Source organism: Perca flavescens, chromosome 2 (genome assembly GCF_004354835.1).
Source record: "Perca flavescens isolate YP-PL-M2 chromosome 2, PFLA_1.0, whole genome shotgun sequence".
Taxonomy (NCBI): domain Eukaryota; kingdom Metazoa; phylum Chordata; class Actinopteri; order Perciformes; family Percidae; genus Perca; species Perca flavescens.
Genome location: NC_041332.1, coordinates 28906601 through 29050779, shown reverse-complemented (window position 1 = coordinate 29050779; position 144179 = coordinate 28906601). Strand labels below are relative to the sequence as shown.

At 41.1% G+C, this 144179-nt stretch overlaps 2 protein-coding genes across 5 annotated transcripts; one reads left to right on the top strand and one right to left on the bottom strand.

Annotated features, from left to right (window-relative positions):
- Nucleotides 1–49699: 49699 nt before the first annotated feature.
- Nucleotides 49700–52128, bottom strand: lsm6 (LSM6 homolog, U6 small nuclear RNA and mRNA degradation associated). Of its 2 annotated transcripts, none has more exons than XM_028604302.1 (4): nucleotides 52023–52128; nucleotides 51415–51520; nucleotides 51194–51307; nucleotides 49700–49904 (listed from the first exon to the last, which is right to left on the bottom strand). In XM_028604302.1, exons 2-4 carry the CDS (start codon nucleotides 51506–51508, stop codon nucleotides 49870–49872), a joined length of 243 nt encoding a protein of 80 aa, XP_028460103.1. In that variant the 5' UTR covers nucleotides 51509–51520; nucleotides 52023–52128; the 3' UTR covers nucleotides 49700–49869. The 2 variants fall into 2 exon arrangements, with proteins under 2 accessions (XP_028460103.1, XP_028460110.1); XM_028604309.1 differs by lacking the exon at nucleotides 52023–52128 and adding an exon at nucleotides 51883–52005.
- A 13490-nt stretch (nucleotides 52129–65618) lies between these two features.
- On the top strand, nucleotides 65619–138717 carry znf827 (zinc finger protein 827). 3 transcript variants are annotated; one of them, XM_028597408.1, is made up of 16 exons: nucleotides 65619–65958; nucleotides 88660–89934; nucleotides 93232–93404; nucleotides 93707–94202; nucleotides 102875–103153; nucleotides 112885–113133; nucleotides 115933–115987; nucleotides 116118–116218; nucleotides 123124–123261; nucleotides 124298–124327; nucleotides 124466–124637; nucleotides 125627–125793; nucleotides 129615–129824; nucleotides 130946–131123; nucleotides 133389–133439; nucleotides 133799–133916. In XM_028597408.1, the coding sequence occupies exons 1-15, from the start codon at nucleotides 65916–65918 to the stop codon at nucleotides 133435–133437; spliced, it is 3615 nt and encodes a 1204-aa protein (XP_028453209.1). In that variant the 5' UTR covers nucleotides 65619–65915; the 3' UTR covers nucleotides 133438–133439; nucleotides 133799–133916. The 3 variants fall into 3 exon arrangements, with proteins under 3 accessions (XP_028453209.1, XP_028453192.1, XP_028453201.1); XM_028597391.1 differs by lacking the exon at nucleotides 133389–133439 and having other exon boundaries at nucleotides 133826–138717; XM_028597400.1 differs by lacking the exons at nucleotides 124298–124327; nucleotides 133389–133439 and having other exon boundaries at nucleotides 133826–138717.
- Nucleotides 138718–144179: the final 5462 nt, after the last annotated feature.

Sequence of the window (144179 nt, the reverse complement as noted above, 5' to 3'; positions counted from 1 at the left end):
GCATGATAGAGTAAGAGAGATCTGAAGGGCTAAAGCGCCATCTGGTGGTGATGTAACATGGCACTTTGAGCTGAAATGAGCAGCCATCTGTACAGTGATGATCCTTCATCACCAGGTTAAGATATAACTGCAGAGAGCTGGGATAAAACTTCACCCTGAGACTCTGACAACTCATGAAACTTTTGGGTTTTACACTTTCATACAGCAGGTTTTTTCTAAACACTCGCAGAGTTGCTCCATGAGTAAAAGCTGTAGCCACGTTCGTCCCTTAGAAATCTCTATTTAAGGGTAATTTTAGGTCAGGCAAGAGTATATTGTTTGACGTATTGCATAAAAATCTAAATTATTTTGAGTTCGTTTTAGTGTAGTGGCTCTCTTCTCTACTTGAGATCGAGTAAAAGAAATTGGAAATTCTAAAAAATATAAATGAAGTTTGGCTGCATGAACAGAGAAAAGAATACTGTCCACTATTCTGCATGTTTATTTATTTTTTATTTTTTTTGTCTTTATAACACCACATATCTGTGTACTTGCATCAATAACTTCATGTAGCCTACTTTTGTTTAAATTTGAATTATCTTCAGAATAAATTCCTAAAGCAAAGTGCAAAGAAAATCTGTCATTTACAACAAGCGCCGCAGCTCATTTGTTTGCAAAATAGCCAGTGAAGCTTGTCCACGCTTTTTTAATCAAAATTCTTTGTAGTAATGCATGTAGAAAGGCTCGCTGTACTGTCCTCTCTAATTGGCGCTGTCAGGCGTCCCTTCGCTGACTTGTTTCACAGTCTGATCGGATAACCCAGTCCACATGAAGAGAGGAGTGAAAGACAGCCTGAGCAAAGTAAAAAAAAAAGAAAAAATAGAAGAAGGCAGAATGAAAAGAGATGCAGGTGCTTAGGAGGTGGTGAGCTGCTTAAGAATGATCAACTGCCAAGTAGACGACAGGCTGCGTTCTCTTTTATACATTAATAGTTGTCTTTCACCCTGTATCTCTGCAAACAATCGCTGATCAGAGGTGTGTAAGCAGGTAGAGGGGGAGGGACTCTTATGCAACATGACAAAAGTGCTACTTTGATATTGCTGATATCATTAGGAGGTAAATGCCACTGATAAGATAGAATAGGAAAATAGACATGGAAGGCCTTTTAAGTGCAGGGAGGAGCATGATGTTTAAGTGAAGAAGAGAATGCAAAAAGCCAGCTGATCTCTTTCTCTTTTATTTTGCCTGTCTCCCCAACTTGTCACTCTCTCTCAGCCCAATTTACTCTTTTAATATGGCCTGTTTTTATGTATCATTCACTTAATTGTGGGTGTATTTGTGCATGTGTGTTATGCTCTTCATCAACCAAGATTCTCTGTTTGTGTGTGCGTGCAAGAAAGTATGTGTGTGTTTGTGTGTTTGTGTGTGTGTGTGTGTGTGTGTGTGTGTGTGTGTGTGTGTGTGTGTGTGTGTGTGTGTGTGTGTGTGTGTGTGTGTGTGTGTGTGACACAGTAATACCTGTGTTACAGTCAAAAGTAAGTAACTTCAGAAGTCAAGTGTATCATGTTGCCAGGATCTTCTTTGTGGTGACAACAGTGATTAATAATGGAAAGCAGATGTCGGCATCTCGAGCTGAAATTTTCATGAAACTTCGCTATCGTGATTAAAGTGTATGTCTTCCTCAAGTCACTCTGAGTCTTTTAACTCCGCTCTCTGGGGAGTGGCAACAAATCATGGTTGAGACAACATGTCATATCACAGACAATCTTATGCGTGTCAGGAACCAACTGTTTTTTTTTTGCCTTTCTAAAATTTGAACTCCTCATCTGTTCACTGAAGCCTACACACATGCACGAAGTTTGATTCTTTTATAGCATTTTACACTTCTTATAATTTCTCTTTCATATTTTTTCCCGGTTGATTTTAGCAATTTGCAGCATTTGAGAAAAGATGTGGCTATGAAAGCTAAGATTTGTTTTACTTCTTAGGCCTATTTTTGCCAATTAAAATAGAGACGTGCGTAACATGTTAATAAAAAGTAAATCATTTGTAATATTTGAATGTTTGTTTGTGTTTTATTTAAATTTTGTTGTATTAGAAATGAGTCCAAATAGAAAGCATTTTATATTTATATTAAGGTCTTACATTTACTTAAATCTCAGTAGTAACAGGTTCAGCATCTAAATCTAAAATCATACAGAGAACTTTATGAAATGATTTCAGTCCCAAGTTGAGATGAATAAACTTGACTTGCAGCGTGCCAAGTGTCTCTTCCTGTGAAAAGTGATCTATATTTCAGAGGAATTTAATGACATTTCTATTTTCTCCTCTCAGAAAGAGAATTCATCTTTATACTTTTTTCTTTTTGGAGGGGTGGATAAATGCATTTGCAGCTTCCGCTCAGCAAAGTTTATTTATATCTTAGGATGCATTTAAAAGCCTGGGCTGCTGTCACAAGGAGATGGCTTTGCTCACTTTGGATTGCGGGGTGCAAATGTATGAAAAAAGGCTTGAGTTGGAGATTCAGCGCAAAGTAGCCAGGAGTGTTGTGGCAGCAGAAATATCAGATCACTTAAATGCTTTCTCAAACATTTCTTGAACAGCCACCAAGATCATCTTTTATCTCACTATTTTCCTCCCCATCTTTTCCTCCTTCTTTTATCTGTGTCTCAATTCTCTCTCTCTCTCTCTCTCTCTCTCTCTCTCTCCTCCATCCCTAAAATACCAACACCTCAGCTACAGTGTCACATGTGCATAGATTTCCCTCTGCACTCTTCTGAGAGACCAATAGATAAATAATACCAGATGGGTGAGATTCATAATTTTAGTAAATAATTTCTGTCTTTATCATTTGTTTCTCTTATTTCCTCTCTCACCGTATGCTCAGTCAAGATTGATATTCATCAGTAAATGTAAATCCTAGGCAAAACACAACTCTGGTGATATTCTTTATTTTTCTTATTGTCAACAAATGCCACGAAAAGAACCAAACCAATAATGAATTGATCCAGTGCCTGATATATCGTATTTTTCTGGACCGCCATTGTTGAGTACTGTAGTTTATTTTGACTCAATTCCACACTATCTTGCTGCTGTAAATACTCACTCGCACTTAATTGGTAATACTTATTTACTTGAATGGAAGACTCTTAATGGAATATTCTACATTGTTCTATTGTGAACAATTCAATTTAGTTCAACTGTTTCTTAATTATGAAGAGTTCTTGTGTCCAGAACAGCCTCTCCAAATCAAATGTGCACAATGACGTCTGACATAAAACAAATTTTAATTGTTGGTTTACTTTTTTTTCATTGGCTTTTTTGATAGGAAAATAGGAAAAATATAGATTTGAATCAGCATTATCAAGGCATACATCTGAGCCTGACATAAGTGAGAGTACTGTAAGAAAGGTTTCAGATTAAAACTTTGACTTCAGCCCTCTTTGTGACTTTTTAAGTAGTGAGCATTGCACAGTTTAATATAATGTGGATAATATGGTCAGATTCTCACCATTGTTCATATTTTTCTTGACATAAACTGACATCTGATTACCTTCCAGCTCCGTTAAAATCCCCTTTAATTTCCTCTGACAGTGTGGCGATTTTTCTAAAGAGGCAAAGACATCCGGCCGGTCTGCTGTTAACTGAAATACTGTATCTCCTGCCTTATACGGTAATGCAATACAACAATTGGTGCTATACAGTAATTTGAATAAAGGAGAAGGGCTTGTGCTGACTCAAATTTCCTTCTCATTTGACTCTCCCTACTTCCAATCCCCAGTATTTGGGATCCAAAGAGCAAGCACCATAAATTGCATAAAAGGATGTGTGTAAATGAATATGAAAAGCAATGTTCTTTTCAGCAAGGCAATGATAGCTGTTTTCACATTCCACCTCATTTTTGTGTTTTCTCTCCTACCTTTCACGCTCTTCCCTACGGCCATAAAACAGTACTTTTACATATATTACCTTTTGATTAATGGAGCTGTATTCATTATTCTGCCCTATTGCTAATTAGAAAACGCACCCTGCTAATGATATACAGTTGGAATAATACTTGCCCACGAGGCACGCTATCACATCAGGTTTCATGCTCGTGCACTCCCGGTACCAGCTTTTACACACAGATTCAGATCTGCCTCCTTCTACCCCGCTCGGCTCGTCCGTTAGCAAGAGTCACGGCTACCACTGAGTGTCATTGGGTTTTTTTCTGGCATAATGAGGCCTGTTTTCTCCTGGGGGTTGTCGCTGAGGTTTGATGAGGTGTGCAAGCACTGAGTCAGTCTTAATCAGGAGATCTGTGTGTGTGTGTGTGTGGGGGGGGGGGGGGTGTCCTCATTGGTTTTATATTGTGCATCCGGATATCTTCACAGTGTCTCTGCTTTACTGCTGTTAAAGAAAAGATTGTATTGAATCATAGCATCGATCAGATCCTATCCAAAGGGTTAATGTAGTATTATGGGATTCCACTGCTCTGAAAATGTTCCTGTGTGACCGTCCTGTCATGGTCCAAACAACCAAAGGCAGTGACAACCATCAATATCACACCAGCAGACTTGTCTGTACTAATGCAGGCGTATTCCCCTGGCCGGGCCCTAACTGCGTTAATGGCTGGAGAGGTGTGATGGAGAGGTAGAAGGGGAGGGAGTGGGTCACGACATATTGGTGACAAGGTAACACCAACTTTAGAGCTGACATCTGTCATTTGTCATCTTCTGCCAACCAACCTGATACTTTGTGTCTTTCCTGTCTTTATATACATTATACAAATGCGAAGCCTTTTTTTCTTGTTAGCATTTTTTTATATCTTATTTTACCTTTTGTTTTATTATTTTTTTTTACTATTCACATCTACATTTACTGTATTGTAATTTCTAGACCACACGTAAAGTTTGAGGCACTTTTACTCAAGTATTTCTGTTTTGTGACACTTTATACTTCCCTGCATGTCAGAAGTAATATTCTTTATTTGACAGCTGTAGCTGAATACTAGGTTTTTACAAGCAAAATTAATGAGAAGATCATGAAATCTGATGATTTTTTATTAATAACCCAACAGAATACACCTGGACCAGAAATCAACACCAAAATGTTGCTTATAAATTATCAATAATTCAACACTCCAAATGAGCCCATTCTTCAGAATAGTAATATTTCATAATTAAAATACAGTTTACTGCTAATACTTATTTATCTGATTGCAAGACTTCTAGTTTAAAGGGGAATATTTTTACCATGTTGCATTGCTGCTTTTGTTTCTGAAAAAGTGAATGAATGTGAATGAAGTTCTAAAACTGGTCTAGTAGATTCAAGTTTGCATCTCAAATTTGCAGTTAAGAAAAAAAGTAAAGTACAGATTTGATCATTTAGGCCAGAATTGAAATCTCCAGATATCAGAAATTTGAAATCAAACTTGTCTTTCTACTCAAATCTCAGTACTTTCTCCAGGCTGTGTGTCACAAGGAGACACATGAACGCACAAACAAAAAATTGACGGACCACAAATTCAGCCAGAGGAAAACAAAGAGCGTATCTGAAAAAGATTTATCTTTGATTTCATTTGGCCCTGAAATAAGGGCGGTGAAAAGGCTGTAGTAACTACAGGAGGTGGATAAGAGGAGGTCTGCTCTCTAGAGTTTACGGAGAGAGAAGGCTAAAGGTTATAAAGAAAACCTTGGAGTAGTGCCAAAGAGCCGTTAACACTTCCCACCTACTTTTTGTGGCACAGAGGTCAGCATTTTCTGAGATTACCTCCTCTTATTTTCTCCTTTCCACTCTCTCCAAGCACCATTACAGCCCAGCACACAGCCATTAGAGATCAACAGCCCATCCAGTTGTAATAGCACCCTCACATAGCTCTAGGGTCTACTAACCTATAGCCTCTCTGTTGTGTGATCCTGTAGTTCTCACTAAGATCAAGTAGGTTAGTCTGTGTTACAGTCATGTTCACAATCTGTCCAAGCTCTAGTTTATTAATAATAATAATGAGGCTTCATTGATCCCTGTGGGGAAATCGTTTATTCTTCCAAAGGGAGTTCAAAGTGTGCAGTCAGCTACACAGCAGTGTACCAAGTGTCAGTGTTGTAGTACTCGCGTAATCGGTCTTGGTCTCGAGACCGGTCTGAAGACCACTTTTTGAAGGTCTCGGATTCGACCGCATTTTTACTTGGTCTTGTCTCGGTCTCAGATCAAGAGGACTCTGGATTTTATTTCAAGACCGGTCTAGACCACAGCTGCCTTTTGATAATTTTATCAAGGCATTTCTCATGATACATTTTATGGCAATAAAAGAGGTGAATCAATTTCAAATCAATTTGAGGAGTGCCTATGGTTTGCATTTTCCACATGTTATCGTGTCATGCAGTTTTGGACTTGCACTGGTCTGGTCTTGGTCTTGACTCACCTCAACCCCTCAAAGTCTTGGTCTTGATGATAACTTGGTTTCAGTTTAGGTGGTCTTGACTACAACACTGCCCAGTGTTGCACTGATTTCCTTGTCTTGCTCAAGGGCACTTCAGCAGGGTGGATGATTGTTGACACGAGGCTTGAATCCATACACTTTACTTCCACTGCTGGATTTACAGTAAGTAAGCTGTAGCTCAGAATGTAGAGTTGGTGGTCCCCTAATTTGCAGGGTTTGCAGTTTGTCCACATGTTGAAGTGTCCTCGGGCAAGGCACTAAACCCCAAGTTGCAATTTATAAACTACCCATTTACCATTTAACTGTTGTCAGCTCATTGTTTTGGGTCAGAGGTTCATATGGCTGAGTCCTTCTGGTTGTCATCAACTTAATTAAAACTACAATATAAAACTACAAGCTCTAGCTCCCAGGTCAAAAGCTGGCTGGTTGTGAGGCAACAAACTCAGCAGTGCATTGGCATTTAATCACTGAACTGCACCTTCTTTATTATTCTCAAACCATGTGTTTTCTTTTTTACGTCATGGCATAAAGTCTTACTGAATTAGCAAACAAAACAACTTAGACAGTATGACAGAATAAACACTGATTAAAAAATTAAACATTAAAATAGGATAGACACCAGCGCCCTGCTGCCTTGCAACGGGTAAGCAGGTATAGATAATGGACAGAGGTGTCAAAAGTATTCACATTCATTACTCAAGTAGAAGTATAGATACTAGGGTTTGAAAATACTTTTGTAGAAGTTGAAGTATCAACTCAAGCTTTTTACTTAAGTAAAAGTGTAAAAGTACTGGTTTCAAAACTACTTAAAGTATAAAAGTAAAAGTAATGTAAGGCAGAGATCTTCAACAAGGGGTCCTCAAAGTCATTGCAGGGGCTCTCCAAATTATTGTACATTTTTGAGTCTTTTTATTATCTTTGAGTCTTTTAAAATTAAAATGCCTTAACATAATTCCAACATATTAGCAAATATAAATTCCCACTGATGATAAGCTTACTGGCCTATAGGTAAGGTAGTCCCTAAGATATCAGCCCACAGATACAGTTAATCCTAGATTTACTGTGCCACATACAGTATGTCACATACAGTATGTAACATTAAAATATGATTTATAAAATTACAATTAATATTTTAATAGCTTATGATATAAGGGTATGTAAGAAGGCTTTAGGTTGCCCTAACAGTTATTGTAGGCCCAGTTTAATATGCAACTTAATTTCATACAATATGTAGTAGGGGGTCCCTGCTACATCTCACTTTAAGTTAAGGGATCCTTGGCTTAAAAAACTTTGAAGACCCCTGATGTAAGGGGGAAACAATGCCATGGACAACAGCTTAACTCTAAAACGTTAGGACAAAATCATATGACTATAATAATGTTATATTAAAATCATACCTGCAAACTCAGAAGGGCTGAAAAAGGTGACACATCTCTTCTGTGTTTATGAGACAACGGCAGCTACAGGCTGGTGTTACAATCCTCTCCAGTGAAATACAGACACACTTTTACACCGTTTAGCTGTCAGAATTTTAACCGTGTTTACTCCAGCTGCTAGCTAACCGTAGGCTAACGTTAGCTGCTGCCAACTGTAGTGTTAACTAGCGTCCCGTGTGGCGATGTTTCAGTTCCCTCTAACGTCCGTTTTCGGAGCATCAGAGAGAAGCGCAAGCATTTAAGTGGCACCTAAATAAGGCACCAAAATCCACGTTGCTATTCGGTCCGGTAGATAACGGTCGTTAAGGCACCGGGTCTGTGCAGGTTTGATGGATCGCATACAAACCAATAGGGTGTCGGAATGACTATGTTTATACTTCTCATCCAACCACAATCACATTCACTCTCTCCGGATGGAGCGATTTGGATAGGGTTTTTTTGTGTGTGTTTTTTTTGAACGATGACGAGCAAAAACAAGCCAAACTGAAATATGAGTAACGAGGCTATTTTTAAAATGTAGGGAGTAGAAAGTACAGATAATTCCGTGAAAATGTAAGGAGTAGAAGTAAAAAGTATGCTGTAAAATAATTACTCCAGTAAAGTATAGATACCCAAAATTTCTACTTAAGTAAGGTAACGAAGTATTTGTACTTCGTTACTTGACACCTCTGATAATGGATGGATGGAAGTCCACAGAAGAAGTAAATGAAGGCCAGTTTTAAATTACTTACAAAAATTGTGGTGAGAGCTAGCTTTGAAGTCCCTAGGACATCCTTCTTCCTTTATCTTCGCTTAAGATCAGCCCTAAAATGTTATGGTGTACCATGGGGGAACAGTCTTGAGGCGCACCCAATCATTGAATGGCTTGTTGATTCCCCTGTGAGAGGATTAGTGTCCAAGATTTATGCTAAACTGATGCAAGTATCTGTAGGAGAACACCCAGTACTAAAGAAATGGGAGCAAGAGCTGAGTCCTAGAGGGTAACGTAATTAATTGGGAGACAGTTTGGGACATATCCCACTGTTCCAAGAACCCAAATCACCAGCAGATCCACTTCAACATATGTCATAGGACATATTGGACTCCTCAGAAGAGATACGCCTCTAAAGTCATTCCTACTCCTTATTGCAAGTTCTGTCAACCTGAACAAACTGGAACTTTCCTGCACATGGTCTCGGATTGTGAACCGGTGCATGAGTTTTGGAATAAAACAACATCAATACTATCTGATGTGATAGAATATCTAATCTCTACTGACCCGATTGTTTTGTTACTTAATGACGACTCTAAATTACATCTGCTTGGGAGACAGAGAAAGATTTGGCTAGCCGGCTCAACCGCCACCAAAAAAATAATGGCTCAGCATTGGCTCCCCCCTCGCTTTGTATAAAACAGTGGTTGGCGTACTTCCTAGACATAGTTATGCTTGAGCTCTCTACAGCAAAGATTAACAAAGCCAAGTCATCGACTATAGACCTATGGAGAAACGCAGCAGCACAAGTATCAGACCTAATGGCCTCAACACCACAAGAATTAGAAGAGAGCGACTAGGCAAGGTGTGATCTTTGTTTTGTTTTCTTGTATTTTGGTTTGTTTTGTTTTCCTCGAGACCGTGGGGGGTGGGTGAGGGTTTTGGTTCCTGTTCGATTGTATTTGTTTGTTCTATATGTTGTGTTCAAAAAATATAAAATAAATAAAAAATTGATCAGAAAAAAAAAATTGCGGTGCACATACACATGAGGAAACACTTGATTATTTGCTCAACATAGACTTAGAAAATCAGTTATATGTACAAAGGCCTGTGGTAAAGTGTTGAGCGATTCTAAAACTTCCCCAACTTTGTCATTTCAATATTTAAGTGTTCCCTACTGTTTTTATGCCGATTCTTTGGGTAGAAACTCTGCAATATTCCCCTTGGGAAAGAATCACTCTGGATTGATACAGAATTGCATTGTCAAATAAAGCATAGCTGCAGTTGGACAGGAAGACATACATTGGCACCACACAAGGCAAGAAGAAAATGTCACTCCTTTGTCCCTGTAGAGCTTCCAGTTTGAATCTCTCTTTTCCATTTTGATAGTGTCACAGACACAGTACTTACCGCGCCCTCCAGAGGCAGTGACGTGTCTGTCAGAATGACATGAAGGCAATGAAGTCGAAACATAAAATCACAGGACGTGGCAACACCGTGGGGACAGATACAGAAGGCAGCAAATGTTTCACCATCAATCATCACATTTGCTGAAAGTGTCGCTAAGAGTCCAGATGCTTCTCAGCTTCTTTTTTACCAAACTTGATTCTGATGCAAATCAGTAAATGGTGTGTGACCTCTGTCAACATCGATCTGTAGCCAGCTAAATCTGCAACATCAAAAGGTCTTTGGCACAGCCCTCTCCTGTCCCTCTGAAGAATGTTGGCCTATAACTGACTCAAAAACTAAAATCACATTTTGCTTAGCCGTTGCTTTGTTTACCAAAAATGTGCATTTGGAAATGAACATAGAAGGAAAATAGTTATAAAGAAAACCCTGATTCTTGCTTTGAGTAAGTTGTACTGATCAACAACTCTATCGTGATATACAGTAGATGACCCTTCAGTGTTCACTGAGGCAGTAAGAATCCCACTTACTTCATCAATCCTTTAACTTGCTGTGTGCACAGGTTACATTTACAGCCAAATATTGTTTTGTTTGCAATTTAGTTGTATGGACACAGATAAAAAAAAAGGTGTATACTGTTTCTTCTAATGTTATCTGGGCCAACATGCCACAACATTTTCAAGATGCTTTGGAAAAGTGAAAAAAGTAATGACCAACGCACAAATGGTGCTGAGCTAACTTCTAATGTCGAAGATAGTGGGTCGCGGTTTAATTAACTTATTATCTTCTGGCTTTAAAAGAAACACATTGCAGCTCTACTTTCGCAGAAGAAGAAACCAAATTTTGAAAGTCAATACAATTGAAGCTCATTTATGTCGCTGAAAAGTTTGTGTATTAAATAGATGCCTTGTACTAAAATAACTCCCTTTATGGTAACCCTCTTTCTAAGGATGAACTGTTGAGATAAAAAAAATTACTCATTTGTGTAATTCTAATGTCTTATCAAAATCAGAATTTGCTTTTTGAGATGTTGATAAAAGACAACACAAAATGAGCAATCCCAAACATCATGTACAATCATACGGTAAGCTTGAACATATCTTAAACCAACTTTTAGAACATCCCGTGATATGTCGCAATAGAGTAATGCAATAATGTTGCAGTTTTTCAGTAGTGTAATTGCACACATGACAGTTTGACTTCTAAATCATAAATATTCAGATGAATCACATGCAAAAGAACATTGTCATATTCTGCGATTCTGAGAAAAGCCAGATGGGGCTCAGTGAGTCTGAAACGTTGTGAAACAATATATAAACAATTTATAATATAAACAATATGTCAAGTGTTGAACCATGCTATATGGTGAGCCCATACTATCACTGCAAACATGGCAATATTGTATATCTGAAAGAACAAATTTCACAAGCCTATATTGTTAGAACATTTAAATAAAATGAATTACCTGTAATGTAATGCAGCTGTTTGTATACTATTGTAAGTATTTACAGGGTTCATACGTTTTGAAAAAACCTGGAAAAGTTATGGAATTTGAAAAATGCAAATTCCAGGCCTGGAAAGGTTTTGGAAGCATAAAAAGACCCAGAAAGTTTTGGAAAAGTCATGGAATTTTTTTTAACACAGGATAATAATATGTCATTAATAAATGTATTTTCACGTCGTCTTAACCTCAACGTTCTATTCGGGGAGCGATATTATGAATCCCACTATGAACAACATCAATTGTCATTCATTTTATAGTTAAACCTCTGAGGGTAAACTTTAACACAGATTTTTATTCTTATTGTATAATGTCGACTGACATTTTCAGGAACACATAGTCATGGAAATATGCCGAAAAAGTCATGGAAAAGTATTGGTTAAAATGCGTATGAAGTAATGTCTTTTATTTGGCTTAATATACAGTATGTGTTATATTTTTGAGTGTGTCTTAAAATCCTATGTTGGATGGACCAAATGTTTGGCATGACACAGGCTTAAAAATTAATTAAACAACATAGTGAAAAGCTAAAATACATTTCAAAAAATGTTTTCTCATTGCTCTTATACGTATACGCCTTTTCATCCCTTAATGTTCTTTTCACTAACATTACAAAACTGTGATAATTAAAGGTGGAGTCTGCGATTCTAATACAGTGCGCTTTTTGTCAAATTCAACGAATATCTCCTCACGGTCGGCTAGCTTTCCGTTCACTCTGTGTGCTGAAAAAGAATTCAGTGTTCATACACAGCCCTGGCTCTGTAAAAAGAAAGTGGCTCGGACCGAGCCGCACAACACTGTAAACACTACACTAAAGGAGCACTCACGGGAGGGGTATATCTGTTTGGCCGTTGAGTTAAATCCCAGACTCCACTTTTAAACAATGCCCTCAACTTTAAACAACTTTGTTCTCTTAGCTTAGCAGCTCTCTGCCTCTACCCTGCTCCAAAAGCATCATGAGAAATGTGGATCATCCCCATTACTGATCCTTGTTCTGCATCCCTACAACTAGTCTTTACACGAGGGCCAAACCTCAGGCTTTCAAAGAGTGAAGTTGAAGGTGTAGGCAAGAGTACTGGCATGGATCCTCGGGACAGCAGGCAAATTATAAAATTATGATTGAAGAGTTCCTGTAGATCCCTGATTGCCCCAGAGAACCCCATTACCCAGAAGCCTTGGCTTTGAACACCTCTCCTACACCAAGAGATGACACAACATCCAGTGCTGGCTCCTGTCAGGCAAAGGTTCTTCTTCTTCTTCTTAGAGCAGCACTGCAGAGCCACATTTCCTAACAGTGTGAGCTTAAAGGCAGCACTGGCAATGTGACAGCCAGAAGAAACAGTGAGTGCCACAATTGACATATTCCCCATCCTTTTGGCATGTCATCTCCCTTTTTCTGGACACCTGATTGATTCTGACAGCCTATATTGGGTATTTCATATGAAAGAGAATTTTGTGATTAAATGTTAATGAGTTGGAATTTCTCTCAGTGCTTTTATTACAGGCCGCCAGTTTTGAACATTTTTCAAAGTAACACACCCAAATTCCACTGTTTGCAATGAATTAATAATACAGTCTTGTCACTGAAGTATCATGCATTCTTTAATCAGGCTGCGAGTCTGAAAAAGAAGCTTCTTGAAAGGTATTTCTTTATGATCAGAACAATTACAAACTTCATAATAACAATCATAAAGGGCCGCTCAAAAAGTCATGCATACATGTATAGTGTGTGTGTGTGTGTGTGTGTGTGTGTGTGTGTGTGTGTGTGTGTGTGTGTGTCAGAGACAGAGAGAGACCCATGGGTTGGACTCTGCTGCTTTCTTGTAGTTGCTATATGAATCATACGTCTTGACTGGCTCACATCAGTCATGACTGGGGACTTGAGAAGACTGAGGCCAAAGGCTGTGTGAACTGCGAGCACAAAAGAACAGAACCACACGTCTTTGTTCCATGTTCTCAAAGTGCTTGCCAAGTTGTAGAATAAACACCCTGAAGTTTAGCTCACCCTCCCGTGCCCCATCCTTCCTAGAGCCAAGTCTGGAATCAACCCTCCATTTCTGTTCCTGTTGTTGAGGACACGACACACATTTGTGTTGGTAGTTTGTGGTGTTTGGTCTCCTTTGTGTTGAACTGTATCGGAGCTGACACATCTCTCATGTCTGCGTCTTGCCTCCTACCTGAAATTCTCTGCGGCTTTTCTACAACTGCCAGCAAGAGAAGAGACGGGAGCAGCCAGACGGTTTTATATCATCATCTCAGATCATGATACTGCCTACCTCACCCACACTCTCTTTACCACTTTACCACCCACTGCCAGTTGGGTCTGTGTGTGCACTCACATGGTAATAAAGATGAAGAAAAAAGGAACAGGTAAAGCAAAAAAAAAATCGAGAGTATTCAGCAAAATGTGTCTGAGGTGTACTCACCATCAAAGCAGTAATCACAGCAGGGACTGTTATTCTCGCAGAAATATGCTTCCCTATCTGTATTGTTATTCTTTGGCTTTCTCATATGCGTGTGAACGCTGACTTTCCCTGGCAGGGCAGAGCACGAGACTATGACACCAGGTTTTAGTATTTGTCAAAAGACTGAAAGGCCTTTGTGGAGTGATTGACTTTCTGTCTCTTTGGAGTTTGTTTATAAGAGTCTCTCCTGTTCTGTTGTGCAAAGTACAGGCTCTGTGAAACAGACCCCTGCGCTCTCAACTCTCCCTCTGTTCCTGAACAGAAGTTAGAACAGTTGGTGCCCCTCAATAAGTTATACCACCATCATCTCAACCCAGGAACACGCAACAGTCTGGAAGAATTTCAGGTAAAGGGCTGCCTAATTAGTTTCCATCAAAAATGTAATTCTTTTCTGGAATTACGCCGCAAGGGCAGAGTAGCCAAAAGCGAAGATACCTGGTGGATAAAAAAAAAAATAATAATGAATGAACAGATATATTCTAACCTCGAGCCACAAGTACATTTATATGCTTGACATGACTCTGCCATCAATGTTGGGTCGAATTCTAATTTAATTTCTGAGATGTATGTGTAATTTTGCCATTAATATGAATGTTACCACCCTAAATATTTTACGCTTCTCATGGATATTGTGAGCGTCTCATATATCCTTCAAGAGTGTATTAATTAATAAACTCTTTTCTGATACTTTTCACTGGAAACTTGTAATAGGAGCAAGCAGGTAGGATGATATAGTGAGAGGAGCCAGAACATAGATGTCTGGCGCCTCATTAACATCCCTAGTTCATTAGGAAGAGGCTTCTTTCCTGTCATCTTTTTACAATGTGCCAATGTTGTGTGGCCTTTAAGGTAATTAATAATGAATTAATTAACCAAATTAATTCCTAGGTTAGAAACAGTGTTCAGTAGTGAGGCCAGTCAGTTTGGATTTGGGCCCTGATGGGTGAGGCCCTTTACAAGCTGATGTTGTTCATGTTTCTGACAGTGCCAGCCCCCTGTCTAAAAGCCCTAGCAAGTGCCATTTGTCTCCGGGTTAGCAGAAAGACGAGATATAGGGCGGGCTGAATTATTTAAGCTCCCACAACACGTGCACTTTTGCTTTTCAAGCATGAGTTATAATTTAATTAGAAACTTCTGGTGCGTTGCTAGCTATTTAAATATTAAAATCTTCCGCTGATCACATTGGATTAGCCATCCCTGTGAAATTCCCTGAGATGTCAGTTGTTGTCTTTCTGACTCCCTCTCTCTCGCTCTCTCTCTCTCTCTCTCTCTCTCTCTCTCTCTCTTCTCACTCTCTTTCTCTCTCTCTTCTCACTCTCCCCGCTTTATGCATTTCCATCAGTGTTTTCTGAACTCCCGCGCTCATAGATTGTTTGTCGACTTCTCCATTATAGACAAAGGGTTCGGCAGGGACCTTTGGGAACCTTAATGGGGGCCAGTGTGCGTAAGTGTGTCAGCACAGCACTGGCCTGATATGAATGAAAAGAGAGAGGTTATGCTCATTATCAGGTCTGGATTGAAAGATGATTACATTAGGCTTCTCCCCTGACAGTAGTAAAACAAGGAGAGGGGTGTGACAATGACTTCCTGTCGCCATGCCTGTTGTCCAGCTCCTTTTGTCTCCTGAATGCAAAAGATGCAACCTGTTGACGTGTGGTGCTGTGTGTTCATATTTGTATACATGTATGTGTTCAGATAGATAACCAAAATGAAACCTGAGCTTGCAGTTTGCTTTCCAAAAGTAAGACAACCTCATTTAGAATCAGTTCACTCCATTTGTCTTGTAAAAAGATTGTAAATATGTATATATATATATATATATATATATATATATATATATATTATTGTGTTTACGTAAGATAACATTGAGTTGACCCTCAGGTGTGTGTGTGTGGTGTATAAAAAGGACAGATCAAAAAATAACACAATTTTGAATTAGAAAGGTATATACAAATAGATACAAATAAGTAGCACAGAACGTCAATAAGTACAGAAAATTAATCAAAGTTAGAAGCTATACACAATAAAACCTTAAGCCAGTGTACATAAATTGTGCTTTTATGTAGAATATATGCAAAACTGATTGGATCCAATGACTTGGATATACCTCCAATGACAGTCTCTTCACATCTCTGAGCAAAGTGGAACAGTAAGCTATGTATACTGTATATATATTTTACAAACACCATCTCCCTCAAGCCCAAGACTGTCACAGGTGAAATGTCACCATGTTGACAGACCCAGGCAACTGGCTGGCTTAATGGACAAGGCAATCTCCCGAGTCTAGACATGGCTGCAACAAAAGCTAGATGGCATAGACGTTTTAAGACAGCAGAGATTATGGTTAAAACGTTGTAAAGATGACATTACTGTAAAAGAGAGCGTGTGTCGATATGATGAATGAAGGAGAAACAAATACAAGGACGTATGATTAATGCTGGACTGGTATGGCTGTGGTTTTTGAAAGCTAACATATAATCGTAGGATAAGGCTGGTAATAGTCAACAAATCTCATGAAATCACCACTTATAATGAGTTTGTCTGCTTCTTAATAATTTCCAACATGTCGCATTTAGTTCCAAGCCCATTCATTCCTACTGAAGAAGTAAAGCTTTAAAACAGGTAACAAATGTATGTTACCTGTTTTTTCAAAGGCAAATTTATTGCCTAAAACAGATGGCCACTTATTACCAAATTTTATTCAAACAGGAGTAACTAATACATTTGTTGGGGACTAATTTTCACTGCGGATTGATACATCTTTTGTTGCTCTGGTGAATATTTACAGCACCAGCACAGTGTATGTGGGGGTTGACTCAAAATAAACTACAGTGCTCTTGTTAGTTGTAATGAAGGAACATGTCATCTAGTGCAAACAACAAGAAGACAATAAGAGGTATTAAGAAACATATAGACTATCACAAGCCTTATGCTTTTTTATTATCACAAAGCATTAGAAGTTTAATAGCAAGCTAATAGACATACATACAATTTAATGATGCTGAGCAAATGGGGACGAGGAACAACTGGATATACTTCATATATTATCATCTCATCTAAAATGCATGTTTGATGCTTTCATATGTCAACACTTTCACTAACATTAGGTTGGATGGGTTCGGAACTCCGTGTTTATCTATATATCTTTAAAGTTTACAGTTACGTCTGAAAATGACAACAGAAATAAATAAGTTTGCCGATTTCACGTATCTCCGCAATTCAAATCAACTGCCATTTGCCTACAATTTTTGTGTTAGCACGGTCGCTGTGATTCAGTCTTAAGCTGTAGCATAGTATACTTATTTATCTTAGAATGTGGATCGTAAACCCAAGGAACATGTTAACCTTTTACAGAAAGACTAATGAACATAACGCAAATGAGATGCATTGACTTACTAGTGGAACAGTTGCTTGCCCAAAAGTGATGTCAAGACTTCAGCTCTCAATACGAGTGAGTGTTTTTGCATGCTATGTATATGTGTATGTCAAAGAAATGACAAAATATCTGTATGTATATATCTGTGTGTGTGTGTGTGTGTGTGTGTGTGTGTGTGTGCAAAAGCGAGATAGTGTAATCATGTGTATTTTGTAATAAAGTGTTTTTGTGGGAGGAACTCAGAGATAGAGACTGTGAGAGTGTGTATAGCCCACGTACAGCCTCACTGTACAGTTTATGTATGAATTATGGGTGACAGGTTGCTCAATCCTTCCCCTGGTCAACGCTGTGACAGACACACTCTATCACCAGTGGCAAAGATGTACTATTGATTCTTAGCTGTGGGCCAGCTGGCTAATTATAAACCAGCATCTACTTTAATCTTCTCCTCCAGACGATTATTTATTACTTTATGTGTTTAAGCTATCTGTTAGCTTTAGCTCTTCTTTCCTGCTACAGATACATAGATCAATCCCTCACCTACCTTTGATTCAAAAATAACACACATGACAGCCGAATACCTTACATTTCGTGCTCACCGTACGCTTGTGTGTGTGTTTATGTCTTTCTGTGTATTTCTTCCTGTCATTTTTTGCATCTGAACAGGTGTATTTGTCTGCTCACAGTCGGAGTGCATTGTGCTCTGTTTCTCCAACTCTGGGAGGGGCCCTGGCAGTAGCGCTGCGATTGTGTGTCAATCAGGCAACGCTGCAGACGGCCTCTCAAGCCCCCCATCGCGTGGGGTCCTGTTCTTCTCCTGTCTCATCCTGTCATTCCGAATTCCTTTCATGTCTTCCTCTGTTCCAACCGCAATCCCTCAATCATCATCATCATTTATTGTCAGAGAAACATTTCATACTTAAAATCTACTTTATATCGGGGATCTGCTGCACAATTCTTTGAATGAAAATTGTGTAAAATTTAGTATATCGAGCATATTTTGGTGTCAGATCTTTATGATGCTGATGCACTGGTCTGGGCAAAAAGTGAAATCTTGAAATATTAATATAGTGAAGGTTTCTTTCATATGCCCATCATTAGCGTCTTTGTTTTTTGTTTGTTTTTAATGTAATTTGCAACATGTTACATGTTGAAGCACGCCTGGTCAGAAATTTAAAAAAATAATAGTTTGATTTAAATAGCTTTAGTTAATAGTTAAGACATATCTGTGCATCAGTTGTATGGATGAATTAATTACCAATATACACAATATTTATTTAGTTTACTATAACTATATATGGAGGTGTTTTCATAGAGTTTGTTCAAAAGTAGCAGTCAGATTCTGATACACTGCTACAAAAATACAACCAGTCCTTAATGGAAATGTTTTTAACAGTTTATTTGTCTTTACATTTGTTTTTTTTATTTTTTATTATTCATTTTTCTCCTGGTCATTAATGTTATACTGTATATTCTGTGTTTATGTGTTGAATTTTAGAAGTGATTTGACCAAATTTAAGCTCAATTTGTGGCAAAACTATTCCAAATTGAGATTAAGCTTTTTGAGGGATTTACAGTCGGACAAGCACACAAGCACAGATTCAACCAATTTGATCCCTGGTTTTAATGGAATATGTGACATGGTACATACTGTAGCCATCTCCTGACTGCTGATGAAGATTGGCTGCAACGAAGATGGTTACTCGTTTGCTTTTCTAAAGTTTCCCCTTGATGTACTCTATCACAAAGTTTAACTTAATGGTGCAGGAAATGTCTTGACACTCAGCAGTGCAGATATTTCATTGAATAAATTCAGATTCAAGAAAATATATGAGCAACAGATGCTTTTTAAGGCTCATTCACGATTTTCCTTCAAGAGCCCTTTCATTCATGTAGGTTATTTTCTGTTTTTGCACAATGTTTCAGTTTTATTTGCCACTAAACGTGACTTTAGTTTCATTACTTTAAACATAGTCTATATCCACGAAGTTCAACTTCCGGGATTATTCAGGTGCCGCTAGAAATTCCGCTGGATGTCTTTCATTTCGGCCGGATGTCTGTTACCTTCTGCTTTCTTTGCATCCTCAGATCTCTGCAGGGTAAATCCAGACAGCTAGCTAGACTATCTGTCCAATCTGAGTTTTCTGTTGCACGACTAAAACAACTTTTGAACATTGTTGCACCCAAACATGTTCCTTCCCGAGGCTATTTTGCAAAGGCCCTGTTGCTCTGTGTGGCGCCCGGCACCGCCCAAGACAATTGTGATTGGTTTAAAGAAATGGCAATAAACCAGAACACGTTTTTCTCCCATCCCGGAATGCTACAGTATGTGGACTAGCCAGACCCTCCTCTGCAGCGCTGTGGAGGAATGTCTGGCAATGCGAGACTACTTTAAACACAACTGGAAACCACTTTAATGTGTCTTTTATGCGTAAGAGGCGAGGATAAAATGTCATCTTTAAAGAAAATACTGTTGCATGTGTTTTTACGTCTTCTCATGTCACATGGAAGTCATTAGGAGTTGGTAGTTGTATTTTTACTGGTTCCATGTAATCATAATGACTAATGTTATGATAGTCTGAGGATGGAGATATCGGTTCCTTTAGTGTGCATAAGTGTGTGGGTAGTTTGTGTTATCTCATATATCATCTATGTAATTATTGCACATGCCACGTCACTGTGTGTCAATTCTGTACAAAGGGAAAATGTGTGTACTGACAGGTGCTTTGTTACGTGATCAGTTCAGTACAGTCAATAACTTTCTGTGTGTTTCTCTCCCTTTCTCTCTCTCTCTCTCTCTCTCTCTCTCTCTCTTTCTCCAGACCTCCCCAGATGTTGGTTGCCTCTAATTTGCTTTAATATTTCAGCAGTTTGCACAGTTAGAAGGGCTGGATTCGCTGCACGCCTTAATAATGTTACATCCCTGTAAACACTGTTGTATTCACTGACGTCTCATAATTGCACTGGGGTAATGCTGGCTAATCAAAGAGAGGAACAGAGATGAAGAGGGACAGTGAAAGGTGGTACTCTCTTCATACTGCCTGATACTGTAACATCAGGTATGCAGTATACTGTACTGGGAAGGTCAAAGAGGGGTAAAGGTGCACAAGTCAGAAGCATGTTTCTTTAAAATGCTGATGGCATGAGTGTCTAGGGAACCTTAATGAAGAAGCACTTTGCGACAGATTCAACTCAGTGAGGTCAACAGCATTCAGTAGCTCTTATCGTACATTAGTAAGTGAATAAACTCACCTTCAGCTACCCCAGATTAACTCTTTTGATCTTGTAACCCTGCTTTCTTTCAGATCTGTCGATTTTTTTAAGCCTCTAACATGTATGAAAACTCTCCTTGTCTATTCCATATTGTATTTCTATTCATAATGAGCCCATCTGCAGCCAAATGTTCAGTTCAAATATGTTAAAGCAACCTCTGAGTCAAAGGCTTTTTGGGGGGGGCAAGAAGACTATCAGATGGCTCTGGCGATTAATATCATGGCGAATGGGGCACTTTAATTATTAACTTTGCGTTACATTTGAAGAATGCTCACCAGGCGTGAGATTTAAAAGAAGCTAATGTTTCACTATCAAACCATTTCATCCAATCTTCATAACAGATGTATGTGCAGGGGAAGGCATTAGTTTCCACAGCAGGCGCTGAAAATATGCCTGCTTTCCCCTCATCAGGAAAGAAGTCATGGTTTGTCTTGAGGGGCCAAGTGTCTTCTTGTGACTGGCCATTGGTTTTAAGTGGCTTGTGCATTTTTCATGGGACAGTGGTCGGTGGGAATGTCTTGTCACTCTATTAAGGCCTATTCAAATGGTAGTGGCCATAAAACGAAGCAGGCACTGAAATATTAATTTGATATTGCAACACACCACAGTGTGTGTTAATTAAGGAAAGAGCTATATGCTTTGGATGGGACAGGGCTTTCAACGCGCCATCATGGTGGAAGATAAGTTAACTGGAAGTGACATTTGGGTTTCCCAGTTCTAGGCTGATGTCAATACGTAGATTTTATTTTATAAGGTGCTTGTAGTGTTAGTAAAGTAGAAATGAAATGCCAAACCAAAGGAGAGCAGTCAATGATAGCTACTGTCTTTATTACTTTGCTTAGTTATACGTTTGGATTTGTCTGTTAATGGAGTACTTTAAAAAGAAGCTTGCAGTTATACCGTTGTGTGTCTCGTCATTGTATGGCATAGTTGATTCATCAATTGACATAGAATTAATCATCCACTATTTTAATAAAGGATTAAGTTGTTTATAAAGCACAAAGGTTAAACATTTGCGGGTTTCAGTTTCTGAAATGTGAGGTTTTGCAGATTGTTTCAATTTTACGTCATTGTCAATTGAATATTGTTTTAGCTTGAAGGGTTGTTAAGACAAACAAAATTATTTAAAGATGAGAAACTCCAATGGGTTCATTTTCAGTATGTTTTGAACCTTTTACAGTCTAAATGATTCACTTATTAATAAGGAAAATAACTGACAAATAGATTGATAATGAAAATAATCATTAGTTGCAACCTTACCTTTTTCATTAGCGGCAAACATACCTTTATAACAGTCTGTAAGATTAAGGCTAACAATTATTCATATATGTATATTCTACTTCATAATGCAGTTTAAGTGGCATTCCTCCTCCTGCTTACTTCCTTCTTCTATGCCCTTTATTACTGCTTCGCCATTCCTCCTCTCTCTGTAGGACAGGCCAGCGATTATATACCCTGTCCTCCATCTTAGAGCTTATTAACCTTTTTGTTGGAATATCTGGAGCATAAAGACCTCATTAAATATTTACATATGCACTAACCACTATGAAAAATTAAGAAACTCAAAGTTTTATTAACCTGTAGTAATATAATGTCTACTCTTGGCCAAGAAAAAAGGTCTTTTTTTGCACATTAAAGCATTCTGTAGTGCATAATAATGTATGGTAAGAAGGTTCCCCTTGCATTTATTAACTCCACTTTAATATAACATTAGGTTTCCCTAAACTAGCTTTATCATAGAATTATGCTTTTAATACAAGGTGTGGAGTTGAGGAGGGGGGCGGCGGATGTTTTGCCTGCAGAAATAAAGCATTGCGACAATCCTTAATTATCCATGGCTCTGTGTGTGTTGTGACTTACGTGAGGGGAAACATTTTTTCATTATATTTCATGAATATATTTGAAGCCTTAGCATAAATGCCTATCCCTGCTAGCCATACTGACCTCGTCCCTCCATAGGTGTAGTTGATCCACAACACTCAACCATTCAAATGGGACTAAGTGGCTTTCAATTATTCACACATATATTCAAGAAAGGCTGTATAATGCTCGCAATCACCTGCTCCTGGCATTCCACTCCTCTGGAGATACTCTGTTTTGGATTGTAAGTGATGCCTCACTGCTCACAACTGAGTAAAAGCTCACTGAAATGTTTAGATTTTTTACTAACAGCTCTGCGGACGGAGAACGAGGCACTCATTTCTCTGTCACTTGTGTCTCCACTGTCCTCTTTAGTCCTCTAAAATCATTCCCTATTACTCTGATAGGTCGTCAAACACTCTGGTTCCCAGAGAGCCGTGGCTTTGATTCTTTGAGCAGACTGTGCTTCGTACCTGCATACCTCCAGGCACTTACACCTGCATGTCACCAGTACAGTTCAGCTGAGGGAATTATAATTATAATTTCAAAGCAGGAACAGCATCTTGAAGGATAGATAGATAGATAGATAGATAGATAGATATTGGTGGATAGAGTTGACAGATAGAAAGAGTTGAAACAGAAGAGTCAAAAGGACAGAAATGGAGTAAAAAGGAAGAAAAAAAAGAATTATGATTACAATGCATGATGAAAAGCTTGGAAAAAATAATCTGGGAGAGAAACATGGAAATCTAGAAAGTGAGAGATGAGATATGAGTGACAGCTGTAAGTTGTAGGTGTTAAACTTTGATGCCTTTAGTACGTGAAGCAGTAAAGTACAGTGTGGTCTGTGAGTAGCAGTATTAGACAGAGGGGGAAGATATAGGGGGAGGCAGAGGGGGGGTGTAGGGGACTAACAGAGAGAAGAGGCGAAGCATACATAGTCTGAGTGAGACAGAGAGCAAGTTAGGGGGTGCGGATAGTTAGATAGTGAGAGAAACGAGAAGGTTATCCATGATTTAACGCCTTTGGAGCCATGAGATGAGCCTTGCCAGTTCAGGCTGCTGTGATTGCTGGATGGTGCTGGCGGAGGCTGGGGCCTTTCAGCTCATTTCATCATGGAGCTCCTAATGAGGCCTGGGCCGACTCCCCGAGCATATAGGGGCTGCAGACACACCACTGATGGAGGGTACTGAGGGGCTCCAGCTTCTACCAGCAACACCATCAGATCCTGGGTTTCTGAAGGGGTGAGGAGGGGGGCATGTGGAGGGAAAGTGGTGGTGGTGGTGGTGGTGGTGGTGGAGGAGTTGGTGGGTGTTGCTCCAGGGTGAGCTGGGAGACCTACTTTGTCCCGAGGCTGTGTGAAAAGGTCACTGCCCGTGAGGAGTACCCACAGGCCCCCGCTGCAGGGCGTCTGGAGGGAGAGTTGTTTTTGTTCAAACAGGAAGTGGCAGGTTAAGAGTAGCGTGTCCATCAAAAATATGTCTGCTGTTTGCTCGTACAAAAGTAGAAGCTTTGCTTTTGGAGTTTGTTCCAGGATACTCTGAAAGCCTCCTTTTGTTTAGGATTTGTCTAATAACTTAGCACACTGAGCCAGTTGTTGCTCTTTAGGTCCATCATTTATTTCATGTTGCAGCTTAGATCTCTCAAATCTGTCTGGGGAAATAGTACAACACTAAGAGCCGTACCGTATGTGGCAGTATGGGTGCCTACCTAATGAGAGGCGGCTCTCGGGGATATGAAAGGCAGAGCAGTAGGGGCGGGTGGCAGGGGGTGGGGCAGCAGGCTTTGCTGGTAGAGCGACCTGTCTGTTCACCCCGGCTCTGGCCTTTGTGCAGAGTTAATGATGCCACTAATATGTTCTTTAAAGACCACACTGTGATTCATGGCTTTCATTAGCCCCGTGTGCCAGGGTGTCTTTCTCCCTCTCTCTCTTTCTCTTTTCTGTCGCCCCTTTAATGATGGCCTGGAGACGAGGTGGCACGCTTGACCCTTAATCATACGAGCAAGAGGAGGCTGGGGTGAGTGAGGGGCAGTGATGAGAAGGGAGGTTTTGGGGAAAGGCAGGGGGTCGGAGGAGGATGAAGAAATCAGATGGTTGTTCTTCATAATCCCGCTCCCCGGGTCTGGTTAACCATGACTCTCCTGCTTGGGCAGGACAATGTTGCATCCAAGGTATAATCTTTACAGAGCAAACACACTCATATGAACACTATCGTGTTTTCATCTTCATGTACAATAATGTTGATCAACTTCTTTTCAATGTCTTTTTTTGAAAGAAGACACCTGGCTTTATATTTGTTCCCTGTTCACATTTAAGAGCTACACTAAGCCTGTTGACAGGAGCAGCTGGAGGTCAAGTGGACTGGAAAATATCTCAATAGTTGTTGATAACAAAAACAAATTAAAAGATTATTTAGTTCCTTCACAACTTGGATGTTGTAGTCTTAGTCTTGGCCATCACTTGGCCATCACTCATATTGGTATTGAATTTCTAAAATCTGGGAGTGGGGCATCATCACTAAAACAAATTTAGTTTAGCCTCTTGTGTGTTTGTGCAGACTTTCCTGGTCTCCATAGCCATGTATCTATTATGTTGTGCTGATTTTGCATATTCAAAATGTTTCTGTTTTGGTCTATTCTGTAAAGCCTATTTCATGTCTGCCATTTTTTGCCCCTGTGAAAGGATGTTTTGGGGACGTTTTTCCACATTCGAATCGAGGGTCTAAAGGTAGAGGGTCGCCCTAAACTATACATTGTTTACGGACCGACTTCCTGGTTCAACTTTGACCTACTGTACTACCTACTGCTGTTGTGCACGCACACACACAGTTGTCTTGTGCAATGAGGAATTGAATGAGGCTACTATCACCTATATTTACTCTTCATTAGAAATGGGCTGTGTTAAAGAAAGATTTGACACAATCAAAGCAGTCAAAGCAGTTATAACTCTGACAATTGTTTTTGAGAGTGTGTGTGTGTGTGTGTGTGTGTGTGTGTGTGTGTGTGTGTGTGTGTGTGTGTGTGTGTGTGTGTGTGTGTGTGTGTGTGTGTGTGTGTGTGTGTGAGTGCACGTTTGTATGTTCACAGAGGGGTAAACATACAGCATCTCTCACCTCCAGTCGCCTGTTGGGAGGCGGTTAAATAAATGATAAATAAATTACACACAGACATACTGTACTTGTGCTTGCTTTGCAGAGAATTACAGTTGTTTACAAGTGTGTTAGGGGGCCTGGCAGGTAGAACCACATCATGTCTCTGTCTATCATGTTGTGCTTGTCTTAGACCTCTGACACTGGGGAGAATTTCAATAATTTACACTCTACGTGATTGTGGGAGACGCCTCATGTGTTGCTTTTTAAAAATGTAAAGCAGGCCATATTAGTCTCTGCCCACCGACCACAACCTCCAAGCACATACATACACACAGTTTGGACCAGATGAGTGCCCAGATGATAAAGAGCAGATGTTTTCCCAACTGGGGGTATTCTCCTAATGCTTCTATACCTACCATCCTATACACCCTCCCCCCTTTCTTGCCTCCTCCTCCTTTTACTCTGGTCTCTATCCAAGCCATCCATTTTTCTGCAGAGTAAAGACAGATTAGGGCCTAAATCCCCTGCAATTTGGGTGATGGCCTTTTGTGCGCTCCGTACGGTGAGAGGAGTGACACACGACTGGGGCCCCATTTGCCAGAGATCAGGGGGTTAGGCCGGCCAGTGATTGAGGGGGAGCCACACAGTATGACCATGTTTGCGAAAATAATGAGATTGAATTAACAGAGAGTCTATGGTGGAGACCCGGGTATCAGAGAGAGGAGTGGTTGAAAAATTAAAGAGAGGGGTAAGAGACAGAGGATAGCAAGAAGACTATCCAGCTGTGTGAGAGCCGGAAAGGTGAATTTGTGATCATGTGAACCTCCTATCATGCCAAGTTGCAGTATTTTACAGCGGTAAAATAAATCTTATTCAACTTGCAAATATAAGTTACCAGGCTGCTTTAGAATTGTGAGTTTACACTTAGATGACCTCAGGTAAATATGATTTGTGTGTGTGGAGGCTAGTTAGAAGGTCACTAAGAACTTAAAGCTTAAATCTATATGTTTATATCAACAATGGATTAAATAACTAGGTATACAGTAATGTGAAAGATGTCACTCATAAACCCACAGAGAATTATCACCCAACTCTGCAGTTGCAGCTTTACAGAGTGTTTCAGCATCTTTCAGCTCATTGTTTTGGTTTTACAGCCGGCAACTGTAGTGTTATGGTTCACTCTCATCACTCTCACTAACCTTGTTTCCAGCGGCAGCGGGCAGCTGTTTTCAGGGAAAAGCTCTGATAAACCTACTGTACACTATCTGCATAGCACCTAACAACAGTTAGTAACTAAATGTCATCATATTTTTCTCTACGCAGTTTGGTGGAGACCAAAACAGTGCTAAAAGAAGAGTGAATATTGGACTGAACATGTATTTATTGTGTCTGGCTGTATTACTGTAAAGAAAATCTTCATTACAGTTAGCACCAACTAACTACCAGAAGAAAACCAGGGTTTTGGCGCGTCTAAGACATTGCAATGCATGGTGGGAAATGTAAGTGAATATATTCAGAATGTTTCTATAGAAACTTAATGAGTTTGCTAATGCTAAATGCTAATGTAGGTTATTCATTCAACTCTTAACTTTTAGTCGCATAAATTGAGCTCATGATTATAAGTTCTGAAATGCTTCTCAGTATGGTTATTAAAAATGTGGAGTTGACTTGACATTACATAAAACGTATGTAGCAGCTTCAAACCTGTCCAAACCTCTCTCATCATCATTGAGCACAGTTATGTCCTCTCCAAAGCCTGCAGTTAGCAAAGTTAAACTTTGCAGTTGGATTTTGGGCAGGCCTCATCAATGTAATGTGTACAATCTTGATATTGAAATTGTTAGAAATGTTGGGCTTTCTTCGTGTGTTCTTGTTCTTGTGGGATTAACCAGACCTCCTGCACTTTTCCTGAAATAATGTGCAAAAACAGGAAACACCATCAGAGAAAACAGCACATCGCTGCAACAATCCAACACAGCGCCTCTCTCCTTAACTTCTGTTTCGTCTGTATTACCATCTCATCCCGAGTTCAAAGCAGCGTGATGTTAATGAAGGTTCCCATGTACAAAGAGAAGCTTATGTAAATGTTACCTCTCCAGATGTTCTATAGCTCTCAGAGCCAGAACTCCAACTAGCCCCCGAGCCACATACTACCAGTTAGCATTTAGACAAACCTTTGTACCTTCACTTGCCTATAGGGCCTATCAGATCGTTACAGCCTGAAAATCAATATCTGCTGCTAATGAAGTTTAGCCACACATTTTAATGAAGGACCCAATTTGCATTTAAAAGTAACGAATGGGGAAATGGGTTCATTTTCCCCCATATCTTATTTAGTATGTACATTTGAACAGAAAGCAATGCGCCGGTTGTTGTGTGTGGTAACATTTGTCTATTTGTGAGGAATTTTATTTTAATTAGGCATTGTGCACATGTTGCTTTTAAATGTCTGAAGAAGTTCAGATGATGCATGTGCTGTGTGTGTGTGTGTGTGTGTGTGTGTGTGTGTGTGTGTGTGTGTGTGTGTGTGTGTGTGTCCATGTATGTCTTGCTATTATCATGAACATGCTATGAATACATGCATGTATATGTAACAAAGCTTAAAGGCTAGCCTTTGAAGCGTTCCACTGCATCTTGTTATCACAGGAATGATGGTGATGTGATGACACCTGAGGCAGCTCATGTCACTGATGAAGACGAGATGCTGCTGAAAGCAATGAAAGTTAGTTAGTAGACAGTTGAGCTTACATTATTTTGTTACATATTATGTTCCCAAAAGTCAAGAATTAACTTCTATACAAAAATGTTATAGAGGATATATTTATTCATAATTCAAATTGAAAGTCCAAAAAGAAAACGAAGCAAGATCAAATTAAAAATATTATTATTTGACTACGCTACTAGGAAAAATCATGCCATAATTGAATGTAAAGTGCAATGTAAAAAGTCAAATTTTAAATGCAAAGTAAATATAAATGCTTAAACTGAAATCTTTGAAATCTTTTATTGATTGAAAATCGCAATGGAAATAAGAAAAGAGAAACATCAAATGAAATTCAAAATGTGAAATGGAAAAGCTTAAATGGAAATACTTATATTAAAATCTCAAATAGAAAATTTTTTTTTTTTTTTTTAGCCTTTGCACTTTATAATTTTCAATTTGAAATTTTATCTTTTTAATTTTACATTTGGCAATTGGCCTTTGACATTTTAAGATTCACCTTTTCCATTTAGATTTAATATCCAACATGTCCTTTTCTTTTTTCTGTTAAATCCATCTGTTTAATCTGTCATCCACTAAGCAGCTACTGTACATCGCTAAAATAAACTAGCTGTAATCCTTGTTTATCTTGCCTTGTTTATCTTGCCGTTCTACATAGATCACACATCCAACCAGTGTCTTTTGTTAGAAGTTAAATTCTAGTAAGGCTTAGGGGATTTCATCTTTTCTTTTTTTCTAAGTAAAGCTCCAATCCCACATTTGAGAGAGGGATACATGGTGGTTATGCCTCCAGACTTTAGATTTGATGATGTGATTCAGATAAACAACCTGCATGCTGCACAAACTCTCTCATGTTTTCTGTGTAATCTTGTTGTAACAGGAGCTTTGATTCGTGTTTTTGTGGGGGATTCTCTCCTGGACCAGGTAAAACTATTAAAGCCTCATTGTTTCACTAAACAACTTTAGCTCACCCAGGGCTTGTTATCTTTTTTTGCCCCCATTTTTATGCATTCTTTTTTTTTTTTTTTTTTTTTTTTACATTTGTGTGTTTTTTTACAAAGACATATACTGTAGCCCTATTGAGATCTTGGTTGTATTTATCATAAAAGCCTTTGAAAGATTTATTTTATTTTGGCCACTATATCAAAACTGAAATGTGTCTAAAATTCCTTATATCATCTCTAGTACTGAGAGCTGGCGTTGTATGTATGAACATACAGTATTTTGGCCTTTTTACAGTCGTCGTTCCCAACCTGTCGCGCAACAATGTGACGGCAAAAAAAGTGCTTCTCTTCGTCTACATCCTCATTTGTTTCACGAGGATATTGAACTCACCATATTTATGTCTGGCGTTATTCAAAGGATGAACATTCCACCTTCTTTTTCTTCGTTTCTTTGCAAGCAGGCTCAAAAGCAGCTGTTCTTTCTCACCCATTGACTCCAATATCATCTTAGCCACTGTTGACATTGATTGACGTCAATGCTGCTGCCAGTTCTGCCATTGTTTACCTTTTTCTTCTTCTAGTCCGTAGAAATAGCAAAGTCGTTAGCCTTTCCTCAGTTGCGACACCTCTGTTCAGGAAAAGACTGCAACTAGTGTCGCGACCACCACGCGCAAGTATAAATAATTAAAGTGCTTCCATGACGTCACGCTGTTGCGAGGTCAGGAATGGCGAGTATATTGCACATTTTTGTTGTTTACTTAATCTTTGATCAGATAGTTCCTGGTTTTAGTCACATTTAACCAACTATAATGACTTTTGTCACCAGCAAATTTAGGTTTAATACAATGTAGACCACATATACAGGCATGGGCTTAAATTCATTAAAAAGAAACGTATCCACGCTAACATTAAAAAAATGTCATGTCCATCTCCGGTGGTAACTGCCTTAAAGTTTTGGGGAAATTTGGGGAAAACTTTTGCCAAACGCCTCTGTTCACATCCTCATCTGTGACAGTAAAAGTTCCCTCTAAGAGCACAGAGTGTCTCCACTTTGTCACACTGCGTTCATGATCCTTTTCTACCCAAGCAGCTCCCCGTACATGAAAGCCAACCTGCTCGTTTTATGTAAATAACAACAAGGCAGAGTCTCCTGCGTGCCACACTTGGTGAGAATACTCTGAGATCTTTGCAACAATTTTCATGCTCTCCCCTGCCGGCAAAGTGTGCCACGATACCAGCTGCAGCAGGAAGGCAACTTAGCCTCCAGCAAGACTAAAGTGTGCATCAGAGTAAAACAGTTGTTTACTTTGTTTGAACTGCGGTATCTCACCCACGGGAGACTGTGTGCTTGAAGTTTTGCATCTTTCATACTCAACTTGTGACAAAGAGTTGGATGAATAACAATGTCATTTTCTCTGCATTCTCCCCCCTTCTCCTGTTGTCTTCTTTCCTACGTTCCATCTATTTCTTTTACCACCGCCACCCTACTTCCCCTTTGCACTCCTGTCGAATTATTCATCTGCTCTTTTAAAATTTTAGCATGCAGTAAATTGGTGGTGACACACAAACTACATTATGTTTTTTCACTCCTTTTTTTATAAACTAACAGCATTGCTCATCTCTCTTTAATTGCGCAGCAGTTGGGGACGCAGATGCACACAGATGCGAGTGCAGGAGGGTGAGATGAGAGGAGCGAAAGTGGGGATGAAAAGACAGTGTAGCAGAGGATTGTGTAACTTAGTTAAAGTGATGAGGCAGAGGTCCTAGGTGACCCGGCTCAGATGTGAGTGTTGTCTGTGCGCTGATGTGGATACAAGAGAACAGGAAGAGAGAAAAAGGGCTTATACTCATTCTTTGCTTTTCTTCAACTTTAAAGTCAAACTACTACTGCTTATGAATATGGTACATGCACTTTTTGAAAGTTCCCAAAAAATAAACTTGTGTGAAAGATGGATTGTATTGAAATAACAGATTAGTTCTGGATATAAATGATGAACTCAAGATGCCTTGCACTCGTTCCTTTACTAAGTTTAAACATATACATAGAGGAGTATAATATTAGCTGCAGTTCTGTCCCTTTTTTCTGAGTGCCATATTAATAAGCACATCTGATGCATTTCAAGGTAATACTTCAGGGTACCATCGTTTTCTCAGAATTTCCTTGGAAGCTTGATACTTATACCTAATTAGTTCTGGGACAGCTGTTTGTGATTTAGTTAGCTTTTGAGTTTGTACACAGTTGTTCCAAAGATTATTTCCTTAACGAACTGTTAAAAGCTTAAAAACTGACATCGATCCTTTAGACCCACATCATATTTGGGGCATTGCATGTCTGTAATTTACAAAAAAAATTTTTTGCATGTTCAGCTGACCTGCTGTGAACTCTCCATGTCATGTTGGAGGTGTACCAATTTACCGCAACACTGTCTCTACTTTCTCTCTGTCATTTGCATTGGCTTTGAATAGAGTGATATGTACTGCCGTGGACAGGGGTACCAGCAAAACTTATTTTAGCAACCTAAGAAAAGGCCCATCTAAAACATGCATTATCAGTTTAAGTTTACGCTATATATAGAATATTTTCCCCGCCCTACCTTGCCGTCAGACAGCCCTTTTCGACGAGGAACAGAAGCCGTTATATCGCTGTGGACGTCACATTAGGCAGTGGTAACGGTAGACCAGCAGCTCCTGTGTTCTGTGAGGTGAAATTACTGTTTTTGTCAAAGGAGTCTGGTGGATTTAAAGAGAGCAATAATGTCCTGTCCAGTGAAATACGTACATAGTAATGGTCATTTTAATTGTTGTCATCTGTAAACGTGTGTATTTTATCATTGAAACACTGATAGTGGTGTTGATCTTTAGAGCAACTTTTTTTTAAGTAGTTGTTGCCAGGTTTTCCCTTGTGCTGTGTGTGTGTATAAGTTTATATTCTGCGTTGTTATGATAAAAAAACAGTTTGTTTGCCTCTATTTCTTCGTGCTTACTGTAATAGACATATAGCATATAAAGAATGGTGTCAGTCTGGGGATGTGTAGAGCAGAACAGAGCCGAGATCAAAGCTACAAATAATAAAATATTATTGATCAGAGAAACAGAAAAATGGCTGAGGTGTCCTTGATCCAGTCTGGTCTCTAATCTTAATGAACATGTCTTGAATGAACATGGATTTTCAACCGGATGTAATGTGTGTGTGTGTGTGTGTGTGTGTGTGTGTGTGTGTGTGTGTGTGTGTGTGTCTTTGTGTGTATGTGGTGTCAAAACACACGTCAATACACCTCTCAGCAGTCGCTTTTTAACCATGTTCAAATCAAAAAGTAATCTGTCCTCAAGAGAAGCATGTAATAAAAGACATGAGGCATCCTTCTCTCTCTCTCTCTCTCTCTCTCTCTCTCTCTCTCTCCTTCTCTTTCTCACTCACTCTCTTTCTCTCTTCCTGATACACACATCTTCTCACACACACACACACACACACAAATTACCACAATGAAGTCAAAAGAAAATCAGATCTTAAAATGTCACATTTATACTAATGTAAAAGTCAAACAGTGGAAGAGATCAAAGCGATGTTTGTGTGTGTGTGTGTGTGTGTGTGTGTGTGTGTGTGTGTGTGTGTGTGTGTGTGTGTGTGTGTGTGTGTGTGTGTGTGTGTGTGTGTGTGTGTATGTGTGTGCGCGCGCACACGTTTGTGGCGGGACCGGGCTTCCTTTTCGGCTCCCTGCCGCTTCTTCCTTTTCTCAACCTCTGCACCTCTTCAACAGAAAATAAATAAGTAATACTTAATATCATCATATGTGATTGAAGCGGCTCTGAAATGGAGGAGTGAAGAGCATCGCCAGATGAAGTGAAGTGTTGAAAAGAGTGATTATTTTTGCTTCACTGAGGTCTTATTTTTCAAAGTGCCACTAAAAGCATGAGAGACTTATGTCACTTTGCGCTGGGAGGATGGAGGAGCTGAAGGTTGATTTGATAAGAAATGAAAGAAAGGTAGTGACACCCCGCTCCCCCATTTTTTTCAGACCTTTGCTCAAAATCTTTATACTTCAAGTGGCTCCAATCATATTCTCCACGAGGACGTGTGATATTTATGGCCAATTGCCCACAGCCAAAGCTAACATTATGAGCTTCCACAGTGCCATCCATATTGTTTTACCTCCCGTTGCCTGCAGTGAGGAATAAATAAAGTGCCTGCCGCTGTAGAGTGGCACTGGCAGTCTTTGCTTTCAAAGCACTCTTCTAGCAGGTTGGAGAGCGGCCGGACTGCAGAGAGGGGAGAGTTGGGAAGAAAGGGGGCTGTCACTTTAGGTTGGGTAATTCTTGACGTGCACGTCAAGGCCTTGACAAGGGGAATGTGGCCGGCTTGTACATTAGAGTCAGGCTCACAGGCAGTGCAGCACTGGGGACAGGTAGTAATGCAGTCCCAGAGAGTGCTGCTCATCTGCTCACACTATGTACTTGTCTGGTGCCACACAAGGATGCCTCCTGTCGCCCCAGCTCCACTCCCCCATCCCTCTGCAGAAATGACTTTAGTCCGTGAGGGAAGAATCCATTTACAATGTGTGCTTTATAACATCTCCTTGACAATGCAGTAGTGGATTAGAGACATTTGTGATGAATCTTTTATGTAGACTTTTTCCCCATCTTTCTTTTCCATGTGCACAGGCTTTCTGGGTCCTTGCGCACCACATGCACATGTGTCTGTTCGGATGTCATCGCAGCAAGATAGGGAGAGGAGATAGCAATGGGTACTCATACAAAAAAAGGAAGAGGGAGAGTGACACAGAATCGTCAGAATGAGGCATTAAAATTTATAAAAAAGTCACAATGGCTGCCATGATAGCGGCTTGAAACTTTCCTTTGAAAATGAGCGTCACTTGTCCTCTCAGTCATCCACTTCCCTCGCAACCAGGACAAGCGCTCTCTGTCCTCATCAATTCTTCACTGCCATTTTGACATTTATTTCATTCATTTGCATAACTGCTCCCCGTGTCTCTTGTTTCGTCTCGGTTTGAGCGCAGCAATCCCTTTTCCTCAACTTTAAAATGCTGCTTTAAAATTAATGCCGGCCCAAAGAAATATATAAATATATCCTAAAGTTAACATGATGTTGTTTTACATTATTCCCTTTGAAAAGCGATTTTGTTCATACTTAAAGCTACTCAGGGGCGGCGGGTGTGGAGGTGCGGGTACACACACTCGGGCTAACAAACACGCACTTGGTTGTCTAGCCTTGCCATGTCTGCTCTGTGCTGTTAACATGGAAAGATGGATACTGAATGTTACAATCCCGACCAACTGAACTCTGATTTTTTAATGCACAGGCCTCCAGCAAGTTCTCAGTAGAGAACTTTACTTTACCACAATTTGAGTTTGTGGCCCAGACTGTTGGTTTTTGAATATTTGTGGACACTTTGTGAAAGTGGCCTGTGGCTTTCCTCAAACATTTTTTAAACAAAAGTAATGAAACCATGACTCTGAATAATGAATTCTGTTTGTCATCACACTTAATTAATTTAGTTGCAAAAGGGTCAGCACGGGGCAAAAGTTGCTCTCTTCCTGGTAATATCTCTATTTATTTTCAAAAGCAAAGGCTGAATAAATCCTTTTTTTCTGCCTGAGTTGATGTTGTCCAGTTTTCAGGCGGTTGCAGCACAGATGGCTTTCCTCTTTCCTTTTTCCACTTCAAACTCACTTGTCTGCACTCATTGTCCATTTGAAAGTGGGAGAAGCTGCACAATCTGAGAATGAGGCAATGCAAATGCTGCATGAAAAAAAAATATTAAAAATTGATCACTTTTCCATTTGAATTCAAGGTAGGCATCATTCTCCATAAGCAGGCCTGTCTCTTTAAATCAGAGGAACTGTCGCTTCTGTGACTGCCTGTTTACAAAATATGAGGCTGAAAATGAGACCTGCTCCCTGCGGACAAGCTCCTTGTATAAATATAAATAATGAATATTAGATAAATAATTTCTGCCCTTTAATAATGCACAACTCAACGAAATTCACTTACACTGTGAAACTGGAGAATCTAACTAAAAGTAGATAATGCAGTAGTACAATGGGGGTTAGAGTGGTGTGTGTGGCAGAGAGAACCAATTCAGGTTAGAGGCCCTGCTAACCCTGCGGTCACCTTTATGAATTCCCACTGTGCAGGTGGCGATGTATGGTCAGATTTATACTGTATATTCTATAGCGAGACTGCTAGTGTGCATAAAATAATTATTTACTAATATTTAATTAACATTTCCTGTTAAAAGAGGACAAACTAAAATGTATTTACAACCTCAACGAGGTAATCAGGGGAATATGATGCAAGCTGAAGCCCAGTTACGGCTTCACTCCCCTGGGGAAAGGTGGACGTAGGAGTGTGGTGGATCAGGAAGCAGCCTCTTCTGCTCTGCTGCCTGGGCGTCTTCTGGAGAGAAAAAGGGTGGAGATTTGATAAATGGTTAATTATGAAAACCCTTGTGCCAAAGCTAAAACTGTAATTAGCCTTAATTGGCTAATTGGATAGAATTGGTGGATGGCATAAGCGTAATTGCCCTCTTTTTTCAAAGCATTTAGGGCAAAATTGAGTATGTAGCTGTGACAGTGAAGTGATTTTAATGGGGTTTTTTTAAAGGGCAAGACAACATAACCATAATCAACCAGCTGACTCTGAACTTGGTCCATTTTTCTTTAAAACTCAAATGACTCTGGGTGGTTCTTTTGGCCAGTTTTGTTTCTCACCTGATTTTTAGTGAACTGCACTGACTTGTTGTGCAGCAGCCAAATGACTAATAAAACCCTCAGTGAAGGAAGTCCAGCTTTTCCTCCGACCTGCTGATTCACACTGCCGAGATGGATTGTGCAAAGACCTTCACTCCGCTCTGAGACTGTCGACTGAAACAAGAATTTTCTCTCTTCCTCTAAACCTCCTTTCTCTCTCTGACATACAAACCCACACGGAGCCTTGGAGCAGCTCAGCTCTGAAGGTGCTCAGACTCTGATAATAACACCATCTACAATTCACGCCCTCCAAATAGGTTAATGTGTTTTTGCCCAGAGGGCCCTATCTACCTCAACAGCAGAACTCTCTCTGCACTTCCATTAAGCAAGACCACTGCCACCTATTAGCTGTGTTGTTTGTATGGTGCCATAAGTGAGAATGCGAGCGGGAGTCTGTCTCTGTGTGTGTGTGTGTGTGTGTGTGTGTGTGTGTGTGTGTGTGTGTGTGTGTGTGTGTGTGTGTGTGTCTGTGTGTGTTTGTGGACTGCAAAGCTGCACCGATGTGCTGTGTTAACTGTTGCAGGATGGCCCCTGACAGCTTGTTAAAGACTCCACCATGTTGGAGCTGCTCCCACTGTTGTTGTGTATTAGCACCCTGTGATACACAACACACATTTCAACACAGACAGGAAACACATATTCTTGTTTGCTAATATATAAGAGTGTAACGTGGTAGACAATAGAGATTCATGCAGTTTTTGGACTGGAAGTTTCTCGTCCTCATAAAAAGAACCTGTTGCTGTCACTCACCAAGTAGTCTTGCATTGCTAGACATGTCTCCACAGCTCTGTGTCAGCGCTGGAGTATGGTCTAGCTACACACCGCCTATATATTCTGGGATAGGGGGCAAAATATTCTGGCTTGTTTCTATTTTTCAAAACAATCACAGTCGTCTTGGGTAGCGCTAAGTCCCGATAGCGGAGATAGCGAGAGGGGGGGGGACATCCAGCGTTTGAGAGACGCACCATATGTCAGGTTTTATCCCAGCAACGTACATCCGTTGAGCCAGACTTCTACTTCTAATAAGCCTTTGTTTTATTTGCTCTTTCTTTATACACCTAATATTTTGTACATGTTCTGTATTTTGATTATGTTTGATTAGTTATATTGAAATTGTTTATTTAAGAGGATAACCCCTTGAGATGAAGCATCTCGTTTTCGAGGGGGTCCTCTGCAAGTTCACTTGTTAAACCTATAAAAATGTAAAGGATGCATCAATGATAGCATGATGGACCGAATTCTGGCAGAGTTTGCCTTCATTAAAAAATAGTATAAAAAAAGACAGATATAAGAAATAAGTATAAATATCCATCACTTTCCTATTAACATTCAAAACACAAAAATACCTAATTAAATAAAAATTATGTCCAGGATAGAATTATAAATACTAATCTCGTTACAGCAGCACTGATCCTCCTTGAGAAATCTGAACTGCGCTACTGCACTAAACTTTCTCCTGTACATTTAATAGGTTTTTGTCCAGTCCCATTGAAATCTTTTTTTTCGGTTGTTTGGATGAGAGCGTTTTAAATGCCTTCTCAAGTCACATTTAACTCAGACATGATAAGATAGTGAGTTTTTCACCTCTCTTTACCTAAAGATTAGAAAACTCCCTCCAGTAACAGGTCATTGTTGATTCTGTATTCATATTGTAGATTTGATTAACAGAAGAGGAACTTTTTTTTCATGACATATATTAAAAAATGTCTTCTTGAATGGCAGTGCTGTCAGGCCCAAATATAGTTAACATTGTGAGTTTAATGTAAGGAGTCAAGCAATGTTTAAGATAATTGAAATGTGTTCTATTGTTGTTATGATTAGTGTGTTTTAATTTCAGCTTATTTCACGTCCACCTGTAAATTTCACCTTTCAAACAAATGCTGGTTCTAAACTTTTATCAATAAGACTGTCATTTTGGAATATATTTGAACTAATATTTTTTTGCTACCTTGGTTTGTATATGTAATTATAGCCGTGAGAGAGAGAGCATATGGTATATAGCATTGGGCAACATAATATAAGATATAGCATAAGGTAATTCTTGATAGTATGGCTAAGGGCCACAGTACTTAAGGTGAATGCACAGATCAGGTCTGTTAATAAGTGACGATCAAAATTGTGTAAAAGTAATTTGTATAACATCCTGTTTTTAAGTGAGGCTCTGGCCACCAATCATAGATTCTACTCAAAATATATTTGTCATGAACATATACATCTATTTAAATCAAACATTTATGTTGCCTTTAGGTTTCTCTTTATGAAACATTGCTACTAAATATGTTAAAAGTTTTTAATGGTTTTTAAATAAAAGGAGTATTGATCGAAATGAACACTTTTTCTAATAATTACTGGGGATGTTTTTCTGTAAGGATCTTACAATATTTCACATTGTTTAAACATTTTAGCATGTGTGGAGTTATTTCAGCACACGCAGCAGGTACTGATGTTTTGTGTCAGCCTGACCCCTAGTGGACACCCCGTCCACCTACTGCTGCACCACATTTACAGAGGCATCACACAAAAACACTCAAAGGATAGCATCTATAAAACTTGTATACATTTTGTTTAAATGAATAAATCATCTATTGAGATGTTTTGACTGCATTCCACAAGCAACACATGTCCTTAATTGTTTTGCAGAAAGTATTCAAGCTAAAACCCCTTTAGCACTGGTCTGTGTCTGTGAACATTTATTTGTATTTAAGTAGACTAAGCCATTATTCATAATGTTTCATGCCAAAGTCAATAACGGGCTGTACAGAAATGTGAGTTAAATTGCTCTCAATTCTCTCTTCAACTGCAGTTCAGTGCGTCTGCCTTTGACAACAATAACTCAGACATTGAATATGTATTAAAGCCTGGATAGTCCTCAGAGAAGCAAGGCATATATTTGATGAATTCCGTAACTGACTGGACCAGCCAATATGGGTAAAATAGATCTGACCAACTTAGAGACAGTAGAACTAATTAAATGGATAATAGATATATATGGCCTCCTCGGAGTATGTAAAATTAATACCAGACCAAAGGACTAGCCTCTAAGCCGCCATCCACTATCCAGAGCTGAGCTGCTACACCGTGCTGAGTTTTGATGGAGGGCAGACAAGACACTTTTGTGTGTGTGTGTGTGTGTGTGTGTGTGTGTGTGTGTGTGTGTGTGTGTGTGTGTGTGTGTGTGTGTGTGTGTTCTCTTTTGTATAGCCTATTCTATTAGTATTCTATTGTCTGTGCATCCAATGGTACGCTGCCCATATAAACACCTATACAAAATAATACAATGCCAGACAACACATGTGCAATAAGAACCTTAAAGAACAAGAAAAACTTTAAACCTTAATGCTGAGCTATTTTGTTCAGACTGATGTTCCTGTAATTGTGTCAACCCTGTTTTATGTCCTCAATCATTTCACTGTTTTTTACTAATTTAAAAAAAACAATGCTAGTTAAGTGTGGAAATGCAACAGGGATTGTATGAAGGGGGGCTGCAACTAATGGTCATTTTCATTAAGCTGATGATTAGTTCCTCCATTTAACAAGGAATTGTTTGGTCTGTTAAATGTCAGAACATAGTGAAAATGCTAATCACAAGCTCCAGGTGACATCTTTAAATGTCTCGTTTTGTTCGATAAACAGACCCAAACCCAAAAGATATTCAATTCACAATCATTTAAAACAGAGAGAAGCGGCAAACCCACACATTTGAGAAGCTGTTTTTCTGCTTGAAAAATGACTGAAATAATTACTAGGATATTAAAATTGTTGCTGATTCATTTTCTGTCAATTGACAAATCAATTATAATGGTAATGCTGCTCTAGTCTTAAGTTATGGATGTGTCTGGTTGGAAAAGTTAAATATTTTCTCTCTTGCTCTATCTCCCACACACAGACTGGTCCCTTGCTGACCTTACTTTTTTCCTGTGAGTGACTAAGCCTGAGGTCATGCCTGTATTAGGAACACTCTATACTGACCCACTTTGACTTGTCAGTGCCCTTACTTCCACTTCCCCATCGCCCAGTGAGACTCTGGATGAAGAGAGGAGACGGGAACATTCAGTTTGCTTTCATCAATATACAAATTGAAAGCGTACAGGCGGCAAACACCAGGGTCAGAAAAAACATTGGGCATACAACGTGTATAGACAAGAGATGAACAAGCGATTAATTATCTATTTCCGAAAATCATGTTAAAGAAGGGTTGAGTATCCATTTGCAAAGCTGAGTGGTCATAACAATGGAATCCAATACTTTTTAGTATAGATGTTTTTAGGATTATTTATACAGAAAAAAACAGATTACAAAGTGCTTCACAAGGAAAAAAGAAAAAAGGACACATAACATAGTGGAATAAAGGAATATGTAAGAGAAGTAAACCAGAAGAAATGAATCAATTCATTCATATAAACATACATGTTACATATGTTTTCCATACAATATAACCAACCTGCATACACACAAAATTACTTAAATTAAATAAGGTTACTAAAAAGGCCTTTCAACACGAATATGAAATATGTAATCATGTTAGAAGCTTTGATTCAACAATGAATCAGTAGTTTGGGGTGTTGCATTATATTCCACAGTATTAGCTCTTATTTTGTTCAGCCCCTGTGCATGCATGTGCCTCCTGAAGTGTAGTTGTAGTTAACACAATCCACCAGTAGAGGGCATGCCAGAGAGAAGTCACTGCTACAGCCCTCGAAGGAGCCACAGCCCTGCCAACTTGCCTGGCCTTGACCATGCACTTGGGAAGCCATCATTTATTTTTGGAGCCTTAGGCTGCATGGCAGCTGTGAGACTGACGGAGGTTGAGGAGTTGGGAGGGTAAGGAGAGAGAAGAGATGCAAGGAGAAGGAGGGGAAGCAGGGGATCTTATGCCAGCATCAGTGACACAAAAAGCATTGTCCTGATTTAATGGCTGTGAAGTCTTGCCTCCCCCTGGTCCAAGAAGCTGCTGATGCTTAATTAGGACGAAACACACACACACACACACACACACACGCACACACACACAAAATACCACGAACACACATATGCACACCTCAGCCTCAGCCTTGCAGGCACAGATGATTCAACCCAGCTCTGCCATCACAAGAGATGAGTGATTAAGACAGAGAGGTTTTCTGTTGTAGCACGGCACAACGTATTCACTCTTCTTCCCGTACTGTATGGAGGCCATAAATTTGTCACCAGGCTTTAATGTGAAGAGTTAAATCTCTGATGAGTCATCATGTGTAAAATTTAACAGGCCCATGGTCTGTGATTATAACTGCACAGGGAGTTGTAAGCTCGTCTCTGTAATGACAACAGAAAAAAGAAAAGAAAAATAAAAAGCCAAAGGAGCAACGAGGGAAAATTCATCCTCAAAAATGCTTTTTATGTGATATAACACTGTCAGATGGAGGTGGTGACAGATGTGGCGGACTCAATTGTTATGATTTACACATTTTTTAATCTGTAATTATTTAGAAGGTAACTTGAGAGGAACTAACTTTTTACTGCAGGGGTGATTGTGTTTAAGCACACATATATGCAGTTTTTTTTATTTATTCACAGAAGGTCACTGTATGTATCAAATCAGTGTACAATCTATTAATTACGACGTTTGATTTTCCATCTCTTTCTGAAACTAATTTGATCATGTTGTAACCCAACATGTTTTGATCGAATGACCTTGTTCATGTGTAGATTATTGATTGCCTTGTATTGATAATATGAGTCTCTCAGCAGCACGTCGAGAAGTCGACACAGACAGCCTTATTATTTATCAGACGGGCGGTAGAATCACTGTTCGTATTCTCTTAGTGCAGGACCCGAATGAGCACATGTCCCATTTGTACAGGTTTCTGTTTTTTTTTTTTTTTAAAGTGATCCTGCTCATTCTCTATGTTTAACATAAAGGGAAACTCAGTGTGAAACGCCGGATGAATATTTTACCATCTCTTTACACAGAGAAATAAGGATACAAGACAAAGTCATGTACAAGTCCCACACAAATATATGCCAAAGTGTTTCTTCAATGAATTTACATCCAATTGTAATAAAAAGTCCCTTCTCCATTATCTGGAAATGCATATTTCTTAATTATTCATCGCAAGTCATTGAAGCACCCAGGTCTTTTAAATTTTTTATTTCTGCTCAGCTTCAAACAGTAGATCTTGTAAAGGGGACCCAGTTTTGGGGTGTGGGAATTGCTGCAGGGCGAAGCTGACAGGATTTTCAGTCTCGAGGCACCTCTAGCTTTTTCATTACAGCAAAGCAAAGGAACAAATCCAGGTCAATTAAAATAAGGAACAAGAGGGCTGAGTGTCTGGCTGCGAGAAAGATCACCACCAAGATCTGCCACAAGAGGGCACAAGGGGCTTAGATATGTCTCCAAAATGTAGAAAACACATCTTGGAGCAAAACAGTACAGCAGCCAAGGGACTGGTGACGGCCCAGATAACATATAACAATAACATGCAAATACCCGAAACATCACCTTACACATTTAACTGAAGGTTATAGAAGCTTTTCGTAAGGAGCACATTACATCAATGGTCACAATAAACAAAAAAATATGCAATTTGTATGCACCGTTAAAAGCCTTCACTTTTGGCGCTTCATAAAAGTCTCTCCCAGGTTTTACCTTTATATGTCTCTTCCCTATAAAAGCTGCTCCTCCAATCCTACCGGCACCTTCTGCCAGAGGTGTGTGTGTGTGTGTGTGTGTGTGTGTGTGTGTGTGAGATAGAGAGAGAGAGAGAGCTCTCCACTTTCCATGATGGTCTTTAAAAACTCTCCAAGTGACACGCCCACGTAAAAAGCATCAGTGGCTAACCTGGGGAGTGTCACATTGAATTTAATGGCCTCTTGTTCCTGCACCGCACTGTACAGGAAATCATATCTTAATGTGAAAGGTGCTCTCCCTCATCTGCCTCATAATATGTTGTGACGCAAATGTTCACATACAGTCTCTCTCAGTCTTTGTCTCTCTATGTGTTTCTCTCTCTCTCTCTCACACACACACACAGAGTGAGGAGAGAGACCTAGCCCATGCAGATCCAAGACTAAAAGGCTGTAATTGTGTTTATGACAGTACCCTGACTGCAATACTGGCACTAGTCCAGTGTCCAAGTGTGTGCGTTCGTGCATGTGTGCGTTTATGATAGATTAGGTTGCTTAGTGTGTGTTCCGAGTGTTTGGTAAATGTGTATGTGTGACTGTAGCCTTCTTATGACCTCCCTGATGGCCATAGATGAGTTGAAGTCATAACTCTTCTGTCTGGCTTTACCCTTGAGCAATATCACAGGCACTCTGAGTGCAGTGAGTCAAACCACTGAGCTTCTCTCCATAACTGTGGACACACACAAAGTGAAACAAACACACATACAAAGCACACATTCAGTCAACCATCAATAGGCTTACATTATAAGCTGTGAGAGAAGCACCATTAAAGGCTAGTTCCGGTTTATAACAATTTGTCTTATTTATTTTTTGTTCATCAGTTATAATAACATCAGGGTACACTGTGATATCACTAGCTACCACAAAAACTGACAGGGAAAGAAAGGTTGTAAGGTCAGATAGGTTGTAAAAAAAACAAAGAAGCTGATTTTAACCACTTTAACCCGACATTAAGCACACCCATAATGTTGTTAATAATTCCTCATTGCACATGAAAACTGAGCACAACTTACAGTACAATTGTCATGTTTCTGGCCACCTGATTTATAAGTTCAATATTTACTCTCCTCTAGTTATGTTTTGCTCTTAAACAACTTCTGATATCTGCCTTATTAGCTGCTAAATGCTCCACTATGTTCACCAGCTAGTCGCTAACTTATTCTGTCTGCTGTTTGGTGCTGGGCCGGTAGCACACATTGGTTTTTAGAGCTATTTCGCCGAAAAACAGCTGCCTGCTGTGGCTGAGAGTGAACTTAAAACAGTAAAGTTGCAGGTCTTAAAACCAAAACAATGAGCTAAAAGATGCTGAAACTCTCCGAAGAGCTAAGGGGAACTGCACCATTGCGTGGAAATGATCTGTGGGTTCGTCACTATGAGTGACACACACATAGTCATTTGATCCATTGTTAATATAATAACATTGCTTATAGCATCTTTTATGTTTGGTTCTCATTAAAACAGAGTCAGAACAAGACCAGTAACAGAACAAGACATAAGCCCAACCCTCAATAACGCAGTAATACTAAGAAAACCCAAATTCTAAACAACTGCAGCCCAAAAGCCTTTTGGACTGACGCATTTGAGGGCAAAGGGTTATGTCTTGACTCCTGACTGCCGTGCAAACATTTCCACTTCCTCAACATTTCATCCAGTGACACGCCAGCCGTCTATGGCCGTTAGTCTCAGAGGAAACAACAACAAAAGACTCTTGCAATACCATTATTGCCATTTTGGGTGCTTGCCAGCAACACTCCGGATTACCTTGCATGGCAGACAAATTGGCAATTGGAACGCCAGCGTAATGGAGGCTAATTGCCTGAGTGCAGGGTTAGTTTGTATTTCATGCAAATCTCATGTGCATAGTAGTGAGACTTGGCTGACAAACAGAACAAGCAATCGCCTTTCAGAAGCAAAAGGGCGATTCAAAATGGCTCTTTGACACGGGCTGTTTACTTCATATTCACTAATTATTGCTCACAAGCCCTAATGACCTCATTCTTAAATATACTATTTTGTGAGATAAGGTCCCAAGATGGCCATTCAATAAGCTTCCACAATCTTATACAGTATTTTATGCAACCAAGTAACTGTAGATTTGTTTCGCCCAAATGGTAGATGATTTGTTTGGGAATAACCTGGAATAAAACCAGAAGTAAATCTATGTATCAAAGAAGAAAATTAAAGCAGCATTATTAAAGCTGTGGTAGGCAATTTGTTTTTGGTGTCATTGGGCAAAAATTCCAGGATAATCTTTCAGCATAATTCAAGTGGTCTAAGAAAAAATAGACTTCTGCACCTCCTCTGTATTCAGGCTTTAAAAAATCTAGCCGCCACAGGAGACTTTGACCAATCACCGTTCATTTCAAATAGAGGGTTTCTATTGGCTGTTCTGCACGTGCTACTAAAAGCTGCAGGAACAGGTCTCACTCTACTTCAAATGTTGCCGTTTTTTTGCATTCTATCCACTACAGCTTTAACAGATGCTTTTATAATAATATGATTATTTTGTGTGTAGCTTTGTCTTTCAGATTAAGAAAGTTTTTTTAAATTGAACATTAGGACATTAAATATTCCCCAAACAAGTGGAACGCTAATAGTTATAAGATAGAAGAGCTGTTTGTACTGTTTTGGCAAAAAGTCCAAGTCAAGTTTTAAATCTTTCAGATGTCTAAATACTGGCTGTTCAAATCACTTGGCATTTGAGCATTTTGCTTTCGAACCTGTGTTAAGTGTGTTTTTTACAAAGTTGTCTTCTCAATAAATAGGCCAATTAATTAAATATTCAAGCTGTGTGGCATTGCTGTTTCTATGTTATTTCTCAGAGATTTTACCAGGCCAAAACCCAAAGCTTGAATTCAACAAACTTATCTCTCCTCACAGTCAATTTAGTAGTTCTTCAGGTGCTTTTCACATAATCTCCATCAGGAGTTTGCTCAGTTGTCATGTCATACATTTACAATATACAGTGGATGTTCAAATTCCCTTTTTTTTCTGACCACTGTGGGGACATCTCGTCCATGTTCACAAATTGTTTTAGTTTCAAAGTTATTTTTTTTTTTTTTAATTGGAAGCAGCAGTTGACTAAACAATCTCACCAAGTTCCATGTAGTTGCTGCTATGGAGTTTTTCATATTGCACGATCTTCATCAGCCAATGGAGACTTAAATGTTTTGCCATTCAAATATTATGTAAGTCAAATACCAGAGCAGTCCAAGTCAAGTCTCAAGTCCATATTTTTGGGACTAAAGTCAGACTTTAGGCCAAGTATCAAGTCTACAGTTGTCTAAGATGGCCTCTTTAATAAAAGCAATATATATAGGAAATAATCTTTATTTGTTCATATATTTTGGGATACATAAATTGATCGACGCAACCTTGAAGCCTTACCTCTTTATGTTGTTACAGGTATGAAAAAGTTCATTAAGACACACCAGTAACATCTAAACAACGTTTAGCCTGTTGAAAAGAATAGTGACAACGTTCTTTGTATTCACATCAACCCAGCTTATTGTGGTGTAAGTGGGTCAGGTCATGGTCAATAACACAATATGGTCATAATCTAGTAAGAGATTTCAAGCAAGTGTATTTCCAAAATAGACCCTTCTGTTGGAAGGGACAGCTGGAGAGCCTTTTGGGGGTCAAGGTTCAAGAACTCACGTGGACCACGTTACTGTACCATGCAAGAATTTTTCCTGCCTGTAAAAGTCTGTTGTTGTTCATAGCGTTAGAGCCCGTGCAGCATAAAATGCTCTGTGAGTGCAACAATACTGCTCTCTGGCCTCCTGAAGGGTATCTACTAGGTACACTCCCCTAACCTCACCATCTGCATCACGCTGCCATTTGGAGCCAAGATAAATCACGGAAGCCTGTGTCCATGCTGGGAATAGCTTCTTCCAGATAAGAAGGTCATGGGTTACATTTCTGGCCAAGGTTGACTATCCTCAGGGCTAAATAAAGAGCCTAGGGGTTGCAGAGCACCAAAGGCTAGCACAGGCCCTCGCACTCAATTAGGATCAAAGCAACCGTCAAACTTGAACTTGGATTTAGGTTACTGAAAGACAAGGAAGTGAAGCAGGAAACCTTCTGGATCAAAACACCAGTGATGCACAGTAACGCACACTTCATCCTGATATATTTTGAGGGGAATAGCCACACCTGATTAATGGAATAATAGACAAACACAGAGCATTCAGTTTAATCAGTAGCAGCTGTTTTCAACATTACTGAGCCATTGTTACGCTGTTTCTAAGGTGTTTGTTTATTCTGCGCTAACCTAACAAGACCTGTGACCCAGCCAGTGGAATGTGAGAGAAGAGACACAGTGTGGGAGGTCACCGCCATCATTTACATCCTAAACACAAGACAGGCTGTCAGGCAGAGGTTAAAGCTGGTCAAGTTCACACAGGACAGCACAGATCCCAATACACTGTGGGGAGGGAAGTCTCTGTACACATGCAAAAACAGATTGTCACTTACATCTATACATACAGTGAGTGGGTGGAAGTATAATGTAATGCAGGAAGCATGATTGATGATTTTTGTAACTTATTGTTGTTGTTTTCTAGAGTCAGAGAGGTTTTGATTGAGCCTAATGGTATGTTTTGCTGTAATTTGTGGTGTTTTTGTTGCATTTAAGGTATTTCTGATATTTTGTCTACCTCCGTACATTCACCACATTATTTGGGCTATGCAGACACATGATGCATTTATTTACTGTGTGGTGATTCACCTTGATACTGCTTAATATGTGCAACAAGAAGATACAAGGTAGGGAGAGAAACATGATTTGAATGTTCCCGATGTGTAACAAACTCTCAACCCTGGCAAAACCATTCATATGAAAAGATCCACTCTGAATAGATTTGCATAGAAGAACATAGAAATATGTCCTTGCCCAAATGAGAACATTGTACAGCCAAACATGGGGGGGGGGGAGATCACTGATTTTCAGGTTGTCCTTGTCATCCTTTGATCCCTTGTGAAAAGGCTAGACAGCCATGCTGCAGTGATCAGTCAGGGTCAAAGTCACACTCCACTTTCCCTCCCTCCTCCATTCTTCTTCCCTCCTGTGACTCCACTGTAATTTTGTAGCTCTGGCAGCTGGTGGTGCTGTAAGACTTGAGTCTCCCCCTTGCTTTTTCTCCGACATAACAAGGCTGTCACCTATTCTATCCTCCTTTGTCCTCTCCCCTCCATCACTCACCTCCATACGTCAACGCTGAGCCACTGCAGCATCCTCCGCCAGCGCCTGAGCCACTCTGCTTTTATGGGCTGAGTCGGGACGTACCAGTGCCCAAAACATAATACGCCACACAAGGGGCAAAGGCATCTTGAAACTAAAGGCATCTTGAAACTAAATAATACAAAAAAGGGTTGTTTCTCATCGTGCATGTTATGTCAACGATCCAAAAGAAATAAATGTCTGTTTGAAAAGGGGTTGTGAGGCTAAAATCAATAAGACATGCAAAATGATAACGTGAATGCATGAGTTCTGTTTTGTTTGTTTTTTTCAGTTTTTTAAAGCGAATGGTTCAATAGCATGATGTCTGCCACTAGGTCATTTGCGTGAACGGTATTAATTGGGTTCCCTGTGAGGCCACACAGCCAGCGGCTCAGTTATGATTCCAGTGGGTAAATATTTGCCTGTACTAACCCTCACTAGGTGCCATAATGATTCTTTGTGTGTTGCACTGTGTACAATGTGTTTCTGTGTACACATCACTCAGTGCCTATGTCTGCCTGTGTGTGTGTGTCTGTGTGTGTGTTGCAGCTCAATCCCCTATCCTCCCAACATTCCCTCTTCAGCTGCAGCTCGGCAGAGTTTGATCAATAAGGCGTCCTTCATTCTCAAGTCGGGCCTGACCTTGGCAGCCTTTTGTCTCCTTCCAGGGGCCAGAGTGCGCATGTACAGGTTGGAAAACAATGCTCTCAAAAATCCACCCTTGGAAGGAAAATAATTCCCCTCACTGCCTCCTCACTACAGCATTCTCATTAAGAGCCTAATGAATCATATATTTATAGCGTTCTTATCTTAGCGTAATGAGGTGATGCCACTTTTGAACTCATTTGCTAAATTACCACAGGCCACACTGAAACGAAATAAACTTACAATTCCTTGCATATGCTGCTGCATTCATTTTCACAGGGCAACAGAGAGGGCAGAGCTACTCCAAACCTCATGAACAGCGAGCATCGACGTGCAGTCACAGATGACAAAAGGTAAGCTGTGTGTTCCGAGACATTTGAAAGCACTAAAACATGGAGGTCTGCTGCAGAGGGCAGGGGGAGTTGATCTGACAGAACTGTTTACATGTTAACGCAGCCTGGCATAGCCTCCAGGTGGCACTATTTATGAATTAGTCCTGCAGTCACACTTTTTTTTGTTATTCTGTCATGGATATTTAAATGTATGTAAGTGAAGAATTTTCTTCCACGTGTACATATTGAATTGTGCCGTCATATGCTCTATAAATTACTCTCCAGGATAACGGTAAAGTTCAGACGCAGGTACATTACTGGGTTGAGTCATCATATACAGCTGCAGGAATACTTTCATTACTCATGCTCAATTTGAAAACCAGCAAGTTCAAGATTGAAAGCTTTAAAAAATAAACTTGTTTTTTTTAGCTATACAAACAGCTATTTATCCAATTACTTGTAATATAAAGTTAATGCAGGTGATGGGAACATTTGTACACAGGCCATTCACTAATGGGTTTCTGCAGGCAAGTCGTATCAAGATCAATTACAACATTAGTACATTAATACTGACAAATTACAAAATTATGTTCTAATCCTTTAGAAGCCTTGTGGTAAAACAGTGGTACATTTGCTTGCTGCAAGGATAAACTTTGAATGATTTAGCCAGAAACACCCCATCTTTATTCCACTGGCAGTGGAGAAGCCTGATATATTCAAGAATGAAATCAAAAGATATTTCAACATGAACGACAACTCCACACTTGACAATCCTTTCCAAATAGGGTCTGGTAAAATGATACTGTTACTTCAAACCCTACATTTACATTTTTACAATGAACAATTGAGAATGTTTTTTTCTTGTCATGCTAACACCGAAATGTGTAAATAATATTCACCAAATCAGACATGAATCAAAACTCAGGATTTATTAACATATTCCATTTTTACAAAACAAACATTCTTCAGGACTTTGGGTTTTACAGAACCAAAAACAGGGAGAGTTGTCCACTGACGAATCAAACGCTGGAAAAAAACAACTGGGGAAAAAACAAACAATAGAATGGTCTCAACTACACTTTCCTCTTCTGGGTGCTGATGTAAAGGACTGTGGAGAGAGAGAAAAAATAAGAAAAAACATTAAGGGTTGTAGTTCTACTGAGCAACACAATGACATCTCTGAGACCTATCTGAAATGTATCAACACCATTTCTTGTTTTATGATCATTCGATGTGATCGTGCAACATACGAGGGCAAATATTTGGGTGGCCCAACTACCCAGATCTCAGTGTGAAAAAATTCTGAATTGTTTTGGACTGGTCATTCTGGGTGCAGACTGTACAGAAAAGCAGTCAGGTAAACCAATTGTTACTTTTACTTCAATCTGCTTTTATCGACCAGCTCAGTTTGGACTAAAATAGCCCCATGTTTAGCTGTTGGCCCTTTTATCACACTAAGAACTCCACTGGCCAGCATGACTCATATTCAAGAGGGAGTCACACAGTAAATACAGTGCATGGCTGGTGTGAGACAAAGGCTGAAGATATGGACTAACGAAAAATAAATAAAAACAGATTCTTCAAGCAAAAGGTGAATACAGATAGTCTGAAACACACTTACTATAATCCTTTATTCATCAAAGATTGACAGCAGACAAAAGTTTAAAAAATAGAAAGAAAAAGCAGGAGAGCTCCTAATGTTTGTTGCTTTAAGCTTTCCACATTATCAATATTTCACGGCAAAGCCGGTTTTGTACATTTGAAGGACATATCACACTTTTTAGAGAAAGGGGTCAGTTAAAGGAACATTTTAAAACTGAAACAGAATACACTTTTAGTGTTTTTCTGGTGGTTGATTTACCCATAAGGTCTTTGTGTTGTAGGACTTTTTTTTTTCTTGTCGTTTGTTTGTCACTTAAACTATTTTGTTAACAGGCACCATTTGAAGCTCTGTCACACTTCCTGAGATATCTCTGCCCACATCCCCCTTAGACTGAGCTGATATACACGCATCACTGCCAGTAAAATACTCATTTAAAAAGGGGTAAGTGATTTAAAAAGAAGAAATCTCTTATGGAAAACATTACTTAAATGTATCACTGGGACACTTGAATAGAATAGAGTTATAAGTAACACCTGTGCTTTCTATACTAGGACAGGACGAAATGTCTGCTGTGAAAAAGGCCTATATTTATGGCCTATGTCTGCGTCTACAAACTTTCCTCAGAATGGGTTACTTTTCTCAATTAGCTGATTACTCACCCTCATCTAGGCTTGTATGAGACAGACCTCTTTTGTACACATGTAATGATGACAAAAAAACTTGCACTGCCTCAAGTCTTGAAGTGCCAACATGTCTATAAATTGAAGATATAATTATAAATTGGAGAATCTCACCATTGTTTCCTCTTAGAAAAGCATCTCCGTACTTGTTCTTGAGCTGCCCATTGACATACTCCTCAGTCTGCTCTATGGCGATGTTCATGTAACCATCCAGGCAGGCCAGGACACCTGTACAGGTCATACATGTGCAGTGATTTAGAGAATTCATAACTTGATGGCTTTTAAAATGACATAATGGAAACAAATGGATAGGTTGTACATGCCAGGTGTATTACCTCTGTAATCGACACCAGAGTTCAATTTGACCACCACAGGTCTGCCAATTATCTGCTTCAGAAAGTCACTTGGGGTCTGCTTTCTCAGACTCATCTTGGCTGTGATCTGAAAAGGTAGAAGTAACAGTAGATGTTATGGTCGCGCTAAGTTAGTCCGCATCCGCCGTTAAACAAGCAACTGAAGAAGAAGAAGAAGATGATGTTATGGTCGCAGTTTCTTTCACTTAGCTAGCTACGTTAGCATCATGTCAGCTAACTCGTGCTCCATGGTGTTCATTCATTCAATCAAACAGCAGGGTTTTTCCTACGATGAGTTTTGAGTGTAGCAGCACGTAATGTATCTGATTTGACCAAACAGTAATGTCGTAGCATATAGCTTAGTCACAATTAGTGTAACCGTTAGCTAATGTTGTGTGGACAAGGAGCGTTAGCTGCTAGCTAACTAGTGTAGCTACCACGCTAACTCACTTCAATGAATATGCTTGCACTTAACGGTGTGCGATGGTCGTTATCCCTGTAAGTACATGCATTCGTTTATTAGAATCAAAGCGGACTGCACATCGTGCGGTTTGTTTTTTTATAAATGTTATCAGTCGCATTCTACTTACCGATGGACGTCTCGCCTCAAAACAACTGTTTTTCGCAATGGACCGCGAATTGACCAATCAGAGGCGTGCACTATACGGAGACTGAGTGAGGACAAAAATCTAAAGAGCGCAGCGGTACAGATTATGTGAGGTGAAAACTAGAGACAGAACCGTTGACAGACAGATTTAGTATGCTATGGCTTGAGAGTTTGACATATTTCACTATGTTTAAGACACATTTTTAGTCAATAAATCAGCAGACATCAATTTGCAACATAGCAGCATTGTACTTAATGCAGATTACCCTATACAGTTGTTGCTTCACAAGCAACAACGGCCTATTTTTCAACCTAAAATTAGATAGCCTACGTATGAATAAATATGAGAACGTACGTTCAATCATATAAAGTTGAATAGTTGATTCTTAAGTATTCTAAAATAGTATAAGTAGGTTATAAGTAGTCACAACTGAGGTTGTGCATATAACAGCAATATAATTCCAGCTCCAAATGGACGTAGGCCCTATCTTTAGTAAAAAATCCACCATAACAGACTTTCCCTCTTGGTATGTGGTAATTTGGCAGTGTGACTGTGTTTTATATTTCTTATTTTTTATAGATATAACTAATCATCTTGTGAGATTATGGGTAGGCTTACAGCGATATTTTATTTATTTTAAGATGCATGTTGTTTAAAGTCATTATTAGAAACAAAATAAAAATAGTCAAGACAAAATTGCTATTGTGATAATTAACATGGCATTATCTTCATAAAATGACATAATAAAAAACTAAAAGTTAAAATTCATCCTATTAACACATTTTATTTCCTATAAAATTGTATAAAAATACTAATGTGCAATCTTAATTTTTACTGTCATCCTTTTAAATAGAAATATGAACCTTAACATCTCAATATGAAAATGTTGTTGTAAAACTTTAATATGGACAGACGATAGAGCTATTTTACATTTTGCTTATATCAAAGTAATTCCTGGAATTCACTGAATCTCACAGACACATGTATGCCTCAGAATCTGCAAGGGAGAAATGTGTTCCTGTGTTCCTGCACTATGTTTATTTTTTTACAGCATAGCCTAGGCTGCTGTTGGACAGTGAACTTGTAGCTGGTCACCAGATGTACAGTACTGGGTGGAGGTCTAATCTGCCAGCAAGAAAGGACAGTGCAGATTGTAAGTACAGTAGCGCTGCAGCAATTAGTCAATTAACTGATTAGTCTATTAACAAAAAATACATTGGCAGTTTACGTGATACTTGCCACTTTAAGCAAAAGTCAGCTTCTCAAACTAGAGCCTATAATACAGTATTTTGTTCTTCTTAGTAAAGGAAAGGAACAAAAGGCATTGATGATACCAGTATAAATAATAGTAAAACTATTATTAATGCTTGTCTTTTTGACAGATTTGTCCTGTCAAGAAACAGAACATTGAATTTAATTTCCCCAACTTTAATTGACAGAGGCATATTATTTTTCATTTGTAGGATTTTTTGCTTAATCTTGTTCTTTAACATAAAATAATAGTAGTGCTGTAACAATGTTATAGGTAGTTATACCGTGCATATGATCCCTTTCGTGACCTAATTGCATCTAGATTATAGGCTATATTTTTAAAATCTTTTATGGAATTCCTATTCCTAGTCTTATACTATTCTTAAAGGGAAATCTGCTTTGAAATGTATAAAATTTAAAAAGCTTTATATCTTATCACATTTTTTGTGAGTGTAATTGAAATTAAGCATCCTCAAGGTTTTTAGATCTTTTATTATTTCATTCTGCTATGGCCAGGCTGTGTTGTGAAGGATAAGAGAAAGTCTACCATCTGATAAAACTCTTGGCTGTTGGGTGCATGACCCAAACACTGCACAGCTTGGGAGGTACATGAAAAATGGTGCAGGGGCGAAATAGGGATGATATGGTGAGGTGAAAGATACAGTAGAAGAGGATAGAGGGAGGGAGGATGTGCCAGAACGTGTTAACAGAGACAGAGAGGTTGAGAGAGAGAGAGAGAGAGACAGAGAGGGAGAGCGGCAGAGAGAGAGAGAGAGGGGGATTGTGAGAGGTGGAATCATAAAGTACTTCTTGTGTGTCTAGACAGGTTGCTTGTTAGCAGGGCATGGCTAGCCCTGTGGAGGCTAGAGGTTAATTTGGTATCTGCTGCTGTGTTAAACTAAGGTCAGTACTACAAGTCCTTAAGTCATAAACAAGAGTGGTTAAGAGCCATGTATACACCTAGGCACCGGTTAATGAATATTCAATGACGTTTTTTTTTCTCTCTTGTCCCCTGTTCCCTTGGTTGTTTCTTGCTTTGAATGAAAATTTTGGAAAGAAAAAAAAAAAAAACAATTTATCTCTGTTGCCTTCAAAAATGACCTCTGTGCACTTACATTTACTTGTCCTTTGTTATCATAATAGATGGCCTTAGTTGTAATAAAAAGTGGCTTTTTGAAATGCTCCACACTCATTATGCAGCTCTGTCCCTGAATGCACCAAATCTAACCCATCATTTTATTGCTTAATACAATAAAACCAATAATGTGATCTTTTTTTTCCCAGGTCAAAAAGTTTGTGGTTAAAATAAAACTTAAACTTATGACCAAGGCTGCGTCGTCACTGGTATTAGATGCAGCTGTTTTAATTAGCAGTTTGGTAACTGGGCAGGCAATGAGAAAATACGCATGAACCAAGCAATCACAGACAAATGGCAGCATTCAGGGGCCCTGAGATAAGTGTGTTTTGCTTGTAACCTGCAAAAAATTCACCAAGGATAGATAATAATTCAGCTGAAATGGAGGTTAATTGTAAACACTGACACGGGTCTAAAAGCATCGTCAACAGCACATCCCATTTTACTACGGATCACATGTCAATGATGGCCACACATTCCGCAGCCTATACATTATTTAAAATTGAAGTGCGTAGGAGTACACCTTTAAAATGCCAGGCCTTTTTTACATGCCCTGTAATAGCAGTTAATACATGAGCATTAGTAGGCTTTGGTTTTCCTTCTAGCTCTGACCCATCTGATGACAGTCAGTATTTAAAATGTATTATTTAACATGAACTGTATAGACTAATTTAGGTATCACTGGTAGTTTGGCAGGCTTACTTGTATACCAATTAACTTCCTCTGAAGACCAGTTTACAACCACACTATTAAAATGTTTGTTTAACTCAGATTTACATAAGGATCACACTTTCCTGTTTTGTGTCCAATTTCTTTAGGTATAGTTTGTTATTATTATAGTTTGTAACAATTAATTTTCATGTTAGTTTTTACTTGTTTTTTCAATAGCTCAAATTGCCAATGTTTAATGTCAAAGAGGTCGCTTGTAGTCAAAAACACACAGAGAACTACTATTAGACTTTTCTGTTTTAGGTTACTCTCACTGCTCTTGTAAGCATTGTTTCCAGCAGCACCATGCAGTTGTTTTTTTAAAGAAAGAAATGCTCTAAAAACCCACTGTATGCTACCTGCCCTGCACTAAACAGCGCACTGACAAAGTTAGAGACTAACTGGTGAACATAGTGGAGCATTTAGCAGCGTAAGAGCCAGATATTTCCCTCAGGAGTTGGTAGAGACCAAAAACCGAGCTAAAAGAGAGAGAATATTGGACTTCATCAGGTGGCCACAAACATGACTCCAAATGAATGATAATGTTGCTCTATATGTGAAAAAAACAACTGTTTGCTAAGAAGTTACACAATATTAAGTTACGTAAAAGATAATATGTCAGTGTTGTGTTCACAGCTTGTTACAGCTGCCCCCACATGGCCAAAATAATCAATTAATGCAGGTTGAAAGTGTGAGTTACATCACTTTTTAAAGTTTAAATACAGTATTAATATCTTATTAAATGGTTCCAATAATAATCAACATAATATCATTAACAGTAGTAGTAGTTTTAGGAAGTATAAGCAGCAGCAGTAATGCATACATTAGGTTTATTGGCAGCATCATTCTAATGAGTAATTGTCCTACATACAATACTTTATCGCTCATAAATGATATTTATTAGCATTATTAATCAGTTATTTGTAACTAATTTTCTTCAGTCTGCTCTTCTACTCATCAGCTCTATGAGGCCACATTTCTTAAACATGAAACACATCGATGTCTGGAAAAACAACCTATGACTTTTCTAGAAAAAATGCTCTGACCTTGTCACTGATTATTTTCAATGTACCTTGTTCTGATTAAAAAAAAAAAAAAAAAAAAATGCTCTGACCATCCAGTATAAGAGCGGACAGCCCAAAATCACAACAGCAGTGCTGTCAATTGAAAGACAAATCCTATCTCCATCTCCACAACCCTTAAGCCCAAGGGGCGGGCTAGTGAAATAGAAAGATTATGGTGACGGGAGATGCTATTGTAGTTGGGAAATGGGGGACTGGACCAAAGGAGGCAGGGGCTTGAGGTGAGTGGGTATAAGGAGGGGAGGGGGGCACATCCCTCTTGTATTCTAAGGCAATATGCAGGATGGAGGTGGAGGTGGGGGTCGGCTGTGCAGGATGAGTAGAAAGTCTAGACTGCATTGACCCTTCTGAAGCCAGGTTTTCTCTTCAGGTCAAGCTTGATATGGAGAAGATAATGGAAAAGCTTGGAGGAGTTTTCAAATAAAAAAGATTGATTGATAGACAGTGTGTCCCTGTTCTTGCTTCTATGTAATCCCTAACTGTATGTAGGTAATAGCTTGGAAGTGATGGGAAACCTTTCTTCCATCAAAAAGGGGCCAGGAAACCTCAGCTGCATGCCTTGATGCTTGGATCTGTTGCCTCTGTGGCACCGAGGGTTGTTTTAAATGGCTGACTTGTTCAAAGCTCTTGTGACTCCCTCCATGCCTGCTCTCTGTTCATGTAACGATGCAAAACAGGGGGTCAGACTTTCACATCCACCCCTATAAGAGTCCTGAATCCCTTGGTCATAGTCTGTAACTGTGCAATAAAGAATCCAAATGTATAAGCACTGGTAAATTACCCACAGGGTGCAACGAGTGTCCCTTTGCTTTGGGTTTTGCTCCTTATTATTTCCGTGCCAATGACACATCGCTCAACTTCCACTTAATGACTCAGCTGTGAGCACTGACAGTTGACAGTGGTTGGCTGCCCGGGGGCCACATGCTGAGAGAAGGGGGTGGCGCGAGGCAGACGAGGTGGGATGTAATCACTCTCTGTAATTTGGAGGAAATCCACTGAGCTGCTCACAGTCAAAATGAAAGCTTTCCTCTTGTTCGCCTCTCCACAGCTACCAAGCTCCACTGTTTTCAAAAGCCTAAAAAGAGGTTCAGAGAACCAATTCTGCCTGGTTGGTGTTCCCCAGGGATTAGTCCTGGGACCATCTCAAATCAGCTACAGCCCTGGAGCCATGTTCTTTCCCCAAGGAGCGGCACAACAGACAGTCAGACTGCCCATCCTATGCTATATGGCCCAGGCGCAGCCAGCCAGCCAGCATGTAACTCTCCTGAGATCCCCCTTAGTGGAATGAAAGCTCAGTGGAGTTTATGCTGAGGGCTCTGCTTGTATCTGTCTGTCTGTCTTTTTGTTTGACACCCTCTTATGTCACCTTATCCTCTTTCACTTCCCTTTAATATCTCAATCTGAGGCAAGAAGGCAATGCATTTTAAAGCTCCATCCTTTTTGTTGCATCAGGGAATAAAAAAGAGCATTATATAATCCTTAAAATAAACAATTTTCAACAACATGACAAGGCTTGTGTGGATGAGTTTGCCTAGAAGCATCCTGTCATGAAAATAATTATGTGCGCAGTAACTAATAATTACACTTTGTTAACCTCAGCATGCTTTATTGTCTCGACTGTCTAAATGACAGACAATTTCACAAGAAAATTTGGCTCAAGTCATGAGCAGATCGCCCAGTTTGATCACTTTGTCACACAACACTATCCTACCAAGTTGTCAAAGAGACACTGTAGTGGGTTTGCTTGATAGATGGTGAATGGTGCTTATACAAGGAGCCACTCCAGCGCGCCCATAAATATGCATCGTGACATTTGGAACAAAGCCGCTCGTCCTCTCTTTCCTGATGAGCTCTGCCTGCATACTATAACATATTGCCATACTGTGACACCTTGTGTTTCATAGCCAATCTCTCTGTTCATCAACTTGGCAGATAACCTCTAGATGCTGACAGATGATATGGGGAATGGCATTAGGGCTCTATTGTATGCAAAACCAGGAAGTGAATTTCCAACAGGGATGCTTATGCCAGTAATTAATAATTAATCCTTATTATTTCATGATGTATATATGGTTGGTTGTAACTATTAATATTGAAAAAGAAGGTCAAATAGTGTATTTGCATGATCTTGTTCTCCAGACAAGTCAATCAAAATTCTCTATTGATCAACAACAGGTCAGAACACATTCACACACCATAGTCTGTTAGGGCAAGTGCAAAAGAATGCTCCTTATTCTCACTGTAGCATTAAGAACACAACTGGCCTCTTTCTCCAAACACTGCATTGCTTTAGAAAGGAATAAATATCCAAGACAGCCAGGAGCAGTTCCTTTCAAATCCCACACACAGGCATATCTCCCTCTATTCTCCATGTCTCCCTCTCCTTCTCTCTCTCTGTCATTTGACCAGCAGTGCTTCCTGCCACTGAGGACCTGTGACTCAACAGCCAGAATACAGCAACGTTCTCTTGCCCACCCTCTTGAATATTCATAGAAATAAGAGGACTCAAGCTCAGACCCATCCATCTTGTATTCATCCACATTTATATATAAAAAAGGAAGTGACTGTTAGGCAGAGGGGTTAATAGTAGTACTAGATAGCTAAACGGATGCTGTGGAAGAGGTGGCGTGGGGGGCTGTTTTACACTAATTTCTTTATCCCTTTCACAGGAGTGCCATGTTACAAGAGAATTCCTGAGGCGAGCCAATGGCCCGATAAATCTGCCGGAGCCTCTCTCTCAATTTGTCTCCGTGGAATGTCAGCTGGCAAGCGCCCAGACACTGAGAACCTCTTTTCACAATGCGCCAATCTAACAGACGAGATCCCATGTTGGAGCTACAGTACAAGGACTGGCATGGATAAATTGCCACGTGCCTTATCTAGGTCTCTTTTTGTCTAACTGTCGCAGGTCTTGCTCCTCACACGGCCTCCAAAGGCCACTTCCTCCCAGACCTGGTGGTTAACCTGAACAGCTGAGAGGGTGACGTTGACAAAATGCAGGTGTCACCAAAGAGGAACTTGTGATATGACACAGATGCTGTGTCAACATCGCCTTACTCCATTTGACCCACAGTATGAACAGAAATTGCCCTGTTTGGTGTCCTTCATCAGTGTGGCGCAGTCTCCAACATTGCTCGGTCCAGGTGGTGGAATGGCAGAGTGGGAGAACAGACCCTGTTTGTGTGAAGATGCAACAACTATCTCTCTCTTTTTCTTTCTCTCTCATTCCCTCCCTCCCTCCATCCCTCCCCCTCCCTCTTCAAACAGACTGCTGTAGCACTCTTTGTACTCTATTTAAAGGTTGTAGATTAGCAAACAACAAGATTCCTTCCCACCTGTCCCCCTAAATTAGTCATTAATGAATTTATCCATTTATTTATGTACAGTAGTTGCAGTAAAATACATACATACTGTATTTACACAGATGGATATGAGTGTAGAGTTGTTCTTTCCCAATCAAGATATCAAGTTTTTAAACACTGATTATATACATAATTTATGTTAATTAAAAGGTTTTATTAATTTAATCATGTTATTGCATTTGCTTAACATTAGAAAGTATCAAATGGTGCAGGACAAAATAAAAAAAAAACTAAATGAATAGCACCCTATCCTCGACAACACTTTCCACACAGCCAGCCACACAAGCGCATTTAAGGGGTTCATGTTACTGCATGACAGTTGGCATGACTGTAAAAAAAAAAAAGAAGGCATGTGCCAAGTGGAGCTGCCAATGCTCAGCATGGCTGGTTTTAATATTTAAATGTGTTTCATTACAACAGTATGGGCCAGATAGCCTTTCTGACGTCCAGACAATTGTCTGCAAATGAACAAGATTACATGACAAGCCCTGGATGACAGAGCTACCCACTGCTGCCTACACCAGCCACTTATCTGATGGTAGCCTAGCAACAGATCCCTGACCTGGCTTTGACCTCCACCAGATAAGGTCAACACCTGAAGGCTCTGCCATTGGAGGGCTGTCTGAGAGAGAGGTGGAGCTTGGGGATGTAGGGAGACAAAGGACTCTACAGAGCAAGGGCAGCCTCCTCTGCATAGAGTTCCATGCTCCCTGCTGACAAAAAAATGTCCGGACAAAAGCGTGCCAGACCTCTTTACCGGAGTTCATTATACCTGTGTGTGTGTGTGTGTGTGTGTGTGTGTGTGTGTGTGTGTGTGTGTGTGTGTGTGTGTGTGTGTGTGTGTGTGTGTGTGTGCGTGCGCGTGTCAGAGGCAAGCTAATCATAAAAGGCTGGTCGAAAAAACTCGAAAGCACTTGCCAGTACAGTGTCCCCCGTAGCAAATTCTGACAGCGTTGCCTTATTTTACACAGGGTCAAACATGTTTCCTCCCTCAACGCAGCATCAATGAGAGAAAAAAACAGCAGCTGTAACTGTTCATATTGAAAACAATTGTGGTGACAAACAGAAGAGACACATTATGAAGGAAGTGCTGAATGTGAAATTAATCAACCAGAGCAGTCCACCCTGATAGGCATTCCCACTTCTCTATCATTTGTGTGCACATGCATCCAAACCTCACTCGGTTTAACAGCAGTGATATGGAAGTTAATCCAAATTGTGATAGTGGCAATATCCTATTAGACCATGGCAATAAAATCAAGCTGAGACTGGTAACACATTACAGATATCAGAACATGTTCAGCATGCTCCATTACAATATGAAATGACATTAATCAGCGGGGGTCCTCTTACACACACACACACACACACACACACACACACACACACACACACACACACACATAGAGGCATAAAACAAACAAATCATACACACAGACGTGCACAAGCCTAAAGTTCAGCTCAAAAGAACACACGTTTGAGTGTTGAAGTTCTCTTTCACTTGATATTATTTTAAATGGTTTAGATAATTTACAGTATCACTGGCTTTTGCTAGATAAATTCAGACATATTGTAAAGAAAATAGACAAGTCAAGCAGCCAAGGGCAAAAGGGTGGACATATGAATAGCTGTTCATAACATTTTTGTAATTATTATATTATTATTTGTTTTGCTCACCTGAGCCTTTGGAATAAAAAAGTGAATAAGAGAGGTGGCAGACAGTGTTACTGTCCTAGAACTTTGTGTCTTTTTGTGAACATTTTTGGCAATTCAGTATGCAGACTGCTTCAAATGATAAAAGACCACATTGTTTTCAGAATTGTTAGTAAGGAGTTTGTCACTAATCTGCTCCCTGATTCCTTTCAGTTTTTACTCAGCTTTTAGCATTTCTATTTCTTTCTTAAGTGCATATTCACTAAGGTGTTGGCACTGCAGGGATTATCATTCAGCCTGTCAGGTTTGGCACTGCTAAAATAACTCGTGTCCCTGAGTTGAAGGACCTTCGCTTCCCTCCAGGGCCTTTTGCAAGACCTCTGCCCCAGTTCACCCAGGCCAACATAGGCTCCTCCTCCTGTGTGTGTGTGTGTGTGTGTGTGTGTGTGTGTGTGTGTGTGTGTGTGTGTTTGCACTTCTTCTTACTGCAGGGAAACTATTAAAGGTCAAAGGGCAGGAAGTTGGCCAACTGCCTCTGTCACTTTAGTAAAGTAGTAGAGCAAAGAGAGGAAGTGGTAGCAGGAGTCTAAGACATGACAGACAGAGACAAAAGTGTGAGTATGTGTCTATGCTTTTGTCTGACAGTTGAATTTACAAGGTCAGTTGGATTGTTGCATAAAAATCCTTAAATAAGTAAAAACCATTGTCATTGAAGTCATATCCTCTAAAATCTCCAGCACTTTATGTTGTTGTTTTTTTTCGCTGAGCATTTTGTTGACCTTTGTGAGACTTAGTTTATCTGATCTGCAGACTTTATGTCTGATTAAAGGAAACAACTGCTACAGGCTTTGGAGTTTCCTAGGACCACTGCTAAATAACCTGGTACAGGGATCTCTCCGCTGGTATTTGCTAGAGGCGACAACTCTTCTCGCTCCCTGCATAAATGTGCCAACCGAGGACGAGAGCATAGAAGGCCAGAGGGCAAAAAGGGAGTGAACCACCTGCTTCTGTCACACCATCAGGATGAAGGCGAACGAGTGCAAACAGGGTGAAGTGTGTGTGCAGGGGTTGGTTGGAGATATTGTGTAGAAGGGGGACAGGTGGCACGGCGGACAGCGCTGGCACAAGCCACCCTAGGATTTATCACTCAGCGACAGTCACGGCTGGGCAGGGGACAGATGTTTCTGTTTACCCCAGGGCAACATCTGACTGGCCGAGAATAACGTTAGCCCAACCTGCCTTGCCCGCACAGGACAGGACCTGAGAGGATAGAGGAGAGGAAGAAAAAGAGACGGAGAAAAGGAGAAGAAACTGGAGGATGTTCAGTTTGCCCCCAAGGGACATAAGCAAGTTAGCTCATTTCTCTCCAGTCTGCTCCATCCTCGGCTGAAGCACCTGAAACTCATTTGGCCCCCACTAACTGTTGTGCCACTATAGGGAACCATTTTAATAAGTAGTAATAATGTCGACTGACAAAATGAGCCATTTTCAAAGCAGGGAACCAGCCCCTTTTATTGGGGACTGAAACAAAACAATTCTTTCTTCACTTAGTTAGAGAAGCAGACACACATGCACAGTACTTACTATGGTGTTATTTAAGGGCTATTCAGTAAAAGCCATTTTGCATTAGTGTATGTGTGTAGTGTACAGTGTTACAGCTGGGAAATTTGAGCGCTGTTGCTGGTAATAAATAGCTGGAGCACTCTTCCCTCGGAGCAATGAGGAATAACCTTTAGGTTCAACCCTGAGTGAGGTCATGTCAGTGTTGCCATGGCTACTATCAGCAGACTGTCCTGTTGCCAGCATTACCTCAGCTGCCTGGCATTGTCAGGGTCAGGGAACAGGCTGTGACCTCCCAATGGTGACCAAACTCAACTGGGGACAAAACACCATCATGACAAACACAAGTAGTCTAGTATAGCTTATTTTCTGTTCATGGAAATGTTTAGTGGAAATGATGCCACTGGATGCAGAAGTTTTAGATTTCTGCACTGATTTAAGTCAGCCTGGTAAATGCAGTTTGATATTACATGGAGTTTTCCATGATTAATTACCACTAATGTGGTGTAATAAGCAAAGGGTGGATACACAGAGCAAGATTTAGCATTCTGATTAAGCCATCCAGCAGGAGAATTTCAGCTTCCCTAGGATTGTTGATGCAAAATTTGTGAGTATAAACATCATTCTCGGAAAACCCAAAGATCAATGACATTCATCTGTGATTTCATCAAGACGTACAAACCAGAGCGGCTACATTACAATAATTTAGTGGAATCATAAAAATATAGTTTGCACTGCACTGCACTGCATTTTATAGACATGGTAACTGATCTGAACCAGAAAATGTCTACAGTATGTTTGCTCTTAAAGTCACCTTTTACATCTTTTACAACTTATTTCTATCTTATCTGTGCACTAGCATGAAATCCCAAACACATGTATGTTGGACAAACTCCTTAATTTATAACTCTTTGTTCAAGTTGAATGTTTTACCAGCAGAACCACAGTAGATATCAGAGTACTTTTCCTCTGAGGTACTTTGCATATTTTGTGCTTTCCACACAGAAATACAGACAATATGCAAGAAATGCAAAAACCAAAAATAATTTAACCTTTCCCTTGTAGCAGCTTATCCACTCTTTGCTCAGAGCACCTGTCCATAGATTATCCATCTACAGGTGAAGGTGAGCAACACAGCTGTCTTTACACACACACACACACACACACACACACACACACACACACACACACTCAAGTCTATTAAAATTGTAATGTAAACCATTATAATATTCAGTATCACAACCCAACAGTATCCTCTCCACAAATGAAAAACCTAATGGGATGTCTTAATCATTTCATGCAGGAGATGCAATAATATGTAATTCTTTTCTATTTGTGGAACATGTTTGTCCACTCTCTTCCTGATAGGCCCCATTTAATCATGTTGTTCTGTTTCCTAATTAGCAAAAATGCAAAGTGTCTTTGTCACCTGTGGACAGCCAAGAGGGCTAATTTGGGCTTTTCACTAATTGCCACGGTAACGAGCCTCCTGCGCCTCCGCCGGGGGTGGGTGGAAGCCATGGCAGGACGAGGACTGGAGGATGGAAGGATGGAGGGATGAAGACACAGCTCTCCTCACACACGGCCGAGGTGTGAAAGAACGCGGCAGGCCAACAGAACGCAGCCTGGAGGAGTCCAACAGCAGGGAGTGGGGGACAGCCTGCGCTGTGAAAAAGCCCCAACACCAAGCTGAGAGGGGGGAGGATTCAGCTCTGGCCAGTTTTAGTCTCTCAACTTTGATGAGGAGATGACTACATTGGGTTGGATAATTGTTGGACGTTTTACTGACACTGACACAGGTTATTGTCCCCACCTGATATGATACTGGTTCCCACACAATGTACCTTTTTTACTGTTCTTTTAATAGACACATTCTAGATATAACTCAGCAGGCAGTTTTTAAATTAGCAGCTTGACATGTATAAAGACTGTGTGTAAGAAGTGTGTGTGTGTGTGTGTGTGTGTGTGGGGGGGGGGGAGGAGGAGGATGAGAGAAATAAACCAAATTAAAATATAGGATGTTTGATAATGATTATGTTTTTTTATTATTCAATCTACTGTTCAGGTTGTAGCTTTTAGTTGTTTTTCTTCATGCAACTTCTATATAGTTTATCAATCATGGTGAAATGGCAACTAGAAACTTTTCAGGTGAAAGAGTTTGTATGAAATGTCTTCCTTTGTGAGTATATAAATACCCTGATGTACTATTATACTATTGATAGCCTACTAAAAAGTCCAAAGTATTATTAGTATTACAGTTACATAAAAGCATAGATTTAATGTATAAGTTTGCAAAAGCAGTGTGTAGACTAAGTCATCCAGACAATATTAGCCTATAAAATTCATTTTGAATTTAGCATTTCAATTTTACCATGCTGCAATTGTGATTGGCTACTTATCTTTATTTAAAATAAAGATATGGTTATAGTGGTTAATTGTCTCTTTTACTAAAGCAAGCTAAATCCATGTTTAACATGCTTCTGCTTTATTTATTTCATAACGTCTAAATTGACGTATAGCCTACATTCATGTTTGCATCATTCGCATACATTATTATCGTCTCACCATTAATTTGGAAGGAAATTAAATAGATTCCGTTGGTGTAATTCGACTCGATCAAATTGGTCTCTCAGCTGATTTATGCCTCTTTGCTGTTTTTTCAAATACATTTTCTTTTTAGCAATACACCCTGAAAGCTTGGGGGCACCTTGTCCGTATGCTGCTCTCGGGGGCGAGCCCCTCGAATGTGTGCGTGCGCGCAAGAGCGTGTTTGAGTGTGTGAGAGCGTGTGAATGTGTGTGTGTGAGTGTGAGTGTGAGTGTGAGTGAGTGTGTGTGCGTGCCTGCCTGCTCTGCTGTTGCTGCCCTTTGATCCCTGCATTAGTGTTAGTTAGGGGCTCGGAGACACACTTGCACCGAGAGCAGCCATAGTCAAGACACGGCAACAACAACAGCGGCACCTCCTCCGCCTGTGTTCCCATTCCCCAACAATACACTTTAAACCGAGCAAAGCCAGGTGCACGAACAAGTCCCTGTCATCACTGGCGCCTCCAGTCTCAATGGGAAAAACCTTTTTTCTTCTTATCCCTAAACAAGGACGAGAATGTGATTAAAAACGGGGGAAAATGCCAAGGAGGAAGCAGGAGCAACCCAAGCGCCTGCCTTCACGTAAGTCCTTCACTCGATTTGTTCAATTTTAACGGCTCTCCGTGTGTTTTGCGCAGTAGTTTAGGGTTAAAGAGGTGAAACAGACAAAAGACTCGGCGTAGGTTATTTCTCCCTTTTTAGGTCCGAGCGAGGCAGCCATGTTGTTGGCGATGGGTAACGTTAGCTAGGCAGTGAGTGGATAACTGATACGTGGCTTTATTAAGAGTATAATCGATAGAGGTCCGGTTCCGTTAAAGGTTGCGGTCAGTTGGCATATGTGTCGGTTGTGTGTGTGTGTGTGTGAGGAATAACGGCCGAGCGTTTTCGGTAATGTGCTCGCCTCTGCTAGGTCGCTTTTCGGGTAGAAAGGGGAGGATCTGGGAGTCTGGCCGCAATAAAATGAAGGGTCAGTCGGATCAGACAAGCCAGAGTCTGGCTCCCCATACCCTAGTGTTCCTGGTTAGCAATAGCGCTATCTAGCAACGCTCGGTAAACTTCATTTCCTCGGCGTTAAACGTGTAACTTTCGCCTCATAGTTTTGCTGCTCCAGATCGCGGAACCGAATTTGTTCGCGCTTGTTTGTCGTCGACTTTAAAAAGTGTGAAGAGATTTCTCTTCACCCCCCCCCCCCCCCACCCCCAAGCCAATGTAATTTTTTTTTCTACCCCTCCCAGTCTGCATGCAGGCTATGTCAGAGCCATGGTCGGTCACCTGAAGTTCAGGGTTTTTCCCCCCTTCCCTTTGCAGCCATTCATTGCAGACAGACTACGATCAATAACGCGGTTAGAAAAGGGAAACGACAGTTATGCTCTACTACGTTGCTGAAAATAACGCGGTGCCGCAGCATACACCTATTGTTATTCTTGTGTTGTTGATTTCGGTGGGAGGTTGGTTTACTTTTGTACATTTGACCCTCCGTATCTTGGATGTTCGTATTGTGCCTTTATCAGTCTAGATAATAAAAAGCTGCGATAACACACTGCGGCCACTAGAGGATTGCTTAGATGGTATAGTGGGCAAGACAAGGATTATTAAAGGAATTATCCGAAAGTGACATTTTCTGCTCTTGATCATTTCTGCTCAATACATGCGTAAGCAAACAGCTCAATTAGTCATATTGGTATGCAAATGTAATGAATAATTGAGTGATTCATCTTTTAACAACGACGGCCTGATACATTTATCTTATGACACTATCTTCATTTCTTAAATGTCAGACGATGCCAGCTGTTCATCATAGCCAGCCACCATCAACAAGGCACTTCAAGTTGTCTCTTTTTATTTGGTTTACTTACATAGTTTTCTTTTTTAATTTTAAAGGGTATGAGGAATGAATAAGCTCCTGCACCTTTCACAGTTTAATATGTCTGACACATTAAATCAAATGTACATTACACAATTATTTTTGTAGCCTCACACACAATATACACAAATGCACGTTTTTATTTTGTTTTATTCACTGATCTGCTCAGGTTTTTGACCTAGGGCTGAACTTTGGAAATAGCAGTGGTTGGCTGGGTGGCATAGAGGTGGAGACCGGGTGACTGTGTGTGTGTGTGTGTGTGTGTGTGTGTGTGTGTGTTTTTTTGTGTGTGTGTGTGTTTGTGTGTGACACTGAGTGACAGGGAGATATTTGGACAGTGAGTCTTCACTCACTTTTGATAAGTTTTACATTTTTCTTCCAAATAAGAAAAAAGTGTCTTGGTCAACTGGAGTGAGTCACTGTGTTAACAGGGACACACGTACTCATAGTTTATACATGTTTTTGTGATATGACTCAATGTGGCAAAATTGAAATAGATGTTGTGTAGAAGCCATGAAATGATGTTTTAGCACCTACTGTAGTTGCCCACCTAGGGTAATGGCAATTGATTATCCAATTCAACACCCAAATATACCCTGGAGTGAAATTTTCACTACTAAGATTTTATCAAGCCCTCCTTTATGATTAAAATATTTAAGGATAGGCTTTGATAGGTTCAAATGTACAATAATGAATAGGTTAAACCAGTTTTATTATGATTAAAAAAAACATTGTAACATATTAGGAACATTTTGAGATCCAACGATTAAAATGCATGAGGTTGTGTTTAAGCTGTATTCCACACAGCAATACTGTATAGATCTGTCAAACATGAAGTCCACTTTTTTCTGTCTTTTGGGCAAGAGGACCAAAGTTAGCCTGTGTCAACATTTCAATTAAGCTGCTTTGTAATTGGTCTGGAACAAAAATACCCTTCACCCACGTATCTGAAATCATGTACTTCTGTGTAGGCACTCAACTGGAGCACTGCTGTGCCTGTGTTCCTGGGTTTAAATGAAAGCCTTTTTCTGATTTAGAAGTTGTTTCCCTCCTCAGTCAACAAACTGTCACAGGAAAGTATGAATTTGTCAGAAGCTTTTTGCGCTTTGTTTTGGATCTTCCCACTCTAGAATGGAAGTGTCACCTCATGCCATTCGCTGTCAGTCTGTGTGTTTTCATTATTCAGCCAACAACACCCTGGTGGTGTGCCAGCCAACAAGCACAATATCGAGCTTCAAATCTCTTCATCTGTGGTGAAAAAGGGCAAGCTAATACACTGGCTTTAATGCTGGAGGTGCTTTATCTTAGCACAGACCCAGATATATGGGTTGTGTAGCCCAGTGTGCACTGTTCCATTGTCTGTGGCACAGCTTGTAAGAGGAGACTATTCTTTAAGTGTGTGTGCACGGCACGCACATGTGAAAGTGAACAGGCAACCCTTGTGTTTTTGTGTGTGTGTCTGTGGGTACATAAGCTGGCTATGGAGGTCACAGTACAGTATGGCGCCTTCACTCTGACAAGTAAACATGACCTTTGGTGCCACAATGCAAACTGCCATTCTTTATGACCTTGCAGTGTGTTATTGTTTGTGTAGTTTTGCTGCCTTATTATTCACTCTTTAAAGTTAGGGTTAATGGAAATGCTGGTACGGTTTAATGTTTTATGTTTGTGATTTTAAAAATGACATTATAGAGATGTTCCGATACCATTTTTGTCCTTCACAATACCCTATTCCTTGATTATCAGTAGTAGTAGTAGTAGTAGTAGTAGTAGTAGTAGTAGTAGTAGTAGTAAGTACAGATCCGATACCAGTGCGTTGTAGTACCAGTCAAAAGTTTGGACATGCTTTTCCCATTCAAAACAAGACATGCTTTTCCCATTCATAGTGAACAAGAAATATATATATATAACCTATATATATATATATATATATATATATATATATATATATATATATATATATATATATATATATATATATATATATATATATATATATATGCTCCAGTTTTCCACTCGCAGATCAGTCTGGCATCTTGAGGCAGAGAAAATTTGGAGCAGTTAGCCAAACGACCGGGCCAATCAGCGTTGGTTTTGAAAATATTCAAATATCTTTTACCGACATGTTGCTTGCATGCTGAGCTAACGAGCTATGCTTTGCCTACAGCAGCAGGGGCAGGCTTGTGGTTGTATTTTCATACGCTTCGTGGATCTGATTGGTTGATTTGGCCCGTCTATCACCAACATAGGTGATAGACAGATAGTTCATCCAATCAGCTAACCAGTATTTCCGCCCCTTCCCAAAAGTTCTCCAACGGAAAGTTCCCAGATGGATATGCCGAGCAAATGCGAAGCAATCCATCTGGCGGAGTCAGGTTAGTATACTACTATCCCTGTATGAATGTGATATGATTTATATCATTGTTGTAGGGCTTGGCTCATGTTAAACCCTTTGTAAAACATGAAAACATACAGAAAATAAATGCCATAGAACTATTATCCAGTTTGACAGTCAGTCATAACGGAAAAAGAACATAGTTGATTCAACTATGTTCTTTTTCCGAAAGGGAAGAAAATCTTCTTTAAAAGTAGTTAAACTAAGTTGAACTACTTTTAAAGAAGATTTTCTTCCCTTTCTTCTTCTCAATTACGTGGTATTGACTCAGAAACAACTCCATTAAATCAGTCAGAATAAGTATTCAATATTGTTTGGCAAAATGTACATATTATAGCCTATGTTGTCATTAGATCACACAAGTCCCCTTAACATTCGTCCCCACCATCATTGTCATTCTTGTCCTCGAAGTCTTTAAAAGTAATTGGGTGAGTATGTTAAAAATATGAACTTAGATCTCTCTGAGTCTGTATTTTCATATCATGAGGAGCACAACCTTAAGTGTATTGGGAGGGACATTTGTGTTCTGCTTACCTATCCCCTGGTAATCTACATTTGAGATGGAGAGATTTTTAACATTTCTGGGCAGATAGCAGCTCCTTTTGGTCAGCCAATAGCTGACTGACTGGGTGGCGCTCTACCTTACTGTAATGGCGGGTCACTGGCTCCCTTCCACTTCCTATGATTATAATGACCTTGGTGGGACTGTGGGGCTTGAAAAACATTGGATTAAGGGGAAAGGAAAATTAGAGGAGGTTTCCATTTCGCTCTTGGCATAAAATCGGTGGGGTATTTCTGCCAAGAATCCCGAACTTCACCACCACCACTATGCCCCCCCCCCAAGTTGATGGGGCTTGGATGCTCTGGCGGTGTCGGGCGAGTAGAGCTAAAGTGAATAATGATACACAGGCTTTAACTTAGAAATGAATTAAAGGCCAGGGGAAAGGTGGTGGTGCCTCGCTCACTATACACTGTCACAGAGAGCATAGAAACCTGCTTTCAGTGGCCAAACTGGACTTTCTTTTGTGTTTTGCTAATAAATGAAAACACTGATGCAAATAAACAGGTAGTTGGGTAAGGTTTAATGGGCCTGGCTAAGCCTCAGGGTGTAGATCTTATACACAAACGTTAACCTTATTTGCTACAATAGACAATTGGCAAGGCACATAAGCAGCAGGGTGGTTTATCCTGTCAGTGATACATTTCAGGGTTAATGCAACTTACAAATAAATGTTTCTTAAGCTCCCTATTCCTATTAAAGCTCCCTGTGGGTCACTATGTTACCCAAGAATAACATGTGAAATAAGAATTTTCTTAGCATAACCTCTTCCACATTGACAATTGAATATCTGTGCACTGTAGATCCTTGTATGGGGGCAAGTGTCACAGCTACTTTTGTCAGGTTTTGGTTAAGTTGTCATTTCGGATGTCCTGAGTACTGCCGTACCAATAGAAAAGTATTTTGTAAAACTGGGGGGGTCAGGCACCCTTTTCATCATCACATTGAGCGTATATGTCACGTCCACACATACCAAAACAATCTTTTTTTCCCCCGTCTTCCCTGTCATTGTTTTAAGAATATTTGCATCCAAATGGATCCATTTGTACCATATACCGTATACATACTGGGAACTATATTCTCAGAAAGGCGAAGCACTGCTACTCTCTGCTCCTCACCACGGGGCCTCTCAGGTGCTGCAAGCTAAATACTCCGCCCAAGTAGCAGAAGTAGCAGTGCTTCGCTGCTTTCTGAGAATATAGTTCCCAGTATGTATACGTTTAGAAGATGGCTGTGTCTCATGTGGCCTTGTTATTTGTACACGCCATGACTACACAAATCACAACATGTAAATAGGAAAATGTTGGTGTTATTTTATCACTTATTGGGAGCAGTAGGCTGGATGGAGCCGGTTACCTCCAGGATCTGGGCTAAGCGAGGATAGCGGTGGGTGTGTCAGACAGAGTTACAACACGCACGGAGATGAGAAGGGTATGTATGGACTTGGGGGAACTCTGGGGAATATGGTGATTTAGCTTAAGTCTCAATAAGCCGGCTTGTTCCTTTAAACTAAGGAAGAGAGCGTGATGTCGGACAAAATTTGTGTCTCATCATCCCCTTTGTATTTTTAAGCCCCCCTATAGAAGTCATAGCCCCATACAACGTTCCAGCCTCTAATAACTCTAAATAGTAGCTGATTATTTCCACAAGTCAGTATAATGAGATTCTTGTATATGTTTGGACAATATGTTTGAAGATTCATAACTGTGTTGTTTTAGGGTGTAGTTTTTGTAGGCATAGTAACCGTATGTGTTTATATTTCAAATCCATACAGGACTTTAGCCTCAGTATGTGCTGTAAACGGACTAAGTGCAGTCCGTTACTTGTCAGAAAAGCTTTGATGGTGTGCTAGTTGTAAGCTATGCTAGTAAAAGTAGACCAGTCCATCTATCTAATATAATATAAACAGTGTGGCAAAAGGAAATAATAAGCCAAAGCTTGAAGACTCCCATTTTATTTAGATCTCCTGTTTAGGAGCATTGTGGGTTCCTGGTAAATTATAGCAACCCAGTGCGACACATCAGGATCAGACAAAACCCCTGTGTCTACATTGTTCAAACCAAGTCAGCGGAAGTTATTTGTGATATTGGACTTTATAAACTTGACTTAGACTGCTAAATTGTTATTCTTATCTTTTCTCATAAACCAGACATGTTCTTGATTACAAAATGTTTGAGGTCACTTGAAGGAGGTCTGAGTGTTTAATTATTTAGCAATAAAAAAGTGTTTTCATCGGAAGAGCTGGTAAAGTGTTTACATGTGCATGTAAGAGGCTAGTTGTGTCCCAGAAGTAGCTCACCCAAAGTTTTTAAGTTGCTCACATATTAAATGGCACAGCAAAAAATAAAGTGACAAATCTTTTATTATAGTAAAAAATAATGTTGTTCTTTTTAAGCTTTGTTTTATTTGATTATTAAATATTATGTTCTGTAATAATGTATATGTTCAGCGGGAGTTTGACGGGCTTCATTTACCTAGGGCTGGGTATTTAATCTGAACACTTTTTGAGTACCAACTGAAATGGGTTATCAAAAACTCTCAAACAAAAGGTGCTACTGAATACTTGGTCAGATTCTTGGTGTAGTTTAATTGTTCTTTTATCAACTTTTGCCAGATTTCTTTTGTGTAGGCATACAGCTGAACACTAAACAGTGATGCAGGGAAGTTATTTTAACGACCAATGTATTAATACTCAGGTATTCTCAGTGCAAGTACCAAAAACCTTCATACAGTCCTGCATTTACCAGCGATGGTAGAACCAAATTAAAATACTTGCTCTTTTCAGTTTGTGATTTGTTAGTTGTCTGCTTGCATCTTTAAAAAGAAAATTCTGGTACTCTACCCTACAGTTTAGTTCAAATTGTAACGTAAAAATCAACTGAAATGGTCAACTTTGAAAACTTAATTTGAAATTGACTGTGGAAATGTATTTTTTCTTCAGATCTTTGTTATCTAATAATTTCAAAGTGCCTTCTCTAAGCAGAAAATCCCCTGCAGCACAAAATCAGGTAACCGTATTGGTCCTAATACCTCCAGTACAGTACCTGCCTGTCTGCCTGGTCTCAATCAGAACCCCCTCTGTGTGGAATGGAAGTGCCTCAGCCTTGGTAACGATTTTTCCCGTGTTGACAAGTCACAACATGGAGATCTACAGCTCGGAGAGCAGCCCTTTGGCTACGCAGAGCCCTGCTTGCACTGAGTAATAGCAATCTCACAGGAGTAGCAGGCTTTCAGCTGGCAGCAGTTCATACGGAACAGCTCACTGGTGCAGCTGGGAAAGACAGAGCAAAGTGGAGAGGGAGAGAGGAGCTGGTGGTGGTAGCAGTGGATATGGAGAGAGGGAGGGAGGGAGGGAGGGAGGGAGGAAGTGTAGAGGAAGAGCTGTTAAGAGCTTTGGGCGGTTTCTCTGTTGTTGTACCACACAAGTGCATCCAGGCCCTGCAGGACAAGCCTTTAACAGGCATGAGGGATGGAGAGCATGAGAGGAGAGGGGGAGGAGGAGGCGGTGGAGGAGGAGGAGGAGGAGGAGGAGGAGGAGGAGGTGGTGGTGGTGGTCTGGGGAGCTGAAGCCGGCCAGTCGTGCCAGACGCCCGCTCTAAACAGGGATGTGATTTATTGTTGGACTCTGTCTCACGTTTCACTTCTAGAAAGACACTAAAATTACATTGTACAGAGATAAAGAACTTCCTCAATTGTCTTTGAAGAAAGACCAATGCCTGTGGGCTGTGAAGATTTTTTTTTTTGGAGCATGTGGTACATCTTTAACCAGTGTGTGAAATTTGACTGTTTTTTTTTTTAAAGGTTTTGGCATACGGGGCCATCTGATTTGAGTTTTTTTGCTGATGGATTCTGCTTTGGTCATTGCTTTTTCAACTGTCCCTACAAACCTACTGCTTTAGTATGTTATATACGTTACCTGTCCATAAAGCTGCTCTTTGAAACATAGTTACCCAGAGTATGTCATCAGAGTATGTATAGTTTGCCAGGGGGCTTTGAAAAGGCTTTAGGCCAACAGGTTGATCTTTGTTGCCCTTGCTGAATGTCCTTTGCACAGAGCAGTGCTATGAGATGACCTCACTTCCTGTGTGGGTAGAGTGGGGCAGGAGGCCTCTTACACACACATGCAGACAGACTCTCTCAAGCACAGCCTGGCGCTAGTTAGCCTTTAGTGCACTAGCCAGGCTAACCCCTTCTCTCCTCTTGGTGTGTGGAAGTGTTTTTACATTACACATTTAGGCAGTCAAGAGCAAGGCACAGGCTAATGTCTTTAACTAGCCGGCATGTCTTTAACAGCTGTGTGTCTGCAGCTTTTTGGGATGTAGGATCAGTTTTATAGGGAGATTAAGAGTACAGAGAAGGAGTGGGGGCTGTTATAGACACAGGATAGTAGGACCATAAGGCAGCGACAGCTCTCCAAGGAAACAATATATCACCTCTAAAAGCAGAGTGGAAGTGTTTGGCTCTGGGACAAAAATCCTGAGAAGTTAAAATCATTGATGTGATGTCATCTCGTAGAAAGCCATTGTCAGTGCAATGTGAGGTTATTTATGATGCTGAAAATGCAGGTGAGCATCTTGACTAATTCAGTTCTGTAGAGGAGGCTTCCCTATTTGCACAATGTGGTCATAGCGTCTCGGAGTACATTAAACGAACAATTTAACTCAGGTCTCATCCTTCCGTTGTTTACCAAGGGCATTTGGTCACTTGATTTTGTCCTTGTAATGCTAATGAGATTAGCTAATCACTGGATATGACATTCTGAGTGAGGAGCCCTTTAGTTTATGGTACCTGTTAGAACCATAACCATACGTAGAAACAAATGAAGCTGGACAAATTAGCACACTAAGGTAATGGATGGATGTTGTAGGTATCAAGCTATTCTAAAAAAAAATAAAAAGTGAATGTAATGGCTCAGCTCATGATTGCCCGTATGTTCCCACTCCCCACGAGTGTTTTGAATGGGGGCCATGTTGGTTCAGATTGCCATGTCATTAATCCCTCGTACTCTACAGGGGAGTGGTCAGCGGCAGATGTATTTGCACTTCCTCCAGAAGGCTTTCTAGATTAGCACAAATCCTCCCAGAAAAACTGTTTAAAAACCTCATTTGGCACGCACAGCCAGACTTTGTGCTCATAGCTGGCCAAAGACATCCATCCCTCCCTCTACATCTCATTCTCTCTGAACCCCCTTTTTTTTTATTTAATTTTTTTTTATCCCCCCCCCACCTTGTGGTTCTCAGAGCTTAGCCCCATGTCGGTTTGGACAGGGCAGTGTAATTGTTTGGAAACTCAGTTCTGCCATTTGCATGCAGCAAGCACCCACTTTTCTAGTTTCAGTGGTTTGACCTTGTTGTACCTGCCAGCCAGAAATGAGATCATCAGAAGAGTAGACGAGAAGCTGACATCTCTCCTCCACCTACCCATGGCTTTAAGTGATGGTTGTCATAGCAATCATTATGCCACAGAACAGACTCAGTGGGTGAAGGATGGCTTTGAATGCGGCAGCCTCAGGTCACAACCTGGTTATGACAGAACAGATAGACCTATGAGGGTTGGCTGCAGTACACCGTCTGCACAAAGTAAACAGCCGCAAAAATCGCATGTCAAGTTCATATGGATTTCAGGAGGGGGGGACATTACTGAGGCAATGTCTTTTTATACCTTGGAGAAAGCGAGACAGGTATTGGTGTAACGGAGAGAGGGGAAGAGCAGCATGGGACGAACAATGCCTCTCATTCCCATCAGCTGCCCTGGCCAGCATTTAACATGGAGATTGGAAATGGAATAAGCTCTCCCCCCATTCTCCCTGGACCTGCATGTAAATGAGGTTAGCAGTTAGCATTTCCTGCTGTGCCACAGCAATTCTTCTTCCTCTCTTTCTCCCTCATTTTTTTTTTTTTTTTTTTTTATATAAATAATGGCCTGAAAGTGCTCCCCCTTTCCTGGGGTAGGGACCGGGACCAATCCTGATTAGTGTCCCTGTCCAAAGTAACAGGCTAAAATCCAAGCAGGCACTGCCTTGGGCTCCTCTGCCAAACAGCCGTCAAAGCAATACCACCATAAAAAAGGCATCTTTTCCCCCCTCCCCCTCAATTCTCAAGATTCCCTCCCTCTTTCGTCTTCCTCTCTCCTCTGCTCATTCTCCCTTGTCGTCCATTCGGAGCGTCTCTAAAAGACACTGCCTCCATTGCTCTAACACATTTTCCCCTTACATACATTACATGCGTGCACATATAGAATTACCTCTCACTCTACAGCCACCTCCCACCGGACCTTGCTTTGTATCCCTGGGTGGACTGGCTGCTATAGAGCTGAGTGTCCCTTTTGCCAGTAGGGTGATTTACAAACAATACATTGACAATGTACACACTCCCACCTTCCACCCTCCCACTCTCTCTCACTTCTCCTCCACAGACACACAATCACCTCTGTGAGGAGCTTCAGTATGCCAGAAAACTACGCAGCAGGGTGATGGCCTGTTCTTTTTCGCACTTGTTCCAAAGAATGTACCCTGTCTACTTGAGAATGCTAGCGCGACATGCACATCTTGGTTGAATGAGGTTACTTTGTCAACCGGAGGACAAATTGATGAGATCTGACTAGTATGTCAAGTGGCTTATAATTAGTAGTTTTCACACACAAAAAAAAATAATCACATGAAATGGTAATCTGAGCGGTGTGTAAGACAATTCCGCCTGATAGAAAGCAAATACGCGAGGGAGTTATATTAGTTGAACAGTTGCAGGCATATGCTAATTACTAAGTGTTTGAGAAAAGGAATTTGTGAAAAATATTACTCTTATGTCTGCATCAAAGCTCTAATAAAGTGGTTATCATCACGCTGTCTTCTAGATTTGTTACTGTGCCAGGCTATGGGAAACACTGTATTCAGTACACAACACCCTGTTAAACAACCACTGCTGCACAGCAAATTGATCTGGTTATGTCGTAATGCTACCAAATATATTTTTGGTAAGCAATCCAGCATTGGGCATTTATAGGAAAAGAGCTTGTGTTGTTGTGAGCACTTATGTGTCGGAAGCATCATTTCTTGCATTTTTTTACACACGCATGTAGAAAAAGTTTTTATCTACCGTATGTGGTGTTTTAAAGTGTGCTTCGTGTGTTTGCCTGTACTCCGTTTCACAAAGAAGGATGCCACCCACATATGCCTATTCCTATGAGAGGGAACGGCTTGAGTCTCGATAAATATGACCAGCTCTTTCTCACGGAATCCAGAGAGTCAGTCCGTGTTGTTGTCTAGTGTTTAGACACTAGCAATAAGCCCCATTTATCACACAACCTATGAATGAATGAATGAATGAATGAATGAATGAATGAATGAATGAATGAATGAATTAATTAATGTTCAAGCAATTATGTTTAAAAACTTCCCAGTTCCTCTACATAGGGGAACCTTTTCTTTTTTACTTTTTACAGTGATCACTTTGAGAACAATTATATTGTATGTGCATATTCTGATGTAGACCAGTATTTATTTGCATCAGGACTCGCCCAGTTTAAAATGGAAATAGATTTTTGCTGCTCAGTAATACCCCTCACCGACACCATGCTGTTAAAACCCCCAACACACTCCTATCTTTTGGGGTTTCTTCCTTGCATTCTTTGGATGGAAACCTTTTGTTGCCAAACATTTTCTAAATACAATAGCAGTTGTTATTTTTGTAAAATGATACCAGGAAATGTTCCATCACTTATTAACAAACACATGATGTCCAGTGAGTGAGAGACTAACCTTGTGACAGCCACTACATATTCCATAATGTGAAATTTAATACTCTGCAAAGGATTTTTTTCTGATTTTGAAAATGGTAATGCTATGAATTTTGTAGTGTGGAATATGGTGATCCACAGATGGTCATTGTAGCTGTTATTGTCAAAAATAGTCAAATCTTCTTTTCTAATGGCTGCTTAGATAATTTAACCAGTTCTTGTAAAGCAGATTCAATAAAAAAACCTTTTTACCAAAAACACTGCAAGCAGTGAATAAGTCATTCATAAAAAAAAAAAAAAAACTTTTTAGAAGAATTAACAGTAAAACCATCCAGTAAGATGCTGACCCATGGCCAGTTGATTGTCTTTGGAGTACCAGTACGCTGGTTTTAGTATTTCTCACCTTGTAATAAGCCAGTTAATCCTTGCCTCTTCCAGACCCACTTTCCTTTTTGTTGTGTTCTATGTACCCAGTCTGAATTTTTTGCCCATTTCACACAGACTCCGCAGTAGCGCTGCATTGATGGTCTGCTGTCATGCCGGCTTTGTTTATTCCCACAGAACCAAGCAAAGGTGGCATAATGGACCTTTTTCACAGCAGACATTTTGACTTGTCATAGCAGGAAAAGCACAGCCGAAATTGATAATCTTAACCACCTTTTAAGCTTAACCTACAAAACAATATAGTCGATTCCTGTTCCTGTTGATAAACATGATTCATATTTATACACATATACTTAAGCATTTTCTTTTTCTTTTTTTTCTTTGCTGTCTATTTTTTTATTTTTTAATTGCTTGTTCTGTGTGTTATGTGTATGACATGTATATGTATCGTTGTGGAGTATGTTACCATTTATTTCTGTAGCCTCTTGGCCAGGTCATGTTTGTAAATGAGAAGTTGTTCTCAAACCGTTTACCTGGATAAATAAAGGTTAAAAAAAAAAAAAAAAAAAAAAAAAACGATGGCTCAATTCCATCAAGTGTCCCAGTAAGCTATTTCAGTGAGTCAGCATGAACAATACCAAGGCCTCTCCTAAGTGGAATGTAGCCATCATTAATGGTTTTGAATACGCCTGTGCTTTTCCTACTATGACATGTCAACATGTCTGCCGTGAAAAAGGTCTATGCCGCATTGCCGCCCCACCAGTGTGTGATTTCACATAGCATGCCGGCATTCCAGGAGCAAAAGAGACGTGACTAGTAACACAACAGCTGGTATCTAGCGTGTGTGAGTCGATCCGCACTGTTTATCAACCACACGAACCCCATCCACAAACCGCCAACTGTATGAATTACGGGGCATTCGGACCAAAAAATGCGATCCGGCAATTTTCCGCAGGGTTGTGCGATGGTTGGGGTGTCGGTGAAACATTTGTGTGACGTCCTGTTGTGTTCTTAAACCCCACAACAAAGCACAAGTAGACTTTATATTTGACAATTACTGTTTTCCGTCAGATCGTTAAAAACTTTTGGCTATTTGGAATGCTGCTTCGTCACTTGTTTGTCACTCGGTTACGGCTCTATGACTACCTCTGCAACAACTCTGTCCCCCATTCAGTTTTTGCAACTTTTACAGTGGCAAAAAAGAAAAACATAAATATTTTTTGTGGTCAGAAACTGCAGATACAACATTTTATAAAGCACAGATATAAGTTTATTAGCAAAGATATCAAGTGAATGTACAGCAGAGTTTGCAGTTTTGTGCAGGAAAAGTTAACACCTGTTTACTGGCTATGGGAAAGGAGTATCTATTTTTAGAATGTTTGTAATTTTGGTGGAAAAAGGGTTTAAGAAAACGGTTGAAAAGTAGATGCTGCTGTGCCGCAAAGCACCACGGAGGAGAAAGAGATGCTGTTGATGAAGTATATGTTTATTTTCTCTTTTACAAAGGCGAGAAGGAAAAGGATTTTCCTAACTCTTCTTGTCTATAAATATTTTTTCTGAATTTAAGTTCTAACCTTCTGGTTTTCTGTTTCTTTCTCTGGGCAATGTACAGCAGTAACAGGATATCAATTAGGGGTGTTGAAAATAATCATTGCATCGATGCATCGAGATGCGGACCTGGACGATTCTGCATCAATGCAGCGACAGAACATAAGCGGTTATTGCCTCATGATGTTGAGTTTTGCCTTTTGTCTGCTGTATTCAGACGCCGCTATATTCAGGAAGTGCCTTTTTCTAGAGCAGTTTATATATATCTGACTGCTTGATGAAAACCATGTGTAGCAATATATAATAATATTGAGGAGGTGACTCATCGTAATGTGACCAGTGAAGATTCACACCCCTAATATCAATATTAGGGCTCCGACACAGCGGGAGTGCATAGCGTGCGCTTGGCACCACTGTTTACAGAATGTTATCGTTTATTAATGTAGATGCTCACATCGTTATAGTTATCGTTGTGGTGTGGACGGCCCTTTAGTAAGGGATCCAGTAGCTTGGAGAACTATTTAGGGTGACTCATGCCATGAACACAGCAATGTGCTTGGGTTATTTATTACGCGTCATATTAGTGGGTTTAATCTGGCTGATTTTAAACGGAACCTTCACTTACACAACCGAGACGATATCCATCCATCCATGAGTGGCACTAGCAGCTAATACATCCATGAAAACAATAAATAAGACACTCTGTGTATTTATGCATTTTCTTATGTTAATTTGATGAATGGCATTTGATTTAGTCAGAAATAGTTGCCATCAGGGTGTGTGTACGGTATGAAAATATACTTTATATGGTGTGGTCGCTGTTGTAAACCACTAAGTTTGATTGTCTGACTGTTTGATTTGTGTAAATTATAATTCAGATGTTTGTATCAAAGTGATAATAAGTCAAAAATGGACATTCCTGTCTGGATATTTTATGGATCCATAATTTATTTACCGATGGCCGATAGCTACCATTGACAATCTTATTAACAGTGGGCTACTTAGTAGAGATGCACCGATGCCAGTGACCGGAATTGGCCGGTTTTCACGTGCTCGGCCATACTGACGGGCAGGTCATTGTGACATATGCCGATTTCATGCCGCTCAATGCTATAATTAACTGACAACATAAGTTATACGAGTTACAGTTCTCAAGGACACACGGATGCCACAACAGTCTTTTTTCGTTTCTCTCAACTTTACGCCGCGCGTACCCACTCGTGGTGTGAAGCGCGTGTCAGCGCTATTCTCGCACATGTAGGGAACCTCGTAAATTAACCTGCTAAATGTCAGCTGTTTGGAAATTCTTCAGCGTGTGTGCAGAAGATAATAAGTTTGCAATATGCAACACCTGCAAGGAAAAAGTAGGGCGTGGAGGGCCGACAGCAAAAACCAAAATCGCATTTTTTTTTGTTGGATATTGGATCTGAAAAGAAGGAAATGGTTCTAACATTGCACTTTAGATGTGTGTGAATTTCCCACACCAGGAGTAATTTATATAGTTATATTTTATAGTGATCCATTATCTGTTCAAAAAATGTTCTATCTTCGGTGCAAAAGGTTCTATTAAAGAAAAGAAAAGAAATATTGTGTGTGTTGTAAAGTGGTTAGAAAAAATGAAATCGGAATCGGCTAAAATCTGTATCGGCTGGCCTAACTCAAAGAAAATCGGAATCGGCCTAGAAAGTTGTAATCTGTGCATCTCTACTAGTTAGGCTATGTTGGAGGCGATGGCCTTGATGACTTGGGTAGCATGCAACAAATTGACACTTAAACATATCATCTGTAGGTTGTTTGAGAGAGGTCAATGAAGTCAGTGTTTTCAACAGGTGGGGATTTTGGGGAAGTTGACCTCTAACATTCAACACTTTGATTTCAGATTTGGGAAGTCATTTTTATCTAGACTCTACGTGGCACACGGATGCATCTTTCTGCCAGATTTTTCATCATTCTGCTTTTATGTTGCACTTCATTGTAGACCTTTGAAAAAGAACAATACTAAATACACAAACATGACTTTGGAAGTCTGAGAGTATGGTGCAGAGATTAGAACGTGACTGCCCTTTGTCTGCTAAATTGAAATGGGGATTGGTAGACAGAGATGGGATCTCATGTGTAATAGATGTTTTGATGCTGTTTTTGGGACTGTGACAGCAAACATTGGCCCATTTTCACTCACCAATTAGTGTCATTAGCTGGATACTGCAGTATGCTTCAAGTCTGGGCTGTAGATTATGGCTCAAATGATAATCCTTTAATCATGTGGTGAGATACTCTGTGTTCAACTACAGAAGGTGTTCTTAAGTGAGATAAAAAAGTTCTAAAATTGCAATATGTCTATTTCTGGTCAATTAGTTACTCAAGCAGGCTTTCCTGTAATGAAAAGATTCACACATTTGCATCAGGATGTTGTTGTGAAATGGAAATTGACTTGGAATGTGGGAAAAATGTTAAATTGGCCATAACTGCGGGAGCCACATTAACAACACTGCTCACTGCAATTGAACTAAATTCATATAGCTTGATACTTGGCAGCAAATACATCAGAATTTAACTTTTGAGTTTTGGAAAACAGGTTTGTTAATCCCAATTTGTATACACATTTTTAATGCAGATATATAGCTTACACTCATATTCAGATGTCACAACATTTAGAGACACACTAAATACTATTTTAGTGATACAACCCATTCCATAATGCAATAATACAAATAACATGTAGGCCTACAACAAGACACGGTTTGTCCAAAGCATGTGTGCGTAAGTTGCACCACTAACTTCCAGTCCAGGTTATTTTTAGGGCAGGACAATAAAGTTACTAATCAGATTCAGTTGCTATATCCTCTAATCAAAATCTTTGTAATTTGTCAGTTTATGCTGCAAAGATGCAATAAATAATAAATAAATAAATACCACTTCTCGCCCTCCAGCAGTTTAGGTCCATAGCTTTGATGACACATCTGAGGTGATGAGCAAGTTTTTTTTTTTTTTTTTTTGAGATGCTAAATATGGAAGAGAAAAATAAACCAGGGGGTAAAGTGCACTTCATCTGCAATGAGGAATTTCAGAGGTCTGGGGCTCTCAGTCGTCTCATTCTCTTCCAAGAACACTTCTCCTTCCTGTTTCACCTCTGGCATGCCGCCCAAAGTACCCACAAACCACGGAGGCCAAGGCCGAAAATACACAGATGGTAATTTGCACTACATTTCAATACGACTCAACCGCCATTAAATATAGCCCTGCTGCCTGCGCCCTGATCCTCACTGAGAGTATCGCCTCACCTCAAATTCCAACTAAGAGATGAGCTCTTTACGCCTTTGTCAAAGAGTACCAGTTGTACGGGATGACAGAGATAGTTGGAGTGAGAATGAAAGAGTTGATTCTGAGTTTTCATAATGTCTTACATGAACCTCAATCAATACACAGGAGGATTTTTTCCACCTCCTGGGTCAGGACATCGTGTCAACATAATTAATTGCTAGAGGGATGTTTAATGGTTTAGCTTACTCTTGCATGGAAGAAAAATTAGTGTCAGTTTTTGAAGTCACTTACAAGAAAGGCCTTGACAACTACTATATCATTGTCTACATATATACTGCATGCATGTAAAGAAGTGGTGTTACTTCCCCACTTCCCAACACAAGGCAAATGCTATCACACCATCACCAAGTTCATCAAAAGTAAATAATTAATTACCTGCTCCATTGTGTGACATTTTGCTTTAGTGATCACGTCTTGCTCATACCCTTGTTGGTTGTCATTTTTCATTCCTAATGGAAATAAAATGATGGATAAACTTTGGAGCAATTTTCATGTTGCTCATGCAAAAGACAGCATTTAACACATTGATGGCATATAATTTCATGTGAAGGGGGGGAAATATGTCTGCTAGCTCCCACACTTCCAGCTGGATTAATGTAGAGCATCTGTGCTTAATATATTTATTTTTAATATTAGTATTCCCGGTTATGAAAACAGGAGAAGAGGGAAAGGGATGAAGGGAGGGATATATAAGAAGAAGAAAAATCGCAGGTGTAAAAGAGATAAAGCAATTGAGAGATTATGGAAAAAGGGAAGGGAAGCGATCCTGATCCAGTGTGTCCCAATTAATGGAATTACCCTCCTCCTCGAGAGGACCGTTAGTCATGTGAAGAGATGTCTCTCCCACCATATTGTCCAGCAGGCGCTAAGAAGGCAGCCCTGACCGCCGGGCGTGCTCATTAGCATAGCCCGCGGCCGTGGCAACCCCCGCCAGGGCCCAGCCGGACACTTAACACGTGGCTCCTTCTCAGTACATCCATACTCACTGCCCTTCTTCCCATGTCCTGCTCTACCTCCTTGACCCACCCCCAAAGACACACCCATGCACACACCAATACCATATCCCCCTCCCAGTCATAGCAGGGAAGATGTAATACTAATCATTTTGCCGATGTAGATGTGATTGTTTTAGACTTAGTATGTTGTGGCAGTCTTTTATGTTATTTCACTTTTTATGGCTTTGCGGTCAGCAATCTTTGCGATTTTAGTGATTCCCTGACCTGCACTACCTCGCTCTAGCTCTCGCTCCCTCTCTCTTTGCCTCTCTTACTCTCATTGCTATATTAGCTCATGGGCACGACTCTCGTTTTGACATTGGCACAGTATTGTTGCACCCCTGTCCAGCCTTAATCGGCTAATGGCCTCCTCTTCTTTCTTGCCGAGCCAAATCAACCCCTCCCTTAACCATCCCTCTATCTGCCCTTTCCTTCCTTCGCCTTCCCATCTCCTCTCCCTCTACTCAGGCCTGGGGTCAGTAAGGCCAATTTTAGAGAGAGAGAGAGAGAGAGAGAGAGAGAGAGAGAGAGAGAGAGAGAGAGATCACACAAGTCATGTGGTCGGTGACCTCCTGGCCAACCTTACTCCAGTCCCTTGCTCTTCTCTAACTCTCACGCTTCCCTTTACCAGCAATCATTCTGTTTGACAAGGAAGTCTGGCTGACTCCCGTACTAAACTCATATGCATGTGCATGCACACACATACATGCACCTCTTTCTGACCTAGAAAAGCCACGGCCAAAATAATCCTGCCAAGTTCACAAGTGGAGATTGTTGACAGCACTGCGTGGTAAAACAATGAACAAGTACTCTACCTGTAATGTCAAACAGTTTTTAGCTGTAGTTACAGGCCGTGAGCTCATTGTCTGTTTTTTTGTGACAGGTTAACACAACACACAGGTTTCCAAACAGTTTAAGTCGCAGAGGTGATGCATCAAAAATAATTTTATCTGCTCAGTGTACATCTCTGTTCAAGCTCAAGGCAGACAGTTTATTCTAGCCTGTCTCAGGCCTCGCGGCCTTCTCTTTGTGTAGCCTCAGCTTGCACTTTGACTTGTTATGGCTCTCTCTTTGTCTACAATGTGGTGGCGCTAGTATACATCTTTGTGGCCCAGAGAGAAAATCCCCCGCTGCTGCACCACTGAATCACCCGTGTGTGAGTGATAACAGATCCAGACTGCTGAGCACCCCGCAGCTGTTTGTCTCAACATGCAAGTCATCCCCGCCATTACACCACTAAATAGTTCCCTTTCAGTAGCAGACGCTTGCCGCCTGGGCCCTTATCTCCAGGCCTCCATCACTGGGGGGAGGTTGCAGTTACTGCACCCATTGTACTGGAGGCAAAGCAGTTGAATGTGTGTCGGAAACACAGCGGGGTGAGGACTTCAGCATTAAATCACACTCTTGGCTGTGGGTTTGTAGTCTAAACTGTGATATGTATGCACGTGCATTATGTTTGTCCCCTTGCGTTTGGTGGGCATACAGCAGCAGTTGTGAGAACAGAGCTCAGACGAAGCACCCCCTTAGAGCTTGGGCTTGAGACCATGACCTTGGGAAATGTCATTACGCCCACGGGGGTGGCTCGCCTGTGACACAAAGCCATGGTAGTGGAGTGCATCAGTGCACTGTAGCACTCTGGCAGAAGCCTAGTGGTGTAGTGTTGCGTTCAGCTGTACCTAACCCTGAGGTTTAAAAGTGAACCTAGGAAGCAAGAGAGTTCAGCCACAAAGCTGAGACCTTGGGTCAGCAATCTAGCGATTTCCCTCTAACCACATTACAGCCATTAGTGGCTCTTGCTGCTTTTCACATGTCACATGGAAATGGGTCAAGCCCTGCCCTGCATGACTCACTGGCTCTTTCTCCCTCTCTTTCATTCCTGTTAACCCTTCTCAGGTGGCAAAATTGCTTCAAGGAGCATAGGAAAATTGGGTTCACAATAGGCACAACGTTTTCATTCACCTTTTTAAACAGTCTTAAGAAGTGCGAAGGGTCAGGTCCCGTCACTCTCTTAACATCTTGCATTGTTTGTGTAGTCCTAGATGTATGTGAAGTCTATTAGACATGCCTTCATAACTGGGTTGGAGAGCCCTAAGGCCATTATTATTATGGCTGCCTTGGTCTTTGGCATCTGACATTTCCTGTCAGCTTTTGGTTATGTGTTACTGAAAAATGTAAGATGTGTGAGAGACAGAAATGAGAAGATGTTTGGAAGTGTGTAAGCTCTGTTTGAGATCTGTTGCAGCAGGAGAGTAGCGGTCATAGTGGGTTGTGATTGTGGTCACCTTTGTGGATCATGGCGAGCCACGTTGGCCAGATGTCAGACAACTCTAATGATCCCAACAGGTTGCTGGGCCGGGTTGCCTGGCAACCGCTTTTGCCTTTCGCTGTAAACAGAGAGCAGGCCCACCAGGCCTCTGTCAGGGTTGCGATGTGTGTGGATATACTGTATGTATGTTGGTGTGTGAGACATCTGAAACAATTCTTCCATTGACACATGTTTTTGCATCTGTATGAGTGCCAATTTTCTGAGAAATCTCAGTCAGTTCCTTTTTATCAGATGTTTTGTGAGGTTGTGTACAGTAAGCCAAAGAGGTGGGGATAAACAGTCAGTTTTGACATTATTCTTTGGCCCAGGCTTGGTGCTTTTGACATATTCTTATGGAGGTTTGTTAATATGTATCAGGAATATTCACTTCTCTTTGTTCGCCCTTGTCTGGCAAGCTGTAATGTTTTGCTTATGAATATTGATACATGAAGTGTATATTAATGACCCTTGGTGACCTTAACCCTATCCTTATTGGCTCCCTGGTGGTATCTGCAGGCTCATGAATATTAATCTAGTTCTGTAACCTCCATTACCCTAATCTTTGCTGTCTACCCTCCCAGAAGGACCCGTTGTCATGGTAACCCCTTTACTAGACTCTTCCAGACCAAGGGTGGGAAAAATACGGTTAAAAAAGGACAGAAAAATCTAAATTACTCAAACATCTTGCATGCGCCCTGCATAAAGCAGCTATTGTATAATAAAGAGGTTGAATTTGTGTGTAATTTTAGTGGTCTTCTCGCTGAGCAATGAAGTGTATATTTTGCAGATTCAAATGGCCATTCCACTTGGGTTTGGGCAGGTGATAGTGTTTGGTAATGTTCAAAATCTCAATTAGGCATCCACATAGTACAGATCACTAATTGCTTTGTATCCTCATCATAGACAAGCAAGGATGGGAAATAATAAAAGTTAATAGTAAAAAGTTATTTCCAATGTTACAAGCTGTCTAGCCAGAAGCTATGCCTATGCCCTCTACTTAAGTCTAGGGCTGCAACTAACGATTATTTTAATCGCTTAATCTGTCGATTATTTTTTTCGATTAATCGATGAATCTGATAAAAAAAACAAAAAAGCATTAATTTACATAAACTCAATACATACTTACATACATACTTGTTGTTTTAGTTAATAGTTGTGTAAAGGTAAGTAACCCAAAGAGCAGATACAGACAAGACACACACACACACACACAAAGCTTATTCATTAAATTATTACCATCATTGTAGTAAGTGCAAGTTAAGTTCATTTATACAACACACACTAATATATTTGTCAACAATAACTGATATGGGACAAAGCACAGAATATATACATGACAACAGATTAAAAAATTAATGGGCCAAAAAAGGTGAGTGAATAAAACCGTGTCTTTAGTCTTGCAAACTATACCACCCCTGCTTTACTACTGTTTAACGAGCTAACGCTAACTTGTCATGCTAGTCAGCTGGATAACGAGTAAACAACAGCACCAGACGATCTACTCGAGGGACGGTACGTTCCTCACTTCAGAACGGAACAGAAGTAGGATAGTGTAGTGACTTTACCCTGCTGTTGAACTCCCTTCCTCCTCATCAAGGACTCAAACAGGTTTACGTTTTAGGTGCTGAATCATCACCGTGGTGCGCCCGTGCCATGCCGTGTCGCTTTTGCTTATCTTGCAATTAACACGTTTTTGATTTATTTTGTGTGAAATGCTCCCACACCTTGGATGACTTGGGTCGTACTGATTTCTCTGCCTCCGCCGAGTGTTTCAGAACAACGTTACGGGTCTCTCCGGTCTCTCTCTGTATTTCCTCTGCCCCCGCTCTGCTCTTTTTTTCTTTTCTTTCGCTCCGCTCTGCGCTCAATATTTTTTTTATCTCCGCGACTGAGTGGCGTAATAGTTGCGCGACACAACGAATCGATAATGAAATTCGTTGCCAACTTTTTTTAATAATCAAATTTTATCGATTTGTTGTTGCAGCCCTACTTAAGTCTTAGTAAAGTTAGTGTTTGATGTAGATGAATTCATAATCAAATACTCAAATGTTTAGCAGATAGAGAATGCCTAGTCTAACTGTTCACTAGAGCAATATGGTGATATCTATGTCCCAGTACTTGCACAGCATTTATTTCTATTCCCTCACAGTAAATTGTATGTTCCCTCTCCTCTTCCAGATGTGGACAGCAATGAGGAAGGAGGGCCTGATGACGGTCCTGTGGAGGAGGAAGGCTGGTTTGGGAATGCTTCTGACACACGCTCAGAGTCGTCGTCCTATGGAGACACCCAGGATGAGCTCCTCCTGGCCAGGGGCTCCTCTCCTGATGAGCGGCCTGGAGTCAGCACTGGGCCCGGGGACCACGATACCTGTGGAGGTGAGAGCTCATTGGGTTGCCCCACACCCGTCCACCGTGCCTCTTTGGAACTTCTTGGACTGGATGGAAGTGCATTCTCGACCCAGGACACACTCTCTTCTGTGGTATCATCACTGTATGGTGAGGCAGCATCTCGGGCTCTGGGAAAACCCCTCAGCAGCAACCTACGGCGCCTCCTAGAGGCTGGGTCGCTGAAACTTGACACTGGGGAGCTCCTGGGTCGGTCATCCAGGGGAGGTGCTGGGGGGGAATCTCCTCCAATAGGTTTAGCCCCACCTCTGACCCTCTCCCCATCTTCCCACCATGCCCAGCAGTTAAGTGCTCTTGCCCGAAAACTGGCCAATAACAACAAAAGCGGCTCAGCCTCACCAGCCTCCTTGGCACCCTCAGTCACCAACATTAAGCAAGAGCCCCTTGACCCCTTTAACTCCGTCACCCCTAGTAATGGCAGTGGCTTTGTATGGGCAGGTGTTGCAGATAAATGGCCACCGGCCAGCTGCTCCACGCCATGCGGCTCCAGCCTGTCCCCAGACTCTGCAATCCAGAAGTTAAAAGCGGCAGCGAATGCTGTACTTCAAGACAAGAATGCCGTGGCCTCCTCCTCAACGACTTCCTCCTCCTCCTCCACCTCTGCCTCATCTGCAGTGCCCGCCCTCGGAGGCAGTGGTCGAGGAGATGACGTGGTGCGCTTTGATGCCTTCAACTCTCCGTTCAGCCCACAGTCAGCTAGCTCCACCCTCGCTGCACTTTCCAAGAAAGTCAGCGAGCGGAGCCAGGCCTCGTCAACGACCAGTGCTGCTACTGACCACCAATCCTCAGCCAGTTCCTTTCTCTCACTTGTGTCAATGACCTCTTCTGCTGCCTTGCTCAAAGAGGTGGCAGCCAGGGCAGCGGGAAACCTGCTGGCAGAGAAGAAGGATGGTTCCTCCTTGGCGACAGCTGGGGTCCTCCAAGAGGATGTGAAGCCCTTGCTGGACAAGAACCAGAAGGCTACCACACCCTCTACACCCACCCAGAGCCTGGACTTGCTGTTGCCCTCTACTCCAAAGAGCAGAGGCAAGCCCAACAGCCAAGCAGGTAATCTAAAGTAATACTATATGCACAGCAATCACTATATGCATAGTAATAGTAAAACTACATTGATCAAATGGTCACACCAATAAAGATAATAAGAGTAGAGCTCTGCTTAGGTTTGGTACCTTTTTGGATGTTTTTCCAGTGAAAATATGTTTTTTCTTTAGTAAGACATAGTTATGGAACACTCAAACACACTCTATTGTTGCCTTGTGTTAAACACAGAATCGGGCTATTTAAGATGAACCAAGGTTGCTACAATGAAATAAAATGACCTTATGTCTGTGTAGAAGAGAGACACTATGAAGGTTCAAGAATATTTCAGCTGAACTCCATTTATGGAAAGTTTTCATCTTCCTTCACAATTCCGTTTTCTTTTGAAAAAGAATGTTACAAATTTGCCTGAGGTTCAAGAAGTATCTTCCGTGCTATTATACTTCTTCCCATTCAGCATTCACCAAAGAACTACTAACACTTACGTATATCATGACTAGGGCTGGGCGATATGGCTGAAAACTGTATCACGATATAAGTGTTTCATATCGGTCGATATCGATAATTATTGATATTTTTTATGACCTATTTAAAATAAGGACCAGGAGAAAAATATATTAAATTTAAATATTTTTATTTTAAACTTAACATTCCTCTGATTATAATCCCCTCAGTTTAAAAGCAGAAATGTCAACACAACCATGGAAAACACTCAAATAATTAAAATGTAAACATAGGTCTAAAATCACAATGAACACTTAACAATTATCTCTTAAAATTAAGGTGCAAAATTAAAGAATAAGTAAGAAATGCTTAATAAATCAATTAAAAATTAATAAAGTGTAATAAAATGGTGCAAAATGTTAAATATAAGAAACCTGAAAAGAACTATTTTCTACAGGTTTAGTGCTAGGTTGGTAACCTGGCTTCTGGACAGTGCTCAGCATGTCTGCCTTCGTTATTTCTTTGTAGCGTTTAGTAAGGCGCTGATGCAGAGTACCTCTCCATGGTGGTCTGCTGCTTGTGCCGTGTAGCAGCAGCAGATGTTGTTGGACGTTGATGGCGAATACGGCTGTGCTCCAAAGTGTGAGCGCGGCTAAACTGGTAAAAAAAGTTTGTGGTATTACCAGTGTTGGTGGGGGCAACGGTCTGACGACATTGGTCTGACTACTGTCAGACTTATAAAATCCCCAAAAACTGCCATACTGACTTTTCCTGTTTTATCAACGATTTCCTCGCTGCGGCACTCACTTTCCACTTATCACTCCACGCCGGTTCTGTTATTGAAGAACATGAGACAGCAATGTGGCGCAACCAAACTTGATACTGTTACATGATTGGCTGCTAGAGTGTCACTCCCTACGTTGCTAGGTTACCAGAGAGTGAGTGCCGTTCATGCAACCAAACTTGCTTCACAACCTCTGGTTTCTTCTGATGAAGAAAAACAAGTTATCGAACGTTTTATCGACCGCATTTTCTATTAATATTGATTACGTGTCTATCGCGAGACTTATCGTTTTATTGCCCAGCCCTAGTCATGAAATGTCTTTGCTGTCATTGTGTGGGAGATTAGCAGGTTTACTTGTCACCAAAAAAAGGGCATCATTCTGATCTTCGATGACATGTTTTCTCTGGTCTTGTAATGGTTTTGTTCTCACCTCACTGGCGCTAAAGTAGCAAGTAGTGTAGCCTCAGCTTAACTGTCAGCCGAGCGGAGAGCATAGCCGAGAGAAAACAGCCCTGGCTGGCCTTCTAGTCTGGGAAATGGTCTGTGGGCGCAACGGGGGGTTCAGACTGAGACCTCACTGCCTTCCCAGACCAGCTCGTTTGTGCTCGGATGTGCGTGCTGCCAAAAGGGGGCCGTCAGTGTGTGCTCGGCACAGTGGGGAGCCCTGGAGTCCATATCCATCTCGGCAGCCTCCTCCTGGCTTCAAACCCCACTAGCCAGAACCCTCTGCACTGATCAGCACAGCAGACTTAAGGCCAAACACATCATACTTTCCACTGACTGGATACAGATGCGTGCGCGCACACACACCGACACACACACACACACACACACACACACACACACACACACACACACACACACACACACACACACACACACACACACACACACACACACACACACACACACACACACACACCCCCACCCTCTCTCTCCCTCTTATGTTACTCACAAATGGCCATGCAGTATATTCTGTAAGTGTACTCAGATGTAGACATATAACCAAACAAGGGTGCACACAAAGATCTCACTCTTGCACAGGGACTGAGAAAGCTTCAAAGTGCAGGCTCTTGCTAAGTAGCCTTTAGGGAGAACAGAATGTTTTCAGGGAGATGGATGGGCACTTTTGAAGGATTGTGTCGTAACCCCGCCAAATCTAAAATGGCTGGATCAAATTGACTTCAGACAGATGAGGCAGTCGATGTAATATTCTGTGATCTGCATGCTAAAAAGGGGGTCTGCTCTAACCCGCGAGCCGTCAAGGTCGAGCAGCGCTGTAAAAATGCAGGTAGTTGTTTGGTCGCCAGACTGAAAAATGTGACCTTGATTATTGACTGTCATGTCTAGTTTTATTGTCGTCCCTTGCCAGTCCCACTATGAAAAAAACTCTACTGCACAGGCATGTTCTGCACTTTGAATATGTACGGAAAGCTTTTTCCCTTTTTCTAAAGCATAGAAACCGGTGTGTTAAATACTAAGATGAAGATACTAAACTCACGCGCATTTCCTCTGCCATGTTTTATTTCCGCTTCACTCGGCTCAAGTCGGAATAAGCACAAGTCATTTTTGCATTATGATCTCTGCTGCGCTTGGAGAGGTTGGGCCGCAGATGGCGGTTTATTGTTGCAAATAGGCAGTCTCGAGGTTTTACACCTCAGGTCAATGAATTGCTGAGCACAGTAATTTCACCAAACACTGATTACCAGATGTTTTTCAAGGAACGGCACTGGAATACTTATGAAGCCATCCTGACAGGCCCTTGTAGAATTTGTAATGCAATCATGCCTCTTTCTAATAAGACCAATTAAACAGTAATGGATGCCGGATATGAAGCCAACAACAATAATCGAGATACTAAAACATGCTTGAGTTTTTACTTCCATTGTTCCATTGCTTCCAGCTGGCATTTCCCTTGATAGTTTTCATCATTAGGTGTGGAGTAGTTGCCGCCTTCTAGATCTGTGAATACTGTGGTCTGTAATTGAAAAGGCATGGTTTTTATTTCTTAACAGTAACAAAGTACATATTTCCATACACTAATGACTCTTCTTTGTTTGTTCTTTGGTGCCCTCAAGGCTCTCCTGAGGACGGTGGCAAACCATTCCAGTGTCCTGTGTGTGGACTGGTCATCAAACGCAAGAGCTACTGGAAGAGACACATGGTCATCCACACAGGCTTGAAAAGCCACCAGTGTCCGTTGTGTCCCTTCCGCTGTGCTCGCAAAGACAATCTTAAGTCCCACATGAAGGTGAGATGATATGGATTTTCTTCATTTTGTGACCCTGCACCCCTTGTCACCCCCACCCACATCATCTTTAATTAGTGGCTATTATGGCTCTTGAAATATAATTGTTAACATTAAAGGATATGCATGCTTTAGTTAAACGTGTAATAAATCCTCTACATGGCAATTTAATCTAATTAAACCCTGCTGCATGTTTGCAGATGTATTTAACTGAAATGAAGCAAAGACTCCTGTCTTTCCTCTTTGTGTCCTGTAGTGCCAGAGAGAAAAAGGTTATTTGACACAAACCTGTCCTTCTTTTCCAGGTACATCAGCACCAGGACCGGGGTGAGACATTTCAGTGCGAACTTTGCCCCTTCACCTCCTCCCGTCACTTCAGCCTAAAGCTTCACATGCGCTGCCACCAGCACTTCCCCCGCACAGACGTCAAGGTGAAAGAGGAGCTCACCACCGACACTGAGGGCGAGGGCTCCCTGATGGGTGACAGCAGCTCCGCAGACCTGAGAGGAACGGAGGTGTCCCCGCTGCACTCAGACACCCAGCAGCAGACCTCTCCCTCGGTCGAAGCACCCTCCAATCACGTCCACATCAAGGAGGAGCAACAGGAGAGAGATCTGTCTGTGCTCTCCCCCTTTAGCATGTGCAGGGACCGTCCCAACAGCAGTGCCAACTCCCTGGACCTACCTGGAGTTGGAGTAGGAGTCGGGCTCAGATCCAGTCCCAGTGGTCCAACCACAGCCTCCCTCTTCAGCCCTGACATCACTACCAAGACAGCCACTGACCTGCTTATGAAGCTTTCAGGTTGGCATAAATGTTTTTTGTTTTTTTATATATATATAAAATGAAAAATGCAATTCAGTAGATATCTACTAGAATGTCGGCAAATAGCAAAGAGGTGCCTGTTTAGAGAGCCCCTGGTGGCATCATAGAAAAACCCCACGAAAACCAGAATATATTTACTTTTGGAAAGCTGGAGCCAGTTTATTTTTGCCATTTCTGCTTAAGAAATACTTAACAGTTGCTGATTTATTTTCTGGTTATCAACTGGTCGATTAATCAACTAATAGTTTCTGCTCTAATTCAGACAAAATGTATATTTTTGCGGACTTGGGAGCCTATGTATAATCACGGTAGCAGGTAAGAGCCTATGGAAATTAAAAGCGTTAACACCAGTCTTTGGCAGATCATCTTGTGAAGTGAACACAGATCTGAGAAGGTAGGCAGGCGTTAGTTTTCTTTTGTTGCCATCATATAAAAAAGGAAAAACCCACCAATGTACAGGACATACTGTACTGCACTTAAAAGTTACTACTGTCCAAATGGAAGACTTTTGAGAAATACATGACCCACTACTAGCTTGACTCCTGTTAGCCATAATTATTTTGTTTATTGTACCGCTTTCTCAACTTGACTTTGTAACTCCAGTCATTGCAGTTGCCTGTTTTAAAAAAAAAAAAAAAAAAGTATTTCACTTTATATTTGAACATGAAGACATCCCTTCTGATCTCCAGCTAGATGTTGTCTCTCCTTTGCCTTAAGTTTTATTTTATTCTTCACTGTCACCAGAAATAACATTCTTTCCTTTTCTAACTACCATTGTGCATATTTAGGATATCAGGGATGCCTTCACTTGTACACAGGGTTATGTACAACCTTGGTTTCTGTTTCTCTCCCATGATCATGGTAGAAAAGTAGGCCATGGACTTTTAGCCTTCTCACAAGTACCACATTTTAAACTGGTTAGGGCAACACCCAAGGAATTCAAAACTTGCCCTTAGGACACTGATGTTGAGGAAGACAAAATACTTTATATTTAACTAAATAGATTTTGGTTTATTTTCATTGTGCCTACTAGTAGTTAACACAATTTTTATATAAATAGAGTTTATTAAAAAAAGAAGCCGTTTAAAAAGCATTGAAACTTTAAAGAGATATCTGTGTTGGCTTTTCATGTGTAAAAGTTTGATCATGTGCTCTCTGATTGCCCATTGTATAACTAGTGGCACCTACGTAACAAAATGTGTTTCTGATCCGAGTTTTAGCACAACATTGTCTTGCCAGTACGCATACTCTATATAGACTGTTATATTGCTATTGAAAACCATAGTAGACACGGATACAAAGGCTTGAAATATTCCAGTACTATAACAATAACAACATGCCCAGCTGATGCAACACTGGGATAAACACAGGAAGGATGTCACTTATGACATCTGAATTTGTAAATTGATATTCAAAAGATGACAATGATAAAAGCTCAATCCATGTACAAATGGTGGATACTGCTAAGCCCAACACATCTGACTGATTTGTTGGCACACTCTTTGTGTCATGCCACTTACGCGTATGTGTTGAAAGTGTGTTGGAATAAGCAAAAGAGAGGAGACATTCTTAGCATAGTTAAAGTATTCCTAGCATACCACAAAGGAGTAAAATAGACTGAGAATGTTCTGATAATGAGCTTTTTTCTTACTTTTCAAAAGTAAGGCTTCAGAGGCTTTATGACTCTAAACAATGCTTTGCTAAATGGCTAACAAGGATCTTTCTTTTTGGTATTCATCAGTTCAAGTGCACCTCATGCAGAAACAGTGTATCATTGTGTGTATATTCATGATTGGTAGCAACAGAGTAGAATGTGCACAAAGAAATCAATTTAAGTACCACTGAGCATCACTAAAGTCATGACCTAAATCAGAGCAAGTACAGAATGTTCACATCTCATTTTGTAGATTAACGGTCTGTTTTTGAACTAGGTATTATCTGCTTAAAATATCATTACAATGCCAAAATAATATTACATTCTTCGACCATTTTTGAGATTATTTATCCATCCAAGGTTGAATACTATTTATTTATTTTTGTACTTATTATTCTTTTGCACACAGTTAAAATGACACTTGATGGCTACCCAGTAGTACATCCCCAGTCCTCTGCTGTTGGCCACTGATTAGCTCCACTGAAGCAGTCGGGGACTAAATGATTCGCTCAAGGGCACCTCGATAAAAGTTGCTGAGGGATTAATCCCACATTTTATCAGTTGTCAGGGGAGTTGAAGATCTGTAACCTCTAGGCATCTTTCTCCCGTTAACAATTCTTTTTGCTGGTGTGTCTGTGTTATTATAACTGACAAAATGGTGACACATTTTATTCTAAAGGTCCTGATGGAGATCAGCTGAAAATGACAAGTAGAAGAAGTCAGTTGGGAGTGTTGCATTAAGGATTGTTTACATAGAGTAACTGTACCTATTTAAGCCTCATTTAAAAAGTTTTTTCCCTTTCTTGCAGTTAATGAGTACCTGGTTGTGTGCACCTCAAAATTCACAACTTCTAGGTATTGTTAAAGTTGCGATGTGACATGGAAGCTTTCTGATACAGCATTATTTTAACAACCTTGACAAACCTGCTGCTCTAAGGTATACTAGGACCGGACCGTGTTTAGATGCATTTCACCATGTTGCAAAATATGAAAGGATGAGCTCAGGGAGGATGGCAAGATTGATGGAAAAAGGTTGACCGAGGTTCAACGTCGGGGTCGGGGCTACGGCTGCCACTCTTCCACTTAATGCTGTGTAATTAGATTGAGATCTTGAGCGAGGATGGGAGGAAAAAAACCCTGGGAACATTAGATTAATTAAAAATGTATGCATAATTCATAATTAAAAAGGAATTCATAATTTGAAATGATTAGCGCCCTCAGCGCCATCCTGTGACCCCGCCAGGATGCGCAGGGACTGGGCCAGCTTAGTTAACTCCCCCTCGATCTCGCACGCCCGGGCTCCACATGGATGCCCCCTGGGTGCCAGTTGCACTTCACTCCCAGACTGCACAATCAAGCCCAGGCAACTCCCAGAGGAGCCAAGATGGCTCCTCGCAATGTCAGTCCAGTGTCAAGTGGCGGACATCTTAGTCAGGGCATCATTCAAGGAGAATGAGGAAGGATATAAAAAGACAGGACGAGAGGATGTTGAACTTGAACGCGTGATGATGAGTTTAAATGAATACTGCTTCTTTGATCACAACGTTCTCCCTTTGTTGGGGGGCGAAATGAAAGAGAGAGGTTTATGAAACTGAAAATGAGAGCTGGGCTCAGATCTTTGTGAGACTTACCCATGCCACAGAGCAGCCAGGGAGGGGAGAGGTGAGGAAGTTCCTCCTGGGACTTCTAGACTCTATTTCTTTTGACCTCCCTGCCAACCCAGATTGAATGTGTACACGGGCAGCTCATCCCTCCTGCTTTTACACTGCTGTCTCAGAGCCTCAATCCCACAAGGCCTGGGAGAGGGAGAGGGAGGGTGGAAGAGCGGGAGGTGGAGGGGGGGGCGGGGTCTAAAAAGCTGGACAGGGAAAGATAAAAAAAGAGACATAAAGTGACAACAAGTAAGGGAGAGGGAGAAAGAGGCAAAGAGGGAGTTGCATCGAGTTCCCCAGGCATAAAAAGCCAGTGAACTCTTCCTGACCTCTGACATAATAAGCATATCATTTTTTGGGCTGCCCTGCTTTCCATTGAGTGTTACAGTGATACCCTTTGATTTTTATCCTTGCACGCTGACACAACCGTTAGCTATCTAGTGTGATCCACATTTTGATTCAGAGATGAAAGCCACAGAGGCACTTTGAAATGCACAGCCCCTACCCTGTGCCCAGTGGACCCTGAGTTAATAATGACAGTGGGCACCCCCGCTGCAGTGACACAGGCACAACGAGCTTGACCCTGGCTGGGTGTGAATAATTGGCATGCAGGGGGTTGTGGGAGGTGTTGCATCTGTCATGATGCTTCTGCAGTTGTCTTATTTATCTTTTTCCTGGGAGAGTATATTGCATGCAATGCTTTTCTACAGTGAAATAATTCTTGGCAGAATATTATCAATGCACATGAAAAATTGAGAGTATTTTTTAAGGATTATTAGAGAACATTGTTTATCCCCCACCCCCTGCATTATCATGTCATTATCCAAGTTATAGACACTATTTTTGTGTAATTTTATTTGAAAACCCCAAAGGGGCATCTATTGAATGTAGCAGTGTATACATGTATTACAGAAATACCATTGCTTAGTTGACACAGAATTTTGAAATGTCCTGTCTTTAGTTTTGTCACTTTTGTGAGCATCTAGATTTCATCTGCATGTCCCTTGCCTTCCAGCTCTGCATGAGCAGACACAGGCAGGCCTTTTGTGTGTGACCTCTGGTCCATACATCCCCACTGCAGCCATCAGTATCACTGTCCGGTGTCTAGCACACTGTCAGCTATTGTTGGGTTCTCAACCTGCCCCACGTAGCCCTGTGCTTTTTTTTTTTTTTTTTTTTTTTTTTTTCTCCGGGAGAAAACAGCAGCCAATTGTCAGAGGGGAGCGGGCCGGCGTGACAGAGGTGGAAAGCTAATGAAGTTATTTGACGGCAGCCCTGGCCACGGAGCGAGAGGTGAGGTGGAGTGGACAAGCGCCTGGCAGCGAGACGGATGAGGCACGAGAGAGAAGCATGGTGAAGGGGAGAGAAACGGGGAAGAGAACAGCGATGAAAGTAGCATTGGTGGCAGGTGTCAGAAGGGTGTGATAACATGGAGAAAAACTGATAGCATCGTCAACCCTGAGCTAGAACCAGTATCATGTGCCGAGAGCTGACATTGGTCTGGGTATGTACTCACACAGGCAGGAGGCTCACAGAATAGATGCCATTGCCCAGTCACCCAGAGATGCCCATGTTCTCCTCAGATCGGTGTTCACTTCACAAGATGATCTGCCAGAGACTGGATGCGCATGATGCTATTGTGACTGTGAAATTCTGACCGACAAAAGGCCAAAGTGTAAGCTTGGCGTTGCAGGCTGAATTGTTCCTGTTGGTAGTGTGCTCTGGCTTTTTGTTATTGAGCCATCAGCTTAGAGGAATAAAAAAAAAAAAAAACTTGCCCATTGGATTAGGCTACTTAATAATTCATTGGGCTCTGTAACAGAGATTCTGAGTGGAAATACACTCTATTTATAGCAACAATCCAAAAGGTCACTGGAGTGGTGTGACTTTGTGTGTGAGTGCACGTCCTGGGGTTGTTTTTGTTCTCGTAAAGCCACAGAAGAGAATAATTTGGGAATCTTAAGTTTGTGTTGAGTTTGTATTTGTCAGTGGCTTTTGTGCAGCCCAGCATTTGTATAAGGTTTGACGGCAGCATTACACAGCACGCGTACTGCTGTATGTGACAACATAAAGTAGGGATTTCACCTAAGATATGGAGTGTAAAGTGTGTGTCTGCGTGGATGTATGGGATAGTGTATTTTTATGTGTGTTTGTAACGCGGTGACCAAGTGTGCTGTCCCTGTCTGATCCGACATGGCCCAACACGCTTCTAATTAGAGGACGTCCTTCCAGGTGCTGACCAGGTTATACTTAGCCTGCCCGCTGACATCTGACGGTGTGACATTTCCAGCTGGTGCCGTGTGCGACCCTGCACCACTGCCCCTGAACTTGAAGGTCACAGCCCCCCCCCCCCCCCACCACCACCACCACCACCGCTCAACCTCTTCCTTCTCCCGCTCTTGAACTGCAGCCCCGGCCCGCCATAGTGTGGCACTGTGGCATCGTGGCACCACATGGGTGGTCAAAACACTAGCACCTGTCCCCTTTCCCTGCCCCATATCCCCCGACCCTGAGCCCTCTATCCCTCCGGCATAGATCATCATTAATCAAAGGGTCTGGAGCCGGCCCAGATTGATGATGCGGGCAGGGGGCGGGAGCCCTGTAGCGGTTAGAGATGTTAGGTGAGACGGTAGGGTGAGGAGCGGAGCAGATCTCTGCTTGGGCCAGAGGAGACTGGACAGCAGTCTGCCCAAGAGTGATAGCCTCTCTTATATCATGGTGTGTGTGTGTGTGTGTGTGTGTGTGTGTGTGTGTGTGTGTGTGTGTGTGTGTGTGTGTGTGTGTGTGTGTGTGTGTGTGTGTGTGTGTGTGTGTGTGTGTGTGTGTGTGTGTGTGTGTGTGTGTGTGTGTGTGTGTGTGTGTGTGTGTGTGTGTGTGTGTGTGTGTGTGTGTGTGTGATAGTAGTAGTAGTAGTGTGCAGTTTGAAAACTGATGATGTGTCAAGGGTCGGGGAGAGTGCTCATAGGATATATAGATTTGTTTGTTGGTATCCTACTTGGCCACAATTAAATTCTATTAGATTAGAAATTTAAAAAATGGAAATTTAAATGATATATTCTATACATTTTAATAATTTTTATTTGGAATAAATAAAGGTAATAACAGAGGTGAACCTGTACTAATACATGTAGCTCCTTCACAGCTCCCCAGCTGGGGTGTCTGCTGGAGCATCAGCAAATGAATCTGCTTATTTCAGAACAGAATGCATGACCCTTACAATTACATCATATTACAAACATATTCTGCTGTAAGGAAAAGTAACTCTTGAGGTGCATATATTTTTTTACAATTAACAAAGACAAATATAGAAAGCAACCTTTGCCACATTTGGTTATCATTAGCATATGTGATGGCCTGCCTTTTAAACTTCACCATAGCAACCAGGCTCTGCTTCGTGACTCGTGTGAAACTGTCTAAATCACAACACCACCGCTGCAGATACTGTTTCATCCATAGTGGCTTATTTGGTTTTACTTTTGGCAAACAACAACATGCTAACATTGCCGAGATGATAATGTTCTACACACTCTTCCTACAAGCTTCATGGTTGCTCAAAGCTCATCAAATCTCTTTCCCGACTCCCTTCTACGGCAGGTCTTTATTATCTAGTTAACCATAACAAGTAAAAAATGAATTACAGAAAAAAGAAAATCATTAATAACTCATAAAGCCAGAAAGAAAAAAAGACTATTTTACATTCATCAATAATATGACATTGTAATATTTTGCAACCGCATAACTTTCACATACATTCATATACTGTAAGTGTTTCAAGTTTCATGTATTCATGTACTAAATGAAGTACTTAGTGCTGTAATTGTTACTGAAAAATGGGTTGGTGCACCCGTTCAGGTTACAATAGTGGACAATAGTATCCTTTAACCTTCCCCACGGTTTCCATAGTTGCACTGAATGAAGTGAAGATATCAAGTAGCTTTGCACAGGCAAACAGAATATATATATTTTAAACATGTATCTGCAGCTTCTCTCACTGTTGTATAGCCATTTTAAATGTCCACAATGTTGTAAGCCATAGCCTATTTAAACCTATATTTTATTGCGGAGTGTAGTGGTACGTGCTGAGAGACACAAAGAGGCACTTGCCCCGCTGTTCTTTTCTTGGCGGCTATCGGAAGTTGCTCCATGTCTAATTATTAATTATTCATCTAAGGCGGATTAGATGTGGCCCAGTTTCTCTTGAAGATGGCTTTAGAGCAGAGGGATCCATGTGACAGTTCACTCCCTAACCTAGGCTACACACTGCAGAGATGGCAGATAAGACTTCAGCTGATTGCTATCGCGCTCTACAGAAGTACAGGAGTTATTTCATGTCCTTGCGTCTGAAGAGGATTCAGACGACGTCCGGGGCGAGAAAGGATAAGGAAACCAGACTTGAAGTAGAATAGAGCTGAGAATAAAATGTTAAGAAATTAATGGGATGGGGAGGGGGCAGCGTGAAGGAGAAAAGAGGAGGGAAATAAATTGGGAATTTGTTGTGGAGGGCCTAAAGACTGAGAGAGGAGGACAGTCATGAGGTTGTACCGTCTGTGTTGGCCCACAGCACGCCAACTGATGTGTCTCTTGCAGCGACAGGACTGTGAAAATCCACTGCGTTTCATTTCATCGACATTTTCATGTATTATACTTTATGTTGTGTGTATGTGTGTGTGTGTATGTATATATATATGTATATATATATATATGTGTGTATATATATATATGTGTGTATGTATATATATATATATAATGTGACCCTTGGGTACATACAAGTTTTAAAGACCTTTTGCCATACACTCAGTTAGAGCTGCAAATATGAACCGATTAGTTGTCCGCTATGAAATTAATCGCCAACTATTTTGATAATCGATCAGTTTGAATCATTTTAAAAAAAGAAAAAAAAGTAAATACTCTGATTCCAGCTTACTAAATGTGAATATGTTGCCGTTTGTCCTCCTCTTTTAACTCATCTATGACAGTAAACCGAATATGTTTGAGTTGTGGACAACAAGACGTTTGAGGACGTCATCTTGGGCTTTGGAGAACACTGATATACATGTTTCACCATTATTTGTCATTTTAATCATTTAATCAAGAGAATAATCAACAATGAATAAATTGTTAATTGCCGCCCTACACTCAGTAAGAAATGTAAGGCAGATCCAATAATAGAAAGAATGCAGAGCCTACGTATGGCCTCTTATTATTTTTGTATAACTTTACATACACCTTCCAAAATACCCAACAAGCCTCAACGCCAGTGTTTTTTTTTTCTTTCCCCATTTCTTTTGAAATGCTCTTTCTTAATTTCTTCTTATTCCTTCGATTTCATTTCTTTCTGGCTGCAGCGGCCAACCAGAGGGAGACGCTTAAGTCTCCATTCCACCTGAAGGAAGAGCCCAAAGTGGAGGATGCGTTGAGCCCTAGACCATCCTCCCAGTCCCAAAGCCAGGTACAGCCAAGCTTCCCTGCGGCTTTGTGCCAGGACGGGCCAGTTGGGGCTGTAGCGTCTACAGAGCGTCCAGGGTCGCTGAAACCAAGGGATGGAAGCCCAATGGCTAAGAACAGCTTGCTGAGCCAGGATATCAACGTTAAGGTGGCCTCTGAGCTGCTGATTAAGCTTTCAGGTAGGGTGTGTGCATGTATGGATCTGTGCATGTTTGCGATAAGAGGGAAATGCAAATGATCTTTATAGTTCTCAAACGGACCTATGCAACAGGCCACACAAGTATTTAATTATTCTAAATCTAAGCACAACATTGTGTAACACTGTTTTTTAACGTATTCAAGTATATTTGCATAAACTGTTAACTTCTATACAGAAGTATTTCTAGGAAAGAACAGGCCATGCACTGTGTTATCAATATTTATTGTGCTGGTCAGCTGTTGGAGTTTCAGACCAGCCAATAGCAGCTCAGGGTTAGCTGTAGGCCAAAGGTATGACACTGACTGCCATAAAAGGGTCCTGTTGTTTTCTACCATGGCACACCTAACCAAGCTGAAATTGGGGGCTTCTCAAAGGTGAGCAAAGCGTACCTGTGGGTAAAAGGCATATGTTGTGAAATAGTCTTTGTTTCTCTGAGGCCTCTGCTCTAGATGGTGGCTGCGTAGCCTTTGTATCCTCTGTGATTATATTTAGGTAACTTGTCTTGACCCTTCATTTTCTTTCTACAGTAACCCCCCTATGGTTTACTCCGAATTTGTGAACAAGAAGCAGTGCGTTTAGGATTGTTCTTCAAAACAAAGCTTTCAAATGACAGATAGTTAGACAGTAAGATATTTGACAGGCAGCATCTCTCGACCTGTGTGGAACACTGACCTCATCCAATAAATCATGATTTAGCTTTTACAGCTTCTGGTTTGAGCGCAAGAATGTTGGTAACAAGTCCTCAGACATGGACTCTTTATTTTGTAGCACTCTGCGTGTGCTGCTGCACCTGTGTTGTTTTAACAGTTGTTTCAATTACTGTACACTTTGTGTCACTGCTAAATAAAGTTGAAAGCTGCTGCGTATTTTAGCCTACATCCAAAATCACTACTGAATGCCAGGTCCAGTTCAAGTGTATATGGACAGGTGTTTGTCCGCTGTGGGCTGCTGGAGTGTATCTCTCAGGCAAGAATGAAATTTGCTGAAGTGTGTATCAGTATGTACAAACATGGATGGCTTCCCTAGCTATATTAAAAGTTTTTGTTTTTTCCCCCCCCGATTTATTATAATATAATTGCAACACTGTATGCGTTTTTCTTGATAAACATAAAAAACTATTTTTAAATTTGACTGAATATAATACCAAGCAGGCCTTATGCACTACCTTGCCTTTAGAAAAAAACGGACTGGTTTCAGCATTGGAATGATAACCACGCTGGAGTTATGCGGTCATAAAATTTACAGTGTTACACACTCGTGCAAATATGCATCTACAGTGTTACAAAGCAAATGGCAGTCTGATGGTGGCGCAGTGGGGCGTTACTACATCCGCAGCTCTTCATCCTGTGCCAGTGTGTGTATGCTTGACAGACACCTCACACACCGGTTGCCATTGTTCTCTCTGGGTTGATTGGTGTTCGAAGTGACTCATGCTGGCTTGGAGCTCTGTGGTACTACACGTGTGCTGCTCCACTGCCTGCCCCCGGGTCACGTTTCCCTGTGCGTGTGCTTTTGTGTGTGCTTTTGAGGAAGACAAAGATCACATGATTACTACCAAGAAAACACATTTAAGATACTGGCCTTAAATCAGAAAATCAAATTAAGGGCCTCTGAGAGAATGATGTGGGCAGTATGTAATTCCTCCACTGTACTGCCTTCACCTGTGTTCTTTGTTTCATCACTGTTATCCCTCTTTCTCTCCCATCAATTCTGGCATTTCCAATTCCTTGCACTGATGTTATCCTGCCAGTTTATGTGGTTCTCAAGCAGCATCGCCGGTGTTTATCCCCACCCATCACTTACACTAGCTCTGCAAGGTTGACCTAGGTTAGGGAAAGATGCTGCAGCCTTCATCCATCCACTGGCTCCCTCTGCCCCCTCACACAGTCCTCGGAGCGCAGTGCCGTCCATTGCCATGGCAACAGCGGGGGCGGTAGATGAAGAGGGCTGTCTAGAGTGACAGCCTTGACAAGAGTCTGGACCCTGAAATGACCCTGGGGGGGAAGGGAAGGAGAAAAAAAGATGGCGAGGAGGAAAGGAGAGAGCCAGGGAAAGGTCAATGTCGTTACAGTCACGTGTGATTACGGTCATGAGGTTCAAGGCCATTGACACAGTAACCTCTCTCTGTCCCCAGTTAAAGGTCAGCCCCAGACCACAATAACCCAGTGAGGATACTTAAATAGAGAAATCACATTGGGAAGTTTCAGATGACGCATTGTCTTGGTTCTAAACAACACTTTTTGTCTGTCAAATGTCTCATTTCCTCATCTTTGCTTGTCGTACAGCAAATGGACACAGGCTAATTAGATTTCCGCTGCTCATCCTTCTTCGACCACGGCATTGGATAGTCCGAGCAAGTGGGGTTGTCATCATTACTGCCCATTGTGCTGTAACATTACTTGCATCATTCCTTTTAACTAGGTCACTTCTTCTTCTCTTCTCTTTCTCCCCTCCCCCCTCCTCCCCCCCTCCCCCCTCTCTTCAAACGTTGGTTGGTCGTGTTGAGTCGCCTTGCAAGCGCTACCTCCCCCACATCTGTTTAAAACCAGGCTGCTGGTGTCTAGGGGCTAATTACGCCAGGCTAAATAGTCCCTGGCGCCAGAGGCTAACGTGTCCTAGCAGATGGGCACTGGTGTTGCAGGGCAAGGGGAACATGGCGTCACAGGAAGGGAGGGAGAAGGAGGGGTACAGGGCCCTAGGTGGTGCCCTGGCAGACTGGCATCGTGTGGGTAACAGCCGTGCCTCCCACTCACCATCCAGCCAACCTCACTATAGGTGTGAAATCACACTGTACTCCCTTAACTCATTCCTCATTCCTTAGGAACAGGCCTTCCATCTCTGAAGTTATTTTACAGGACCTCTCTTCTCTACAGTGCTCATTAACTTCATAATAAAAGTTGCATTAAGCAATATTGACCACTAAGGAGCAGAACGACTTTGAACTAAACTGACAGCAACACATCTTTTGGCTCGTGAGGTTCTTTTTGTTAATTTATTCTAGAAAACAACAACCGACTTACGCACCCAGCAGGAGCAAAGCAACATGGACCTTCCATCTTTCTGTCTTTTCTGGTTTACCATTTAAATGTAGGTTTAATATTAACTGGTGTTAATCCCTGGTTTGGTCCACCAGCTCTAGTGATGGTTAATGCCCATGGTTTAAGAAAACTGTATTGTTTTGATTTTGTCTGTGCGTCAGAGCAATTAGCTGCATGCAGCAAGATGCTGGAAAGTGGGTGTTGATTTCCCAAAGCATTGGCAGTTCTTACAGCAGTGGCCAAAGCTGATTGATTGAGTGATAATTAATGTTGTTTGTAATCAAAGGATGCCAGCTCCACCTGGCCTTCCCTCAAAAGATTTCACATGATTGCCTCTACTGTAGGAGCCACATCTGACTGACATACCACATGCTGTCAGCCTACAGTGTGGACATCGTCACTGTCAACCGTATCATCTGACAGTTACACGGCTATCCATTAAGAGTTTTGTGGGGGTTTTGTTCTGCCTAAAAGTCAACTCTTGACTTGCTGCTGTTACATTTAAATTATTTTTAAATGTAACACTTCATTTGCTGTAACGCTTCATTTTCCTATCAGAATGCAACAGATAGATTAGCAGAATACCATCTACATTGTAACACACCAGTCGGATGTGTACAGATTTTTTTTGCACCACCTCGGTTGGTTGTGCATGATTTCCTTGAGTTAAACTCAGTGGATCATGTGTGTAATGTCTCTGCTCTTTGATGCGGCACTTGTTACAGATAAAACGCACATTGTACATATCCTGCTGCCTTCAGGTAGCTGTAGGGATTTAGTCAACCAAAGTGGCAGGCTTTCCTAAAATCTAAAAGCAGGTTAGGATGACGGATGCAGACAGAATTATTGACATTGTTGGTTGTTTTTTTTTCTACATGTGTCTACCGGTTGTGGAATTAGTTTATTTACTTGATTTACAATTCACCAACACCTTGCTTTACACTACCTTGTTTGTATGGAGCGTACATGTCATAGCACTACTCCTAGCGACTGTGCACCATGACAGTAAAGCACAATTGAAGGTTAGGAAAACGTATCAAAGCACTGGTCAGCATCTGTTAAGTGACAGAGAAAATTCTTTCTTAAATCAAATTAAAACAACATAAATAGTTGAAATAATATGGGAATATTTGGCTTCCAGGAGAAAACGCCACCAAGCAACTTTAGGAGTGAACCAAATACTAAGTATACTAATTTGTTTTATATTACAAATATATATAGGCCTTCCCTTTTTATAGTTGAAAATGGAATGTAATGCTCATTATTTATCTATACACTTTCATAAAAGGATTCACTATTTACTCAATATGGCTTATCACAGCGGACTGCGTAAGCAGTTCACCATTTGAATCCACGACACTAGCATTACTGTACAGTATTACTTTATGTTAAGCCCTACACTGCTCTGACAGTGTCCTCACCATCACCCCTCAGTGTGGCCGCTCGCTGACCTCTCTTTATTCCCACCCTTCCCACCTCCACTTCTTTCTGTCTCACTGGCTTCTTATCACTGCCTATGGTTCCATTTACAAAAATGCAGTTGTATATGCGGACGTGATTAACAGAATTACAGAGGCAAATTGTGTGTCGTCTTTTGCCTTGACCTTATATGATGAAACGTTTGTAGTCTTGGATCAGCTCCGGGTTGTACCAAATGTTTTTTGTTTAGGACCACTTTTATAAAGGCCATTATCTGGCTCCTTATGGGCTGTTTATCAAGCGCGCTGCTCTAGAGTCCGATGTAGCTGCAGTTTGCAACTGTTGGAAGGCTGAACTACTGAGAGCTAGCTGGTTGAGGATCAATTGTAGCAGCAGCTTGTCTGTGAAGTCTGCAGGCAAGGCTGCTGTGGCTCCCACATGACATGCAGTCTCCACACTGCAGCCTTTGAAGCGCATGAACTCTTCACCCCTGTCTGAGCAGGTCGGAGAGAGGGAGGGAGAGAGAGAGAGAGAACGAGAGAGAGAGAGTTGGGGGCAGGGATGGAGAGATGTAGAATAACAGAGCAGGGAGAAGGCTAGACTAGGATAACGGGAGGTGGAGAGGTTGTCATTTAGGCTCGAGCCATTCCTCATCCTTCTGTCCTCCCCCAGCTCTTCTCTCTCATCCCACTTTCTTGTTTCCTCTCTTACCCTCGGGTGTTCGTTTCTGGCACGGTTTGACAATTTATTTCCCTTTTTTTAAAGTGATGGTTCGGAGTAATTTCACCCTAGAGTCCTTTGCACCATGACCTCGAGCCAAACACCCCTCCCCCAGAAGCTTTTTTCAGCTGGGTCTAGCATTGGGAGAGTTAGCGTAGCAGCGTTATCAGCTGAATAGCTTAGCGCAGGGGCTAATGGACCCACGTTTGTATCTCGTAAATGACCCCACTAATAATGCCCGAAATGATACCAAACTTCTACACTAGTACAAATAGGTTATGTACTCATAAAACGATGGATTGGAAAGTTTGTAAGTACACCAGAAGTTTATGAACACTTGCCTGCTCTTTTCTGCTCTCTGTTGCTGCTGCTGCTGCTGCTACCTGCTGTTAGACGAGTGCTTAGGGCCGTCGTACAAATTACTACACCGAAAAGAGATACAACAAAAATATTTATTAATTTAATGATTAAATAAGGTAATGTCTCCAAACTTACCTCAGTTATTACTTGTCCCCTGCTAGTTATACTACAGCACGTAGTTAAAAAAAAAAAGTTAAATTAAAAAATATTTTTGTTGCATCTCTTTTCGGTGTTGTAATTTGTAGACGGCCCTAAGCACTCGTCTTACTGCCGGCAGCAGCAACAACAACAGAGAGCAGAAGCCAGCAGGCAAGTGTTCATAAACTTCTGGTGTATTTACAAACTTTCCAATCCATTGTTTTATGAGTACATAACCTATATGTACTACTGTAGACGTTTGGTATCATTTCGGGCATTATTGGTCATTTACCAGATACAAACGTGGGTCCATTAGCCCCTGCGCTAAGCTATTCAGCTGATAACGCTGCTACGCTAACTCTCCCAATGCTAGACCCAGCTGAAAAAAGCTTCTGGGGGGGTGTTTGGCTCGAGGTCATGGTGCAAAGGACCCTAGGGTGAAATTACTCCGAACCATCACTTTAACCTTCCTCTTTTCATCTTCTTCTGACTATCTCCCTCACTGCCTGTCTGCTCAAGTTTTTGTGGTGCAATAAATTGACTTTGCATGCATTAAGTCACTAATGGTGTGTGACCTTTTTTTTTTTCTAAGTGTAGTTACGAATCTGGCCTGGGTCTGTGCCTTCCTACTGTGTATTCTCAGCAAAAAAGGCTGTCACGTCCACGCAGATTCAAGTAGACACCTGAGGTCAAAGTTGATCACTAAAAACAGAACATCGCACAAACCCCAGTCACTTTCATTCTGACTCAAAACTTGAGTAGTGCTGCATCAGAGGAGGGAACAAGGTATGTACAGTATATAACAGTATGTACCTTGGTTGGCATACAGATCACATTGACACACATTGTAAAACCGTGCAATATGTTTGCCATTTAAAAAAACAAACAAATGGAGCTCAAAAAAGCTCTCGTTTGCAGCTTTGCAGCCACATTTGGACAACCTTTAACCCAACTAATCCAGACAGAATTGCAATAAAAACCTGTTTGTCATTAGTTTCTAAAGCACATGCAGAGCTTCATGAATAGGATCTATGTGCATTTGTTTAAGCAGAGACATGAATCTTAAGGACTGAAGGTAAAAACCCAACTAAAACTAAAAGTTCACTGCTTATTTACCACACAAATAGTCAGGATAACAAAGATGTGTACATGTGTATTTAATTGTTATATTAATATTGCTCCTAAATTAGCAAAACGTTCACTTTTGATACCTTTGGGTGAGAAAAGGGAATAGAATTTTTGCACTAAAGGTTTTTAAAATTGTATTTATATAAACAATAGGATGTTGGTAAATTAAATAATAGTACAGTTACAGTACGGTAAAATTGGACCATATTGTCCCAATGTAATGTTCAGGCACAAGGACAGCCAGCCAAACTCTGAACAGGACATTGTGCATTTTGTTGCAAGATTAATATTCTTCAACATCTAGGCCAAATTGTGAACATTGCAACGTAATAAATTAAATTATACTAAAGAAATCAGTTTCCCTTGTTTTTAATATCTCACAAATATTACCACAAAATGGCTCCCATCTATTGGCGTGTTTTTGAAATATCACAATATAAACCACCATATAGCAGTTTTCATTTTCGGTGGTGGTACAACTATCATACAAATGTATAAAAACACATATTACTTAATAGCCTGTAGTTTAAATAAAAAGTAATATTCAGAGGAATTGGAGCAACTAGTGACACTAGGGAGAAGCTGTGATATTTTCTGATAAAGGGCACAGGCACTTATGTACAAACACATTCTTCCAGACCTGATCTGTGGCCTAATGGCAGCTGGTGTATCACCGAAGAGGCTTCTGCACCAGAGGGGACGCCACATGCACCCATAGACACACAGGGCGCAAACACACACATGCGCACACACTCTCACTCTCTCACTTACAGACACACACAAGCTGGATTCAGGCAGACAGAGCGCTGCTTTTTATGGCTTCAGAACATTAGGTCATGACCCTGACCAAAAGGCCATAGCTATTATCAGTGTGGGAGTAAGGCCACGTTTTCATTGTGCGACAGGTAGACTTGTGATCTGGCCTACTGTGATGCGATGCTTTCAACGTGGTGTCAGTGTGTTTACGGCCAAATATTTTCTCTCCGTGTCACGTGACCTCTCTGTAATGGCTCTTTGAGTCGTAAGCATGTTTGTCCCTGCGCTGGGAGCTCAAGTGCATATAGTATATGTTAGTACATGGATGCGTTTTTGTGTGCAACTGTGTGTGTTTTTACAGCGCAGCCATCCACTCAGCCTCTGTCGTTAGGGTGGTGATCCAATGATGGAAGCTCGTGTGTCCCTTTGTTGACCCTTACAGAGCTGTGCCCCCTCCCATCCCTCCCGCCTCTCTCCTCCTCTGCTCTGCCCCTCCATCCGCCTCTCCTAGGTTACTCTTGGCCAACTCTGGCCACCTGATTAAGGGATTAGCGCGGCTGATGCTTGTCAGTGTCCCCCCACATGCTGGCTACACCTGGACCTTAGGGAGGTGGCAAGGGGGAGTTTACACTTTAATTCACCCACATAAACACAGTAGCATACACACATACTGATTCATTACTCCTGCGTGTTCACACGTGCACACAATGTACTGCAGGTCCAGTCTTGGTCTCTTACACTGGCCTCGTTCAGCAGAGGAGTGGAGAATGTGAAGGGGAGGGGTGGCAGGGTTAGCGCAGGGTTACTGTCTTGTATCTCCCTCCCTCCCTACTCTTTGTCCAGCTCTTCTAACCTCCCCCCCTGCCCCTCCCACTGCTCCCGATGCCCTGCCAAATTCATGTATCCCATAATCGTGCTGAGTCGCCATGTCAGCAGCACTGTATCAACCCCACTGCTTTGTCTTGCTCCTGCTTGTCACCACACTGAGACACTGCCTCCTGCCATCCCTGCCGTCAAAAATCAGATACCTTGGATATACAGATGCTAACGGGTGTACCAATTCATGATTTATTCATGTATTTACTGTGTGTACTACAGCTACAGTGCATACTTACTGTAGCCTAAAGTAGACCTACATTTAATCAAGTAAATTTAGCCACAGCTGCCATTAGAGAACAACGGAATAGTTCTGCATTAAGAAAATAAAGCCTGCATCACAGTTTCCTTTTAATACTCTCCAAATTTTTTTTTTTTTGGCTGCCTTTAGCCTTTTCTTTAATATCCATAGAGAGAGGAGAGTCAGTGTTTGATTCTGCAGATTGGCTCGGGACATTCCTAGCAGATGCCATCTCGACTATTTTTAGCCTGCTCACTTCGCCTCACCTCTTGAACTTGTATGAGAAGTGAGTCAACAGCTGTTTGCACCCTTTCAGTCCATTGTTCATGTGCTGAACGAAAACCACTTTCAATCTGAGACTCTTCTATCCTACTTGCTTTTTACTTACCATTTGTTTTACTTATCATTTTCACCAAGTGTTTTGGCGTCTTTCCTGTTTCCTCCAGTGAACGTACATGAGCTGCTGGAGCGCGTGCCCCTCCCCCCCCACGCGACCTGACCTGCGGATGCCCTCTTGCTCTAATAATTACACAGCTAGATAGTAAGCTGCTCGGCTTTAGCTGCAATGTTTTGACTATTATTTGGATTTCCCTATTTCAGTCTATACAACATCTTTAAACGTGTATGCTGGATGCATTATTTACTACACAGCCGTGTGAAAGTCAAAAAGTGTTGTTGTTTTTTATTTTATTTTTTTGCTTGGATTTACATATTTTTTTTGTGGATTGGCTATAAAGATGGGTATCGGGAGGGTCTCATATGTCATACTTAGTGTTTAGCCTTTTGAGCCCTTTACTTAAGTAAAAGTACTAATAAGTAGTATCATCAGCACAAAGACAGAAAAGCAAAGGCTATTGCATTGCATCACGTTGCACAGGTTTCTATTTTTCTGGTTAGTGTATAGTCCTTAAAATGGTCACTGTAACCTCCATTCTGTGAATAAAACAAGAATCTTTACCCTCAGATAATGTATAACGGTTAAATCTCTTCAGGGTCTAACCAGTGTTTGTCCTCTTGTTCAATCATCTGCTGCAGAGAACAACAAAGACCAGTACCAGGATCAGTACAAGGTGAAAGTAAAGGTGGAGCCCATGGAGGTGGACCCGCCCCCTGCAGAACTCACCCCACCGGCCTCTCACCTGCTGGCCTTCAGCACTTTAGGGGCTAGTGAGAAGACCGAGCCAGTGAGTAACCTCCCCGAGACGTTGGCCCGCCCCCAGAAAGACCTCTTCTCCCAGGACATATCGGTCAAAATGGCCTCGGAACTGCTGTTCAAACTGTCAGGTATGTTCCCTCCAGACATGTATGCTGTCAGACACACACTCTGAGCAACAGTAGATCTATAACACACACACACACACACACACACACACACAGCAACATGTCGTTTTTTCCCCTGCAGCACCGGTGTAAACCTTGGACAGTTTTTGATACTCAACCATAAAACCTACATGTTTCCATTTCTGTCCTCTGGTGGCTCTGTTGTAAAGTCGAGGATATATACGACATGTAATGACATCCTGCTTTTTACCTGTACGGCCATGAAAGTGACATTGAAGCAGCAGACAGCTGTTTGTATTGCTAGATTAAGACGGAGCTTTGAGGTGGAACCATCGCCCCCTCAGGGGAACGGTGCTGTGTGAGTATGTGTGTGTGGGGAGGGTCAGGCTTGTAGTCCTGGGCTGTGACCCTAGCTCTATCCAGCCTCGGATTGCTTCGCTTAAATGCCAAATAGAGAAACAAAAAATCTTTTTCCCTCTTCTTGCTCTCACACATATTCACAAATTCACACATTGACAGTCTTTCTTTCCCACACAGTATTGCATGCACACCTTTACACACTCACACAGGCCCCATGGGGAGTGGTGTCTGCACAAATGCCCCCCTCTCTCTCTCTCTCTCTCTCTCTCTCTCTCTCTCTCTCTTTTCTCTTTCTTTCTCTCTCTCTCTCTCTCTCTCTCTCTCTCTCTCTCTCTCTCTCTCTCTCTCTCTCTCTCTCGACTCGTTTTCAGACATGCCAGCTCAAGCACACTTGGCTGCACACGCTCTCCCCCTGCACTTCCCCTCCTTCCCTTTACATTTCTCCCGTGCGGCATCTCCATGGCAACGTGGAAAGAGACCTCTGTCCTTGGCGAGCAGTGTGACGGAGTGGAGTGTTTAGGGGGGGTTGTAGCACGGGGGGGGCAGAGGATAAGGAGGGTAGAGAGGGCAGCAGGGGTACACACTGTGCCCACCCAGGGAGGCCAGGGCATCGCTAGCCTTGCAACAGCGACAACCGCCCCCTTAGAAATGGGTCTGAATGCGAGGGGGACTGGAACAGAGTGGGCTGCCGTCACACAATGAGCAATCAATATGAATTACCCAGAGCAGTAGGACCTCAGAGACACATCAGCAGCAAGGTCGCTCTGAACACTGAGATGGTTGTAGCTTTGAAATTCACTTCAGTACATCGCCTTGAAACTCACACATACAGTATGGCTCCGTTCTCAGGCATTTTGAATAGTGCTCTTTACGGATGAATACTGAAACCCATAGTCCGTGCTCACATCAGCTGGCCATGTCGTGGTGTTAGTTAATTTTACAATTTCCACATTACTTACCACTTAGAAACCTCTTAAAACTATTTGTATTTAAGACTCAATCACTCTGTGAGCAACTAGAAATGTACTACTGTGTAACAAGTATTCAGTTCATAAGCTTCAACCATGTTTGACCTAAAAAGACTCATTCATACATCAGCACTCGGGATCTCTGGTATACAGAGGTGGACTTGGATGCACTCTGTTTTCCACTTGCATATGTGTCCCTGCAGGTGCTTTTTTCAAAACACAAGCAGTTGTTGACACTTTTGACTCATTCTATTAATGTTTCTATATCAATGTCTATTTGCAGGATTTCCTGCTGCCTTTTTATAGTGGAGGCACCCTGCCTCGCCTGAAATAAGGACCGCCTCCACTAATGTTAAGAGAAAATATTCATTTTTTTGTGAAATATAATACTGGCTTATTAAGCGCCAGGAGACGTCTAATTCAGCAGGTGATTGATCAATCACATCGTTCGGTCGCTTCACTATAATTATTCTGAGCAGCACGTTGCCGTGTTGGAAAAAGAAAAACCTTCTGAAGTTAGGAATAGTAGAGACGAACAGCGCAGCTAGTTACAATCAGGTGTTGATGTGCGAGTGGGAAAAAACTTTGCATTGCAGTTCAGACACAGGTTATCACCAGTTGGACAAACCTTTTGCATTTATTCTTCATAAAGTAGTACTATGAAATATTTGAATAGTTTTGCTTTTCTAGTGTGTCCAAAGAATAGAAGAAATGTCCTTTTTAATATTGTTGTACACAGAGTACTGGTCTTTTAGGTAGATCTGTACAATCTAATGCAATCAAATAAAAAAAAAAGCCTTGAAATTAATCCAATTTTTTCTTTCTTGACGTGACGTTAGCTGTGTTGATTCAACTCTTGGCACTTTTTGATGCCACAGTCGGTGGTAATGGACTCGATAATATTGAGAGGTGTTTGTAATGTTTTGTCTCTCCATTTAAATACAAGAGTGCAACCGTACACAAACACACACGTGCCATCTGGGTTGTCTGATGTGACCACCCATTTAAAAAAATGGGCTAACGTTTCGGCTCACAGGTCGGCAGGCCCACCAGAGAGACTCCCACTACTCCAGATGGCCAGTACACCCCATGCTGGCATGACCAACCTGTGCTTTACCAGCCGAGTTAAACATCAAGGATTCAGGATAATATAGTGTTTGTTTCTTTTCTATGATGGCCAATGTGCAGGGAAACTTTAGGGCATTTTGGTAACCATTTATTAACAGACGGGATTTATGGAGGCATCTTAATAGATCTACGTCTAAATCTCTGTTCTATACAATTGACTCAGGACTTAAAATGAAAACCTAAAACACTAGTTTCTTAACTCAAGGTCCGTTTACTGTCTTTTTCTGGAATGCCATGAGGTCGGATTTAAATTGTGTAATGAATAAATATGAATGGTAAAATATAAATATGTTAATGGTATGGTATTGACTGCGTTTGATATGTTTTGTTTCTGGGTTTTTTTCAGAAAAAGTCAGCAAAGCCAACAACCACAAAGACAGTAACATGGTGGGAATAAACAGGTGAGTCAATCATACACTGTGTATTTGCTTTATGATGGGTAATAACCTGTATTTTGCAATATAGTTTAAATATTTATTTAATTTAGTAGCCATGTAACAGTTAGTATTATTATTATGTATCCTGTTTCAGTCCGTTCCTGGACGAGTGCTTCAGACAATCACCCTTTAACTCGCGTTCCAAGAGCTCTTCCCCCGCAGAAGCCAGCTCCTCTACCAGGGCACTATTCCACGGTAAGACACGTGTAAAAAAAACCACACACATACACACACACACACACACACGACTAGAATAGTTGTAGAAGAACAGACATATCACTATCAGTTTATTGCAAGCAGTAGATGGATGAACATTAACTTTGCTCATTCTGTGTCTTTTAGAGCTGCAACAATAAATCGATTAACCAATTAGTCGGCCACATTTGTGATAATCAATTACGCATTCTGGTAAACCTGTAGAACATTTTCTGGTTCCAGCTTCTCAGATTTAAATATTTGCTGTTTTTGGTTGTCATATATGACAGGGTTGGCCGAGATGTTAAAATTTCCCTCCTGGCCAACGTCAGCCTAACAACAACAACAACAACAACCAGCGATGTACTCAACCAATAGCTGATATAGCGTCCAATCGACCAGCCCTAATATGTGACTGTATATTTAGTATGTAGGTTCTGGACTGTTGGTCAGACAAAACAAGCAAATTGAAGACATCGTCCTCGTCTCCAAGAAGTTTTGAATGCCATTTTCTTTTTAACATTTCATAGACTCGGTTAGCGATTAATGAAGAAAATAATCGGCAGATTAATCAATACTGAACATCATTAATTGCAGCCACAGTGTCTTTATATTTGTTGTTTTACACAAAGATTGTTTCCAAAGCAATAATAGACAGAAAAATTATCTGCAGCTGGCCAAAACAAGGAAGTAATTAACTGTCAACAGTCCGTACCACTGCATCATTCATAGTACAGTATCTTCAAAGACGTGTCCCAAGTCCTCAAGTTAATCTCACTGTAGCTTGGAGAAATAATTGATTACGCAGAGATGCTCATTACACACATACGTACATGCGCATGCATTTACGGACCCTTCGTGCACACACACAACACAGACACTCACACAGAAGCTTTGTAGCCTGGCGAGTTACGTAACCTCCAACTACACATGAAGACACCTTTTAAATCTCATTATACTGCCACATACACATCTCAATTAACCACCTGAAACGTTACATGATCTCACCCTTTTCTCTGGTAAAACCCCCTCTCCCCGTTTCATATTTAGAGCTCTGTCCGGCCTGTCTGCACTCTCACGCATTTCCCCAACCTGAAGGCCTCTGCCGAGGGCATCCCCCATCTCCTTCTCCTCCCCTCTTCCCTGGCATCCCAGAACTTCCCTCCATTTCCTTTGGCAGTGAGAGATCCAGAGGTTAATTAGCTTGTGCCAGCTTTGCCTGTCCCTCTGCCAGTTAATGAAAATCTGATTGGCTTCTGGGTGTCAAGAGTGTCCTGAAAGTTAATTCGCCCAGTCCAACTCCCCTTTCCCTTGTGTGTTTAGCTCGCTCTTTTACTGTTGTACTCTTTTTCTCTCCTCCATGCGTGTCTCTACTGTATGCCTGTTCTTTTTCTTTTGAGTGTCTTCATTTCCTTTTTCTCTCTGTTTTTTTCTTTTTTTTTTTTTACCCCTGCTCCAAATATTGGTAAGTTGCCGCTGTAAAGCAGACCTTTAATCAAACAGATTTTCTGTTCAGTGGTTGGAGAACTTTAGTGTCCTTAAATGTTAGTTCATACCACATTTCCCAAAAAAGCCATCACACCTTTTGGTTTAGCTAAGTTTATTGTAGCATTATTAAAATGTACTGGTTGTAAAATGATTTGAGTGACAATTGGCTGCTGCGTCAAGATTGTCTTGTCACTTGCTGTGCATTTAAAAGGAAAAGCTGACACCATTACTGCAGATATTTTAATAATGTATTTGACAATGTAAAAAAAGGAAAAATCTACATATTTGTATTTTATTATTATAGTCATGGACATTGACGTTCTGTCCACAACTATTTCTCTGAGAGCGATATAACTGGTGATCATCTTCAACAGTATCTTTGGGGCAAAGAAAACTGCTCATTTTAATGGCTATCTATGTAGAGATAAAACATGGTGAGCCTGTCCCTTTAAGCAAGAAAGAATAAGTGAGTAGGAGTTTGCCATCTTCTCCCTTCAGTCTAAGGTTTAGCACAATCCCTCATTTCATGTTTGTTTGTCTCTCTCTCTCTCTCTCTCTCTCTCTCTCTCTCTCTCTCTCTCTCTCTCTCTCTCTCTCTAATAGCACTAATTAAACCATTACCAACTTCAAGGCTCATGCCACACCCCAACTGGCTCAATCATCAGTGTGTTTGCCGGGTCGTGGCCTCGAGCCCTTGCCGTCCGGCTTCTCGTGACCCTGTGTGACCAGGCCGTCCCCTAGTCTCACTTGTGAGTCAGGACAAGTTAATGCTTTTATGTGCTGAGCTTTAGCTACAAGCCCCATAAGAAGGTCTAAGATTCTCAGAATAAGCCATACACAGACAGTTTAGAGAACAGAAGTGTGATCAGCCCTTAATAGTCGGATAGCAGGGCCGCCGTCATGGTGAAAGGCAGATTCCAGCTAATGCAGGAGGTCAGGAAGTCCATGGCCTGCAGGTTGGTCGAGGTCACACTAAGTTTCTTACATGTCTGTTGTTGTGACACCTTCGCCACCTGTGTGGCTTTACTCTGTGTGAGGAGCCACACACATAAACACAGTTTTTGCTGATTATATTTATTTATCGTTTGCAGCATAATAATAATATTATATTCTACTTGCATGTATTTACCATCACACATGTTCCCTCTATCACATTAAAGGTGCTCTAAGCAATGTCGTGCGTTTTTTAGGCTACATTTTTGGTCACATACAGCAAACATCTCTTCACTATCTGCTAGCTGCCTGTCCCCTGAACACATTGTAAAAAAACTTGGTCTCTGTAGACAGCCCAGGCTCCACAAACTGCAACAAAAAACAACTGCGCCAACCTGCCCCACGAACCATAACAAACAGTGTTCCCGCCAATAACCGACAAGAAGGATTTGGGGGTGGGGGTTGGGGGGGTTAGAACATGGAAGGGAGGGAACGGGATGAGGAGGAGGAGGGAGGGGCGAGCTAGCCTAGTGCTTAGAGCACCTTTAATGACAGTGATGAGTCACACTCCTACAGTAGAATGGAGATAAAGATGTTCACAATTATATTATTAATTATTAGCGATTCATCTTCTGTCGATAGCTGTGTTATTCCCCTCAGAACATTTAGAATTTCTTAGAATGATACTAAGTGATATAGGCCTTTTTTTTTTTTTTTTTTTTTTTTTTTTTTTTTTTCAAAAAGGATAACATTAGACTGGGTAAACCCAGCCTGATCTGCTGGCGATTTGATTTCACCCTGCAGCACAGGCTGGAAACCTGTACATTTATCTATCCTGTTTCCATTACAATTTTGCGGGGACCAATCACAAACTGGCTTATCCACCTGGCGCGCTATTGGCGGGTTTAACACCATGACGATAGAGAAGTGACCAAGCAGCTTCTTGTTTACGTTCAACATAGCGGCCACCGAAGCACAGCACTCCATGGCAGCAACCTGTTGATGCCGCTGTCGCTGCTACGTCACCCGGGTCGTTTGTCTGATTGGTTGAAGGACTATCCAATTGCGTACAGAGTCATTTGAAATATGCCCGTTGATCACGCCTCTTGTGCAGTAGAAAATACAGAGCAGACTCCCCAGAATAAAGTTCAATCTTAAAGATTGAGCTTCGTCTGGTGATAGCCAGACTAGGATAACCTGACAAATCCAATAAAATAAAATAATGTTTGATTAATTACAAAACACCCTTTTGTGGCACAGGTACCTGGTCAAAAGTTTGGGGTCTCTTCGAAATTTCCATTACAGATGGAATACCAGCTGAGATCAGTTGCATTAACCAGGGCAGCAGTTTTCAGATTACATTACGTGCTTACATAATTGCAAAAGACTGTTTTGACTGTTGTAGAAAGAAGTGGCTGATCTTTAATGCAATATCTACGTTGCCCATTATCAGCAACCATTCATCCAATGTTCCAAAGGCACATTCTGTTTACTAATCTGATATCATTTTAAAAGGCTAACTGAGAAAACATTGGAGAACCCTTTTGCAATTCTGTAAGCACATAATGTAATCTGAAAACTGCTGCCCTGGTTAAAAAAAACAATGCAACTGATCTCAGCTGGTATTCTGTCTATAATGGAGTGGAATGGAAATGTCTAAGTGACCCCAAACTTTTGACTGATAGTGTATTACCAAAACTACAAAATAAGATAAGATAAACCTTTATTGATTCTTAGCAGTGAAATTCAGTTTTTGCAGCAGCCCAAGGACATCAATAGTACAGATAAATAGAGAAAGTAAAATAAATAAATAATACAAGGTATATAAAACTCAGATAGAATAAAAACTATACAAGAGCATATAGAGACAAAAAAAAGATGCTTGTTTGCTCCCTGGCCATATTTTGCAACTGTCTGCGTATATAACCGATACTTTGCAATGCATATACTAGCCTCTCTTTTGGAAAAATAAGAATTCAAATACATGACACTATTTAGTGTGGATGAAACAAACCAAATTGTTTGCTGTATTTTGCTTTGACAGTTTCGAAAAGATGTGTGAGGGATGGTGTGACACAAATAAAAGCAAACGAACCAAGGCACACAACATAAATTCACTAGTTTGAATATAATGTGTAAAATGACAAATACAGGAAAAAGGGTTCCAGAGGTTGTGAGTCAGTTCAACAACAGTAAAATGTCATTTTACACCACCTTCCAAAAACCGATGCATCTGTTCTTTAATATTTAGTTAATATAAAACCTATCCCCAAATTCCAGAAAACATGCTTTGCTTTTCCTCATTGTGGTATCCTTACCACCACAAACTCCTCATTGATGTGTTTTGTCGGACAACTTAAAAAATAAGAAGCATTTTTAAGGGTAAACTGTGACTTTAAGAAGCTACAACAATTTGCTGTAAAATATAAACTGCACAATATGTGACTTAAAGATTCCTTTTCTAATTTTTTTTCTCTTATGTCAAGTGAAAACTGTTTAGCTTATGTGCACCGCGTTTAGTGAGAGGGGGAGACTGAGCAGTTGTTCCATCCTTTATGAACAATGAAAATAAAACTCAAAGTTACTTAAAGGATCTTTTTTCTAATGCCTTGCAATTACAAAAGGCCAAGGTCAGTCTGTGTAGTGTAAGTAAAAGTAAAACCACCAGTTATATAGCACAGTGAGAAAAGTACATGGTTGTATCCTCGTGAATGACACTATGTCCTAGAGTAATTGCTTTGAGATTTAATTCAAAGCAGAAACTTCAATTCTTCAAATTCTATCAGAGTATCTGAAAGTAGTCACTCATTTTTGTTCTTCTTTGATTACAGGGTGGAGGGGGAGGGAAGTTGGGGTGACATACAGAAAGGAGAGCTACAGTGATATGTGTATGCTGCAGGCTTTAGAGCAAAGCACCGGTGCTTGCTGTTGACATTAAGAATGCATTTGCACTGCATCCCAACCGCAGGCTAGACAAGGAGCATCTGTCAAGAGGTAGCAGATGGGTTTCAGTCTTGTGGGTTAGCAAATTAGACAACAGTGTATTAGTTGTTTTGTTACACTGGAACTGAAGGGAATGCTACTTTTCCTCATAGATTAAACTATTTTTATTTTCTGGCTTTTGGCTATGTGATACTCAAACAGAGTACTAAATTGCCATGATTTAAAGCAGCCACATGGGTGAATGTAATGTTATACTGAGACATCATCTTAACGGAAGAACCACTCATTAACCATAGATTGTAAAATGGTGTGCAAGTGTTTTGTGTCTTTCCCTCTCTAATGCATCTGTATTTGGTGTCATCTCTGACTCTCGTCTGTTTCATTTGTCCCGTCACCATTCCCCCTCCAGCCTCTTTTGCGTGTCTGTGCAGTAAGGCCAGAGGCATTGAAAACCCCACCGCCTCCATAGGAGGGCTAAGGACTGATGGGTGGTGGGAGGGGAAATGAGCACCTTCACAGAAAGAGAATACTGTATGAGATTATTAAAGCTGGGTAGAAAACATCGTATTTTATTTATTGATGTAGTTAGTCTCATTTCTTTAAGAAATACTTCACCAGTTTTGGAAATAAGCTTATTCGCCACAGCCAGTTAGCTTAGCTTAAAAGCATGGGGAATATGCTAGCCTGGCTCTCTCCAGAGTTCAGCAATACACCTACATGCACCTTTTAAAGCTCACCAAGTAACATGTACAAAAACCAAAGTGTAAACAAGATGTGGTTTTATTGGGGGTTATGTGTCAGACTATTTCTTGGCTAGACACTGTCACTTTCTAGGTTCTCGACTAGCCTGCTCTTTGCCCTTGTTTCTAGTCTTTGTGCTAAGCTAACTAGCAGGTGGCTGTAGCTTCATATTTAGTGGACAGACATGAGGGTGGTATCAATCTTCTCATATACCTTTCTGTAATAAATGGAGTAAGCATATTTCAGGTCTAGAAGAAACAAGACAATGTTTCCCATATTGTTTGTTTCCAGCTGTTTAACTGGTGTTAAATCTCATTAAAGATGGATGTAAATGGGGCGTCATAGTAGTTAAGACACACACACACGCACACACACCCCATATTCTGTACTGTGATTGCAACTTTCCCCGGTTTGTTTTTTTTACCTTTGTTGCATTTATTCGGCCCGTACGCTTGTTTCCTTTTTCTCCCAACTGTCTACTATTGATTAAAAGCAAACTGCCCCAAAACATTTAAAAAGATGGATAAAATCAAGTTTCCCAATATCAACATAATCCATACATACCACAGCAGTGTGTTATGGTTTGGCAGTTACGGTTTCAAGATAACGTCAATACATATTAAACTAAAGTTACTTTGTTTGATTTATAGCCGCATGACTTAACAGCCTTTTGGTCTATCTGCAAATGCTTTTGTGGCTTATTGTGTCAGCAGTGAATGATAAGGATGGTTTTCTGCTTGTGTGTGTTCGTGTGTGTGTGTGTGTGTGTGTGTTCGTGTGTGTGCGCGTGTGCTTTTCAGACTCAGAAAAGGATGATGGGGAACCGGGAAACGGGTTTGCCCAGTGGAGACTAAATGAACAGCTCTTCCCCTGTCCTGTCTGTGGCAAGGTTTTCGGTAGACAGCAGACTCTTTCTAGGCACCTGTCTCTGCACACAAGTAAATAAACATACGTACACACTGACGTTGTTATCGTATGTGCACACCACCGCCGCACATTTGCATCTCTTTGTTTAATGTATAGATGTGTTAACTGCTTTGTTTGTGCATGTGTACTTATCCTTGCTCTGCCCACAGTAAGTAAATAAGGTTGACTAGACTAGATTACCCTTTCTTTAAAGAGATTACTACCATGATTAGTCTCACTGGGAAAACTGCCCGTCTAATTACCCAGCTAGAGGGATGCCTCACAGAGTAACGCATGCACGCACGCACACACGCACCAGTAATTCTGATGAAGTCACGATTGGTTCCCTCATTCACTTTCTCTCTCAGACACTGGAGACTTCCTCAGGATGAAGCTGTACACTCCCTTGTGTCCTGATTACACTGTGTTTTCAAACTTGGCCCTTCTTTGCTCCCACTGATCCATTCTTTTCCGTCACTGTCTTCTGCAATCCCTCTCTCGGCCCTTATTAGGATAATACATTAATGAATCTCCTGCTTATGCAATTTTATTTAAAGCAAATTAGATTAGAAATTAATGCAACCTACTTGGGATTGCAGACTAAATCACTGGGCGCACAAATGGAGACTCGTGTACAAAATGCCCCCACACAATTGGGCATGCTCTCACATTTCGCGTGCACACACACTACACAACACACACACACACACACACCATCTGAGAGTGTTGGCTGTGAACAGCTTGGCCACACCACAGAGAGCAGAAGCAGGGGCATATGTCAGTGTGATGGTCTTTTTGGTTTCCCCGGCGACATAAAGGTTGCCTGGCTTCATGTCCTTGGGGCAAATGGTGTCTGTGTGTGTTTGAGGGGGAGCTAGAGGGAGAAGACATGATGTTATGTTGATTTGTTTCGGGGTTAAACGGGAATATTGTGATTTGATTTTTTGGTTTGGTTTTATAGTGCTTGCAAATAAAATTGTGGCATCCACAGGAATATCCAGATGCTTCCCTGAAAAGTGGATTTTGTCAGACATCACAAGGTTTTTTTTTTTTTCTTCCTCTTCCCAGGATCAGAGTTACAGTTGGGGTCAGGCGAAGGTGAGGCCGGGTTAGACATTAAGTAATTAGGTTTAAGCTCGCTTTAAAGGCTCTGAGGCTGAGCGCAACTTAATGAAATATCATCTGAGGTGATGTTTACAGTAACCCGAGGTCTTGTGTCTGTGTTTATTTTTGCAGAAGAGCGGAAGTACAAGTGTCACCTGTGTCCTTACGCAGCCAAGTGTAGGGCTAACCTCAATCAGCACCTGACCATCCACTCTGTCAAGCTGGTCAACACGGACGCTGAGCAGATCGTCAGCGCTGTTACAGCCGACTCTGCCGAGCGCAAGAACTGCCCCTTCTACTACAGGTAGCAAAAAACAGACCAACACACAACTCTTTTTAGGATGTCTCGAGCCAATAGCGGAGGTTTTGATGGATCTATATCTGCTGCCTGATGCCCAAATATATCCTGATGTATTTCTTGATTTAAGTTCTCCCCAACTGCTCTTTTTGTTAATCTGTTTTGAATTTTCTCTGTTTTTGTGAGCTATTTATCTGGAAAGTGTGTTTATTTGCTTTCTTAACAAGAGTTAAATGAGAAAATCAATACCAGAATTATTTGCAAGTATCAAGCTACAGCCAGGAGACAGACAGTCCAAAACCACTAACTGGCACCTCTAAAGCTCCCTAATTAACATGTTAAATCTTGTTTATTCAATCTGTACAAAAAACGAAGTGTAAAAATAGTTATACAGTGGTTATACAGGGGTTATGTGCTGATATATTTCTTATTTGGGTGTAGTGTTCCTGGAGTTGCATAACAACCTCACAGTGACGACAACACTCCTTAGTGAGCTTTAGATGTGTTGATTATTGATTATTTGAAATTGGGACAGACGGAGCAAGGCTAGCTGTCTTCCCCCCCCCCACTTACAGTCTTTATGCTAAGCTAACTGTCTCCTAGCTGTAGCTTCCTATTTAACTTACAGAAAGGAGAATGTTCTCAATCTTCTCTTACTGCAAGAATCCTGTGTAAATTATTTTTTATAAGTTATTGTATGTTTACTGTCTGAGATTGTTTTGCACTGTATGTTGAGCCACGTCCAAGACGGTTTTCTGTCATGTCAGAAAATAAAGTTTTCTGAGTCTGAAGAAAGTGAATAGATGTACTTCTCAAAATGTTGTACTATTGTTTCATAATTTAATGTGTCTCATGATGTAAAAAGAGTTAAATAGCGCCACGTCTACAGTGTGGAATAATAATATAACACTAAAGCTGACTGTCTCCCCCCCTGTTATTCTCGCCATCTTCCTTCCTGTTATTCTCCTTCCTTTTTCTCTCTGTTCTCTGTCCAGCTGCCATGTGTGTGATTTCCAGACGGAGCTGAATGCCCAGTTTGTCAGCCACATGTCGCTCCATGTGGACAAGGAGCAGTGGATGTTCTCGCTCTGCTGCAGCGTCTGTGACTACGTCTGCATGGAGGAGAACGACATGAAGAACCACATTAGTACTGGACATGCAGGTACAGTATCTCTGATGATGCATGGCGGTCCACTGGTTCTGAGTGACAGAATTTATAAGACAGCCATTCTCATACGCACTGGTGTAATGTAATTCATCATATTTTTCTCAGTTAATCGATTAGTTGTTTTAGTCTATGAAATGTCAGTAGATGATGAGATGAACGCTTATTGCGGTGACATCTTCAAATTGCTTTTTTTCCCAACCAACCGTCCAAATCCTAAATATATGCAATGTATTACTATTATATAAAACAAAGAAAAGCACAAATCCTCACAACTGAGTAGCTGATAGTAGAAATTGTTTGGCTTTTATGCTTAAAAAAATTATTTCAATGATTTCTCGATTACCATAACAGTAATCAAAATAATATTGGCTCATCGTTTCAGCTCTAGGGTAAGGTTCTTGTGTCTGCTGTTCATGAAGGGTTCTCAAACATGTACTGGATAGTAGCAAAGTACATGGTTCAACCCCTAGAAAACTGATTTATGGAGTTATTTTCAAAATGACTCTCACATGCGAGAGTGGGTGGTAGCTTACACATTGTGGCTCTTGTTCACTGCTCAGAATAGAAATACAGTGCAGTACTTGGACAGTGACACATTTTCTATTGTTTTGGCTCTGCACTCCAAAACATGGGGTGTAAATTTAAACAATGACTGACATTAAAGAGCTGACTTTCAGCTTTAAAGGCATAGTTTGGATTTTTTGAAGTGGGGGTGTATGAGGTACTTATCTATAGTCAGTGTAGCGGCACGGAAGCTAAGCAAGGTACTGCTGTGGACCGGGCCAGCAGCAAAACGTATTTTAGCTTGCTAAAAAAGGCCCAGCTAAAGAAAAAACAATATCAGTTTAAGTGTACGCTATATTTAGAATATTTTCACCATTTTACCTTGCCATCAGACAGCCCTCTCCGAAGAGGAACTGAAGCCGTTATATACTAGGACCGCTCAATCCGTATTTTACAGACTTAAGAAAACAATCTTTGTCTGGTACAGGTCCTCGCAAAAATCATACCATGATCATTTTATTATTTATTTAAAAAAAAATTAAATTAGAATAATGATACAAAAATTATCCTTCCCTCCAATATTGTGATTCATATCGCAATTCATATTGCGGCAATTGCAATATCATATCATAATTAAATATTTTTACTCCTATCGTGCAGCCCTATTATGTACATCTGTTCTCCAGACTCCTTTGACAAAAACAGTTTTTTGTCCTCGCAGAACACGGGAGTTGCTGGTCTACCGTTGCCTTGATCGGTTATTTAGTTAGTTTGTGTTATTGTGCGACTTTGGTCCAAACCAAACTAACCCTTTAAATCACCCAAATATGTTTTGCTGCTGCCTGTGCTGGCCCGGTCTACAGCAGTACATTGCTTAGCTTCCATGCGGGTACTCCTGCCTGCTTCTCCAAACTATATTAACTTATAGTAAAACTCAAAGTCTGTGTAGATTATTGATTAATCTGGAGGTTATTTATACAATCAATTGTTTGGTCTATAAAATGTCAGAAAGTAGTGGCGGAAAAACCATCAATGAACAAAGAATATTCAGTTAACTGTCATAAGACTAAGAAAACCAGCAAAAATAAAAAAAAAACTTTACCTACGGGCACTAACCTGTACATTTGTTTGCCATTTTTTCTTAAAATAATGTACTAAACTAATTGATCAGCAAAATATGTGTAGATGAATTGATCAACTAACTGACTAATGGTTTCGGCTCTACTTGTCAGATCCAATGTGTTTGAGTAAAGATCCAACACACATGTCACTGTCTAAATATGTGTGGACTGTACTGTACTTTTTGGCTTTTTACTGTAAGTAAATCAAGACAAAAGCCAGTTCCAAGTCAAAGCATTACTGTATCAGTAATTTACGCTTCATAAACACCGTTCTGTGTCACTTCAGAGGACACAGGGAAAGACAAGCAGCAGAATTGGGTTTCACAAACAAGCCTTCTCCAGTCGACCTTCTTTGGACTTTTAAAGCTGCTGGTGTGAACCGCTGGTGGTCGATAGGACAGTTTTTGTCTAAAACAGCTTTGTCCAGTTTATTGCTGACGTTTTGCTCTTCCACTGTTCCTCAATGTGTGTGTGCTGCTTGTGTGTACGTGTGGGTGGGTGGGATTGTCCGGCCTAGACAGCTGAGGGGTCTTTCAGAGGCCACAGTGGCCTTGTTTATCGGTGAAGGTTGACCCTTATCGTGCCTAAGGGGAAAAAAATCAATAGGCCTTGGGTCCTTTGGAGAAAAAAAACTTGAATCCAACATATTATTTGTAAAGATACTTTTTTTTATATTTTTTTTATTTACACAACATTGATGATTGGCTTACGTGCCTATAAGTAGATAGCCATAAGGTAGCCATCCACAGATACAGTTAAGCTTAAGGATTCAATGTGCCACATTCTAACATTAAAACATGTATAAATATTTGATTTTTTTAACAATTATTTTAATAGCTTAGTATTAAAACATGAAAGGTATGTGTGAAGGTTTTAGGCCGCCCTACATGTTATTGTAGGCCCAGTTTAATAGGCAACTCATATTTTATATAATATATATAGCAAGGGATCCCTGCTCCATCTCTTTTTCAGCTCTGGGGTCCTTGGCCTAAAAAATGTTGAAGACCCCTGCTTTAGAGTGTAAAGTAGAAAGAGCAGGAAATCCTGACAGACTGCAAAAGGCTAGTTATCTGGTCAACTGTGTAGACACGGCCAGGCAGAAGATGGCTGAGCTCAGCAGGTGTCATAGTTCAAGCTGCCCCCGTGAAGACTGGACTCAACGTGGGGAGAGGGTTGGTTGGGTGCCCTTCTCTAGGGGGGTGAATTAGGTGACTGTATTACTTTCTACCCTGGATACATTGGCAGATAGGCAGACTTTGCCTCTTTATTTCTGTTCCTATACATGAACATTGCCGGTCAATCGCAGACAGTTATTTAGTTAAAGAGAAAATTGAATATTTTTCAGTTGAGGTGTTTCAAGGTTGAGGCCCAGTGGCTCAGAGCAGCGGCTTTTTTTTTCTTCCTTTTTGCTTATATTCTGTGGCATTAGCCTTTTGCATATTGTAAGAGAAGGCAAGTGTATGTTAAATACTGCAGCAGAGGAGATAAGATGGCCTCAAGCTGGTTCAATACTGTATTCAAAATGCTGCTAAAACTACACAGTGAATGACCCTGGTTAACTTATTATTTTGATTGAAGGCAATTAATCATATCTTCTATTACAGTATAATTCCTTGTCTGTGCACGGCATGCGTACATTCTTGTATGTTTTAGACGTGCGTACGTGCGTGCGTGCAATAAAAAGATAGGTCAACCATTTCACGATCCGTGCAGCCTTTTCTCCCTCCTTTCGCTTCCTCCTGAGTGAATGCCCTTTGTTGAGCTGTGCCCTGAGATGCTCCCGCCATCTTAGCTCCTTCGGCCATGACCCGCACTCCTCACGCCTCCCTCCCTCTCGCCCCCTCCTCTTCTAATTCCCTCTCTCTTCCCAGTGAATTGCAGACTTAGAGAAGGGGATCAATAAAAGCACACTGCATCTTGATTTGACTGGCAGCAGGGCTTCAGTCAGAGCAAAGGGCTATCAAGGGTGTGTGTGTGTGTGTGTGTGTGTGTGTGTGTGTGTGTGTGTGTGTGTGTGTGTGTGTGTGGAACATAACGATGGGGTTGTTGAAACAGATTTTTCTGCATAAAGGATACCCCACAATTTCTGCAGGGTTTCAGTTAATATCTTAACCCAGGAGTTTTCTGGTACTATTCTTTCCCAACTTTGCTTTCTGTCATAATGATAAGACTTTCTTCCATTGTGTCCAGGTCTAAACTCAAGGAGTCCCCTCAGCGAGACCAAGAGTACCTCCTCGTCCCTCTCGGCCCTCAGCGACTCACTCAACAGCTCAGAGGGCGGAGACCTCACCCACGGTAATGAAGAACTGCGGGGCCTGCTCGCCCCGCCCTCCACCGCAGGCAGCCAGTCCAGCTCTGGAAGCCACTCAGGATCAGGAACTGAGGACAAGTCTGACAAAGGCAAGGCATTGTGGGAACTATTGCAACCAGATACACTTAATAATTTTAATGCCCCTGAAAACCTTTCTACAACAGTATATATTCACAACTGACTATGCAACAAAAAATGTGATTTGATTGGATTTGATTCACAGTGTCCAAACAACCCACCAACTCATCAAATTGTGATTCAAAGGTCTATATTGGTGCTCTAAAATAGACATCTCTAAAGAGAAATAACCAAGACTGTTGTAACTTTGGCAGAGAATTGTGTGTTCATGTAGGGCCCTATCCCTATAGTAAGAAGCTGATTGAGAAAATAAGTTTTCACGTCCTTTTTAAAGCTATCAAGTCGGTCTAAAGTAGAATTACCCTGATCATTTGGAGCTGTACTGAGACTACACACTTGCTCTTTGGTCAGAAAGCTGCTTGACTGGGTGACAAACCAAGTATGTGATCATTCATTGTCATTCAAAAATAAACTCCTTAATCTCGAACAGTTGCAGAACATGGCATACTGTATAGGTTCTGAAGTGACAAAATTACATGTTGACCTCATTCACTAAATACTGTACGTATGTGTTGAATTATTTTTCTTCCTCTATTCATTAATTTGGCAGATGGTGCGCTCTGCTAATTTTACACAAAAAGATCAGTTTCCGAGTCACAAGTACTATATGTACTATATGTGTGTATAAAGGCATCAGGATTATATATACAAATATATATCGTTACAAACTTGGGGCTGTGGAGCTTGAAAGATGTGGGCATTTACCATGCTGTCAGGTTGCATTATGGGACATTTAGGATTCATTGCTTTTGAAACTCAAAGTCAGGATATCTCAGCTCCCACTGCATTCATTTTGACTTTTTTAATTCAGTCACTTGTGAGTCCCATGATCTTTATAGAAGTGCAGTGCATTTGCAGCTGTGAATCTTGCTTATATACTCTATTTATGTGAGTGGGCATTGTTGAACCGGACTTTTCCCTGTATCTGAACCCTCTTTGTTTCTGTTTCTAGGGTCACTCTGAGATTTCAGTCATGCTGAGTCCAACCAGACTCTGCAACAAAACCCTTACATTTAAAATCATTCAAACAGACTCAGTCTTAACTCACCCTCTCCTCTTTCCTTCTCTACAGGCTTCGAGTGTGTCTTCTGCAATTTTGTGTGCAAGACGCGTAGCATGTATGAACGGCACCTCCAGATCCACCTCATCACGCGAATGTTTGAGTGCGACGTCTGCCACAAGTTCCTCAAGACGCCCGAGCAGCTGCTGGAGCACAAGAAGTGCCACACCGTCCCCTCCGGAGGGCTCAAGTAAGGAAAGCAAGTACAGACAGAGGTTCCTAACTCCGCCCGTCCTTCCCCTCCCTCACCCCTCACCCTGTCAATTCACTAAACACAAAACACAGTATATACACAGTTATAGACCAATGTTAAGGGTGTGCAAGCTATGGTATATTTAAATTTAGCTAAAATAAATATTTTTAAAAAAAAAACTAAAGTTTCAGGCATCTCACAATGTTTTTAATTATATTACATGCACCGTTTAATTTACATTTATAAAATGATGCATGTAAATAAAAGAATACAAAAAGATGCATAATGTCATATACATAAAGCTGGCTGACATTATCATGGTTCTTTATAATAAGAGCTGAACAGCAATACAGCTGAAGACAGAAACACAGATTTGTGGATTATTTGAATATTATTCTAGCCATGTGTCCTTTATCAGTTAACCTCACTTGAATGTTCATTATCTGCAGCCAGCAAATAAAATGATACAAGCTGTAGTCTTGCTCGACAGCCTCTCTTGGCAAGTATAACGTATTAGACAGTGGTCTCTGGGTCTGCAGTGGCTGCTATGAACAGAAGGGAGAGTGGAAAGGAGATGGAAATGGGCTTCCCCTCAGGGTCTGTTGTTCCATTGCCCACAGCGAAACAGCCATGCCAGAGAAAAATATCTGATGAAACCTGCATTCCAGAAAACTACTCCCACCCCAACACAGACACTAATATAATTGTTGTTGGTGCATCCCTCGAAGCTAATCATTTAGAAGATGCACAAATGTCAGATCCCATTGTAACATCATAGACTAGACATTGACACAAGTCAATCCAAATATGACAAAATGAATGCATGCTTTACTGTATTTTACACAGCATGAATGTTGTGGAAATAATGACCTTGATGAAAAGCTTTAAAAATACAACTTCCAAACCTATCTCACACTGTAGTTTGCATCCCAACCCCTAAAGTACTCATGCACATGCATGTTGAATCTAGTGGTCTAATTTTAACGATTCTTGACAAGGCAGCCTTGTTTTTGTTTTTTCTGTAGCTCTAGTCTCCTCACATGCTTCCCTCTCCATCTCCATCCTCCAGTCCCACAGGAGCCTTTGTTGTACTGTGACACGTTTATGTCCCATTTTTAGGCCTGTCAAGCTAACATAAAGCCCATCTGTTGATCTCAACATCCACACCACACACTGATGATGTTAGTGGTTGAGTTCAGGCCAATCATACTAATGTACTTTCACACAGATTCAGTTCTAGGGCGGCAGTTGACAGCAGTTGAGATAAAAGAAAAAATGCAGTAAATCAAACATTTTGTAAAGATTCATTTCAAGTAACACACGCCATTTTATTTTTATTTATTTTTTTGAGTTGTTCTCATAACTCCAGTCTGTGCATGTGCAGAATCATTGAGTATCATTATGATTATCGCCTCATCTTGTCATAAACAAAGATCTGTGTTCTATATGGTTTTCTCTGTGCAGCGATCAATGGAGTTAGGATGTTCGAAACATTGCTGAATGTCTGGAAACGGTAGCATTTCATAAAATGTAAACCAGGAGGCTGCCAACACAGTTACATTGACTTATATGTTAAACTGTGGCTAACAGAACACAAACACACAAGAAGCCCCATTCATAGCTCAAAGATCTGTACACGGCATCCTTAGTCCCCAACTTGAGGATTTGCTGCTAGCTGTAGTGTGTGAGTGAATACATGTAAAGGAGTTTTTATAACAGTTTTAAATGTTTCTTCTGTCTGGTGTTAATGTTTTTGAAGCCAGATTGATTTCTTTAAGCTAGCATTCAAAAGAGAAAGAAGCAGGATGTGGATATTTTAGATTAATGTTATTCAAGGGAGGAAAAAAATAGACGGAAGAACTGAGCTCTTTTGATATTTATTTAAATTTATCAGCGAGTCTGCTTTTACTCAACTTCTTTGCTGTTCTGTTTATATCTGCACATGTGGCTTATATTTTCCGCTCTTCGAGGTTTACACAGTCTCTTAATTTATGTAAACCACATTTATATTTATTGTCAAAAGCAGGCAGGATTTAGCTAAACAGGTGTAGAATGAGTTAATGGAGCTCGCAGGCAAACCTATTGAACTCCTATTGCCTATATTTTCTGACCTCCAACATCCAGATTTTTTTGTTTTTCAAGACTAGTGTATGTGTATACACTTGAGCAATGTGAAGTGTTACTATATATGTAGGAGTGTGTAGAAAGGAAGAGAGGGCCTTGACCATTTCGAGGTTTTTCTGAGGTGATTCTGTTCTGCAGGGTTTGTGAAGCGCTTTGGGGCCCAGAGCAGATGAAAGGTGCTATTTAAATGTAAGTGCCACTCCATTCCTTCATTTCCCTTCATGTCCTACTGCTCCAATCTTTTCTCCAGACTGTCATCCCCCCACCCAACCCCACCCCACCCCCCCCCCCTCCTCCTCCTCCTCCACACACACATACCTGATCACCTCAATTCTCCCACCATTAAACTGCCACACATACCACCATGAGCACACAGAACTCTACATGATACACACTTTTCCTTTACCTGTCCTTCTCCTTCTTCATCATTTCGTGTGATTCAATTTCAAGGTGTGTTATGTGGCTTTGTACACCTCCCCTTCAACTGTCCTTTGCTTTTGTGTGTTGTGTCTCCCCTCCCTACTTCCCCTTTTTGTTGCATTTCCCAGGTGCCCTTTCTGCATCTATTCCACCAGTCGTCCAGCGGCCATGGAGTGCCACCTTAAGACGCACTGTAAGATGGAGTACCGCTGCCGCATCTGCCAGGGACTGTGGCCCGACCAGGCCTCATTGGAGGCGCACATGCGCGGGCACCGCCTGGGAAACCACTACAAGTGTGAGCAGTGTGGCTACTTGTCCAAGACGGCCAATAAGCTGATCGAGCATGTGCGTGTGCACACGGGCGAGCGGCCCTTCCACTGCGACCGCTGCTCTTATAGCTGCAAGCGCAAGGACAACCTCAACCTGCACAAGAAGCTGAAGCACGCGCCGCGCCAGACTTTTGGCTGCCAAGAGTGCCCTTTCACCACCACACACCCTTTTGTCTTCAGCCGCCACCTCAAGAAACACCAGAGTGGAGGAGCCGGGGGACTGGACGGAGGATTGGGAGGAGAAGACGTGGAGGAAGATGAGGAGGCAGGAGAGGAAGAGCTCCCGCTCCAGGGAATGTGCCCAGGGGGCTCTTCATTGCGGAAGAGCCAGGACAACTTCCTGTTTAGCAGAGGAGGAGGAGGGAGCAGTGGAGGCAGTGGGAGTAACAGCCCTCTCTTGAGTCTAACGGCATCCCACGCGCTCCAATCCGTTGCCCTGTCACTCACACTTGGCAAGTCCCGCCAGCTGGACGCCGCCGGCCCTCTGCACTGCTTGGTCAGCGCTAACGGCAACAGCGCCGCCAGAAACCCCGCCGGCCCGAGCGGTGGTGGTGGCGGCGGCGGCGGCGGCGGCCCCTCCCTCTTCCTCCCCTCCTCCCGCCACATGTTCGAGCAGTACAGGAACTGCGACCGAGCGCACCTGATCCCCCTCACCACCTTGTTCACCCACAACAGCCGCTTCACATTCCACTCGCACCTCCACTCCAGATGGCGGCCCGCCACATCTCCTCTCCTCTTCTCCTCCAACTCGGCGTCCCCCTCCCGCTCTCCCCCCTCGCCCTCCTCCCACAAACACTCCTTCCTGGCCTACCTGGGACTGATGGAGAGGGCTAAGACTGTTTGACCTCGGCCCGCCCCCTCCTCCGCTCCTCGCTCTTTCCCGCACTCCTCGGACGGTGGTGTGAATGACACTCGACCACTGCAGTGGGAGCGACGTCTTTTTCCAATCAGACCAGCAGAATAAGCTGGACCAGACAAAGATATTGAAGAAAGAAAAAAAAAAAAAAAAAAAAACATTTATAAGAGAAAAAGGCTGTACATGCTAAAAATGCATTTATATCACAAAGCTGCTTTTCTTATCAGTTCTATCAATTGAATTATTACTACTTCAGCTACTACTCTCTATTACATTTTTTTTCTGTTTTGAAATGTCTGAATGACTTGGACCCAGTTGCATTATCTGAGGAAACTAACGTATCTCAGTTTTATAGATATTTTTCTTTAGTCGTTTGACGAGATAAAAAGACGAAACAAAAACTTGCAAGTGCTATATTTTAGTGCATTTCTGTCTATTGCTATTATGCATTGAAATGGCATGCCTGTGTTTCAACTAGCTTTGACGTCATTAGGAAGCTACATTTGAGATATCCTGAAGTGTTAGCGGTGCAACGTGGACAGAACCAATGAAACGGAATGCTTTTCATTGTAAAAGGCACGTTTCCAAAGCAACGCCTCAAACCACGCACTTACTTATTTATCAGTCTTGTACATAGTTTTGTAGCCTTTCCCCTTCCCATCTTTTTGATTTCTGTTGTTTTTTTGTATAATGGTGAAACCATATTATGCATAGCTGCTGCCTGATATCACCTCTGTCTCAGAATAGATATTTGAATGGGTTACTAGCTAATTTAAATATTGTTTTTGTAAGCTCCCAAAACAGAAGATAGGCTGTGATAATGTAAATAAGGAAAATCTGACCTATCGTGACAAGAAACATTATACATTTATTACTAATAATTTGATTTGAATATAAATGTGAAATGTTAACGATGAATTTGCACTTACAGATGCATAAGCAGTGAAATAACAAGACTCATGACAAAGTGGAAACATTCATTCATTATTACTGAGACTGGGTGGATATCGGCACAGCTTCATATGCAGAACTATGTATCACGCACCTATACTTAGAAGAGATATATGAGATAACTGTTTTGTGGAGGTGACCAGCTCTGGGTTAGCGAGCTACCCACAGCCAGGGTCACCACAGGCCGATTCCATGGTGCTTTTTGGAGCTTTTTGTAATTTTTGTGTACAAAAAAAAAATGACTTGAATGAATGTATTTTTGTTTATGTACATGAAAAAGAACAGAAGAGTGAACAGGGACGTCTCCTGTGCTGTAAAAGACGGTAAAGTTAGTGTGTTTGGTGGCCTTCTGTGTGTCTTTTTCTTTGTTTTTTGTCTTTCATTTTTTTAATTTTTACTTTTTTTACTGAGCCTTTTACATCATAATAAAACATTTTCTACTAATATTCATAGAGAACCCATCGTGAGAAAAAGCTCCTGTAGGTGCAATGATGAAGCAAAGCCATTCATTTGTACAGCATTGTGTTCAATGGCATTGGCTTCTGTTAGGCCGGCAAACATGGTACTGCTTTTTTGTTGTCGCCCCTCCCCCCTCCTCTTGTTAACCTTTTGAGTTTTAATTGCACTTATTGTAGTTACATTTAAAGCCAAAAGCACTTAAACTTTTTTTTCTCCTTTTTTTTTTTTTTTTTTTTATTTAAGTGCAAACTTAGATCCACCAAGTTACCGTAATGTGAAGTGGACAGTAGTTGCCAGAAATGACTCAATCAACACCCCTTAGTTTCACATGTAGGCATTTCTAGCAGTGCAAAAGGGTCTGCCTCTGCGAAATCGGAGAACGTAAATGAATACAAATTGCATGAATTAGACAGTAGAGGTCAAGCTCTCCCTGGGAACTAAAGGTCCCAGGCTAAATTGTGATAGCCAGTTTTGCACAGTGCTGCACTTTTTGATTAAGAGAATATGTATTTATCCCTAAAATGCTCAAAAGGAAGAAGTATAGTACACTCATTTTATTTTGAAAAAGCTTTACCCATTATTGATAGCGCTTGTGTTTTGTAAGTGGTCTTCAAGCCAAAATCCCTTATTGTAAAGGGATTGTTTATTATTTTCCTTATGTTCTCCTGTTGTCTGTTTTACTCATGCATTCTTCTTGTAGTGAATCATTGTTGCTTTTTTAATTTTTCTACTTAAATCATGTCAGAAAACTGTTGATTGGACAGAGAACATGACTTGTCGAGACCAAAATGTAACTCGCCCGCAGGATGTGATGTTAGGATTGAATCCGTCACGTCCTGCTCTGGAGCGATGCCTCGATTGTCCCTCTTTACACTGCTGTTTGTTTGTATGTTTGTTCCTTTTTGCTCTATCGGTGTTCGGCGTGCTGTTCCTGGAGTGAAAGGAGCATCCTTCCAACACACACACACATACACACACTCTTTGTACTATCTACGTTGTCTTTTATACTTTAGTGCCACTTGGTGGAAGGAAACCACCTGAGACTTCTGGGAATGAGTCAAACTAATTGTCAGGGTCCAAAAAGAAAAAAAAATATAAGATAAAGATAAAAAGAATGTGTCCACTATTGACACCTTTTTAAAATGTCTGCCTTTTATTACAGCGTAATCATGAATGGCTGCACTTCTTTATGCCACCCCTAGTTTGAGTGTAATGTTTAGATAGGCAAAAGGGCTCTATCCTTTTGGAAACCAATATTTTTAAGCACTTATTCTGTTTTGTTTTTGCCCAGTATTTTTTTTTTTAGAGCTTGACTACCTTTTCAGCACTTCAGAGTATGCATGACATTGCCCTCTCTAGTTTTTTTAGCACTTAATTATGTTTATGTTTAAAACTAACTCCCTTGGTTGCGTTTAGCTAGCATCACACTGCACTGTCTACAATCGGTTAGCTTTAAGTTTGGCTGTATTTTATGATTAGAAAAGGCTCAGCTATCTTATCTTTTGGCACTCGGTAAAGATTGGTATGTGCTGTACAAAGCTTTTTTTTATTACTCCATTGTTAAGGCTGTACAGGGTTGTGACGATAACTGGTAAATAGATAATTTGTACTTTTTTGTTTTTGTATTTGTTTGGCATTATTTTATGTTCAACTTGCCAGGTCTAAATGTAACAGGATTTGAAAGTAAAGCTTACATCAGATATTACTTCAGTTGTTTGTCTTTTCTCTGCAAATTCTTTTGACTAACAGCATCACTCTTGCACTTTGCTAAACACATAACAAAAGTTTTTCTTTGTCTTCCTAGCTTGCTGTTTCTTCAGTGAATACTTTAGTGACCCAAAGGCTCATTGTCTCTTATGCATAAACACATAGCAACCGGTTAAGTATAGTTTCTAGTATTTGTACTACATATAACATCCCTTAGTTATTTAACACCCACAACCCCACAAAACCTCAATCTAATTTGTGGGATCTCGAAAATTTCAATTAATTTCTATTTATCTATACTATAAATTTTATTTACGTGTTAAAGGTGGTCTACACAGACAATTCAGCTGACTGAGCAGATAGCTATTTTGCATATCGCAGGTGTTGCAGCTTCTAGCATAGATATAATACTGATGCCACTGGTTATAGTTTGCAAATTAAAAATCAATGACCAATAAACGCAGTCCATATAAACATTTAAAAATAAAATTATGCAACATCACTCAAACTAAAGTCGTTCCAGTCGGGATGTGATGTCAGAAAAGGCCCTGACATTTTTAAAGTTGTTCTAAAATATTTTCAGTAAATGTCTTTATTTTTCACAGCATAGAAGATGTTTAATTACATGGTGTTGACATCGGCTTACTCAAGAAACTTCATGTTAAGCTTTGGTTGACATTGATTGCTGATGAAGGTATATACTGTAGTACAGAAACAACGCTAATAAATGTATCTTTGCAAGTTAGACCGTGTGCAGGATTTTGTTTGCAACTTTTGACCTACTCGTCTTCTGTGCACCTGTCACATGAAATGGATGTGCAGCACATTTTTCTGTTCTGACATTGATTGAATTGCCAGCCCAAACAAGAATCCTCATGTATTTGTTAATTTAGCTCACATTCAAATCGATTTACACATTTAAACTCAAGTAATAAGGAATGCAAAAGCCTTTGTGCCCATTTAATACTCCTCCCAGAGAGAATAGCAAGTAAAGACATACAAAATAAAAGCTGAGAAGAGATCAAACGCATGTTTCAGAGCAATAACAGCAGCAGAAAGGGGACATGAGTTAAGGAAAAGCACTGATCATCTTTGAGGGACATAGCATTCTCTAATTTATAACAGTGGCGTGCCATCATAATAAGAAGGAATAGCATCTGTCATGGTGTCTAGCTGGTGTTTTTATTAGACCGATGGGAGGTCTCTCTCCCTCTCCTTTCTGTGTTGTAGTAATAAAAGTTACAGCACGTTCTCGCCCAGCCAAAGGTTGGCCCTGCCTAATGAAAACAGATGAAGCAGAGATAAAGTGTTTGCCGACATTAAGGGACTCATTTATCACCGTTAGCCCCCGAGCTATAGAACACCTTGGTCTGGAGCTCTCCTTTAACAGGCCCTGCCTCACAGCACCCTGGTGGCACGCTGCTGCCTTCCAGGCACATGAACACCTCCATCTTTACCTCTCTTTCTCTGTTATTCGTTGCAGATTACGTATTGCTTTAACAGATCATATCGCGGTTTACAGTACACAGTCTCATCCACTGGGTTTATTTAAGCTCGAGTGAGGTTTTAACTGTAAAACAAAAATAAAAAGGAAGTGATTTAGAGGAACCTTTAGCAAATCTAGCTATCTTTAGCTGCACCCCAACGTTGACCCATGTGGGTTCAACAGCCATCCGAAGCCGAATCTCTTCTGTTGAAGGGCCATGTTCTCATCTAGCTGCTCATCTCGCCTGTGTAGCCTAATAATGAATCTTTTCGGCTGTGTTTAAAGCTGCTTAATTAAGTTCAAAGCGGCGCTCGGGGCACTGTGCGCCTGCTCAGCTGACCTCCCTATGAGTGGAAGTGTTGATTAGGAAGCGAAGAGACATGCAGGCACTGCAGGGGATGGCTATTGATTGAAAGGATAGAAAACTTCGTTTGGATTTTGTGATTGGAATATCACACTGTACACGGGGGCTGTTTGTCTTCATTTGCCGCATAACAATCTCTTCATTCCTGTGCTGACAGTTTGGTGAAATTGTCAACTAAGTGAGGAATTTCTGTGATAAGTCTAAACGCCAGAGTTTTCCCTCATCCCAATAATGGCCCTACACCCCGGCCCGAGTTGTCTGCACAATGTCGACCTTTCGACACCACCTCACGAAAGTTGGCCGCTGTCGATCGATAGCGTGTTAGCTTTTTGTTTGAAGGTTCAGGCTGCCTTGGCTTTATTACAGCTGCTGAGAGTCATGGGGGAGTCGTGCACGGCTTTGTGAGAGAGGAGCTCCCTCTTGTTTGCCAAAAGTGTAATCCCGCTGTGACCCGCCGTGACCCTGCCCTGAGAGGAAAGCTGCTTAGACAGAAGTGCGTGTCTGTAGGAGCTCCCAGCTGCCTGGCCTCTCTCTCTGTCTCTCTTTTTCTCTCTTTATTTTGCTTACTACATCTACCTCACACTCTTCCCCCCCCCCCCCCCCCTTTATAGCTCCATATAAATCTTTTTATCACACAGAATCCCTCCTTTTACCTCTCACTAAATAGCCTACTCTCCTTTTTGTTTCTCCTATTTACCTCATCACCTTTTTCTGCCCTTTCCTTCTTTTACAGTTAACTCCATGCATACTTCACTCAGCATTAATACCTCCAAGACTCTCCCCCCCCACCCTACTCACCGGACCTCATCCACTATTGAGGTTTTTACCCTGTGAGGGAGCCCAGGCTTTGCTAAGTGGAGACAGATCTCCTTTTTCTTTTCTTTTTTTTGCTCCAACAGAGAAAATAAACACACACAAGTCCTGCCACAGACAGCCTTCAGTATAGGCTGCAGAGCAGGTCCACTGGCACACAGGGAAGAAAAAATGAAGGAAGAAAAAAATGACCTCTGGAATCGATTTGGCATGGGTTGAAGCCAGGGCAAAAACTGCGCGGAACAAGGCTCCGCTGAGGCTGCTTGTTGATTCGTAAATCTATTCATCTTTGAAAAAATTAGGCACTGACATGAATTGGTGAATATTAAATTCCATGTTTATTCAGCCCTAATAGTGTGTAGAAGTTGTGCAAGTCTGCTCTGGCTGCTGGAAATATGTGCAGTTTTATGCAAAGTGCAAGCCAAAAACAAAGACATGTTCAAGGCTGTACAAGAAAGACAATCCACACCTGAGGTACACCTGAGGGACAGCAGCAGAGAGAGATGATCTGCAAGCTTGCGTGGGGCGTCACTCACTCGCCACTCTGAGTGGGGTTGGACACGCATGGGGGGACATGTATTTACATGCATGTTTGGTGCCCAGCCCACGGGCATAGCATCACTGCCTGCCCGAACCCCCGCTGTGCCTGTTCCCCGTTCTCTCGGGTGAGACATCACTCGACGGGGGTCAGCAGCAATCTGATTCAGGAAGCACTGCGGGGGGTGTTTGAGGGGGGTAGGAGGCGGAGGGATTACCCACAAGTCCCTGGGCTTAGCATATCCAGACTTGGGGCAGCCTGAATCAGCGGGGAGGACAGATCATACCCCCCTGCTGGGTGCTGCCTCAATTATAGAACTACTGCTTGGCCACTCCAACTGGATGACAAACACATTATAGAAGAGAGGGGGGGGGGGGGAGGCTCTACTTAAGTATGATCGTGTCTTTGAAATAGATAGGACACAAGCCAGCCAACTCCCCTGTTGTTAAGCTCTGCTGTTACCATGGCATTCGATGACAGTCACCAGCCATAGGTTACTTCGGCGCTGCATTCACATCTTCTGTGACACTGAACCTAAAGATATCGCCCACCGATTCTCAGCAGCCTACAACTGAAATCTCTCTGACTGGAACACGACGAGATGTTCATTTTGAAACATCTGCATACGCTCTTTTTTTTCATTTATTTTTTATCGTTTTCGTCTGTGAGATGACTGGAGTCTGCTGAGATCTGAAGTGAGGAGATTTCGTTATAGAGAGCTTAACAGAATAGCCCAAGGTCAAGCTCAAACTAATCAGGCTCCTCATTTCCCTGGATGGAGTAATGAAGTAGAACCCTAACCTCCGGCAGACCCTGGGAATCTGTAGCAGGGAAAACTGGCCTGGAGACCAATTAGCCAAGAGTAAACGGAAATATTAAAACAGAGCAGTCAGTCACTTATTAATAAATATGAACCGAGTCATCCAAGAAAGCAGCTTCAAAGCGCTTAAATGTGCCTTTATGTGAAAAGAACGGTTAGATGTTTTACACCAAATGTCATAAAACCTTAAATCTCGCGGGATAACAAGCTCCTTTTAGTCTGTATCCTAAATATGATTCTTACTGAGGGTTGATTACAACCTGGCTAGCTCTCCTAATTATCTCATGCACTTGAGCTTTTAATGATTTCCATGATTCAATTATCCCTAACTGAATTCCTGTCTTCAATCAATTAAAGCCATAGCTGCACACTCATCCATCTTCCAATCAGGACATCGGGAATCCCTCCATCCATTCTCATTTGAGGAGAGAGTGGGTCAGACAAATTATCTGAGATCGCATCCATCCATGTCTTTTCATCTTTTTTTTCCCCCACATATTTTCTAACCTTTTCTGTTACTTTTACTTTATTACTCTTGAGGGTGGCGAGGACTTGTTCAGGGTAATGTGGCAGGAAAAGCTGTATTATGTGTCCACAACAAAATAGGATTTGTGCAGATTATTTTCTATAAAAATGATTAAAGCTGCAGTTGAGTTTTTTTAACCTCATTATAAATAGGAACAACATGGATGTCCAACTACCCTAACCCCTCCAACTGCACAGACGAGTGCTTGTGGATATAATGTATTCTACTGAAACCTTGAATAAATACAGTATAGTCTTTTATCTAAAAAAAAAAACAACTTTTGTCCTGCTCCTCTCCGCTGGTTATTGTGATACCTGATGTGAAGGTGAGTGACAGTGGCTCTCTTCATCTCTCAAGAACGCTCTCACACAAAGACACACACTTAGGAGATCAACACACACACACAAACCCCACTTTTGTATACACACACACACACACACACACACACACACACACACACACACACACACACACACACACACACAAACATACACATACACAGTTTGGCACCATCTGCTGGAACCTTGAAAAACATGTAGGCGAAATATTTACCTGCATGTCAAATATAAATATAATACATTTAAAGATTTCTTAATTGCAGATTGGTTATTTTTGAGAGAAACGCAAAGGCATGTTTGACTGTTGACTGATGATGAATGCAGCCTGTTCAGCCAGTTCACAGCCGAATTAGAGGAAGAAGAATAAGCACAGAAATGGTTGCCAAGGTGCCCAGATAGTCATTTAACCCTCATTGGTTGAGAGGCACGCCGAGGGCAGGACAACCTATTCACATGCTGCTCTTTCCATCCCCATTATCTCCTCTGTCTCATCCCCGCAACCACCAATATGGTTTCCTTGAAAGGGTTCAGCATTCTTTTAAATGTAAATACCAAATTGTGCTCACTCCGTGCAGACGCACAGGATGGAGCTCAAGATTAGGTTTGATGTTTTATCACCGCAGTGGCTTTTTCTCTTGAGTAAAACCGTTTAACAGCAGCGCCAACTGCAGAGCCGAGCATTCAGGGGCGTTTTGGCCACATTTAACATTGAGGAAGATCACACACAAAGACAGGCCCACTACACTGCATCGGCCTTGTCCGAGCATCCTACTATGATGGACTCTGCAGCACAAACGGGGCTGCAAACTTCAATCTCATCACTCTCAGCAGTGCTCATCATGTTGCTGAGTAGCTTCAGATGTCTTCATTCAGACGGCAGCCTCGGCTGTATCTTTTCTCAGAGCCCTTGCCTTTTTTTGGACGGCAGTGAGTGTGCATTCCCTGGCACAATTTTCAATAGAGCAACCCCTGGAGAAGCCGGAGAATGGCTATCACAACAATTACACTGACAGCTCTTTTCTAAAGTGCACTTGATTTATTTGATTTAGCGAAGATTAATGGCCCTCCCTCCAAGCAGGCCTGGCTGAGATGTGCAGCAAAGCACAGGCTTGCTCCTTCAGAAGCACAGATATATGCTAACACAGATAATGAAATGGTACCAGATATAGGCACACATCCAAACATATATGTACTGTACATATATTCACAAATCATCCTTGAGCTGAGATTTGTTTGTTACCCCTGAACTGGTAACTGAATTTGGATTCCTCAAATTTCTGTTTACTTCAAAAGCATAACACTCACAATTCAAATTAAACTGG

Coding starts and splice junctions, on each gene's coding strand:
- lsm6 (XM_028604302.1), bottom strand. CDS start 51,508: ATGAGTCTGAGAAAGCAGACCCCAAGTGACTTTCTGAAGCAGATAATT. Junction 51,308..51,414: donor CTCTGGTGTCGATTACAGAG/GTAATACACCTG, acceptor TGACCTGTACAG/GTGTCCTGGCCTGCCTGGAT. Junction 49,905..51,193: donor TTTTCTAAGAGGAAACAATG/GTGAGATTCTCC, acceptor CTCTCTCCACAG/TCCTTTACATCAGCACCCAG.
- znf827 (XM_028597391.1), top strand. CDS start 65,916: ATGCCAAGGAGGAAGCAGGAGCAACCCAAGCGCCTGCCTTCAC. Junction 115,988..116,117: donor AACATGGTGGGAATAAACAG/GTGAGTCAATCA, acceptor ATCCTGTTTCAG/TCCGTTCCTGGACGAGTGCT. Junction 124,328..124,465: donor ACAGTTGGGGTCAGGCGAAG/GTGAGGCCGGGT, acceptor TTATTTTTGCAG/AAGAGCGGAAGTACAAGTGT.